At 37.0% G+C, this 144,179-nt stretch overlaps 1 protein-coding gene across 3 annotated transcripts; it reads right to left on the bottom strand.

Annotated features, from left to right (window-relative positions):
* Positions 1-3,508: 3,508 nt before the first annotated feature.
* On the bottom strand, positions 3,509-118,475 carry CUL1 (cullin 1). 3 transcript variants are annotated; one of them, XM_072652419.1, is made up of 22 exons: positions 118,367-118,475; positions 72,579-72,876; positions 59,389-59,563; positions 56,960-57,127; positions 50,004-50,054; positions 49,782-49,872; positions 48,622-48,785; positions 47,104-47,266; positions 30,075-30,205; positions 20,312-20,419; positions 20,129-20,235; positions 17,291-17,339; positions 16,874-17,005; positions 14,358-14,475; positions 13,338-13,414; positions 10,694-10,825; positions 9,667-9,759; positions 7,525-7,572; positions 7,363-7,445; positions 5,694-5,799; positions 4,874-4,987; positions 3,509-4,044 (listed from the first exon to the last, which is right to left on the bottom strand). In XM_072652419.1, the coding sequence occupies exons 2-22, from the start codon at positions 72,716-72,718 to the stop codon at positions 3,964-3,966; spliced, it is 2,331 nt and encodes a 776-aa protein (XP_072508520.1). In that variant the 5' UTR covers positions 72,719-72,876; positions 118,367-118,475; the 3' UTR covers positions 3,509-3,963. The 3 variants fall into 3 exon arrangements, with proteins under 3 accessions (XP_072508520.1, XP_072508518.1, XP_072508519.1); XM_072652417.1 differs by lacking the exon at positions 118,367-118,475 and adding an exon at positions 118,058-118,183; XM_072652418.1 differs by lacking the exon at positions 118,367-118,475 and adding an exon at positions 117,031-117,342.
* Positions 118,476-144,179: the final 25,704 nt, after the last annotated feature.

Below are 144,179 nucleotides of genomic sequence, written 5' to 3' on the forward strand. Positions count from 1 at the left end.
GAAATTGCAGATAATAACACACATCCTGTTGTGACCTACTCCTAAAATTATATATTTACATATAATATGTAATACATAATATAGATGTTCTGCATAGTTCCTTTCAAAGATATTCGATAATGCCTCTACACAAAAGTCAATTTATACAATTCAGACGACTGCAGTAAAAGAATGTGTTGATTTTAGGTTGCCCAGACAGGAATTTTATATGATATTAATCAATCAGCTCAGTTTATAAACAGAAATTTATAAAGCTAAGTTGAAACTACATACTTGGCTATATAAACCAGAAATTGGTTTTAGTGATCAGCATATGTGAAGCCTTCATACAGAGAATTCAAGTAAATGAGAAAAATACCTGGGGATTACTTTAGCTGCTTTTTCAAAAGGAAATGTTATCAGAACATTCATAGACTCAAGGAAGATTTAAAATAGAAGGTAACTTGGGAGTTTATCTAGTCCATCTCCCCCTTCATATAAACAGGCCCATGACCTGGTATAGGACTGGTGCAGTCCATGTATTTAGGAGGCAAAAGCAAGAAAAAAAATCAAATATAGGCAGGCCATTCAATTTTGTGTTTTCCAAGTTAGGCAAATTGGGATCCTCTTTAGTTCTCAGGCAACTTGGTGACATTGTTCCTGTTTCTTTCCCCTCCTGCCCCATCCTCTCTTGCTGCCCTCCAACGTTAGGTAGTGTTAATTTCCAAATTATTTTACCTTTGTAGCTTTTTTAATCCAAGCTTCTTCCTCATAAGCTTATTTTTTCCTTATTAGGGATAGATTCACTCCTTAACAAGGTTTGTGGCAAGCAGGAAGACTCAATAGGCTCATGGGCCGTTTGGGTCGTCACCACCTTTGGATGCTGCTTGAATCCTCCTTTGTTTCCTCCCCACTGAAGAGGGAAAAAATATTTGTTTAGATATCGTACAATAATCTATTAAAATGTAATTGTGATAGTAATGAAATTATTGAGCTCACCTGTCATATTTCTGGTTTCTCAATATCTAGTTCTGAACACTTACTTGGTTTTCTTATTGTGAATATTTGTTTTTATTTACTTAGAATTTGCTTTAAGTAAACATAAAAAGAAAATAGCTAAATTAAGTGAAGTCTTGACATTTCATAAAATAATGTTGAGCAAACTTTTTTTTTTGCTATGCTAAATAACTGTGGTATGCGGTGTCTTCTCCCATCCTCCACCAAATACTGAGCAGTTCAAAACTGCAAATGTACTTTAAGAAACTGAAATGAAAAAGTTACAATTCCCACTAATAGCTAAGTGCCTAAGTTTTCACAGAAATTTACTTGAGGGAATTCATACAATGGTGTTAAGACATCTTAAATAAGGGATGGACAGGAACTCAACAGTGAGAGGAGTACGCATCAAGTGCACCATGAGATCAGGATAGGTTTATGGAGCATGGAACTTTAAATGTAAAAAAGATGCAATCCAACGCATTCTGCTCCTCACTTTGATGGGTCTGGAGCTCTGCTTTGGCAAGTTTGTTCTTTGGCTTTAATAATAAAACCATCTCAACAGATTAGTAAAGTACAGTGGGACTAAAAGGAAACAAATGTAGCTGACAATTAGTGATGAAAAGGGATTCCACAATCTCTTCCAATGGCACTAGGGCTTTAAATCATCCTTCCTGGTGCTGCTTTGGAAGAACTTCGAACAAAATGGCCTCATTGAACACTGACGCATGAAATAGAATTACCAAATGTAATTCTTTAAACACACTTTGGCTCTCTGGGAGCTCTAAATGACTGACTCAGGTGCTGGGTCTCCTTTTTTCAGCTTACCTTTTTTCATCCTTGTGCCCTTAGCAAAAATTTCTAGGGGTAACAGGGTGGTGCTAAGATTAATATTATTATTTAGCTGAAAGAGAAACATTAACATTACTGTTTCTCTTCTCAAGTATGATCCAAGGCTATTCAATGCCATTGCATTAACTTGAAAGACACTGAAAAATACCCATCAGCTGTCGTCATCTCCTGTCTGACAAGGAGGATGAGATAACAGCTCAGGACAGAGGAAGTCTTCCTTCCTCTATAAATTAACCTAATCAACTTCCACTTTCCCATTGCAAAGAAACATACAAAATAGGTGTGTTGTATTTGGATTGTTACTGTTACTTCTAATTTACTCATGTACTTTAGCACACTGCTGATGCCTAAATTAACAAAATCTCTTAGCCATCTGTGGGAATTCACAGTCTGTCAGCAAAATACTTAAATCAGTTATTTTCATATTATTCATAAGGCTCATTAATCTTGTATGATTAAATATTTGAGAAAACATTACCATTTGAAAACCATAAAAGGGCAGTCATCTACATTAAAAAAAAAAAACCACATTCCTTCCTAAAGAGAGAAAAGAGATAAATCTAAGAGAGGTGCTTCTGTACTAAAGACTGAAATAAAATAGTGACGGCAGGAAACTTCTCAAAGTGAGCATGGGGTACTTTTCTCTTCCCTTGTACACTAGCCTTTGAAATGGAACCTTCTTAATTCCTTTCCTTGCACAAAATTCAATGTTATGAAAAGCAAAAAAAAATTTTACATCCAGATCAGTGATCTTACTGGTCCAGTAGAAGAAGAAAATCCCTCTAACAATGCAGAGCCACACTCTTAGGTCAAGGCATTTGCATGTTAGAAAGGCAGCATGTCTTCTGGACTCAGGCCTGCTCCTAAACTAGGGAGCCTACTTATCAAGATTTAGGTTGCATGAAATAAGGTGAGCAGGCTGTTTCCAGGCTCGTGGCAATACTTACTGACTCTCCTCCTTTAAGCCAGAGGTAGCTAAATGCCACCATAAAGATAACTTACACAGCCTTACACTTTACATTACCATTTGATTCAACAGCTTTGTGACAAAGGGTAGGCATCATCTCCTTTTTAACAGATGAAGAAACCAAAGCTCAAAGACAAGAACACAGAAAACTTAGAATTCCACATTCAAAGCTGAGCCTATAGAATAGCAAATGGATTAAAATTCTTCCTCCACCCCTTCTTTAGGCTGCAAAAGGGAAGGATAATGTGAGCAGATTCAGGATGGGAATGGGGAATAGGGGGTGCTAGACGGGAACCAGTCCTTCCTTGGGCATATGCTAGACTCACAATATAGCTAAATCAATACAAATGTAATGAGGACTTGAGAGACATTACTTTGATGTTGGTCAAACTTATTTGGGAACAAATGAAATTTAGTCAGGAGAAACTGATCTCTATACCCATTTATAAAGACAGCATTGGGATTGGATGGGGTAAGGGAGAAAGAATGGAAATATCTTAGAAAGAAACCTTAATAAAGCAACCATTATTGTGGCCTGGATCAAAACATTAAATTTTCAGTCCACAGGATGTAACCTTTTTCAGACAGCAGAAGGGCACTAGAAGGAAAGAGAATAATAAGATTGTTAAATTTTGCATAATCATTATACCTTTTATTTACATATAGAAAGTAGTGAAACTTAAAACAACAAACCAAATGCGACTTGTACAGAAATCTTTTAATTTGTTTTTATTTTCACACATTAAAAAATGAAACACACTATACAAATGGTTGTTCATAGCAGATTACACATGGGTCCATTCAGACTCGATCTCAAAGTGCTGCCAACATTATAAAGGCTGCCTATGAAGACAGCTGTTAATCGTATAGCCAATGTATTGATTTAAATGCAGTAGCATGCAACCCTCAGCATCGAAGGTTTGAATCCTCTCTGTTCTTAAATTAGGTTAGATGGCATTGTTGTCCATATTTACATCCTTGAAATGTATCGATCCTGAGCAGTTCCAATGTAAGTCTGAGCCGCCTAGTGGATGGGGGTCTTGGTCTCAGGTTTGACAAGGGAGGTCCGCATGGCAGCGGCCTGGCTGCAAGGAAGTTCAGTTGTTTCCATTTTTTCCATTATGTGACTATTTGCTGAGTGTCGCACAGTCTGACAACTGCTAAAAAGGTTAAGCCAAGTAACTGTAGGTGTCCTTTTCACCATCAACACGCTCCAAGTATTCTTTCTCAATGAGAATGTCAATGCATTTCTGTATGTTTATTTTTTAATAAGGAAGGAGGGAGAAAAAAATCCATGTATTTATTCAATACCAAAGAATAAAAGCCAAGTATGCTACTGCTGCCAAGAGAACCAAACTCACTATGTTTAAGTTAATTCTGCAGTTCAATTAAGTTTCTAGCTCAATGATCACAGGTTTCAAATCTACTTAGGTCATGGCCTGACTTCATATATTACATGGAGAATACCTTCCCCACATGTGACCCCCTGTTCTTTTCCATTCTCAGCTCTGCCTAAGAGTCTACTCTCTTCTCATCTCTGGGGTTCCTCTCTGTTGCCTTTTCTTCAAACTATTCCTTCACTACCTGATCGAGGGACAGTTCCCTTCTTATGTGGCTGTGAACAACCAGGATTTGAGTCAAAGGAATCTTTTCCCTTCAAGAAGCCAGCTTCTTTTGGGAAAGGTCATTTCTGGGTTTCAAGATCTGAATTGCTATCAAATTACATTCTTGGATATGAGCATGGCTGACCTTAAAGAGAAGGCAAAACTGGCCTTTCACTCAGGTAAGTGACTTATGGCAAATACTATTATGATACCCTCAGAGGGAGATATGGTGGCAAAGGTTCAGAAATAGCTTAATGAAATGAAAAATACAAAGCAACAAGTGGTTCTTTGATGAGAAACTATCCTGATAGTCTTCTCTATTCCTAGAGAAACTAATAACTACTTGGGAATCATTGCCTTTGTTACAGAAGTTTTAGAATTACAATTGTAGTCAACTTTACCTTTTCTCCAACCCATCAATTCTCACCAATTACTTTTACTTTAATGATTAAGTTAAACAACGAAGTTGTTCTACCTTAATTACTGGCACCCGAGGTTTGAATCTTGAGGACAACTGAGTTAATACTTCTCCAAGCAACTGCTGGTGTTTTAGAACCTTTCTCATTTTCATAATCCGCACAATAGCAGCCTAAACAAATAAGTAGGAAAAAAGATATTTATAATACCAGTTAATTTGTTTAAAAGAAAGAAAGAAGCAGCAAAGGCTGGAATATCACCAAAGTTTTACAATAGCTTTCACAATTATCACAGGCACCAATGACCACAGAAGGTATCATGATCTAGCTCTGGAAAATCTATCACAACTCAAGTGAACATTATAATGTAAAAAAAGGCCTTATGTTTCTGATATTTAAATCAATTATTTTTAGTCCACATGATTCAAATATACATCTAATTCAAATAAAAAACCACTTATGATTCTTGGACGCCAATCTCTTTTTAAAAATTGTGATTATATATATATGTATATTGGTTAAAATTGTTCCCAAATAAATAATAATCCTCTTCCCATACTGAAACAGTCACAAGTGAAAGGAAGCACCCAAATACACACACACATATATATATGTATGTATATATATGTTAAAATTGTTTCCAAATAAATAATAATTGTCTTCCCATATTGAAAGTCACAAGTGAAAGGAAGCACCCAAAATAATGAAGAGGATTAAAGTACTGAATGTCTCTGTAAGACTGTGCTTGCTGACATAATGGACACCCTCACAGCAGAAGCACCTCTACTTCAATCTAGTGACGATTCTAACAGCTATCTTAGTATAGAGCGACCCACTTGCAAAGACTCTCATTTAAACGACTACACCATGGTAAGTCACCTGAATCAGTAGCTTCCGGTCTTCCTCTATGTTTTTGTGTGTAGTTTCTTGCTCTTGTTTCTGCTCTGTCTTCATTGGCACATTGATGTTAACCCTTAATTTCTTACTATCAAGAAAATTAAACAGAATGGTATTGGTCTCATTTTAAAATACCAAAACCCCAAATGACAATAGATGATTTTCACTTTGCCATATTTAAGTACAGATGTTCTAGGCTTCCAAGAAGCACTCTGGCAGAAACAGTGACTGGTGGAGGCAGAAGATGGAGAGTTCAAATCACTTTTTGAGTCTCCTATTTTCATTTGTCAATTGGTGATTTTTATAACCTGAGTTTCATTTATATGGATAATCACAGATAGGTGGCTAGCATTCAGCAACCAAATAAAAATGGTGAATTGATTTGAAATGAAGTTAACACAAAGAACAATTCTTGTTAACTTAAAGTGTTATGTAAACCAATCTGAAATATGAGACTATTATTGTAACTGAAGGAAGAACTAACAGAAACAAATCATTAAATGTCATTCTTACATATTCCACATTCTATCAGAATGGTCTGTGTCTCTGGAAAAATTAACTGAGTATTGACTATTAAGCATTATGAGCTAGCTCTAAACTATCCTATCTTCTGGAATAAAATAAGATACTTGGCACTAACTAGTTTCAAAATTTCAGAATAAGCCATCTGTGGGGGCCTCACTTGCCTACTATGTGAACAGCTGACAAAATGCAAATTCAAAAATTATAGAGAAACATAAAATCCTAAAGTTGGAAAGGATTTTTTTTAGGTCATTATTTCAATTCATCTGCTGTAGATATTCCTTGTTATAGGGGTATCAATATATCAATGAGTTATGTGAAAACCATTCAAAAGTATTAAAGAGCACTTTCTCTGCATCAGGTTAGCATAATTTGCTAAATTTTCTATAAATTCACTAGAGGGTATCAACTGGCCTACTTATATACACTCTACATTCTTCACCACATATGCTAGTAATTCTCTTGCTCTTTCTACCCAAGTTTAATATGACACTTCCACGATTTGTCTTTGTTCACCAATTAGCAATTACCAATGAAAAAATGACAGCATCTCAATTTATTTCTTATACCAATCACATGTAAACATAATTGGCATGCTCCTGGGTGGTTTTCATGAAAAGAAGGAATACTAAAAGGACCACGTTTTAGAGTTGAAGAGGTCGTCTCCTATTACAATCGACGAAGGAGAGGCACAGATGTGACTTGCCAAGGTCAGACTGGGTAGCCTAAGATAACATTACATTTGAAGAGCTGATGACAATCTTATCCTAATTCTTTGAACAACCAGAATACTACAATTTACTGAGCTGGGATTACATGTAGGATTTTAAGTTATGTAAGACAAAATAAAAAAGCAAAATTTCCAATATTCCATAATTCCAGAAATAAACATTTCTTTCATCCTCGGGAGGGGGGTAGTGGTGGCAGGGGAAGAGTAGAATTCTCTAAAATATCGCACTTCTAGTCTAGAACAATCATGTCTTGTGGGCATTCTTTTTATAGCAGAAAAATGCCTAAAAATAATTCATAATTTTTAATGACAAGGTTTCAAAGTGTAGATTAGAAACTTTAGAAAAAAACAAGTTACCACTAATCATTCTTTTGTCTACTTATATTAGATTTTCCTTACTTTTTATAACCAAGGAATAATTTTATTAAGGTATCTGGCTTCAATTCCACCTCATCAACATTTGCATTTTCATCTTCCAAAACCTATAAGAAAACAACAATTACTATGCATTTAATAAAACGATTTCCTCTAACAATGTTAAAAAGAAAATTAAGGACATACCAATAACTTTGACTTCAATAAAATCTGTAGAACCTGTGCCAAAATATCCTATGATTACAATGAAAAAAAAGAGTTAATCCAAGTACATTTTTCTTTGAAAGAGCAAAGTGTATGTAAAATATTAATATGTAAAATTTTATTACTACCAGACTACTGCCAGACACCAAAATAATTATAATACAAATATCTAAGAAAAATTTGACACTCTAACCCCAAGATTGGGACACTGAATAATTAGGGCCAGAACCTTACGTGGCTCCATGAAATTTGGTGAAAGTTGTTATTTTTGAAAATTAGCTACAGATAACCTTGGCCACAGCTTTATGAACAAAAGCATTTACTGTCAACATATGGACATCCTACAACTTATATCCAGTGTGGGCAATCATGGTCACTAACCCTTCACCTCCTTCTTATTTAGATGAAAATAAACAGGGGTGAAGATAAAATGCTTTCTGTAGGTGGAAAACCACCTGATTATAACATCTAAAAAGAGGTTTTGGGCACAATGAATACTAACATTCATTTCAGTAGAAAACATAACCTAGTGATTGCGAATACAGCCTACAGAGATCAACAACTTCACATGCCCATATGCTGCAAAATAAACAGCATCTAAGGACTCAGACTTTTAACAGACTAATTCCACTAATACAGATCATTGACTCCTCATGTGATCATGGTGATGAATCTCTCCAAATGGGACGGTCTTCAGAAGTTTCCAAAAGCCAAGGTTAGTAGGACATTCCCTCCACAGATGCAGAATGGTAATCTGTCTTTAACTTACGGTGTTAAGAAATTTGCCAGGAGTACTAAGAAACTGAAAAACTTTCCAATGACAGCTAACATGGGATACCCTCTCTGCTGAAGACCTCACCTTATTACTGACAAATGTGGAGTCGTTCCCTCTCCCTCCTTCCTCGCTGCAGGGGCTTCCCTATGACCTCTATGACCAAACAGCCAGTCTTGTTGGCCAGTTCAGGCTCCTTCTAGCCCTCAGTCTTCCTCTGCCCACCACCCTGTTATCCAGCTGCACCACAGGACTCGCTGGTCCTCATGTATGATACTTCATCTCTTCTCTGTTTCTGTGTTGGCTGGCCCCTGTACCTGCAACCCTTCATTTCCTTCTTCTCTGACTTTCCCTGGTTTCCTTCAAGACTCAGCTTAAATGTCACCTTCTACAAAAGGCCTCCTCAGAGATCACCTCGCAGCTACTCTGTACACAGCTTTTTTCTTTCATTATTTCCATTCTCAATAGTGGGTAAGCTCCTTGGGGGGGAGTGACTGCCTAGTGCCTTAGTGTCACATGGTAAGTGCCTAAAAAATGCTGACTGACCATGTAAGTAATAAAAAGTATTTAAATTATTTAAACACATATACAGCATTAATAAACTAAATGAATTTTACACATGTGAATAATAAAGAAAATTAAAAATGCAGATACATGAAGGGGTAAGAATAATACCTGTTTAGGCTAAGGAAGGGGGGGTTTCTAGTTTAAATGCTCCAAAAAAAATCATTCAGTTCTGGAGGAGAGTAATACTACAAGACTGTGTTTTCTATTTTGGCAAAATTTAAAACAATCTTTTAAAAAAAGAATTTACCCATTTTCCTAAATAGAAAGACAGGTATAAAATAAGGCATAAAGATAGAAAGGAATTTATTAAATAAAAGAAACAAAAAATCAGACACTGTGATTTCGAAAAAGTCTTATGGGAGGGGTGGGAAAGTGAACTTTGCAGGAGCATTAATTAAAACCCAGAAGTTATCGGAGAGAACCATACTCTTTCTATCATCTTATACAATGGCCACCTGCCAGGCTTGATCCCAAGGACAGAAAGCTTTAACCTGCTCTGCTTTTGAGACTTCGGCCGGTTTGTCCTTCCTGTACAGCCTGGTGACCCTCTGGCTCCTGGAGGCCCACTGTATTGGTACTAGGATCCAAAGAGGTTTTATGCTCACTGAAGCTCAGAACTCCCAAAATCAAGTAATCCACTAGCCTTGACTTTCTACAGTAGCAGGGCTTACAGGCATACACTACTACCCCTAACTTTTACCTTTTCCGTATTATCTACAATAAAGAAACCAGTAAAAAGCTTAGAATGGATATGATGTAAAGGTACTGGGAAATGAGGACAATACCATTTTTATTTGAGTGCTGTCTGTTAACTGCTGTACAGTGTAGGCATCTTCTGTGTTGTATTGCAATAGGATTGCCATCTGGAATGTAGATGCCTTGGAGGTATCACCAAAATAACAGAAAAAGAAGAAATTTAAATTCTTGTCAAAAATATAAAATACAAGTTCAAAGATCTAATTGCTGAGTCAGAATTGAAGTTATCCAAATGGTTAGTTTAGGTCAGGAAAATATTTTATAACACAATTGTAAGAACAGAAGTAAACTTATTTAAAAGACAAAGTCAAATGCCATAAAAAACCTCACAATGTAATTTTGGTGACAGATAAGTCTCCTCTACAGACTTTTTAAGGACTAATTATGAATATTATCCTAAACAATCTATTTTCCTAAGAGATGTATATAATACAGACATGCATTTCATGATCACCTTTATTTTTCTACTTGCTTTTTTAAACAAATATCCTTTCTCATTAAGGACTGGAACAATGTAAAATGCTGATATTCTTCAGTCGCCTGTCATACCAAATGCTCATCTTATTCCTTTAAAAATAATCATGTACTCCTATGAAACTTATATTAAAAGTTGTTATAGAAAAGAACCAAAAAAGCAAAGGACTTTCCTTTTACACATTCTCCTATCACTTATAACATGAGAGAAACTATAAGCTGATCTCACACTCAAGAAGAGGAAAGGGAAAAACAAATGATTAATCATGTTATCAGTCCTTGGCTATGATTAGATAGTTACATAAGCATTTGTATTATTGATTATAGAAAAAAAAGACGAGTTCTAAGAAATGGTCATTAGAATCTTTGGCAGTTAGTGGACAGAATGACACTTCTATGTCTTCTTTTGGGAAAAAGCAATGTCCAGCGGTGTGGCATTACCGATGATTTCAGTCCATGCTAAAGAACATAACAGAAGCTATTCCTAAGGGCAGAAACAGCTGATACTCTAATGGCCACATTTACTATTTTTATCTTTAGTCTGAGTTACAAACATTTTTCCCAAGGCACACTGATTGTTACCTGCAAGGTGTATCTGTTTTTGAAACAGTTGGTTACCAATTCCCCTTTAGACAGCTGATACAACCAAGTCAATTTTCTGCCACTATGGCGACTAGCATAAAAAGCTGTAAAACGCTGATAACTGCGTTCCAACTGTAAAAAAGAAAGCAACGTTAAGTATTTGTCATCAGATTTTAGTAAAAGCATTTGTAAATATGGAAACAATAGGAATATGAAGTATAAGCACCTTGGTGATTCGTATGTGGAGGTGGTTTTTTTGGGGGTTCATAAGGCAATCATTTTTAAAATACAAAGCACAGGAAATTAGACAGTAACTTCCTTTTTAAGAAAAAGGGATAAAATTACCATGGTTATGACCAGTAAGGAGAAATCAATTCATTTATTAAGCAGTTCACTTGTTGCTATTATATGTAAGTCACAATATTAGGCATTTAGGGTGATGAGATATGTACATTAATCACAATACAAATAAGACTATACACACAGAGATCTCAACAACAGACTCAGATCTGAGAGCTCAATCTGACCTGCTAGTGATCTAGGAAGGCTTCACAGAAAAGGTGACAAATCATTTGGGCTTTGAAGGATGTGGGAATGATTGAAACAGGCAGAAAAATCATGAGGGATATTGTGAACAAAGACAGAAGGGAAAGTGTAGGATAAAATTAGGGAACACTAAAATCAATCTTGCTAAAACATAAAAGCATAAAGGTAAATTATGGGTGTACTATTCTCGCCCCTGGCCCTATCCATCACATGTGCCTTCACATACAGAGATATTCCCAAGACATAGGTCCGACCAGGTAACCCTCTCCCTTCTTGGTGATTTGACAACATTATTATTCTCCTCTTGGACACTTTCACATTCTGGCCAAACTGCTATCCCAGATGCTCCTTCATACATACACCACTTCCCCTTCTGTCCCCCTGTGCCTTTTGCAGCATCTGGCTGCCTTCCTTCCCGTATTGGTCTCTATTTTTACCTCTGCCACTTAGAAACCCTAGCTCTCCTCTTAGCACTGCACATACACTCCCTCCTATAACCAGTCTTCATCCTCCTACTCATTTGTGCTCTCACCCCTCATATTCCTTTGTATTCAACTCTCTATCTTGTAGATACTATTTATAAATATTTAATTTCTGCCTAATTTGGTAGAAGTAAGTGGTATTTGTCTTTACCACTTAATAAATTCTTGTTGAATGTCTAAGGATGGAACTTGTACTTCTGGACCAAAGACAAAAGTACAGAATAGACTCCTGACCAGGAGAAGAGTTCACTCAACAAAGACTGGGAAGAATCCATTTGTCTTGAATGCCTTTCCCTCCTAGGTGACTAAGCCCTACAAAAGTGCCAACCCAATCCTCAGGGTGCCTTCCTCTCTCTCTCTCAAAGAGCAGGTGGGGTGTCCGCTGGTTATCACTCATGCTGACTACATGACCAAATCACCTCTCCTTGCCATACATTTGACAACATTGTTGTCACTGAAATGTGGGGTTGTTAAGAATATTGTCCAAAAGTAATCTTGTCTAGTGTAGTCATCCTATTCAGCTCTGCAGTCTCAAGCCATAAAGGCAGATCTAATTACAAGATAAATTTACTGAAAAGTTTTTTGAGAAAAGACATCAATGGGTGTTAAATAGGCCAGTGACATGGAAGATGACCTCAGATGTGCCTTCCCATTCAAACATCCTCGTGTACTAAAGGTGGTGAGCTCTGCCTCTCCAGCCAAGCAATGGGAAAGACTCATTTTAATTTCTACTCAGGAAAAATAAACTGGATGAAAAATGTAAGCTAGACAGTCCATCAATATGTTTACTTCTGATAGATAATGAATTGGGTTTAGAACTGACCAGTAGAAAGAGACTGAGCTGGATTATGTCTGTGAGCCTAGACAGTGCTCCCAGTGACATGAAACTGAATATTCCGGTAAAATCCTACCTCTTTAATACCAATTGGTGATCTTATTTGAATGTGAATTATGAACATCAGAATTTTGAAAACTTGTAATTTTAAATTACATTCCTGTAGGTAATAAGAAGGTATTAGTGTGGCAGAAATAAGCAGTTTTCAGAACGCTATTATGTTTGAGAGGTGGCATAAGGGACAAGAGTAACTAGACAAGTTGGTGAGCTAACCATGCAGTGTGAATGATCAACAAAAGGTAAGCAACCTTTCTAATATAAAATTGAAGTATTAAAAGAACATGAGAAAGGCTTTTTAAATCTTTCAGCCCATTTGGGACATGTTCTTTGGAGGATTTCTGTGGAAACACAGATTAGAGATACATAAGAGAAGAAGCAGAAAGCAGTGGGTTGTGATATGCTTCACTTCACTACCCACAATGAAAAATGATAACCAATCTACCAAAGTACTGCCATATAAGAAAGTATCTGCTATGAAGATAATTTGTCAAAGTGATCCCTCCATGCCCAAATACACAAGCTCTACAGTTAAGTATTGCTCCTTCCCTATTAAAAGCCCATGCTATGACTTGGTTACTGAAATATTCATTTTGAAAGGTTTCTGAGATTTGTTTGAGAAGATTCAACATGGTCAACCAGTGGAATATTTTTGGGTATAAGATTTTCAGGTATATATCAATATTTTAAGTTAGTTTTCATTATCTTCAACATCAATCATTACCTCAGAAGGCAGAGCAAATGTACAAGACTGCTGAAAAGGCCATGATCCAGAACTCAGAACCTGAATACTGAAATCCACTAAATAAAAAAGAAAAAAATGAAAAAAAATTAAAAAAAAAATAAAAAAAGCAAAGGTCAAGAAAATACTTCATTGGGTATTAGAAACTATTACTTTATATTTAGATGAACCTTATTCTTTTCCCCAAAGCATAAAAAACACCAAAACACTGCATTTTGGGGCAAAATTAGAAAACTAATATGGTGAAATTCTCACCCTATTTTTTACTTACTTTAAAAAGAAAAGTGGCAGATAAAACCAAAAATCCAACTTTTACTCCAGAGAGGCTTCATTTCCCCTTCCAAACAGCAAAAACTTGAATATTCTTTTCATTTTTAGAACTATTAATGCTGTGTATCTACTATAATAATATGAATTACTCACATCATTATTATTGAGGACATGAATGAGAATCTTAGTTCCAAAGAATGAGAAGGAAAAAAAATCAATCACTTTCCTTGTAACATTCATGATTATGAACGAAGTAACAGTTATTTCATTTTAGTGACAAGTACATCACCTAGTCTGTTTGTTTGTCACTAAAAACAAAAAGCTAACTCTAATTTCTCAGAGGACTGTCCATATAACTAAAAGGATGACAAAAAAGAATGAGTATTGTGTGAGAAGTGGAACACAACTGCCCAAGGCGCCGTAGGTCTATCTGTGCATTATTTATTTAGCTGTCTGACCTCTGACAAGTGACAAGACTTGACTGAATTTCAGTTTTAGTACCAAGGCTGTCAGCTTCCAAGGCTCGGATGGCAGCAAAGTGACCAGCCTTAGACAACTGGGCAGCCATTCTTCTTAAACATCTTTTACTTCAGAAGCTCTTCTACAAAGTTATGTTAGTACTTGAGCTTTACTTTAAATATCCACATTCAATATTTCTATAGTTCTTCCATCAGTCAAAATAAAAAGAGCTGAATTCTCCAAGAGGACAAGGTCTTTAAAAGAAATACTTACAGTCCAGGGGTTCTGAATTCGTGAGGTGCTTTTTGAACTGTTCATTCAAGTCTTTGCTCACACCAATGTCTTGAAACATCCGCTGAAGCTTGGATGTATATTCAAAACCACAAGCTTGCTGAAATACATTGCAAAGCAATTTCAGTATAAAAAGATCAGTTTCCTTAATGCTATAGCAGAAAGTGCATACCGACATTCAACTGCAGGCTGCAGGAAATTACTGTATAAATAAAAATTATATGTAATCTTCAATGAACAACATTCATGAATTGAAAACTTTAAAGAATATAACCACAACAATATATGTGTAACAAAGTGCATTCCGCGTTCCAACTTCAGAAGGCAGGAATGGATCTCTCCCATGCTGAGAGTAAGGCTTTATTCTTCTCCTTACTTTCAGGGTAATACAAAGGGGAAAATCCCCAGCTTCAACAACTTCTTTGGAGACTTAAAGGTAACAAGGGGCAGGGACATTCTATTAGTGTCAACACTTTTGGTGTTAGCCTCTGTCACCCTCACCCATCCCTGCTGTCTTTCCAAGAGTCCCAGAAAACAGAGCATTTACTTCACTTTCCACTGACATCATGTGCAGCTTTCAACCAGCGTTTCTTAACTCTGCTCCAGTGTGGAATGGAACAGACTCTCCATTAATCAATGGCCCCTGAAACAAGGACACAGCCCTTCTGAAGTATTCTAAGGGCTTTTACTGCTAATAATTTGCACGGAAACAGATGAGCACAAAAGGCTACTTCTCTAAGCCTCACGCTTAGCCAACCCTTCTTCTTCATGACCCTATATGGCAATGTCATACATAGATGCTAATGGTGAGTCTTTGGGCAAACAAAAATAAAAAAGATTCATCTGTGTTTCAGAACTATCTCAGGCATTACATTATAAAAGCTGCATTGGTCTTTTGGGGTGAAGAACTGGACAGGGCCTAGGAAGGGAGGGTAGAAAGGAAATAAATCTATGAGATAGGACTTTTAAGATGCTGCCTACTAGACAAGAAAGTAGCAGTGGGGAACACAGCTGAGGGAAAGGAGGAATGGTAATAGGGAATACCCTGCCCTCATCTGTCCTATTCCAAGAAAGAAGATGGGAAGCAACGACAGGACAGAGGATGGTCTGTGTCAGCACTAAGTTTAAAGAGAAAGCAAGACTGGCTGAAAAGCGACTTCACATGAGGGTAAAGGGGTTTTAGGAGAAGAGCATCAGAACATCTGGGGTCACTTGCCTAGTTCATAAATAAAAAATTTCATTAATTCCTATGACAATGGGTCACACCAGGGGACATTTTGTCTTCTATGATGTCAAACGCAAAAGAACAAATTGTTTTGTTCTGGTGAGGCTGGGGGGTGGTAGACATTGCCACATGTGGTAGATACTTCTAAGCACCTTTATTACCCACCATGTAAAGCATTTAATTTTATTTGTCCTTAACCTACCTATCTGATGCTTCAAAATGGCCTATATATAATTCCCTGGGATCTGATTGAAAAATATTAAATGCTCTCCTTCCATCTTTTATGATTTTATTGACTTAGTTGATCTTTACCTTTCTTTTTTATCTACCTACTCTCTGACGATATGAAAATCACTTTGAATTGATCAATTCATTTGCCCTTTTATCTTTCTTAAGGCCTGAGTTCAAATCTGTCCTCAGACACTTCCTAGCTATGTGACCCAGGGAAATGACTTAACCTCTGCTTGCCTCAGTATTATCCTCATCTGTTAAGTGCAGATAATAAGAACATCTACCACTCAGCATTGATGGGGATCAAATGAGATAATTTTTAAAGCACTTAGCACAGTGCTGGCACATAGTAAGCATAATATAAATGTTAACTATCATTATTGTTTTTATTCTAAGTCAATGATTAGAACCATACACAATATGCTAGGTATGGATGAATATCTTAAAATATCTTCATAAAAATATCTAGCATTTTCTGACTACAGTAGTACCTTCTAGATTCTAGATTATCACAAATTTCTAGATTTTTCCTAGCTTGTAATATTGATAAGTGCATAATTTTCTGAGATGAATTAGATTTATTTCTCTAAAATGAATTAGCAAAAGGATTTAAAAAAAATGGATCACAGAACTTATTTAGGGACTACAGCTTTGAGTGGAATGGGAGGTTTTATGAAATGGAGTGAAACAGCACAGACGCAAGTACAGATGTAGGAGAAAGTCCTTAGAAGGACATGGAAAGGGAAGGCGGGCATAAAAAAGAGGAGGACAGAATGTGAAAAGGTGTATTCAGGGAATACTGAGTAGACTGATTTCGTTGTAACAAAACAAGATACCCTTTGGAGCAGCTATTTATAGGAAGGTCTTGAATACCAGTTTAGGGACTGTGGGCTCTACCCTGTAGGCAAATGGGGAACCATAGAAAGTTCTGGGGCAGAGGAGACATGATGACAGTGGCTAGATTGCAGGCATTGACATCTTTAATAAATGTTTCCAAAAAACCCCAAGAAGATGAAATTCAGTACAGAAAATTTAAACTAACCTTCAGTTTAGAGATCATGCTGGCCTCAGCATCGTCGCTTGCACTGTTCTGGTGCACAAGCCTTTTTGCCAACATTTTAGCGTAGAATTTCTGAAATACATCTTTATCCTCAATGTATTTGAAGACAACCATCTATCAAAACAAATATCAGAAGTCATTTAAGATGGATTTCTATATTTGCTGAGCTAAAATCATGATTTATTGCTTTAAGAGTTAAAAGGCAATGTATTTCAATATTGTGAAATGCTTAAAAAAGCAACCCACATAATCTTTGGAAGTATTTTAGAATCAACTTCTCAAACCACACTGAACTGGCTCAGTACTGATTTCATTTTAATTACACTCCCGTAACAAAAAGTATGTGACTAAAGCCAATAATCGAGATTGACCGAGAGTCATCTTTATTAAGCACCTTACCACTTGATTAAGTGTATCTTCTAGCTCTGCTTCTTCTGGGTTCTTGGAGCTGAAAAATATCAAAAAAAGGCATAAAATTTTGGTTGTAATGAAACCACGAATTAAATAGTCTTACAAAATAATCATATAATAAAGCTAAGAAAAAAATAGCAGTTTGGAAAGACTGCAAATTAAACACTTCAGAGTAATAAACCACCAGGAAATTATACTGATCCAAATGACCATTTAAGTAATATGAAAGCAAACCTTTACTTAATAACCAAATGATTTTTTTTCCTTCTAGCTATTTGCGAGTCCTGCTTTAAAGAACATTCTGAAACCACTCAGAAGGCTAGGGTAATAATTTTTAGGCAAGAGATAATGAGAACCTGAAGTAGCATGGTAGCTGTTGGAGAAGATAGAAGGGGTTCAATATGAGAGATATGAAGGTTAAAATGGTAAGAGATGGCAAATGACTGGATATGTGGGGTGATGGAGAATGCAGAGTCAAGGATAATGTCATAGTAACTAACTTAGGTGTCAGAAAGGATGGTGGTACAGTGCCTTTAACAAAATATGAAAATCTAGAAGACGGGAGGCTTTAAGGGGGAAAGACAATTAATTCAGTTGTGTGTGTGATGAGTTTGAGATGTCTCTGGAATACCCAAGTTTGGAATGTCCAATAGGCAATTAATGATGAGGGGCTGGATCTTAGGGGAGAGACTGGGACTCGATATATAGAACCAGAAATTATCTGGATAGAGATGGATAGTTAACCCATGAGAACTAATAAGGTTACCAAGAAAGAGAGCGTGTAGAGGAAGAAGGGAAGGTCTATGACCGAATCTTGGGGAAAAACTCCTATATTTAACAGTTATTGACTGGTATGATGACGAACCTAAAAAGGAGACAGAGAAGGAGCAGTCAAACCAGTAAGAGAAAAATAAAGGGAGAGAGCAATATCAGGGTGGTCAGCAGTATCAAATGCAGCAAAAAGTTCAAGAGGAATGAAGAATTAAAAAAAGATCACCAGATGTGGCGACTCTGGAGAGAATAGCATCAAGTGAGTGATGAGGTCGGAAGCCGGTTGGCAAAGGGTTCAAGATTAAGTACGGAAATAGAGGTGGTAAAAACAGACAGCTTTGTCCAGGAGTTTTGCTGAGAAAAGGAAGTATAGGATAATAGCCTGACAGGGTGAAGGAGGATATTTTGGGTATATATGAAGGCATAAGGGAAGGAACCAGCACATAAGGAAGAGGCTAAAGACTCAAGGGAGGAGACATAGACTGGAGAAGACAGGAGGAGGTGGGATCCAACTCACATGTAGAGGGCTGGGCCTTGGCAAGGAGAAGTGCTTCCATTTATCAGACAAAAGAAAAGGATGTGAAGGGGTTTTGAGATGAAAAGAATGGGAGAAGAGGGAATGGTTGAATGGACTCAATTTTCTCAGAAAGAAGGAAGCAAAGTCCTTAGCTAAGAGAGGAGTAGAATGAGACACTGGAGGTTTATGTAGGGAAGAGAAGTTTTAATAGATTTTGATGGGAGTGAGATTGAGAATCAATTAGGGAGGAATAAAAAGACTGCTTTGTTGCAGAGAATCCAGGCGAGATCATCTAAGACAATAACATAAAAATAAAACTTTAAGATGTGTAACACTGAATTCACAAGGATGTAGTGAGTCTCAAATGAAATAATGTATGTAAAATGCTTCACAGACTTTAATGCTTATGATAATCAACTAAGTATTTATTAAGTACTTAAAATATGTCAAGAATTGTGCCAAGGGCTGGTGATGACAAAAAGGCAAAAAAAGTTCTAGCCCTCAAGTTCACATTCATAGGGAGTAGATAATATGTAAATACATACCTATGTATACATAAGTAACACAGAGTATGTATATGAATATGTAACCTTAGAGAGAAAAGCTGTTAACAGTTGTGTGCGACTGCCTCTGCAGAAAACGGCATATGAAAGAATCCAGTGAGACTAAGAGACACTCAAGGGTAGAGTAAAGTAGGCATGGAGGACAGCATGTACAAATCCAAAGTCTGAATATTGAGAACCGTGTAAAAAGAATAGCCAATGAGCTGGTACAGTTAAATCGTACGGTGCATAAAGGAAATAAAGTATAAGAAGCCTGGGAAAATAGGAATAGGCCAGGTTGTGAGGACTTTTAAATGCCAAATAGAAGGTGTTATATTTGCTCTGAGATGTAATGGGAAACCACTGGAATTTGCAGAATGGGAAAGCGACATGGTCAGATCTGTGCTTTAGGAAAGATGGTGACCACCACGTGGGGGATGTATAGGAGTAGGGAGACTTGAAGCAGGGAGATCAATTAAAAAGCAGAAATAATCCAAACAAGAGATAACTAGAACCTAAACTAGGGTAGGACGGCAGTTTTGCAGGTAGAAAGCGTAGTATGTATGTGAGAGATAATGTTAATGAAAAAATTACAAGAATTGGCAACTGATTGGATATATGGAGTTTAAAAGGACACCTGAGCCCAAGGGATTGGACAACAGTGGGACCCTTGACAGGACAGAAGTGTTGGGATTAAAGCTAAGGAGTCCTATTTTTGACAAGTTCAATGTTAGATGCATCTGGAACATCCAGTTTAGTTTTAAATTTCCAATAGGATGTGGAGACATGGGATTAGACCTCAGGATAACAACTAAAGCTTATGTGACATAAATGCTGATTATTGTACTTCAATTTAGAGAATTTTTATGGGAACAATGGTTATTTTAGACATTCCATGAGTCCTGTTTTTACTTCATAATGACAGCACATGCAAAAATCCAAATATCAAACCAGATTCTTTCTCCACTATTTTAAAAATGTTAAGGCATCTAGTACCTTTTCTTCAACAAGGAATCACAGTATCGGGCCAACAACTCTGGGGATTTACTTGATGACTGAGCCATTTTGGTTACCGCATTGTTGTTTATAAAGCGACCGCAAGCCTGCGAATTACATAAAACACAGGTTAGGAAAATTCAACAATGAAAGACAACATCAGTCATACATCAATACACTTACTTTGTCAAGCGCAGCCACAAAGCCGGCATCGTTGTTGAATGCTGACATGACTAGTGCATTATATTTCTTATGAACATCCAGCACTGTCTGTACATACATTTTGGGGTCCTTAAGGGAGGGAAAAACAAGAGAAGGGAGTTACTGGATAGTGAAGTTGTTCAGTTGTTTTAACATATTAGCCCAAATACATTCATCATTCCATTCAGATTACTTTTTGGAGGACAATTAAGAAGTGAGATCAGAAAATACTTCTAGTTTTTTTCTTTAAGTTAAACACTTAGCATACTCAAGAAGGGTATAAAGGTAATTATCACGTATTAAATGTCATTTTCACCTCGCTTAAAACGCAAAGTCCAATGTTAAGAACAAATACACTGGGTGGTCAAATTTGAAATATGAAGGATCCTATTTAAAAAATTATCCACTGATTATCTCACAGTCTGAATAAGACAAAATATAACGTCATCCCTGAAGGACTCCATTATTCTAGCCGAGGTAAGTGAAATAACCTGAGGGCTAGTGCAGTTCAATGGTAGCAGAAGTAGGAAGGAAAGACTTCCCAAAGGAGCTAAACTTTTAAGAATGAGCAGAACTGGATGGGTTGAAGGAAAAATGGAGTACCTGGTTAGTTAAGGAGCAAGACGTGGGTACAGGAATGAATGCTAGAAAAAGGGATGATTTTGAGAAGTTTTGGGTTGCAAAGTCACGAGGAATAAGGGTGTACTTATTTTAAAAGAAGGGACAGATGACAGAGGGCCTTCAAAGTCAGACTATATGCAGCCACTAAGGGATTCTGAGTAAGAGAGTGACAATATTCCTAATGTACAGATCTGGGCATACTGAGCTGCAGATGCTGATAGGACATCTAAGCAGAAATATTTGGCAGACACTTAAAGATGTAGACCTGGAGGAGAATAAGAGGAGGATGTTCTGAAGAGAGAAAGCTTTTTATTTAGGAATTTTAAAAATAAGCCTAGAATGACATTTTGGCTTAAGATGGTACCACCAGAACAATGACATATTTCAAGGGAAGAACCTGACAAGATCTGGTGTCTAGCTGAATAAACCTGGGAGACAGAAATAAACTTGGAGGTGGTTTGAGGAAAAAAGTAAATTCAGTTTTATAATGTTGAGATTGAGGTGCCAATGAGTTGTCAAATGTGGGAATGTCTAGTATGCAGCTGAAGATACAAGGCAGATAAACAAACAAGACATGAGAAAAAGATTTAGGTGTTAACAGTGTATAAATAAATTGAAACCCTTTTAAACGGATGAATTTCCTATGGGAGAGTATGTTTTGAGAAAAAAGAGAGAGGAAATCTGAACCATGGGGTCGTAAAAGTCATGAAAAAAACCAAAACCAAAACCAAAACCACAAGAGCAATCTGATGGAGGAGGGCCAAAATAGTATATTGTCAGGGCAGTAAAATAAAAAGTAAAATTCAAGGAGGAGTATCAAAAGCAAAAGAAGGGGAGCAGAAATGTCAAGGGAATATGGCAATAAGGAGATAATAGAATGGTGCAGATAAGAATACAAGGGATTAATAAAATACTAAAAGAGCACCCTCTAGTGTAGAATGGATATAAAGGTAATTAAGTTAGTGATCATAATGCTAATTACTCCTAAAAGTAAGGTAAGAAAGTTAACAGGTAGAAAGGGTCTTACCAAGATAGGTAAGACCTACAAATATCTGAAGACAAAGACACTGGAGGTAATGATACATCAGCTGCTTTGGTTTTTGAAACATCTTTTAAGTAACAGAGGATCACTTAAAAGTTCATGGTACACAAACATACTCTACTTTTTCTAATCAGATATTCAACAATAATGTTTTTAAAAACAACTTTCAACAATCAGTCAGACCTATTATGTGCCAGGCACTATGCTAAGCACTGGGGACTACGAAAAAAGAGGCAAAAACCAGATCCTGCCCTCAAGAAGCTCACAATCTAATGGGGGGGGGGGGGCAGGAGGAGATGAAATATAGTGAGAACAAGCAAACATATAATTAATAGAACAGCACTAGAATGGGGTTGGGGAAAGACTTCCTGTAAAAGGTAGGATTTCAGTTACGACTTAAAAGGAAAGCAGTAGATGGAGATAAGACCTTATTCCATACAATTGTACTTTTCTTATATCAAAAAGAAAATTCTAAAACATTTCAAATTTAAAAGATATCAAGACATACCAAATATTTTAAAAATTTCTTTCCATTTCTTAAAACACATAAATCAAATTTAGCATGTAATATAATTTTGAGTAATTCACTTCATAAAAATTTCATTTAGACAATTCCTAGGCATTAGCTAAATCACGTTACAGTCTAATTTCTTTCCCCAGGGAATAGTAATAAATACACACAGACACAGACAGACAGACAGACAGACAAACACACACTCAATGCAATGACATGAACAAAAATAGATTTTGCTACAATCCTGTACACAGAGCCTGCAGCCTGGAATGATGACGTAGTGGGGAACTTGGAAAAGACCAAAGAATTGACCATGGTCTAGAAAGGCCATTAGGGGACCAGCTTTCCATTCAAGGGACACTTATAAGAATGTCATCTGGTAGCTTACCCAAGATGCCAATTTGTTGAGCTAGAGTTTGCTGGGGTAAGTCTGTCACCAGCATTAAAAGAGTATCTACCGTGCAAAAACTAGGAGACATGGCGGAACTTTCAAGTCAGTAAAACAACAACACCACCACCACCACAGATCCTGTCTCTTCGCAGCTGGTATTTCTGAAAGGTTGGGGAAAAGGTAAGAGACAGGACAGGATGTGTAACCGAGCAGATGTACAACTACATCGATGTGCATTTATAAATACGTGTATACAACATGTACATACATATAAATACATACATAAAAATTTATTTTGTAATGCAATTACTTGGAAAAACAGAAGTGAAAACTGCATCCTATTCTTGTTTCATTTAAGTCACTTCTTTTTGCACAGCATACCAGAGTTGGTCTTTAACAGTAACATACATACAACATGTACAAGCACAAATTCCAGAAAAAGAAACAAACACATATACACCCAAACTGGAGCAATATAGTCAGATCAATTTATCTGCAGGCAGATAATCGATTTTATCAGTTACCTGCAACAAATTTTTAATCCTAGTCTGGCTTCCCCCTGTCACCCAGCATGTTTCTGAAGTGCCTCCCTCCAATACCAGTTTGTGTATGCTCAGGGAATAAAATGAATTTTTAACATTAATAGAAGAAAAAATAAATAGGAAGGCACATCTACTGCCCCCAAAATAATATGTATCTAAGTCAACTACAAAAAAATTTTGATTATCTACTATTTGAGTATGAACTAAGCTACTATTTAATTATAGGTTTTTCTTTATGCTATTTTCTGACCTCTTCAGATATAATAAGAGGACCTTATGCAAGGGGGTTAGAAAACTGATCAATGTGATAAAGATAATTTAATTAATTTACTTATTAAGCATGTGTAAAGAACTTTACTATGTGTAAAGAACTGAGGGAACAAAAAACACCTATGACATTGATTTTGTCCTTAAGGAGTTTAAATATACAACCATGTATATGATACAAAAGACAATAAGTATCAGGGAGAGGTCCAAGAAGAGCGATATGAGACATCTGAGTATGGGGAAATAATTTTCAGCTTTTTTTCTTTGAGGGAGAGAGGAAAAGGGTAAGAGAGAGAAACTTCAAAAGGAGGAAGGCTATTCTGGGCACAGGAAAAGTAGGAGCCAAGACAAGGAGATGTGAAACGGCGGGTTAAGAGCATCCACTAGACCAGTATGACTGAAATATAGTAGATTAAAGATAAGGCTCTAAAGATAGATCGGAATCAGATTGCGGAAGACCTTTAATGACAGATTAAGCAGTTTATATTTTACCTTTTGGGCCAATAAGAAGTTATTGAAGATTTCTGAATAGAGGAGTCATGCAATTAAAGTTCTCTATTAGGAAGATTAGATGAATGATCAAAGAAGGGTAGCAGTGGTTGGTGACTCCTTGCTGAGGGGTACTGAGAATGCTATTTTATTGACAGGAAGTTAGAAATAATAAAGTTGGCTATCTGCCTGTAGCATGTATCCATCCAGGTGTGATGGTGAACATCCCTAGACTTGGCACAAACTTTGTAGTCATGACTACTATCCATTTTTGGATATTTATGCAGGCATAAATGATATTTATTCCCCAGAGGGAACCTAGATGGGACTGCTAAGGATTTTGAACTCTTGGGCAATCAACTGAAGACCTCTGGTTCACAGGCTGTATTTTTATTCCTTCTGCTTATCAAAGGCAAAGGCTGCAAAAACAAAAACAAAAAAACACAAAAGAAAGATGTGGGAAATGAATGACCAATTAAGACAGATCTGAGAAAATGGGAAGGAGCATGGTACAATAATCTGTGCTGCCATTCAGAATCAAAGACTCAAAGCTTGGACTCTGGTTTGTTCACTGATCAACTGGCAAAGGTGATTGGAGAGAAATCACTTCAAGTCCCTGGTTCTCGGTTTACACATCTATAAAATGAAGGAATTTTACTAGACGACCTTTAAAGTCCTCTTTATCTATGATCCTATGGATGAATGAAACAATATACTCTGGATTTCTAAATCAAGGATTAAGACATTGGAAGGACAGGCTCCTGACTATGGATAGAATACTTCCAACAAGAGTTGGTAACAAAGTATTTTCCTGGAGTTTTGGAAACCTAATCCAAAAAGTTTTATACTAGAAAGAAAAGGGCAGGGAATAAAACTGTATACTCACTACTTAGACCATCAAAGAGTTTAAGCAAACAAGACCACACGGAGTGGTAATAAAGGAGGAAGAAAAGTAGTTTAGATATCTGCCCAGATTTCTGCCACACAGAAAACTGAATGGAGTCAGTCAATGGACAAAATACAAACAAGGCAAGCCAGAGATTATACCATAGGGAGGCAAATATGAACTAATATATATCACTGTTGCCTAGCTGTATAGAATTCACTTTACAATATCACTTAACTGTCTCTTCTTCACTCACAATTCCCTAGATCTAGCCTGAGTCCTAAATCACCTTGTGTCTAAACCCAATAGCTTCTTAATTGACTGCCCTTGCACCCAGTTTGTCCCTCTCCAATCTACACTACACTGAGACAGTAAAATAAACTTCCTTAAAGCAAAAGTATAACCAGTTCACTTCCCTGCTAAAAAGAAAGGGAAAAAATTTTAGTTGTTTTGTACTGCCTATAGGATAAAAGACAAACTTTTCAGCCAGGAACTTAAAGTCCTTGATAATCTGACTCCAGTCTACCTCTCCTTCCATCTTATTACTATCCTTCACAAACTCTATATTTTAGCCAAACAATACTATTAACTGTTCCTGAACTGAAGTGTTTTACATTCTACCTCTGAGCATTCATTTCCATAGGCCATCCTTCACATCTTTAATGCATTTCTCCCTATCCCTGCCTTTCAGAAACTTTGTATTCCTTTAAGAGTTTGCTTAGGCTCTGGCATATCCAAAAAATCCTCCCTGATTTCCCTCCTCCAGCCATAGGGCTCTGTCCTTCTTCAGTTTTCTATGTAATATACCTTTGTACATTCTGTACCCTTTTTGCCGCTGCTTTTCAGTTGGGTCCAACTCTTTATGACTCTATATGGGATTTTCTTGGCAAAGATACTAGAGTGGTTTTACCATTTCCTTCTCCAACTCATTTTACAGATGAGGAAACTAAGACAAACAGGGTTAAGTGATAATGGGTTCTCCGGATTCCAAGCTGAACTCTGTTCACTGCCCAGCTGAGGTATTCCCTTTTCCTCCCCTGTAAAGTGCACACTCCCTCGGATCTGGGGCTGCTTCATGGTTTTTTCCTCCCATCTCCAAAGTCTTAGCACATTGCTCTTCACATAGTAGGCACATGATAAAGGTCTACTGCATTGAGCTAAATGATGGGCAGCAAAAGTGAAAGACAGGCTGGACTAAGAGTAAGCATCCTAACATTAACCAATAACAAATACACTGATCAACCTTTATTGAACACTTCCTATGGTACAGAATAGACACTGACCACTATGAGAAAAGGTATTAGGTGGGAATACTCATAATATGTTCAGGCAATGAGCTGCTCCCTGGGGGTAGAGGAGGTTTTCTAAAGGGAGTAGTGAGAGATAAAGCTGGAATAATAGGCAGAGGCCAGATTATCATCCAACTAAGAAGCCTGGCCTTTATGGCACAAGGAAGAGAAGGCCATTAAAAGTTTTGAAAAGGGGCCATGACATATGCACAGTGATGAACATGTTGACAATGTGTCTAGAGGAACTAGTGTGCTGGAGATTTTGTGGTAGAGTGGAAGAACACACAATGAATTGGAAACACCATAAGCAGTTGCTGGTAGACAATTCCCACTAGAAATGCCTGCAGGAACAGAAAACACAAGACTACTGCTTTAAGAATGAAGGGTTTTGAAACTATTGGAAACATGAGCTTTCCCAGGGTCACAAAATAAGAAAAAAAAGAGAATTTTGGGAATGTACTTTGAATGAGAAAAATTAGGAAGAAACAGGAGTAGTCAAAGACAAAGAAGGAGGAAAAGCTAGTGCCTTCACATTTAATTTTAGGAGATGCTATTGTTGTGTAACAGAGGCTGCAGAACATAGGGACTGAAAAAAAGGACACTGCCTTTGGTGTTCTAGCAATCATCTAGCAACTACTTTTAAGTTGTTAGTATTAGTTGAAAGATATGGTGTACCGAAGAGATTCCAGGGAGTGAGAGAATGACCAAAGGGGATATGAAGACAGTAACTACTCTCAAATAAACAGCTGATTTGGTGGTGAAAGGAGGGTAGGAAAAGAATAAGAGGGAGGAAGAGGGTCAGATAAGTTCTTGATATTTTGTCTTTGGGATCCCCAGGGTCTAGAACATTTAGAAGGTGCTTATAGTTTTATTTAAGATGCCAGAAAGCAATTAATTTTTCTAAATTAATACTTTTCTTCAATGTCACTTTTTATGCTGCTTTTTAGACAACATATAACTTTAGTTGCTTAATATACAGCATGAAGTAAGTCAGACCTTCTTAACCTACAAAAACAATTTTTCCCTATTCATTACTGTAGAACTTTATAAGCAAAAGTTCATTAAGTATTAGTACCACATCAACAGAAAGTTACCTTTCTCTATATCCTACAGTTTGGATTGCTTGCTAATTCAAATATTATTTCTCCATCATTATTCCAAATCAGTGACATTTCACTGAATGTACAAAAAAATGCCTATTTCCCCTTATCTAAAGTTAATTCACTTTATCATGCATGATAAAATTAATGTCTATTAAAATGTCTATTTTTTGTTGTAATAAAAGGTATGTATGCCAAAAGACTCCGAAATTAAAGTTCATATTTGATGCAATAACCACACAAAAAAAGATCAGAGAAGTATAGAATATCAACAAAGAGAACTAACCTATGGATGAAAATTGCCTAATACTACTGAAATTCTTTTTAAAAGGGAAAGGAAGTGATAAGAAAATCCATTCTTATTAAGAACAGAAGAAAGCCATTCTATTCCAGCAGAAAAAAACCAAACAATAAACAAAATTTTTCAGTAGCATAAATTTTCTTTGCTGTAATAATCAGTCTCAGGAGGTTAATCTAAAAGCAGGGGGGCATACAGCATGGTGGACACAAGACAGGCTTCAGAGTCAGGAAAGCCTGGGTTCAAGTCCTCCTTCCAGACAACAAGTATCTATTTAAGAAGGGCTCCAGGGCAGAAAATTTATTTTTCACTTATCTGCTGATCTCAACTTCACCACTGTCTCCAGAAGCTCATCTTTCTAGATCACCATATCCACTCAGAAACTTACCCCTCCCAGTACCCCTCTCTTGTCCTTCTGACATAGAAGAGATCCTTTCAGTAGGATGCCCAGGGCAGATACCACATCAATTCACACTGGCTGAGGCAATTCATCATTCTCCTGTGCAGGGTGCCCTCTTTCCCTTACATAACTGCTCCCCTTCCTGACCCCACTTCAGCTTGTTTTATGTATTTTCTCCCAGATAGACTGGATCTTTTCTTAAGTATATGACGTATCTAGACAGACATTTCTTATTTAATATTCAAAGGAGGGCAGGGACTACCTTTTGCCTCATTTTGTATCCCGAATGGGCCCAGCACCATAAATAATTAAGTAGGCACTTAAATGTTTACTGACCGACCTCTAAGAAATATTGGAATGGGACTCTGGACAAGCCACAACTTCTCAGGGCCCAGGACACTTCTATAACACTAAGCTGTAGAGCAGCTGTTGATATGCATTGGTAGAGGAAACTGACACATCAGGAATTTCTGAAATCAGTGAAATCACAAGTCCAGAGGTCCCCTAGCCCACATTCAAGATACTGAAACAGAAATAATCCTAACAATATCAATTGGCTTTAGAAAAAAAAAATTAAGCCACAGTTAATTTTTTAAAAAGTTATTCTCTCAGTAAAATTGAAAAGTGAACCTCAATCTTTGTATTTCATTCACTTAAAGCTGGGGTAACTGAATAGGTCACGTATAAAAAGGGTTGTTGAAAGATGTCTTTCAAAATTATAGAATATAAATGTATTTACCACATATGGATAAATGAGAATACTCTCCTTATTTACTTTGCCTTTCTTTCTGAGCCAACAAGAGATATCTTCTAGTAGGTTTCTTTAAAAAGACAATTTTACTTAATAAGCATATTTGTGACAGTTCAAATTTCAGACAAAAAAAGCAAGTTTTAAAGCTCAATGACTACATCAGCCAGGCAACAATATTCAGTATTCACATATACAAAACAGGTGTATAGGTGGATACAAACAAAGAAGAGACTATCATGATACAGTAGAAAAAGGGACGAACTTTTACACAGGCCTCTATCTCCCCTCCAATTCCATAGCTAAAATCCTAGAAAAAGTTACTCTTACTTCTCTTACTAATTATTTCTTAGCCTCCTGCAACCTGTCCTCTAATTTTATCACTCAAGTGAAACTAATCTCCCAAATGATCAATGATATTTTTAACTGCTCTATCTCATGGTTCTTTTTCCATCTTTATAAATCTTGACTTTTCTGTAGGATGTGACACTGATCCTTTCTAAGTTTTCCTGGCATACTCTCTCAGTTCTCTTTCTACATCTTCAAATATGAATGACTAAAGAAATACTACATGTTTCAAGGATGTGCGACAATACAAAGCCTTTTCCTAAGCAAAAAAACACATCAAGATAACCTTATAACACCACCAATTCTTATTTGGTCAAAAGAATGTCATTGTCTCTGAAGAGATCTATTAACTATAGAACAAACAGCCTTATATGACACAACTGTTCCTTACACAATAAATAATCAGATCAAAGTTTTTAAAACCATGGCTAATAAGTGGTTAGCAGCATAATATCAAAAGTTCTTTGGGGTTTTTCTTGTTTCCTGGATGTACATGAATCGTGCTTTCTTCTGGTTTAAACGCTCAAGATGGAAACAGTAAATAAGGACTAAAACTAAAAATCAATAAGTCATACATAAATGCTAATAATAAAAATATTTTACCTGAAACTTGGCAGAAACAGTATAAAAATAATTATTATAAAATTGTAACCAAGGGATTTCTCCTATGAAAAATAAAATTAAATGTAATCCTCAGCAAAGTTCCAGTCAAAATTAACTAATGGAAACTTAAAACGGAAACACATAACACTTAAATTTTACACTGTGTACAATTATATTTTGCCAAATTTTCTCTTACACATTACTTACATTTAAAGCAGCTTCTCCACATTTTTCAATTGCAGCTAGACCCTGATTATGAATATGCGTTTCTAAAAGTTTTTTCAATTCTCCAAGGCCATCCTGAATTCGAGATACAAGATTATACATGCGTCCCAAATCTAGAAGAAAATGAGAATTATTTCTAGACATGTTCAGTAAAATGAAACATTTTTTTCTGTCAGTTCTATACCAAGTTCATTGTACTTACAAGGGAATTCCTTTTTTTGCTGAAACGTAATTTGAATCTTTAAAAGAAGGTTTTATAACAAAAATACTTATTACACTGGCAAACTTATCTTATGTTTTAACTACTGATTTATATAATTCAGCATTTAAGCTATGTTTGACTATCTGTAAAGAAAATATTCTTTAACTTTCCCCATGTATAAGACATCACTGCCCCATTAGCTTCTACCCAAATTCTATACCACTGATCTACTTATGGAAAGTGGGCAGGCCAAAGGCAACAAGAATAATATTTACTGAGAAGGGCCCCCAAAACCTTAAAATTCTCCAAAACTCCTACTATATATACAACTCTGGGACATTTACCTACAGAAAAGATTATTTGTCTTTGTTATTTTACAATAATCATGAAGAATACTAGGCCTTGGGACGTGGGGTACATTCCCTAAGAAAAACTTATTTCTTTATATGTTTGCTAAAAAAGAATATTTTAAAACTATGCTCTTGCACACTCAAAAAATTAAACTAAATGTTCCATAGCTGTGACCAAAATCAGCCCCTAGAGAAGAGCTGAGAAAATACATCTCTTGTTCCTCTCTTTGCAGGTAAAGGACTACAGATACGGACTATTACATAGACATTAAGACTTGAATGATATATTAGGTGCCCTTCTAAAACTGCTTTTTAAAATTCTTTGCCACTTTTTTAAAGGAGAAGGGAAAAATATGCAGTTGTCTCTTGACATTCATGGGGGTTAAGGGTGCACAACCCCTGCAAATGTGAAAAAATTGCATTAACTCTAGGCCCCAAATCAAATAAAAAAAATTCTGATCATATTTATTTAAAACACAACAAAGCAAAACAACACAATGAACTCATGAAAAAGTTGCAGTTTTTATGTGAGAAAGATTAGTATCTCACACACTAAGCAGAGTCTTCACAGCCACTCATTGAGCTGCAGTAATTGCTTCACATAGATCTCCTTCTCCTATGAAAAGCTCAAGATACAATCATCACAGTGGGAGAAAATCCTGACTGAGTCTGGATGGCAGAGAGACAAAGAGGAGGCATTCCCAGAAACCATGTAGCCAGTAGTTTTTTAGTGTGCTGAAACGTTTAACAAAGTTGAACTGTTTATGGTAAATTTATATATGTATGCTTATGGTAGTAAATGATAAAAGATATGTATTATATAGTATTTATGACTTACTAAATATTTTTTATTTTTCTATACACAGGTATATCGGCAATTTGTCACAGTATGCTGCAAATCTCCAAAAATTTCCATTTCATTACCAACGGCCAACCCATGAATAACCAAAACCAAGAATATGAAACCCACAAATGTCACAGAATGTATTAGAAAATAAAGATGATCTGGAAGCAAAATGTATTAACAAAAGCCTAATCACTCATATGTTGGAAACCTACTTTTAAAAAAATGAAAGCATATACAAAATAAAAATATTTGTAACTGCACAAATTCTTCTATGATACTTAAAAATGAGGACTGCTATTTTAGGGGAAGTGAAGTTCTATAATAAATACCTTTGAAAAGAAATAAGTGAAAAAGAGTGCTTCAAGTTCTTATCCATATGATAGTCAATTTCTGAGAAAGCGACATAAATAATACTTCAAAGGGGATTGAAAATTAAAATCAATCACTAACCAGTGGGGCAGAGTCAGGCACCACAAGATGAACACATATACAAAACAATAAGAAAATAATAAAAGCACAACATTATGTAATAAAGATACATTAACTCAAAAGGAAGAAGTCTTTAAGATGAATACTCAGTTATACAGTTGATTACAAACCAATAATCAATAGACAATGGCATGCTTTTCATTAATGGTTCATTTGAAGTAGATCTGCTATATTCCAAATTACTGACTTCCTGTATTTACTTCTCATATCTCTTCTTTATGTCATCACTATCCTTTTTTCATTTTCAACCTCTTCCTCACTTTTACAATAGTTACCTTCCATAACTTCTTCTTCAGACTCAAATAATCTTTAGTTCCAGTCAAGGAATTTGAAATATAACACTGTTAAACCATTAACTGAAAACTTCTGGATTTCTCTGATCTTAGTCCAATGACAAAGCAACACTGAACTGATTTCTTTAATTTTTCCACATCAGTAAGAGCAACAACTTCCTGACTTAATAATGAGGAGGTTCTAGGACCATACATTTGGAGTTGAAAGGGACTCAAGAGGAGATCTTGTCTTGTTCTGTCATGTAATAAAGAAACTAATGCCCAGAGCTGTTAAGTGACTTGAGGTCACAAAGCTAATCAATAGAAGACCTGGGATTTAGAGCTAGGTCCTCCTGTCTCTATGTGTAGCACTTCTTTCATTATATTCTTTTTCCTCCCAATAAAAGGAGTTTGGGATGAACTGTAGAACAAAATTGAGGGAATCAAACCTATTTTTTTAACATTTAGCACAAATATTGTGGGTGTATATAAAAATTTAGTATTTGAAAGGGAAAATGTGGCTAACATAGAACTTTTTTTCACAGAATCCTTATTCACATCATATAAAAACCCCGAAGTTCTGTGTAAGAGTCTTAGAATGATTAAGAATGGTTAACAACATGATTCCCTACTCAACAGTTCTTTTTCTTATTTAAGACAAGCTAGAGAAGACAACTGGTCACAGGAGCCACACTGGTGGTACAGAAGGCAATCCTAACACTGGCATAGTTGTACAAGGAAAGGTGGTAACCCAGGGATGGTTACACTTATGCAGACCGGCAGAAACCTACAAAAGTCAGGTAAGGGGACTGCTCACTGCAGAGAAGCTTATATCCTTTCTCTTTCACTTCCACCATTAAGTTGGTAACCTGAGGCCTTCAATGGCCCATGGCAACATATAATGCTGGGAAAAGGAAGTAGTGTGTACAAATACATAGAAATTGCTGAGGACAGGATATGTATGGCATTTAATGACTAAATCAGTTTGACTGTAAAGTACGTGGTGGGCAACAGTGCAAGGTAAGGTGTAGTAGTAACAGCTTATACTATCAATCTCCTCTCTTTTCCCTCTACCCTAATCCCAGGATGCAATGCATTACCACTTCCATGCATTATTATAATAACCAAGCACATCCTCCTACCTTTGCTCTCATCTCTGTCCCATTTTGCTCCAACAACAATCACATGGATAGGGCACTTTAATGCTTACAGAATGTTTGCCTTCCTCAAGCACAGACAGATTCATGTCATTTCTCTGCTCAACCATCTTTGGGGATTTCCCCTATTCACTGTCCTCTACTCATGCTTTCATTTTATCAGCTATATATGTTTTCTTGTCCTTGTCTTTTTCTCTGGGATGTTCATGTCCCAAATCAAATGTTACCATCTAAAGGAGGACTTTGGTAATAACCTGAGATTTCTCTTAGACCTCACAAAAAATTTGTATTTTGTAAATGTAACTACATATTTAAATTATCTTCATACTACATATTATCACCATCAGCGTGAGCCCCATATCTCCTCACCAGACTATAGGAACCAAGTCTTATCTAAATTCTATCTCTACTGACATCATTCTACATACAGTACGCATGTTAATAGAATATGTTGGGGAACCATTGAAGAGTCCTGAGCAGAAGAGTGATATCATATCTGCGAAAAAGGAAAATTCATGTGACACTATTGTGAAGGGTGAACTGGAAGAGTTGAGGCAACAAATGAAAGTAGTTATGAGGTTTTTACAAGAGCCAAGTGGGTAGAACTTGGATTGGGAGGAGGCAGAAAAGAAAGAAGATACTAGAAGTGAGAAAACAACAGGAATTCAATGAAACACTTATTAAATATCTACTACATGCAAAGTACTAGGGAAACAAAGGCAAAAAGGTTCATGCTGTCATGAAGCATATGTTCCACTTGGGCATGAGAGGGGATGCAACTTGTAGACAGATGAGTAAAATACAAAGTGCAGAACAGAGAAGTCAAAAACAATCAAAGTGTTCCAGAACTATTTGAGGAGGGAGAGAGTACTATCAAATGGAAAGCCGGTGGGGGTGGCAAACAGGAAGGTGCACAAAGTTAGGAAAGAAAGTGGTATAAGACAAGGAATTTGAAATTTAGAAACAGGCAGGAAAGTAGGAGGAGTTTCAGGTTGGCAAAAATGATAAGAAACACAAATGATAATTTTGAGAAACTGCAGGACCATCAGACACATTTTTAATGTACTGTTGCTGAAACTGTAAAATGCTATAATCATTCTGGAAAGCAACTGGGAACTACACCTAAGACATTATACCAAACCCTTTGAACTAGCCACACCACTACTAGATCCCTTCCACAAAGAGATGAAATAAAGAAGAATATGTATAAAATTATTTATAGTAGCTCTTCTAGTTTTAGCAATGCACTGGAAATTAAAGGGAAGTGAACATATAACAATATAGAAATGTAACAAAAAGGAGTTTCAGAGAAACCTGTGAAGACATGTATGAATGGAAACTTGTATATAACCAAAACAACACTGAAAAAAAAACCAACTGACAAATGCTTAAGAACTCTAATTGGTAGTAACCAATGATGAAATATTTTCCACCTCCTGAAAGAGAAGTAATGGACTCAAGGTACAGAATGTGACAAATCTTTGAATATGGTCAATGTAGAAATCTGAAGGCCTGACAGTGCATATTTACTTATAAGGGGGTTTTGTCTTTTCTTCTTTTCAATTGTGAGGTAGAGAAGTGGGAGAAAGAAAAATGCTTGCTTTAAAAAATTTTTTAAAAAGAAAACAGACTATGGCTTGTATGAATGTGCAGAGATAGGAATCATGCAAAATGCAGGGATTAGCTTAGTAGTCTACTTTGGCTGGTATTTACTGTGCTAAAGAGCATGCCACGGCAGGACAGAAAGACAGGTAGGTTGGTTCGGATTGTGAAGTCTCTTAATGTCAAGCTTAAAGAGCATGTATTTTATTCTAGATGCAATAAGGACTCAAAGAAGGTTTTGAGCAGGGAAATGATATGGTAGGACCTGTAATTTATGAAGATAATATTGGCAGTCCTATGGAGGATGAACTAGAGAAGGGTGAGACCCATAGTAGAAATCAATTAGGATCGCAGATTTACAGCTGGAAAGTCTAATCCCTGATTTTACAAATAAGGAGCTGAGATCCAGAAGATTCAGTGACTTGCTCAAAGTCACAACAGGTAATAAGCAGTTGAGTCAGGATTTGAATTCAGATCTCTTAGTTCCAGGGCTTTCCGGAGACATTTGTAATAGTTTAGACAATAGTTATTGAATTAAGCTGATGGCCATGTGAATGGAAAGGAGAAAGATGAGAAGGGATTTGACAGTGCTTAGGAACTGGATAAATATAAGGAGTGAGAAAGAAGGCAGAGTCACAGAAACAGGAATGGTTAGAGGAGGGAGTAAGCTTTGAGGGCAAAGATGAGTTTAGTTTCATATGTGAACTGGAGATTTTGTCAGGATATTTGTCAGGATTTTGTCACATGGGAATATCCACCAAGTAGTTGGAGGTGCAAAACTGGAGTTAAGGCGGGAGATTAGCACTGGTTCCATAGACTTGTAAATTGCTTCTACTCCTGTGAATCCTATAGGAATGGATGAGATAACCACATAGAGAAAGAAGGAAATCCAGAATTCTGCAGAATCTTCACTTAGGACATAAGGAAGTAGATGCTAATTTAGCAAAAAAAAAAGTCCAAGAAGGATAAGCTGAATTCGAGTGAAGGACATGTAGGTGTGGCATAGGGTAATAAAATTATATCCATCAACAAGCAGCTATTAAGTATCTACTAAGTTCCAGGCACTGGGGATGCAAAGACAAAAAAAAAAAAAGAAATAATCCTTGCTTTCATGGAATTTATAGCCTAGGAGATGGGTAGCCTGAATGTACATGTTTGTTCATGTGTGTGTATGTATGTAGAGAATATAGAGAGAACAGAAATAAATAAGTGCCACAGCAGGTGGTTTGGGAAGAAGAGCACCAGCTGTTTTTCCTGTACAAGTTCTGAATAGAAAGATTCTGCGAAGGAGAGAAAGAGACAAGAAGGAAGCACTTGCCAGGCATGGAAAACAGTCAGACTTGGGACAGAGTATCTTGTGTGAAAATGAATAAAATGCTAAGTTTGACTGAAAAATTGAGAGGCAACCTATAATGAGGCTGTAAAGATATGCTGTAGCCAGAATGTGAAGGGTTTTAAAAACCAAAAGAATTTTATATTTTATCTTAAAGAAAACAGGGAGCCATTGTATAGAGTAGAGAAGTGGGGTGGTCATATCTACACTGAAGGAAAACCATTTTTGCAGATGTATGGAAAATAGATGAGAGTGGAATCAAGGGCATAGGTAGAGAGATTAATTAGTCTTAGCAATTACTTAAAAGTTAAAATGACTTTTTTGGAGATGAAGGGAGGATGCCTTCAAGAAATTTCAATCAGGCTACAGCTTATTCCATCAAAAAGAACTATTTTAATCTAATTCTTTCTTGGAAAATCAAGTCAACAAAGTTAGAACTGATCTCATTCTAAAACTTTCATTGGGAAGGAGTGACCCAAATGGTCTATGATGCAGATTGAAATGGGGCAATATACAGTTTTCAAATGTGAAAACTTTACAAAAAGGCTTCTTCCCTCTTCCACTTACATTGTTGCCCTGTAGCACCCCTATAGTTCTGATCTCAGAGTTCAGCTTCTTTTCAAATAAGAGCTGTGTTCACATGGTTGTATCATTAAATATAAGATACCCTTTCAAGCAAGCACTAATCTTAATGAATGAATCTTTTATATAAAGTCATCCCTCTAAAAGGATAGTGTGGTGGTTTAGGCTCATTAAAAGTACTTCTTACTTCCCTGAGGATACAGACAAGTTTTTACATCTATATGAAACTGCTACAAAGGGGAACAAAGTTGGACTAGATGACCCTTAAGATCCACGTTCCAGCTCGAACATTCTACAGTTCTATAAAGGTAAGAATCAAAGGAATTTGTGTTTAAGACACCTTGAAGCAGAAAATTTCATTTCTTTTTCTGCTCTTAACTGGAACAACTATGCTATGTATTTATGAAATATTCTAAAGATTACATGAACTATTCCAGAAGAGGCATTTGAACTGTTTGATGCAGGTATGCAATTTTTCAGTTTCTGTTTTGTACTGGTGATCCCCCCAAAAAATTTTTAAGGGAGTGGGGAGGGAGGCTGGATCACCTCATCTTACCCAGTTTGGAACTGCAGCATCTAGAATTTAAGAACTTACCTTCTTGGACTCTGTAAACAGAATCTGCTTCTGCTAGGTACAGTCTAGTGGTCTGAAGAGTCACACCTTCCAAATGCATAGCTGAGAGAAAGATGTTTTCCTCCTCTCCTCCTACCTAATTATCCTTTAGTTAAAAATCATTTTAACAAAAATCATCTTTAAAGAAAATATAATTCTTAATGTTCCAAATTTAAAGAAAATTTTAAATTAATGAAGTACAACTTGACATATTCTTTAACTATTAGCTAATACTAGTTATTAACACTAGTCTTACTGTCAGGTTTATTTAGGCAGAACAATTATGTTAACTCACTAACGCTCCATTGAATTCAATAGCCTTTCACAAATCTGTTTTCTGTGCTCTAGTATTCAGGAGGATGGGTGATCAAAATCGGTTTTTATTCTCTCTAGCAGGAAAATCTGAACTGCTTTCTTCCAACTAATCAGAGGGAAAATGCTCTCTCACTGTTTTTCTGCCTTGTCACACAAGGGGACAAAGAAGAGAAAAAAAGTCTCACAATCTCCATCAATGTGTGATTCTCTTCTACGCTAGCCAAAACTTCCCTCTTCAATCAACCATTTATACCTTTTTTTTCTTTTGAGGGTTTCGCATGTGAAAACTCTTAGTTTCCCTTTTATATGGCCTTTTGGCAAAAACCTTTTTTATGCCTTTGGAACAAAACAAGATGTATAATCATCTCTTCCCTCATTAACCTTCAAAGACAGAAATATATACAAACTTCTTTCTAGTTACATACTATCTTTACATATATAGCTTATTTGATTTCAGTTCTTAACAATCACTTCTACAAGAATTTGAATTCAAAATTTTCTCCCCATCTCTCCCCACCCCCCACCCCAGGACAGCATGCACTCCATCCAACCCTTCCTCCACCTCCAGTCTGTCCTCCTTTCTATTACCCCCTTTTTTCATCCCCTCTCCCCTCTATTTTCCTGTACGCTAAAAGAGATTTCTATACTCCATTGCCTGTATAGTTTAATTTCCAGTTGCATCCTAAAACATTTTCTAACATTCATTCTTAAAGCTTTGAGTTCCAAATTCTCTCCCTCCCTCCCTCCTTACCCTCATTGAGAAAACAAGCAATTCAATATAGGTCATACATGTGTAACAATGCAAAGCACTTCCATAATAGTTATGTTGTAAAAGACTAATCACATTCCCCTCTGTCCTATCCTGCCCTTCATTTATTCCATTCTCTTCCTTGACCTGTCCTCCCACAATAGTGTTTGCTTCTGATTATCCCTTTCCTCAATTTGCTGTCCCTTCTATTAGCTTCCTTTTCCTATCCCCTTCCCCCTTACCTTCCTGCAGGGTAAAATAGATTTCCATATCTGATTAAGTGTGTTATTCCCTCCTTAAGCTAAATTCCATGAGAGTAAGGTTTAATTATTTCCTTTCAATTCCCCCCTTCCCATTGTAAAAGTTCTTTCTTCCCTCTTTTATGTGAGATGATTTGCTACATTCTACCTCTCCCTTTCTCTTACTCCTAGTACATTCCATTCAACAGTAAATTTTATTTTTTTAGGTATTCTCCCTTCATACTCTGCTCAGCCTGTGCACTCTATGTGTGTGTATATACACATCCACACCCCCATGCACATATACATACCTACACATACATAATATACACATAGATACATACCTATAGACACCTACATATATATTCCTTCTAACTCTAATACTGAAAAAGATCTCATGAGTTACAAATAATATCTTTCCATGTAGGAATATAAACAGTTCAAATTTAATGAGTTCCTTAAGGCTTCTCTTTCCTGTTTACCTTTTCATATTTCTCTTGATTCTTATATTTGAAAGTCAAATTTTCTATTCAGCTCTGGTCTTTTCAACAACAATGCTTGGAAGTTCTCTATTTCATTGAAATTCCCTTTATTCTCCTGAAGTATTATACTTAGTTTTGCTGGGTAGGTGATTCTTGGTTTTAATCCTAGCTCCTTTGACCTCAGGAATATCATATTCTAAGCCCTTCAATCCCTTAGTGTAGAAGTTGCTAAATCCTGTGTTATCCTGATTGTATTTCCACAATACTTGAACTGTTTCTTCTTGGCTGCTTCTAATATTTTCTCTGATCTGGCAACTTTGGAATTTAGCTACAATATTCCTAGGAGCTTTCCTTTTGGGACCTCTTTCAGGAGGTGATTGGTGAATTCTTTCCATTTCTATTTTATCCTCTGGTTCTAGAATATCAGGGTAGTTTTCCTTGATAATTTCTTGGAAGATGATGCCTAGACTCTTTTTATGATCATGGTTTTCAGGTACACCAATAATTTTTAAATTGTCTCTCCTGGATCTATTTTCCAGGTCAGTTGTTTTTCATATGAGATATTTCACACTGTCTTCTATTTTTTCACTGTTTTGGTTTTGTTTTGTAATTTAGCTTCCATTTGCTCCATTCTAATTTTCAAAGAACTATTTTCTTCAGTGAGCTTTGGAACCTCCTTTTCCATTTGGCAAATTCTGCTTTTTAAAGCATTAAAGCATTAAAGAATCTTCTCCTTATTGGCTTTTTGGATCTCTTTTGCCATTTGGATTAGTCTATTTTTAAAGGTGTTTTTTTTTTTTCAGCCTTTTTTTGCGTCTCCTTTAACAAGCTGTTGATTCGCTTTTCATGATTTTCTTGTATCACTCTCATTTCTCTTCCCAATTTTTCTTCCACCTCTGTTACTTGAACTTTGAAGCTTTGGCATTTGTGGGCTGAGAAATCTGGGAACCGCAGTTGTTACCCATGACCCCGTGCTCTGAAGCCTGCTCCAGTCCTATTTGTGCTGCATGGCCACTCTGAGTGAGGTGCGATAGACCTTTTCTGTTGGCCTTCCAGGCTTCTCTAAGGCTAGAAATCTCTTTCACTCTGTCGTTTTGTGGCTTTTGCTGCTCAAGAATTTGTCTAGAGTCATTTTTTACAGATATTTTATGGGCTATGGGGGGAAGAGCTAGAACAGGTTCGTCTTTCTACTCCGCCATGTTGGTTCCACCCCCCCCCCCGACACTATCTTCTTTTAAAAAGAAGTACTTCTTAATAAGCTTAATGTAGAACACTATTTAAATACAAAAACATATTTGTAAAGAACATAAGATTTGTAAAAAGACAATGTGATTATGCTTCAACAAATTAATGATATTCCTTGGAAAGCATGTTTATCAGGTAGGATGTTAATATCATTAACTTTTATAAAGTCACCCATTTTGATTCCATCAAATATATGCTACAGTTTAAGTTCAATTTCAGAAATCAGAAAGGAATCATAGAGTAGGTATTGCTTTACAAACAGCATTGAGATCTTACCCCCACGAAAACATGAGGCTGGCAGGCACAAACATATTTCCCTGTTCCTCATTCTTAGTTTTAGTCCTTTGGAGCTAAACGGAACAAAACTATTTTCTTTTGACAGTCTTTCAAATATATGACAATGAACTGAGAATATTTTCACAGAATCTCTGCTACTATCTTGTTCAAAGCATCAGTGAACTCGAAAGAATCCCCTTTACTACATTTCAGACATATAATCATCCAGTACTTGTTTGAAGACGTCCAGTAAAATAGAACCTAGGAACGGAAGTTTTTAGAAACAGCTTCTTTTACTTCTAGGTAATTTTAATTTTAGAATTTTTTTTCTTATATAAAGCCTAAATTAACTCTATGTGGTCAGGCTAGAGAATTCAGATCACCAGGCTCAGATAAACTACATCCCCTCAAAGATTTTGTTGGGGTGATAATTACTTTTGCATTTGGTGATCCTTAATTTCAATTCTTTGGAGACTGTAACATTCTATCACTTGAAATCATACAACACCACAACTAGAAGAACACCGGTATTAAAAAGGTAAGCCTTTGTTTCATGTATAAGACGAAGGCCATTGAGACTTTTGAAATTCCCCATAGGCGCTCCAGTCCTCCTCCACTTTCTGTTCCAATCTAGGTCACTGTCCACCTGCAGTATCTCTTCAAGTTCACAGACTACAGAATGAATTCTACAGGTTGTTTTTTTCTTGTGTGGATAATTAAACTCTTTTAAGTGACTGTGGATATAGAAGAAGAGCTTATAATATTTCTAGTCTTGATGGAATCAGTGTAATGTCACTCTCAACTAGGAGTATCTCATCACCTCTAAGGAATTTCTCTTCATTTTCAATTGAGCTATATCCCTTCGGTAGCAGTGACACGCATCTTGTGGTGTGTGTACATTATTCTACTTCAAGACTCATTGGGTATTAATGAGAAGGTCATCAAACACATTTATTATAGTTGTTAAATCTTCAAGGAATCTTCTATCACTTTAATATATTTGTGGAAAACTTTATGGTGGCATTTTATCCTACCAAATCAGAAGCATTTTAAATTATTAGTAAGCAACTCTGTGGATACTGTGCATTTTGTGCATCCTTTGAGTTAAGTGGATGATGGTAAAGATGTGGTCTATTGTGGAATACAGCTGATGAAAGCCTGACTAGTTCCCTCTTAATACTCACATCATGGACACTCTTGAAGTATGAGCAGAGTACCCCCATAAACATGTTATACAGATGGAAGATCAGGCATGAATGAGTTGGCTGTGATTAATGACCTTCTGGTCACCTCTTTTGGGTAACAATAAGCTTCAAACTGTTTTCCATACTTTTGTTATATCTTCCCTTCCTTCATTCCTTGAGAAGGATCCTCAGGGGATCATTTGAAATTTGACTCCTCATACCAAGTATCAAACTCTTGAAGCAGGAATCAGATTAGTGAGTTTAGCAAATTAAAACAAATTTAAATGCTTAACAAAATAAATAAAAACACAACAAATTAAGCAACTCTATTGCCTAAATAAATTAACAGCATGTGCGATTGTCTAAGTAAATATGCAGTCAGTCTCTATCTATTTAAGATAAGATCTATATCTGAGTATGACACCAGTGCTATACACCCTCAAAACTGTCACCTCCAAAACAGACTTGCTCTGAGTCACTTCCACATGAGACCCCTGCTGATCCCTCTGGCTGCCAATACCTCATCCCGCATGACATTACCCTGCATTATTTTGTATTTGAATGTGTACACGTGTGTTGTTTAACTCCAAGCGAAGGTATGCTCCTTGAAGACAGACTCTTATCATTTGTCTCTGTAATATCAGTACCTAGCACAGAGCTAGGAATATAACAGATGCTTACTGACTGTCTTTATACTTGATCTAGTCCCAACTGCTTATCTCCTATTTGCAGACACTGATGTCATTTTCATTTTCCCTATAGGCACACCAAGGACAGGGCTATTGTCCTGGGACTAAAAAGATGTTATTCTCAACATCTGTGTAGTTCTTCCCTATCTTTTGATTGTCTACTAATATGCTCCCAGTTTCATATTTAAAGGACTCAGGGCAACAGATTAATTGCATCCATTCTCTCTTCCACATCTTACTTGATGAAGCAAACTGTTCGTAATCTCCTTCCATCCCTGTTCATAAAACTATACAAATGATTGTAAATTCTGAACTGATGATGGTATGGCTACCACCCAACCTGCTTAACAAACAGCTCAAATGTTTGCCCCTAAGGTACTTTTCAGGGTCTTTTGGTCTTCTCATCTCAGCAATGAATTTACATTTGTCAAACCTCTCTATGTGAATAAATTAATGAATAAGCATTTATTAATGTACCACACACTGATAATACAAAGACAAAAATGAAAATGCCTCTGCTCTCAAGAAGTTTAGATTCTACTCAAAGGAGACAACGTGGTATAAACAAATGTATACAAAAGTAGGAATAAAACAAATTCAAGATAGTTTTGGGCAGGAAGATCCTAAAACTTGGTGGATTTGAGAATGCTTCATGAAAATGGTATCATTTAAACTGGATTCTGAAGGGACTTAGGGATTCTAAGACACAAAAAGAAAAGAGCACATTCTAGGTATGGAGGCTAGCATGAGCAAAGACATGGAATGAAAATGGGAGAGAGACTGTAGCATGTGAATAACAGCAAGAAAGTCAGTTTGTTTGGATCAGAGTAATGTATAATAGGGCTGGAGATGTAGCTTGTGAAGAGCTAACTGGAGGCATATGTACTTGATCTGAGAGGCAATAGAGCCACTTGAGTTTAGGGATGAGACTGACAGTCAAAAACATCTTTGTGCAATATCAACTTGGCATCTGGGTGGAGGAGGGATAAGAGGGGAGAGAGACCAATTAGCAAACTATTGCAACATCCCAGACAAGAGGTTAGGAGGGGGGACAGTTCTGTCAAATGGAGCAATGCAGATGAATATGAGAGGAATTATAGAAGTAGAATCAAAAAATCATAGCAAGTGACTGGATATGTGTGGTGAGGGAATCAGAAGTTAAAGATTGCTCTGAAGTTGTGATAGCGATACCATTGACAGAAACAGGGAAATTCAGAAGAAGGCAGGTTTGATGGGAAAAAGAATGAATTTGAGATCTTTTTCAGACAATTTTAGTTTGGGACACTAAAGAAATGTCCAGTTTGCAATGTTCAGTAATAACAGCTAACATTAATACAGTGATTTAAGATTAACAAAAGAGTACTACAAATATTATTTTATCTGACACTCAATACAACTTTGTGAAAAAAAGTGGTAAATCATTATCTCCTTTTTGGTGCTGAAGAATCTTTAAATGAGGGAAAGTAAGTGGTTTGCCCAGGGTCAAACAACTACGTAAATGGCTGAAGCAGGATTTAGAGTCAGCTTTTCCTGACTGTTAAGTTCAGTGCTCTATTTACAATGTCACACTGTTTAGGCTAGGGATGAGCGACTAGCTCAAAAGAGAGAAAAAAAGCTGCATATTTTAGATCTAAATGTCATTGCCACAGAGGCGATGATTGAAACTGTGGGCCCTAAAAGCGTAAAGAGGAAAAAAAGAGAAAATGGCTCAGGACAAAGCCAAAGGGAATAAACAGGAAGGAGGTACAACGTGGATGATGAACAATCGAAAGAGAATTGAGAAGGAGCAGCCAGACAAGTAGCAGAACCAAGCAAAGAGTGTCACAAGATAAGAGAGTAAAACATATCCAGGTAGAAAGGGTGGGTAACCATGTCAAATGCTAGAGAGGACAAGATGGATAAGGACTATGAAAAGGAATCAGATTTGGCAATTAAGAGATGTACAGAAGGTTGTTCCATTTTATGGATGAGGTCAGAAGCCAAGTCAAGGGTTTGTAAAATAAGTGGGAGAAAAATAAATGCAGGAAAAAGAGATCAATTTTTCTAAAAATCTGGGTTTGAAAAGGAGAAAAGAAGTTGATAGCTTGAGGGGATAGCAAGGTCAAGCAAACAAAACCTTGGAAAAGCAGCAGGGCATGAGTAGGTATATGAGGAGAAATTAGAGAGACAATAAGGAAATCTGCCAAAGGAAACAAAAGAAGATGGGTCAGGCGTAGAAGTGGAGGGATAGGCCTTAGCAAGACAGGTTGTCTCTTTGTCAAGAGACTAGAGTGAAGGTAAAGAGAATGGGGAATGAGGTCAAATTTTGAAATGTATGTTAAAGAAGTATATGTCTTCTATTTTCTCAGTAAAGAATGAATTGAAGTTGTCTGCTCAGAAAGTAGGGAAGAGAAGAGTATGTGTGGAAAGTTTTAAAGAAGACATTTGGAATAGCCATTGTGGTAGGTACCACGAGAAGGTACATTAGTTATCTTTTAAGAGTTAAGGAAGAAGGGAGATTGGGCTTGGCAGAGTATTGTCAGAAAGAGGTTGGGTGTACAGCAGGCCCACTGAGGGGAGATGCAACAGGATCTGGTCCTGGAAGGGAAGGGCCTGGTGTCTCAAGCACAGGTGCTGGTCTAATGGGAGCTTTCCAGGAAGTGATGGCTTTAATCTATTCTGAATCCAGCACTGACAGGTGCAAGCAGAAGCCCTGATACAGTGAGATGCAAGTGAGGAAGAATGGGTCTCGGCAGCTCTGCTGCTCAGTTGAGCCTTGCAATGAAGGTCGATAGGAGACTGTTATAATCACAGGGTCAGTGTTCTTTACCTAACTGCCTTTTCCCACTGATAACAACTAATATAAATAGGTCAGTTTTGGAAATATTTTCAATACATGGCATATTTATTTTATTTTTATCCTTTCCTCTAACTTCGTATAAAGTAGAATGAGCAACTATACTTGCGAGTTAGGAAGACCTTTCAGTTTCACCTCAGATAACTTGGGTGAACCTGATTCAAGTGACAACCTTTCTGGGCCTCAGTTTCCTGAACTACAAAATGAAGACGTTGAAGTTGTTAGACTTCTAAGGGCCCTTCCAAATCTAAATTAAAGATTATAGGATCCTAAATGGGTAATCTGAGTACATAGATCACCCACTCAGGACTGATTTCCACATAAGTAAACAATAGTTCCTTTCTATTAAAATACAATCAGTCACAAGGTAGACAGGGGAGCGGAGAGGCACAGGGGTGTTATTCAGTATTTATGATGTCCTGCACCTTCCAAGAAAATAATCATGATATTTAGGAATCAAGCTTCTGTATAGTCAAAATGTCTTTGGCAGCTTGCATTTCTTACTCAAAACCATAGCTTCCAACATATTTTTCTTCACTTAGTCCCACTTTTGCATTCAGGTATCACCAAGTATTAAAGTATAAGACAATTTAGAGTCTTATAACATTCTTTGAATTTGTCTATCTCTGTTTTCTGCAACAGAATAATATTTTCAACCAAATGACTTACAAACTGTAACATGAGATGACCAGGAGTCTGATTGAATGATGTTTCTTATTTCCACTGGATGTACAATAAAATCAACTCTGCTAAACTTGCTTCTAAAGAGCACCTGTAAGCCATCCTTCTGCTCAGTTGCAAATCCTTTCTGTCTTCTGGTTTTGTTCATATCAGCAGTGTGAAGAGTGATACAACGTAGTATAATCCATTTGCTGATCACTGACAAAGGTCTTATATTCAGGGTACAAACAACTAAATTTTTCCACTGTTTCATTTTTTTGTAAGATGTAACATAATTCTCAATGTATTCTGTAGCCAGCCCACTGTAGTTAAGCCCAAAGGTTAGAAAAGAGGTGTATGGTGGGCACGAAGGGGCTGCAACACATTATAAACAAGGAATTAAGAAGGAAAAGTCAAGTAAGGGATGTCATTAAAGAAATGTATAAATGAAGCAGAAAATGACTGGTTATGAGTTGGAAGTGAGAAATAAATGATGATCTGCATATATATATGTTCCATTGGCATTCCTTATGGTGTCGAAGTCTCCAGAATACTGGGTGGAGCACCTGGGCAAACTTATGGGAGTATATGAACAAGAGCCACAGAGGATGGGAAGGCAAGGATGGCCTAAGATCGATATTATTGGAGGGAATAATGAGATAATAGATGAATGCCATTAAATAATTACTTTTCCAGTCAGTTTTGGCAATCTTAAAATTGTGGATCTTCCTACACCTCCACTACCCCACTTCCCCTCCATGAAATTGTCTTAAGTTTTAACACAGCTCTTGACATTGTGTCCCAAAATTAATTATAATTCTGAAATATTCAATATAATTATATAATCAGCAATCACAATTTATATCTATAAATTCATCTTAGCAGCTCACCTTCATTTTTGTCAGCATCTAATAAATTCTGAAATTCTGTGTGGAAAATCTCCAAGTGTTTTTCAATGAGCACTTGCTCACATTTCCGTGCTAACTCATCCTGTGTGCTCTCATGAAGGTAAACCTGAACTCGCCGCTGTTCCTCGAGTAGACGAGCCTCTGCCTAGGAAATAATTAAATTGTATTTCTTTTTAGATTCATGGTGTCTGAGTTGAAGGATCTTCACAGGTCCTCTAATTCCATCCCCTACCTGAATATGAGCCTTTCTGTGAAGATCCTCAGTGACAGGGGAGTCTTGACTTTCGGAGGCACTTCTGCTGAGAAACTTGCCCTTATTTGCCCTTATTTACAATCCAAAGCTGCCTCTCTTTTACTCCTGTCCACTGTTCCTAGTTTCTGTCTTGTGGTGCCAAAACAGACAAGCCTGAACTTTAACATCACAGCCCTTCAAATACTTACGAGTCAGCTTTCATTCACCAACAAGTTCTCAATGTATTCTTAGGTACCACTGAAAAGCACCACAGAATTCTAATCCAAGAAACCGAGGCTCAGACAGGTTAAGTGATGTGCTCAAGGTCATAAAGGCAGTAAGGAAAAAGAGCAGTATGATTTCAACCCAGGACTTCTGACATCAGAGGCCAGAGATTTCTCTCCTATGGTCTGTGATCTCTAGTTTTTAATGAATATATAAACTTTAGTGAATAAATCTCAGAAACTGAATTCACGTATTATGGTACTTTATAAAAACACCTACAAAGACAAAGAAGTTCCAAGAAGCCTAAGAATGAAGAGAATAAAACAGCACTGGGATTAAATGGCCACTACTGAACCATCCCCTTCCCCACAGTTGTTTCCTATTCAAATTCCTTTTTAAAACAACTTCATTATTGTAGTACTTTGGTGGATCTAAGATTTCACCAGTGTGGATATTACCTTTATTAAAGCAGCTTAAAACCCTTGTTTGGTTTCTCATCCTGTTTCTTATCCAATTTTCCAATAAGACCCCCATAGAAGAGTTCAACATGTCTTTCTTTCGTTCTGCTATCTTAAAAGGGTCACCAATCTACTACTCAAGCTTGCCATCTTTTTGTCTCTCATTGTTTTTTCCCCTCTCTGATTAGCACATTATGTATGCCCTTTATACCATCTACCATACGGTTGATAATAACATTACCATTATTATTAATTTCACAACAAAACAGATTCTGTCAGAAGGCATATCATATAATTGATACTTAGTTACTAAACACAAGATGTCATCCCATGACATGACCATCAGGGGATGTTACACTAAGAATGCAGTTTTTTCATTATTTATAAATTTACTACATGTACTATATAGTTTTTATTTAAAGAGAATGGTGCTCACCAATAAAAGCTTGGGTATAAAAGTTGCCTTATAAAAAGGAAATTAAAGACTCTTAGAACCTTTAATAAAAGTCTGTTTATTTAAATTTAAAGTCTGTTCCATAACCACTGATTTTGATCAAACTTAATTTGTTTATACTTTGAACTTACCTTTTTCATATACTCTGTAACAGGATTCTGCTGCAAAAATTCAGTGCTCTCTCTGGTATAAAACCTCTCTGTGTCAGCCAAGAATTGTGATTCAAAGGATTCTTTATATACTGTAAGTGTGGGTCCTTTGGCAAATGCATCATCTTCATTAAGCCCAAGTTCCACTAAAAGCAAATAAACACTTTATTTAAAATCAATCTTTGGTTTCCTATTTCATAGAACACATCAATCTTGGGAGTCAAAAGTAAAAAGATGCAATCAAACTATCACAGATGAAATTCAAAAGCATAAAACCAGTTCATTCTGATGCACAGCTGAGAAGTCCACTACTCATCAAAGTTTGTCTCTTAAATTTTTTATAAGATCACAAATCAACACAACATTCCAATATAAAAAGACAAAAAGGAATATATGAAATTGTGAACTTTTTTATACATGATGTCATATGATTTGTTTTATATTATTTATATATTATACAACACATATCATATAATATATAAACATGTTATATTTACATACTTTATATATTTAAATATATTACACATAAAATATATGTTTATATATGATTTGCTAAGGTTTATTTCAGTGATTGCTCTATTTCCTAATATATCAATGGCTAGTAGGTTTTCAAATCATCATAGAAGTTAAGTTTGTAAAAGACTTGCACACTTCCAACATTTTTGTGGCTTTTCATTTTTAACAACATGATAGATAATATAAACAAGCAAGGAAATCCAGGACGCTCTCAGATTTTGATAAGTGTTTCTTTATCTTAATTGTTCAAAGATAATTAGAATTTTGGTTACTTCACAGTCTTACTAATGAAGATCTATTCTGTCATTATTAGCCTCAAACAAAATTAAAATTTTAATGATACCAAGATACATTTAAATAGCTAAATTCAAGGAAACGTTCATTAAGCACCTACTATGCTTATAGCATTACGCTGGCAAAAATAGCATGCTTCCACACAAGTAAACATAATTGGAATTTTTAAGCTGTTTATGCATACAATATGTTTAGATTCACATAAATATAAGCAACAAAACTCAATGATCACTTAAAATAATACATAAGTGTTACAGCAGTGCCCAGAGTTTTCATTTTGGCTAGGAATATCTAAGTACTTCTTAGATAAATTGAAAGTAAACTATGTTTACCATATGACTGTACAACTCCACTAATCAGTCTTGTATTGATGGTTTCACCATTTCTTTCCTTTTCTATCAGTTTCAGAACAGCATTTGTTACCTTTAAGAAAGGATATAAGATCATTTAGTATATATAATAAGTAATTCCCCAAACAATGAAAGTACAAAATAGGTCAGAAAAGAACTCACATAGTTGTAGTAACTTTTAAGGAATACAGCAAAATTGGTTACCTGTTTGTTTAATGGCCTGAACAGACAATCCCTCCAAGTCACCAATGCAAGCTAGGATTACAAAGAGGAGAGAGACAGAGAGAGAGAAGAAAATGCATTGAGTTACGTTTTCCTAACAGTGAATTCCACTGATAATTGCGATAAATAACAGCCTGAATTCCAAACTACTCAGTTAGCTGGCAACATTTCTATAGTAATTTGGAAAGTAAAGAACTATTGCTGAGATTAATTATTAATAATTTGGGGAACAACTGTTTGAAAATGATTTTCAAACTGACTATCAACTTCAAAAGACAAATCAACTTGCAGAAAATTACACTGTAAAATTTTATTACTTAAGAAAAATATAAAAATGCTTTTGACTGTTAAGGGAAAGGCATTCAAACGAAATATAAATGTGTCCCAATAAGTTTCTGACAAACAAAATTTAAATTTATCCTTACTGAGATGTCTCCCCAATAAAAATTTTTATACACACATATACTTTTTTTTTTAACATCTATCAGTACATGTTACAGAAATTATCAAGTGTTATCACAAAACAGTTCAAAATTGCAGGGATATGGGTTTTAAAAATAGAAGTTCAGACTAATAATAATTCTTATTCTGATTCTGACAGGAAAATAATCCCAAGATTATCTGGATTAGACTGTTTACACTGGGTTTCTACTATGATTAAAGCAATTTAATAGTAGTAAAATACTTCAACTACAGTTTCTTAATGACAAAAACTATATTCATCTTAGAAAACCAACTCATTACTAATTACTTGCTACTTACGTTAAAAAGCTTAGGCACCCTGAATTGCCTGTCATAAAGCTCTTCTAGTCTTGAAATTCAATGTAAAGGAGGTAGATGCTTTTTTTCAATGCCCAGGTAGAATCGTCATTATCCTTGCCTCATTCAACTGGGGCACAGATAAACACAGAATTCTACACACTCTTGATGAAGTCAGAACCTGTTTTCAGCCTAACAAAGTACTGACTAGAAATTATTTGTTCACCTTATGCTGTTTCTGATTAACTGATTATAGTCCAGAACTAATGAAGCCAAGGTTGTTAAATTTTGCTCCAGTAAATCATCCATCCTATCATCACAGTGCATAAGCAGCTAAGCATACTCAGTGGGGAAAATCCACTGTTTAATTAAACAAGGGTACTTGAGAAATCAAAGTCTTTATCAGTTTAAAATATAAGGCATTAAGCAAAAAGCATTAGCCTATGAGAGATGTATAGAAAATATTAACAGGAAGGAAAATCTTCCTAGAAAAACAAAAAGGGCTTTCTAATTTCCTGTGAATTTCTTTTTATAGCACTAGATTAATAGCTACAAATAGCACCAAGATTTGTATATTCTTTTGATAGCAATGAGGACCAGAACTACAACTTCACTGTTGTAGGAACTCCAAGATAAGAGATTTCTTTTTTCTCTGCAAACTGTTTTAGGAAATTGCCAAGAGCACTGAGGGATTGAATAACTTGCCTAAGTAATGAAGTCAGTGAGCGTCCTTCAGGACTTAAAACCTAGATTTTTCTGGCTTCAAGGACAGATTTCTACCCACACTGCCTCTATATTATTTGGAAGTATCATGCTAAAAAAACCCAAAACATCAAAATAAAACAAAACCATAACTCCAAGATACAATAATTTCCATTTTAAGGGCATTACATGGTGTATTTTAAACCATATTTAAACTCAGTCCTGTCCACAAAGTTTCTTTATGAAGAATTTTTGCTTTGTTTCCACTAAATCTTGTCTCCACACCTCACACCCCTGTCCCTAATCTGCCACACATATAAACACAAACTAAACAAAACCCAACATTTTTTATGTGGGCAGAGAAGGGGGCAAAAGGTGATATTGTTAATAACACTTTGAGGTACTTCCAGAAGGAGCTCCACAGGAATTCAACGATGGCAAATCTGCCATTCACTACAACTAAGGCTCTGGGCTCCCCTTTGTTAATCTGTGTTTGGAATTTAATAAGCTTTTGTAAAGAAAAGATTTAGCAATGCAAATAGATCTAGGATATAAAACTTCAAACAAATATGCAATTCGAACCTGAACTTAGTGCTCAGGTCAGTAGTTTTTGTGAGCACCGAAGCACTTTGCTTAAACATCTTATTTGATACCTTTCATCATTTGCCTGAGTTTAGAATGGCATTTAGAACAACAACAAACAAGGTTCCGTAATGTCTACTTTGACTGGATAACAGACCTGACACAAAGACCTTCAGACCTACTACTCGATATTCTGGCAGTTTATGAAGTGTTACTTCATAAAAAAGTAATTCACTTTCTGAGTTTAAGATAATTAGAAAAATTAAGAGAATGATATCCCAAATATTATCCAAGCCATGTTTTAAGGGGAAATGTAAAGATTATTCATATTTAAAAACTATCAAAATTCCAAAATTTTTTCAAGCATTTTAATTCAAAAGAAATTAGCTCTATCAGGAAAGGCAGATTGTCTTAGGTATCTAAAGAAGTAAAGTAGGACAGATCATTTCTGAGTATTAATCAGGTCTATCACTTGTATCATAATGTTGTATCAAACACTGTATAATAAAAATTTCTCCAGGTTCTAAAACTTAAAGAAAATCAAGTTTATTCCTTCTCAGAAAGCATAAATATTAAGAGTTTAATAATGAACTATGAATTGTCTGATATTAAACAAATGATGAAAGAGTTTTTAAAAATGACATGTTTGTTCTGTGTATATGGGTGGTTTTACTGGTGTGGGGAATTCTCTGGTAACTCCTTGCATCCAAACTAATCCAAAGCTCATTACTGACTTACTGTCTTAGAAAGTAGCCTCGAATACTGAGTGGTGGAATGACTTGTCAGTGATTACACAGAGAACATGTGTTTGAGACAGAAGAATTCAAGATACTCCTTACACTAAGGCTTGCCCTTTACCACCCATTGCCAAACTGCTCACCTACAGCTCAGACCAAGTGTGTGACAAGGTTGAAAGCAAGTAAACTGAGCATAAAACATACTGATATCACACCATTTTTATAGGATTTCTGAAGATGAGTTTCATTTCTCTAAAAGAGAGATCAATATTTATAGAGAAGGTACTACTTCAGTTGTTTTTAGTGGCATTGAGAAACAACACAGAATTGTTTCAAATATACTACTGATAGAGCATTACCTGCTAGTGCCAAATGAGCCAGTACACCTTAAAAATACTTTTCAGCACTTCAAAAGTGGGTTAAAAATCACAAGTATCAACTATTTTACTTCTGAGTAGGTACTGCAGTCCACAAATTTGTTCAATTTAGCATATCTATACATCTAGTAACTCCCAATGCACAAGAAGTTCACTTGGAAAGTGCTATTTATGAGAGAAAAAAACCAAAAACAACTACTCTGGCTCATGCTCTGAGGTATTCCATAGGACAGGCTGATAACACTTCATTTAACATCTAGCCCGTGTAGGAAGTTCAAGCCCTTTGAAGGCAGTCAAGGCAGAGCTCGAATTGAAAAAGGAAGTAATATGCTAGGGACTGATGGGCTTCTGGCAGAAGAGAGACTAAGAAGTTGTCTTTACCTTAAACAGGCCTGCATCTATCTTCTAACAAGGATGGAGGCAGGATGGGAAGGAATTCTTAGTTTTAAAAAGTTCATGTGTCATTAGGAGAGGATTAATTTTATTAGTTTTACTCTGAATGAGCTTTTTTGGAAAGAAAAGAGCAAGAATGCCAAGAGTACAAGTGCAAGTTTGTGCTTCCAGAGGACACAGTGGGGGAAACTCCTCTGTATCTTCGACTGGAACATCCTGACAGGGAGTGGAAACAAGGACACAAAGAAGTTTAGAAGTACTGATATCTCCTACCTTCAACTGAAAAATTATTAATGGGACACAGCCTTTTAAAATCTGATGTGCTAAGAGGCTGGCTGACTCCAATAGTGCTTTGGAACTCTTTTCAGCAAGGCTACCACCCTTAGCGAACTGCAACGTCTTTACTTGTAGTGTAGAAATCAGAGGTCCTAGGATCGTTTGCTTGGTGACAACAGGAGGATATTTCGAATTTCTTGAACCCAAAATGATAATGAGTAGTATGAACTCTCTACAGAAATAAATCATGTGCTCTATTTTAATGAGCAGTGCAAAAATCATGCAGAATGCCATTCAGAGTTCCAAATAGAATAAATTTATGTCTGTCTAAACATTAACTGCACATTAAATACTTTGCTAAAAATACAGTACTTGATGGGATCAAAACTGTGGTGAATGTTAAATACTAAAGGGGAAAAAGAAGTTCCATCTCATTGGAGAAAGTCATAGCTTTATTGCTGCTTTGCACAATTGTTCTCTTTGTATAATTCATTCCCCATAGCTATCATTATTACTTACTATTACTGTCTGCTCTGTTTCAACACTTAGTTTCAGTTGATGAAATACACACCCTGGCACTTACAACAAAAGGTGCTATGTTTCTTTAAGTGCACAATAGTTTTCCACTCCTTCAGGCTGAAAATGAGCCTTTCTGGTCTGCAGATTAGTAGCTTCATCATTGGAGAAAAAAGAAAATAAATAACTGGCAGCACAAAAGAAAGGGGAGGACAATATAACTTAGTTATTTTTTTAGGTGAGAGAAAAACACCTTGGGGAAAAAGAACCCGACCATCTAATTGAAGAGTCCACAAAAAAATTATACACCTTGAAACTTAACTGTTCAAATCAAACATACTAAAGACGCTTGACCAGTACCTAAACTAACAAGCTCTGGGGGTGAAAGAAATAATCTCAGAGGAAAGCTTGAAAGTGATGCAGAACCACAAGACACACAATGATCACAATCAAGGAACACAACACCAAAAGACCTCAGAATTCAGATGAATGCAATGATTACTATTCATTCCAGAGGACTAATGATCAAATGGGCTTTGCCCCATATTTACAGGTAGTAAGTTCCAAGAATGTATGAAATTCTGCCTACACTGTCACTAATGGCAGACTTTCTGGTGCCTAAATATTTTCCTTTGTTATGAAGAAACACTGCAGGAAGGAAGGGAGGCTACTGAAATGGAAGTGATACAAAACAATTGCAACAAAAAGCACCAAGTAAAAAGAAAAGGTTCAAGCCTTTAAATGAGAAAGCACTCGTATCTTACAACATTTGGGGACATAGTGATAGACCACTATGTAAGACCTACAAAAAAAAGTGCCTGTGGTACCCGCAACCCGAAGTTTATCAATCAAGGTAGGGATTGAATTATTTAGCTTTTTCGTTTCTGATTGGTTCATGATTTCATTAGTAGAGGCAGCAACTAAGGTAAGTTGATGTTTGTGCCCTGATAGGTTATGTGACTTGCCAGGGAGTATCCGGTGGTCGGCAAAGCTCAGAGGCTGGACATGGACCTTAGGTCTTCCTGGATGAGGTCAGTTGTCTTTTCAATAAATTCTGTGTGCTACCTTTCCTCACGTTCCATTATCTAATCAAACACCTCAATGTGACTATTCTCTAGTAGTATGGTATCTGGTACACATCTGATCATGGGGATAGAGAAAGTAAAAATGGCAGCAGACCAGTGGGAACATATTTGTGCTGATATTTTAATAAAAATGCCACACTTCTCTCAAAAGGTTGTGTCTATACACTAACTCATATGTATGTACAAACATTTATGTCTACATACACATAGATAGTTGTTTTTTGGTAACAAATCTTTTTCAAAGGGAAAAAAGGAAACAGCAAGCATAAATGAGTCCCTTATATCACTTTCTCTTCCTTACCCGAGGCTCTACTAAATTCTAACATTTTCATCCCTTCTACCCCTAAGAGGTTTGGGGTGGGATCAAATAGGTACCATATCAAATTCAAAGACTGTCAGCATAACCCTCTGCAAAAACCTACAGTACTTTATTAAGGCTATGTAATACATATACGTGTGTTTGTCCTTTGTTGCCAAAGAAGACCATGCCATCAGAGAAATGATAACATGACTTTTTTTTTTTTTGAGTGAGAGACAGCTGTGCAGGTCACCAGCCTCACTTCTCCTCCAGAGCCATCTGAATCCAGTGACCAGATATTCATCAGGATGACTGGATATGACCCAGGATGAGGCAAATTGGGGTTAAGTGACTTGCCCAAGGTCACACACCTAGTGAGTGTCAAGTGTCTGAGGTGAGATTTGAACTCAGGTCCTCCTGATTCCTGCATTGGTGCTCTATCCACTGTGCCCCCTCGCTGCCCCATGTAATCGGTATAAATATTAGATTAATTATTATAATTCTCAAAACATTTTTGTTTTGTAGAGAGAGGATATCTCCTTTGAGGTCAAGAATTAGTTAAAATATGTGTTTGAACATAATTTGATGAAATCAGATTAGCATCATTACTGTTACAGCTTCATTACACAGAGATGGTTATTATAATCATATATGTTTAAAAGAGATTTGCTCTATAGCTGCTGATTCATCATGAACCCAAGATGTACTGTTTGTTTTTCTTAGTGCCCCTCCTTAATTGCTCTAGGAAAAGCTTTCTTAACTAAACTGCTGTATCAGCAGTGATTTAACCATTCAATGTTCCCATTTTTGAATCTATTTGTAAAGAAATCCACATAATAAGCTGAAAATTTCATTGGCTATTTCTTGGTGTTTCATAGGGCAAAAGGGCAACAAGGTTCTGACACTACAAAAGATGATGAATACTTGGAGATTAGAAAGAAAAATTTTATAAGACAAATAATTAAAAAGAACAAGTAGAAAGTAAATGTAGCAGTTCTTCAATCAAGTCTTAACATTGCAACTACTTACCCTAACCTTCTGTAATTCAATAAAGCACTTAAGCGGTATTTAATGATGGAATTTAAAACAGGTAATAACTGATCAAATGATTTAAGATAATATAATAACATCTACATTTAGATCATCTTACAAACAGATGAAATAATTTCAAGAAAATAATACACATTTTAAGGTGAATTTTCTAAATCCTTACTGAATAGATTTCATATATTCCTTTTCGTCCTTCATCACACTCACGGCGAACCCAATGTCGATTGAGGTAGGCACAAATCCCATTCAGCACTTTGCTTGAAAATCGATAATCTTCCCATTGCTGAGTGTAGAATTTCAGTACACTCTCATCCATCAAATCTTCTCCATCCTAAAACAAGTAAGTTCACTAAAACTTTAAGACCACTCAATTTTAATGTCAATACATTAAAAAATAAGATTTAAAACAAATGTAGTTCATAAAAATTTACCAATGTTCATGCATACTCCTAACAATGACATAAAAGGATATAATACATATCGGTAGGCTACAGAAAAAAGATGCTAAAAAATATTCTAAGAGTAAAATCTGAACGGTCTATCTATGTATGTAATGCACATAAAAATACACACATTAGCAACTAAGGTAAATTCTGATGTTCCAAGGAAGGAGAAGTTATTTCTTTAGATTCAGAGCAAAGCATGCCCCCAAAATACTCATTTTCAAGTTACAGAATTCTGATATTCTTCAATCCACCATGGCACCAACATTATTTTTCAAATAAATATATAATATGCAGAAGAGAACATGTGAATAAAAAACCTGTGACACGTTATAACTTGTCTCCTAGGAGCAGAATTTGAAAATTGTTCAAAATTATTTCTTTTAAAGAGAAAAATATTTTTATTTCTTAAAATACTTCAAAAGATGTTATTTCATTGGAGGAGGTATTTTTCCACTTAACACATATCAAAATATTTTCATGCCTTAAAGTAGGTCTTTTCATGAGTTTCACGTACCACAAAATTTTAACACCTGAAGACTAATCTTGCAGTAATAAACCTCTTAATTATTTTTATTACAGATAAAAATGGATTTTAACTTTTAGTTACGATTAATTTTTTTCATTACCAATGACTTTTACCTAGTAAACGAAATAAAACACTTATTTTTCCAACTCATCCCAACTAGGCAACTTTGGGTAAGTCATGTAAGCGTATCTTTGAATCCATTTCATATCTAGCAATTCAGAGGGTTGGGCTAGATAATCTCTAGTGTCCCTTCCAGCTTCAAAGTTCTATGAAAGTAAGATAATGAGAATACTCCTTTGTAAGTCCCTTGAAAATCTTTAACTAATATATTAAGTTACCTGTACAAAAGGACTAAATATAAACAAATGTAAAGGGAGATATAAAAATCACATATTATAAAGAACAAAATTTAACTTCATTGTTACTAAAGAATAGCTAGAATTCTTTTATATACTACAAATGTCTTGTCCTTTGCCTATATGCACTAAGTAAAATGACAGGATTCATTTTGTCAAGATTGACATTTTTTCTAATTGCTTTCAAAAAGATATTAATAACATACTATGTGGGGAATAAGTAAAACAATATTAAATTACAACAAATTGTGGGTAAGCAAATCTTTTTTTTTTTTTAGAAACAAGTTAATGTTTCTAATGTGCAAAGGTATTTAAGAAAAAAAAAACAATCTGGAGCATGCTGAAATTTTTATACAGGTCTGTGTAGTTCAAAGTATGAATATATACACAGAAAAATTTCTGCAAAATTTCCCAGGGTAGAGAGTATAGATGTCTTCACTCACTCTATGTAACATGTGTAGCACCAGCTGAAGGCCCCACTTGCCCATCCATGTGGCTGGAAGTAAGGCACCACACTGCCTTTGCTACAGAGATGAAGACTGAGGAAGAAAAAGGCAGAAGATGAAGGGGAAAAAACTTAAATCACTACCCAGGCGAGAGGAGTATGGCAGGACAAACCATACTCAAAAGAAACAGGTATTCACAAAGAAACCCACTCTGGTTAAGGAAGTAATTCTATAGCTCCTGAGTACCACAGCAAAATTATTTTTGAGAAAGTCATTTCTGTAAATTTCTCAAACAAGCTACCTCTTAACAGTTTAAATATATTGTTGTTAGAAAATAACCCTTAAAATAAACTAGATTCCTTTATGCTATAAAATAGGAAAATGGCTATGATCTACTAAGAAAATTAGTTTAAGGGGAAGTAAATTAAAAGCTGGGTTATAGAATCAAGAGACCTTAGATGTCATCTTGCCCAACCTCAACCTCTTGGATCCATTTGACAAATCCCTTACACAATGTGCAACAAATGGTCATTCAGCCTCTGTTAAAAAGGATCTAATCATATAATTTTATGGTGCATCAGGGGTTAAAAAAACAACAACCAGAAAAGTTGTTTATGGAAAATATTTCATTTCTACCATGGGCAAAAGAATGAACAATTTCAACATTTCCTATATATATATATATATACGACACATATATTTTTAAAATAGTACTGAATGACACTGGAAGACTTTAACACTTAGGTATTACTCCATATTTTATGTCTACTGCAATTTCCATCTTTTAAATGCTTAATTCTCATGTAAAAGAATCTTACCTTAAGAAGGTTTGTCAAATAATTCTTGAGAAATTCTTTCAGTCGTTTGTATAATTCCAAACCAACAAACTGAGCTCCTCCAGGTGTTTGACCTTTCTTAGATTTAGAAGGAGGCACTCCAGCTCCTCGAGCTTGGTTGGACTGATGTACGCTAGTACAGTAGTTATAAACATGACTATAAAAGGTTAAGGAACTTAGAAATATTCCAAATACTAGACACAGTCAAAATTAAATCATTTCTAATTTTAGCTTTACTTTAAAAGCTCTATTGGAAAATAAAAATTTTAAAAACAAAACAAATCAAAGAACCATCTTGAAATTTTCTTTCCAATGGAATGAAGAATAGTTTACAAAAAGGCTAACAAAAGATTGTATTAAAATACCTAACTATGAAATACATACCCAAGTCCCACATCACCCAGGCTTCCAGGAAGCAGTAGGTTCTCATTCTGGTTCTCTTGGCCACTCAGGGTGAGTCTTACCTAAATGCCGAAAAATTAAAGACCAAGCATACCTATCTGAGGCTTTTAGCTGAAGACAGAATTATAAGGATGCAGCATCAGAGCTTGGTACATTGCAATTCAGACCAATTAAATAAGGTTTCATAGTGACCTGCGCCTCAGTGGTTAATAGAAAGCAAGCAAACAGAGTGAAGGTCAACCTCAGAACAAGTCTACTCTTGTACTGTAGATTCCAGTCTAGTACTTTAAACCTAAGCTTGAAGGTCAGTACAGTATTTTCAGCTTACCAGATAGAAAAATTATAAGAAAGTAAAATCAATCTATTTCAATACATCTTTTAATTCTAATTTCTCTCTCAGATTGCTTTTAGTGCTAAGATTTTGGTTTAACTCTTACTACAGTAGCTTTTTCTGGACTGTTCCCTTGTTCTTAAGTGTTTTAGGATTGCTTTTTAAGTTTTGCATGATCAAAACTGTAATGGCTTATTAGATTTTCTTAGTGCTGAAATTTTAGAATACACACTAGGTCTCTGTTTGGCCCACTGTGACGTTCTAGTATATCAAAACTTAAGTTTTAAGATCCTATTGTTTGAGAAGATTCTGGGAAGATGGCGGAGTAGGTCAGAAAATTCCAAGCTCTCAAGATTTCTCTCACATACAAGACAAAATAGTGCCTGCCAGAGAACTTAGAGCAGTAAAAATAAACAAAAGTTGGGGAAGAACAGTGGTTCTCTTGGGACAACCAAGAGAATACCTAAAAAAAAATCCTAGCACCGAGGCTTGGTTCCTGTAAAGCAGTGACCCCTGGGGCTTGCTGGGTTGGAAGGTAGTCTTAGAACCCAGACTCAGCTGTGCCCTGGGCAAGAAGGAACCAGCCTGGTAAATGCAGAAGCAGTGGAGTGAGATGATGCTGGCTGTGGGCACTTACAGGAGGCTGGAAGTCTTGGTTTTGGCACCATCCCCCAAAACCCAGGACCAGAGGTGATTACAAAAAATAAGCTGCTACAAATTTTTAAAAAAATAAGCAAAAGAGAAAGAATCCAATCTTAGGAAGTTACTATGGGAATAGAAAAGATTGGGGTTTGTCTTCAGAGGAGGATAATGAAAGGAAATAAATCTTGCCTACCCCAAAGAGTTATTTATGGTCAAATGATCATCTGCCCAAAAAAGAATTCTTAGAAGAACTTTTAAAAGACTAAAAATCAAACGAGAGATTGAGGTGAAAAAAAAAAAAAAGAACAATCCAAGAAAAAAAGATTATGAAAAAAGAGTCAACCAATTAGAAAAGGAGATTCAGAATCTTAAGAAAACAGCTCCTTGAAAATCAGAATTGGGCAAGGGGAAGCCAACAAAGTTATAAGAGACCAAAATATAATAAAATAAAATATAAAGAATGAAAAAAATAGAAGAGAACATGAAATATCTCATAAGAAAGACAATTGATCAGGAGGACAGATAAAAAAATAAAGATAACCAGGCAACCTGAAAGTTATTACCCCCTCCCCTAAAAACCTTGATACAATAAAACAAGTAGTAATTAGAGAAAACTGTCCTGAAGAGTTAGAACAAGAAGGCAAAGCAGAAATTGAAAAAAAAATCCACTGATCACCACCTGAAAGAGATCTTATGAGGAAAACCTACAGGAATGTTACAGTCAAATTCTGAAACCCCCAGCTCAAGGAGAAAACATTAGGAGTAAACAGAAAAAACACAATTTAAATACGGTGAAGTCACAATTGGAATCACACAAGACTGAGCAGTTCTGACATTACAAGACTGCAGGTCCTGGAACACTACATATCAAAGAGCAAAAGAACTGGGCTTCTGGCTGAAAATACCGTAACCAGCAACAATTCTCAATGAAAAGATCTAATGAATTTCCAGACTTTCATGTTTTTGTTTTTTAAAAAACAAAAACAAAAACCTGAACTTAACAGAAGATCTGACATATAAGGTCCAAGGGAAATTATAAGGTACTATCAAAGACTAACTATAAAGGGCTCAATAAGAATAGACTGGTTTTGTTTTTGAGGAAATGTAAAATATATGTCTGAGACTGTCATTAGTAATTGGGTAGTTCAAAAGAAAGACTGCGGTAGAAGTCCTAAGTATGATAGGATTCGAAAAAGTAAAACCATTTAGGAAAAAGCAAAAAGGGTAATTATCTTATACAAATGAGGCATGAGAGGACGAACTAACAGAATTAAATGGGGGAGGAGGGCTGGTAGTTCTTGAACCCTACTTTCATCAGGAATGGGTTCAAAAAGGAATGATACATATACTTGTAGAAAGGTACATAAGTCTTCTAAATTCAGAAAGAAATAAAAGACTTAAGGGGATGGGGAAGAATTTTTAGAGGCAAAGATGAAGGAATAGGATAAGGGGGGTATAGAAAGATGTTTAGATTAACAGGAATAAGATTAAGATAAGAGGGACTCTTGGGGGACTGGGTAGGTTACGTAACAGAAGGGCAGGGTAGCAGGCAGGAGGGATAGGAAATAAAAGATACCCACAAATATAAAATAAAGGTCAGGACCAGAATTTTATTAGGGGAAAAAAATCAGGGGTAGTAATTATGACCTCAGACAAAGCTAAAATAGATTTAATCAAAAGAGAAAAACAGAAACTACACTTTATGTCAACCATATTAATCAGTACTGTTTTGGACTATTTAAAATAAATAGATAGTATAGGGTTGGCATATTGCTATAGAGTAGGAAATGGTAAGCTGACAGAATTATTAAAGAAAGACTTGGACTTAGGAAGGAAGAGGTAATCCACTCTCAGAGAAACAGGACAATTAAGTACAGTAAGGTCTTACATGGATGCATATGAATGTATATGTCTATATATGAGTATGATTATAGATGCCTTTAGTATATGTACATATATATCTGCACTTAACTGCAGCCTTCTTAGGGAGAAGGCAAGGGAGGAAGGGAGGGAAAAAAAGAATAAAGTAAAAAGTGTACAGCAAAGAACAAAAGAAAATTTAACAAGGGAGCAAAGACAGACAGCTCTGAACACAATGTGTAGTATTTATTATACAAGCTTTCTTAAAATGGAAATTTACTGTATATTTTGAATCCTCTTATACATTCTGCTGTGCACACAGCAATGCTTTTTAAAAAATATTGTATTTAAGTTTTAATATTTAACTTTATAGTATGATTATATATTTAAGTTTAAAATAAAAAATATTTTGGAAAAAATAAATAAAATCCTATTGTTTGACTCTTTTCATTTCTAGAATCCTAAGATTAACTTTGTGAGATGGCACCGATTAAGAGAATGAAGACTGGCAAGTAAGCCAGTGTGGCTGGATTTTAAAGGGCATGGAAAGAGGTTAAGTGTAAGAAGATGGAAAGGTTGATCAACAGTGTCAAAGGCTGCAGAGGGAAAAGAGATGAGCATTAAGAAAAATCCATTAGATCTGGCAATTAACAAACAGTACAGATACAAGGAACTTTAGGGATCATAGAGGCCAATATCCTCATTTTACTGAAGAAGAAACCAAGGCTCAGAGAGATTTTATGACTTGACTAGGGTCACACAGCTGGTCAGTGTCCAAGACAGGTCTTCCTGACTCCAAATCCAACACTCAGTCCACGAAAACAAGGTAAGGAAAAAGCAGGTTGCCACATACTGTACAGAAGTGGCATAAAAGGTTTCACCTTTTTGGCCAAGAAAAACAAGGTGTAAAAGAGTATTGCAGTAGTAGCCCAGGGAATGTTCACCATAGTATTTTCTGGTTTATAAAGCACTTTAACACGATCTCTTTGTTCCTTACAACAGCCCTGGGAAGATGGATGTATAAATATTTTTATTCCCATTTTACTAAACTATTAAGTGGAAGAAGCGAAATTTGAACTCAAGCCTTGAGATTCTAAATACAGAGCTCTTTCCATCAGTTTCTCCCTTTAATTGCTCCCACAAAATCTTTTATGTGTAGACACCCTGGCTCTTTTTGTTTATATATGTGGGTTTTGTTTTTTTTTAAACAATTAGTGCAAATGAAAAGCCATTGGGTCACTTTGTCAATCCAGTTCTAAAGTTACCCCATGAATAGCAGTGCCAGGCTATTATGGTTAAGAAGCTGGGGGGACAGGGGGAGATATTTTTTGCTTTCCATTTTGTATGACCAGAAAGTATATGGGATTGATAATGTGGCAAGGGCAGCAAATAGCTAACAGCCAATTATGCCAAGTTGTCATGCCAAGAAAACTAGAGGAAGACCCTCACCACACTGGACAGATCTGTGGAGAACTTGTGGACAGCAAATAGCTAACAGCCAATTATGCCAAGTTGTCATGCCAAGAAAACTAGAGGAAGACCCTCACCACACTGGACAGATCTGTGGAGAACTTGTGGAAAGGACACAGCCAGCTACAGAGGCATGGATGGGTTCTGCCCTATATTGCTGAAGGAAATATCCACATTGTTAAGATCTCAGTCTTTCAAATACTGATGGGGAGAGGGGCTGACAAATGGAATGGGCATTCATTAATACACATAAATGTATATTAAAGCAACGAAGTATACAAAAGTATACAAAATCCCCTGATCTAAATACGTTTCTCTTTTCAGTGCATGTGTCCACAAAACATTTTAAAAAATCCCAAACCTATACTATGAGTCACATGACCAACGAGACAGAGGACTAGACAATTTTCTAAGTTTCATTACTTTTTGTACCACTCCAAAATAAGAATTACAATCATGAAGTAAAGCAATTATAGTTGACTTTATGATATAAAACATTAAGCACTCTAAAGGGATAACAATCCAAAGAACTAACAGCAGGGAAGGTTAATCCCTGATACATTCATTCACTCAGGAACCTCCTACTTCCCCGTACAAACCCTCAGACTCTTGGCTAGGTGGCATCAGCTTGTACCCTGCAATTCTACCAGCAAATACTTTTGTGTTGCTATAGTTCCCAAATGATGCCCACCCCACTCTCTACAGAATCAAGAGAAATAAGCACCCTTAAACTTGTTTCTGTTCTCAGTACATATATCACCCATAAAATATATTTTAAAAAAACTGAGTCTCATTACTTTTCACACCACTCTCAAGTAAGAATTATTAGTTCAGGTAGAAAATGAAGGAAATGCAGGTACTGCACCAGGGTGCCAGCATTTGTGTGGACTTAAGGAAGAGAAACGGCACCAGCTGAAGACAATTTTGTCCCCAAAGAATTCACTTGGACCTGAGATCATGAGGTCAGTAGAAAGTGAACTGCCCAATAAAGGGGGAGGCCAAAATGGTTCGGGGGAGGTCTAGGCTTGGGGAAATAACCATCAAAAGACGAATCAGAAAGGGACCAACAAAAACATAAGGGGAAAATGAGATTATCAAAGATCTCAGGAAGAAAAAAAATTCAATAAAAAATTTTGGTAACAAACAGATAAACCCATCAATAGGTAAGATATTAAAAATCTGACCTCCAGATCATCGTGGACATGAAACATCACTGTACAAATATTGCAAGAAAAAGGAAAACGAATCAGTACTTGAGGAGGCAGAGGACCCTTTAGATTTCCAAGAATGGAACCAAAACAGGATACAGCTGAATATAAGAAACAAGTAAGAATTATGATAACAGAATTTATGGCCAACATAGCAGAAATCAAACAAACAATGTACAAACAAAAAAAATCCCAAAAAACATTATGCCCCTGTGGCAAACCTCACCAAAGAAACAAGAAAACTACTAATGGGGAATACAAACTGACAGAAGGAAAGGACAATATGGAGGAAATGAAACAAAAAAAAAGTTAAAAGAAAACAGAATTTCTATACAAAGGATAGTATATTGATTTTGAGGACACAATGCAAAGAAAAAATTCAAGGTTCTTTGACTTTCCAGAAGACCATGAGTCAAAAAACCTGAATATCACAATGCAAGAAACAGCACAACAAAATTGCCAAGAACTTCTGAACAGAGATAACAAAGCATTGATTGAAAAAATCTAGATCATTTTCAGTGAAGAAAAAAATAACAAGCTGAAAACTCCAAGACACATGGGAGTTAAATTTAATAATTCCAATGACAACAAATTCTGAAAGTACACAGAAAAAAGACTTTTAAGGCTATAAAAAATTAAGGAAAGGAAAGAATAATAAAAAGACACTATTCTGCACCCACAAGAAACTACATTATGGAACCAGAAAAGCAGATGAGTATAAGATATAGCCCAATATGATAAAACGCTGAAAATCTATGCCTTATCAATGAGGAAAAAAGTCCAATAAAAGAGTGTCATTTGGAGCTTTTCACGCCCCTCCCCCAAAGACCTGGATCTAAGCTGATTATTTGCTTTGTGAATACCCCATACAACTGAAATACAAGAAAGGTAAACACAGATGACATTAAAGGCACAAGAATTTAAATAAATTAAATGGAGAGAGAAAAACTGGTTAAAAAAAACCCAAAGAGAAAGACAGCTATGGATCTGAAAAACAGTAGAAGCAAAATTACAACACAAGGAGCATTAAGAGATATCTTTCTCAAAGTGCACAAGGAGACAAGAGAAAAAGTGTGCCTTAAACAGAAGAACTGATGGTGGAGGAATAGACCTGAAACACCACAGATTAATTAAAGCTCACAACACTTGAGCCTTCAAGTGATTCAATACAGAGTATATGTGTGTGTTCGTCCTTCATTGCCGAGGAAGACCATGCCATCAGAGAAATGACATGACTTATACTTGATGTTGTTTTGAGTGAGGGAGAGCTGTGCAGGTCACCAGCCTCACTTCTCCTCCACAGCCATCTGAATCCGGTGATGACTGGAGATGACCAAGGATGAGGCAACTGGGGTTAAGTGACTTGCCCAAGTTACACAGCTAGTGAGTGTCAACTGTCTGAGGTGAGATTTGAACTCAGGTCCTCCTGACTCCTGTACTTGTGCTCTATCCACTGCACCACCTAGCTGGCATTTGGCTAAAGATTATAAAGCTGAAATACAGAAGAAGGCCAAATTAAAGACCAGAATCTGAAAGGTAATGGAGCCATTGGATTAGGAGAGTGACATGATCAGAGTGATACCTGATGTCTATCAAATGAGACCTTAATAGGAAACCTATTAAGAGCAATAAACTAAGCTATCAGTAATAATGGCCTAAACTACAGTGGTACCAATGAGAAGGGAGAAAAGAGGACAAAGACACTGTAGAAAGAGAAGCAATGTGACCGGACTGAATTACAGTGATTTTGGTCAAGACAAAAGATATTTTAACTATAATGCTGATGCCTTCTGTGCACTTACATATGTACAAAAACTATGCATATCAACAGTAAAAAGGGGGCAAGAGATACTTATTTGTCCTTCCCTCTACCTCTAAGGTTAAGAAAACAAGAGAAGTCTTTCATCCCTACTATGAGTAATAGAACCATCCAAAAAAAAAGAAAATTCACTGGAAGCAAAGGGACCATGACAGACATACTTAGGTAGGAAAGGGCCCACAATATTAGACTATGGTAGTAGAAATAACAGACTTTACAGTCAGGACTTGTAATGACACCCCTAAGATACTACCACACTTGCAGCCATTTTTCTTAGACTAAATACTCATGGTCAAACCTTTGATATTCTTTCTGTACTTCTCAATTTTGTAAACCTCTTTGAGTTAGACTATAAGCCTTAGTTTCTGTCTTTAGATCTTTTTTGTCCTCTTATTTCTACTACACTATAAAATCTGTTATTTCTACTGCCATAGTCTAATATTGTGGGCCCTTTCCTACCTAAATATGTCTCTCAGAGTAAGAGGGTGCATAAAAGGGGAGCAGGGAGGAATAAAACAGGGGAATGTGTGGTTCACTCAAATCAAGTCAATGGTAAACAATGAAAAAAAAATAACTTCTAGTCTCCCAGGAAGAAGGCCTAGTGGACAATGGTAGGACTGAAAAAAGAGTAAAGAAAGGAGGAAAACTTAATGCACTAAAGAAGGCTTCCAAAGAGGGAAGGTTATAGTCTATAACTGGGTGTAATTTGCAGAGATTTGATGCCTTAGAGTAAATACTACCTCTGAGAGTGGTGTGCCTCCATGGAAAACCTCAGATGGGGAATCTAAACTCCTAGGGTCAAATGACCACCATGACAATGGAACACTTAGACCCAAAGAGAATGTATGGCCAATGGGGGAAAAAGATCATGGAGAAGAGAGGGGAAAGTAACAAATTACACAGGAAAATTCCTATGAAGGGGCAACACTTAATTCTTCTTATATCATGCAGGAATTTCAAAAAATAAATCACAACAGAAATGGAAGCACAACATCTACAAGGTAGTAAAACAGAAAGTATTCAGAAGATGGAACTCAAAACATGTACTGTTGGAACTTTTAATTTCATGGGGATGCAAAGACTAAATAAGAATCATCAATAAAAAGTCTAGAAAAGATAGAACAGGAAGAGAAAAAAAGGGGTAGAAAATTAAAGAAATAGATAACTAGATTAAAGGCAGAGAAACAAGTGAGTAAGTTCAGCAAAACTCCAAAACTAAAAAAAGGAATGAAGGAGGGGTTTGAATGTGAGAGGAAGAGAGCTCTAAAAAAGGATTGCCCTAAGGTAAAATAACTAATACAAAACAAAACAAAACAAAACAAAAAAACCAAAATAAAGTACTGTTTCTACAGAGGAAGAGAGAGGGAAAACATAATTTGGAGGAAAAAAACCCTACTTTTAGAGGCATGCAGAGGAAAACAAAAATTAATTCTCAAAACTTTATAGAGATGAATAAATTAAACAATAAAACAAAAGGTAAGGGTGGATAAGAAAACAATCCCCACAATCTGCTGCTTACAAAAAATATACCTGAAAAACAAAGAGATAAACAGCATTCAAGTATAAAAATGAAGGGATCAAAATTTGTTATGCATCAGCTGAATCCAAAAAAATAGGCCCTAACTGCACATTCATTCATAACATAAAAGAGACAAACAAGGAAACTACATTAAGCTAAAAGGACCAATGGACAACAAAACAGTACCAATATTAAACTCATAAGCTCCAAATGCTTTATCATCTAAATTCATATGAGAAAAATTAACTGAATTATCTGTAACAACAGAAGATTCTGATGTCCCTCTCTTAGTTTTGGACAAATGTAATGAAAACAAAAACAAAAGGCAAAATACAGAATTGCACAAATTTTCTGGAGAAGCTACTTCTAAATGATTTATAGTGCCTTCTAAATGAGATGGCTAAAGATGGTATTTCTCAAGGATGGTTTCAGAAAAACTTGGGAAGACTTCTAGGAACTGATGCAAAGTGAAGTGTGGAGAACCAGGAGAAAGTATGTAGTAATAGCAATACCGTAACTGAAAAATTTAGCTATTCTGATTAATACAATCGTTCAAAACAGTTCTGAAAGGCTCATAATGAAATATGTTCTATCTCCAGAAAAGAGAATGGATTATTTCAGTCTTGAAATACAATTTTTTCACTTCTTCTTTTTTTGGCAACATGTAAATGTTTTGCATGATTTCACAGGCATAACTGATATACTGCTTGTCTTCTCAATGGGTAGGGGAAGGGCTGAAGGGGAGGGAGAGAATTTGGAATTAAAAAAATAAAAATGCTAAAAATAAACAAAAAGGAATATAATTCTTGGCAACAAATGGATATTTTACAAAAACTGGCTATGTATTAGGGTACAGAAATATTGCAAAAAATATAAAAATACTAAACACATCTTTTATGGACTATAGCAGTAGTCTTTTTATCACTTTCTTTTTACCTCTTATGAGAGGTGAAGACCTCTTCTAGCCAAAAGAATTTTGTCACAGAGGTAGCGTATGCTGTTTTTAGGTGTGTGGTATGCTGATTTTAGCATCTTTCTTAAAAGAGGAAACTATCAAATTCAGATAAGTAAATTTAATGCAGTGAATTCAGTTCACTCAATCTTAAATCATGTATTACATTCAAGACACTGAAAACAATTATTGTGTTTCCCGTCAGCATAAAGATAAGTGACAATCAGGAATAAAAAAGCACTTTGTGAGGTTACATATCCATGCAAGATGTTACATTAAAAGAACCAATGTTAAGATCAAGAATTTGCGTAACACCAGTGGTTTTTTTTAAATACAGTGAGATTAATCAAAGATATATGGATTCAGTTAAACAGTCCAAAGACTCACTAATATGTTGAAAAGGTAGAGATTTGGTTGGTTCAGATGTTATTAATGGTGAAAATAATGGTAAAGAATTAAAGATTCATTCTGAAGGAAAGTGTGAACATTAGGAAAGTTTGAAAGCAAATGGCATTTTAAATAAAGGCAGATGTCTTATTCAATTTACATTATTCTGATAACCCAAAGCAAGCTGAACAAAATTATGTTTTAGAGGAAAGCAAAACAGATGATAAAACAGTGTTTCCAACAAAATATAGTTAACAAAATGAAACTGAAAATAACTATTCCTGAGTCATAACCTCAAAAGCACGTGTCAAAAATCATGGGAAGATGTTTTTTTCCCTCTGACATCAATAGTACTGTTTATAAAGAAGTCATTTCATGGCATCTGTTGATAAGGCCATTTATTTACTACATAAAAGTTTCTGAAATATCTGAAGGCTTTGTACAATGTAAAAGGGGCTAAAAAAACTGGCTGCTTTATGATCTAGCTCAAATGTTTCTTAAGCAATAATTTTTTTAAACCAAAAATATGGTTTTGGTAACACATAAAACGATTTGTGGCAGTTGCCAAAACTGAAATACAACCTCAGAGCAAATGAAGATATTATCATCAATATATTTAAAATACCTTAATTTAGGCTCTGAAGGCAATTTCAAAAGGGTTATTCCAAAAATATTTTGAGTGATTATAGTCTTATTGGGCTAAATCTGTTAAGACTCCCCAGGTGAATGGTAAAGCAGAAAGACTCCCACAGAGTAAAACTCCCACATCAAGAGAACTGAGTTCTTAATCTTGGCATTACCATTAACTAGCTGAGATTTCTGGAAGTTTCAGTTAACTACCCAAGTGTCCTCCTTTGTAAAAACAATCTCTAAAATCCCTTATATCTGAAAATATTCACTTAAGATATATTCATTCTAGGTTACATTTTTGAAAAGTGTCAATACATTATAATCACAATTCCATAATGAATAATAAGCACTTTCATTATGTATTTTCATTATATTGCCTAGAAGTCTTCCGATCTTCCTTCCTATCAACATGTTGTATAACTTAGCCAGAAAAATCCTTACTTAGGAGGAGAAAGACAAGTTAATACTGTTATCAATCCAACTTAAGAACTGATCACTATGTATGATAAAGTCCCATCATAAAAGTTCACTACTTTCTCAACAGTGGCATGAAGAATGATTAGAATTAAAGGACCAATCTAATGGCAATATACTCTAGATTCTAGTTTTTTTATACAGAGCACTTAGGAGGCATTTCATGTATCAACATGAAAACAACCACAGTCATCTATATTCTTCACATGCTATGCCAGAGAATCCCAGTCTTTTAGGTAATACATTATCCTATCATCTTTTAAAAAAAAATCTCTTCTCTGACAAGTGCTGGGTTGCACACTTATGGATCGAGACAAGAGTTCAAACCTGTGATAAAAAGAGCTCCTAGGAGGCAATTTCTTCTACCAATATAAGTCAGCATCTTCTTTGCAACAGCTTTAGAGAGTTACTACAAAACCAAGAAGTGAAGTGATCTGAACAGGGTCACATATATATCAAAGATGAAACTTGAACTAAGATCTCAAGTCAGCTCTCTAACCACTAAACCATGTAATTTCTCACATGTATAAATGTGTTTGTGTATGTATGTGTATGAGCACAGGCATACAAGAAATGTGAATTAGTTAAACTAATTTTTTCAAAGTCAGAGATAAATAGATATCTACATATATTACAAAAGCAGTGTGGGCAATTATTCATCTATGCACACAGTAAATTTTAAGTTTAGCAGAACTCCACTATCCTCACTCAACTTCAGATGAAACCTCTTATAAAGCAATAGTAGTTCACATATAAAGAAAGTTGTTAACTTATCTCATTTTCAACTTTTTACAAATTCAATGGGGATTCTTGGTGTATGGCATCTTAAAAGACACTCAAATAATTTTTTGGTAATTAAAACATATTTAAATACTTAAAATACCCTAAGAATATAAATGCCTTAAGAGTTTAAGATCTCTTCACACACCTTTGTATCTTCCATGGTATCTACATCACACAATGCTTTTCATACAGTAGTCAAAATGTAGAGTGGCAAAAATCTGCTAAGCTGCACATTAAAAAATACCTATAACCCAAATTTTACTCATGATATAATATTAAGACATTTCATTCTTCATTTTGAGGTAGACTTCTTGCAAATTAAAAAAGGTTAATTTATCTTAAAAGGTTAAACAAAATGAATACTGAGCACTATTAACGTATAAGATAAAGAATGGAGACAGTTAACATAATTTGTAGACGTTCCTGATTCTCTCAGGAGTTAGTGGCACTCTGCCACTACCTCCTTTTCAACAGCATGATATCCTGTACTTGCTTATGAACTTTATCCCCCAACCGAATGTAAGCTTCTTGAGGGAAGAGGCTATCTCACCTCTATATATGTGTGAATGTGTGTGCATCTAGTGCAGTGCTTACACAGAGTAAAAGCAATTAAAAAATAATTGTTCAAAATTCTCTAATAACACAAAAAATGCTGGGTGATCAATTTAAACTCAAGTTTTAAGATATTAGGATACGTGTAGAGTTCCATATATCTGGACTTTGCCATACTTTGTCTGGTATAAACCTGTTGGATTCCAGCTCTGAGATCATCCCAAATCTGGTCGAGACCAATCTGCTTTAGTCCATGTGGATTCTGACTCCTATTGGATGACATTTTGTGTGTAGTAAGGGTTTCCAGTAAGCAATGTTTTATCTGAGATCTAGCTAATCCTCCATCAGATGAACATATGCAGTATCATTCCAAATTCAGTAACAGCAGCTCAAAAGCGTTGTTCTTTATGTGCGTGGAATAAGATTGTCTTCCAAGAAAACCTGAAGGGAAAAAAAAAGATGTAATTAAAATCCAGCATAGAGTCTACCATCAAACATTTAAAAGAGGAAAAAACAAGTTAGGGATTGATACATAACGTTAAAAATGTTAAGTTTTATAGAGCAGTACCTACCAATGTTCACTAATGTTAATATTTATGTGTGTATATATCTATCTGTGCACATATATGTATACAATTCTATTATGATCCATATATGTCCACTTGAAGACAAGTGCTTCAAAACTATAACTAGCAGTTTTTGCACTTTGAGGTAAATCAAATCAAGTATACCTTTGCTGCCATCAAAACCCAAATGTCTTCCAGCACTTTTTAATGATTCATCATCTTGCATATTCTCCTTTCACAAGGCAGAGGTAAATATGCTTTTCTGTTACTAAGTCTTCATTTATTGATGTTTCAATTGATTGTCAAGGACATGAATGATTTTCTACATTGTGGCAGCACTACTCTTCTTGAATGGGACAGATAGCCTACATTTTATGTGGCTTATACTGTCACAGTACACACATATATTACAATAGCACAAAGTACTATTAACCTAAAAAACAAAAGTCAATCTAAAGTAAAATTGAAAAGGAAAACATTTTGAATATATTCCTCCTAAAAGAACCTTCAATCATTAATAGAAAATTTCAATTTACATTTATTTCTCAATATATATAATTTCCTAATGAAATGAAGTCACTGCCCTAAGTATTCAGAGTTGGGATCTTAGAGATTATCTATAACTACTAAAATTCTAGGACTTAGAAAAAAAAAAAGCTAGGATTTAATCATATAAGCTGAGTATCCTCAAAACATGGTTCACTGTCCATGAGTTCTCCCCAAGTGGTACATGTAAAGATACCAGGTCAGAGGATTTAGCACTGGAAAAAACACTGATTTCCCAATCCAATCTGCAAACTAGAAGAGCTCCACTTGAATTCTAAAACTGAGATCAGTGACTTGACTAATTTCACACAAGCAGTAAATGGCAGATAATGGCTTTTATCCTGGATCCTCTGAATTCACATCACATGTTTCTTCTGTTATACCGTTGGGCAATAAAATTCTGTGTAAGTTTTAAGAGTTCTACGGATATCACATTGAATATGTGTAATACACAGAAATAAAATGAAGTACATAGCCATATATGTCACAGAAATATAATGGCATTTATTAAGAGGGGAAAAAAAGAGTCCACCAGAGCACTAAGGTTGCAGGTTATTGAAGAGGTCTTTTATGAAGCAGTGGTCCATGAAATACCTATGTAGTTAGGAATAGTACTGGAATCTATATTTCTCAAATTGTATTGGGCTTTGTGGCTGAAACATTTATATAATAAATTAAAATTCAATATCATTTAAAAATACACTATGCTTTTATATGAAAAGACCTAAGATGACATGATCTGAACTGGGAAAGCTTTGGAGATGATTAAATTTAACCCAAACCTAAACAATTTCCATTTACAAAATTCTTGCCAAGTAATGATTTAGATTCTACTTGGACTCCAGTGAAAGAAAACACATAATTTCCCAAGGAAGTTCATTTCTCTTCTAGAAAGCTCAAATTGTTATAAACATTTTCCATTTAGCACTACTTTGCTGTGGAAAAACTAAGGGGATTGGAGGATCTGAATCTGAACCTCAGGCTCTGCTACCTGTGTGACTTTGGACAGATCATTTATTTAAGCTTTGTAGTGTACACATTTGTAAAAAGAGTATGAGCCTAGATGACCTCCATGGTCCCTTCCAGTTCTAGATATATGATCTCAAGATCAAGCCACCCTTTGTAAAATTGTTTTGGAACTTGTATCTTTTGGTTCTGCTCTCTAAGATGAAGCAGAAAATGTAATCCTTCTTACACATGAGATCTGTTTTTAAGAGTCTGAAAAACCTATCTTTTCCCTCAAAGTCTTCTCCTCACTGCTTAAAGGTTCTGATTATCTGTATCTGTTTTACTGTACTGAATCACATTCTAAGGGTTAATGTATTCCTGCAGTATGAATAGTGGAAAGAACTGGAATCAGAGAACCTGATTCCAAGAGATGAACTCTGAGTTCTGGCACTGACTGGGTGAACCTGGGCAGGCACTTCACTTCTGGGACTATTTTCCCATATGTAACATAAGGATATTCACCTAGAAGGCACGATCTGGTTTTTTCCAGCTCTACATTTATGATCCTAGTACCCGTCCAACAAGAGAATCTCCTAACCCTCAATTTCCTTAGTTGTAAAATGATCAGAATGGATTACATGACACCTAAAGGCCCTTTTAGCTCTAAATCTTAAAATCTTGTGCTTTTTAAATGTCTATCATCACCAGTACTTACAACCACCTTGTTCCACTTATGCTCCTAGCTCACAGGTATATTCACAGCTCAATTCCAGCTCAGGGAATCTTTTAGAGTTCATACTCAGGACAACCTTTCTTCTTCTGTCATTCAACACTCAAGAAAAGTTAACTACTTCTCCTCTACACTACATTATATTTGTAAGTCATCAAACAACTAAAAAGCATTTCTGGATCATAGAAGGGCAAAATCAGATATTTGTAAAAATAAAACATTTATAAAATTATACAAATTTACAAATATTAGTGTCAACCTCATAAGCACCTGAAAATGTTCACAAATTCCTTTTAGAACTTTTATAGAAGTCTATTTCCTCATTCTCCAATAATTAAAACCTCTTTCCCCTTGAACACTGTAATTCAAGATCAAATACCCACCTTCTTACTGAACTATCTTGCTCTATCTTGTCCTTTATACAATACTATTTCCTTATATTTTCATTTTAAAAATATAATATTTTCAGCGGTTTCATGAAGAGCTGAAAATACTTTTTGGTAGGTTAGCCTAGGAATCTCATCACCGTTTTTAACACAGTTGCTATGTGAAAACATATCTAATTTCGCTGGCTTATTAAATATTTGGAACACAAACTAAGGACTTCCTGTACTATGACTGTAAACATTCAGCCAGCAAGTTTGCAAATCAGAAACACCAATTTTTAAAAGACCTAGAAGAGAACTTTGGAGATTAAGGAAATGGAAATCAGAAGAATACAAATCCTTAAAGCTGCAGGTTAGAGTAGAAGTAATTTATTGGATATAAACTAGTTAATGACAGAACTAGGTCTAAAATTATTTCTCCTAAATCTTAGAACAGATGTATCCTCCACCATGCAATTCTAATTTGACTTAAATTTTTAAAAATTTCCATCATCCAATACTGCTAATCAAAAGTGAAATAGTCAAAAGGCAGGTAACCAAGAGAAACAGATTAACTGAAATGCCTAGATAATCCAACATTTTAATCATGGGCACTGAATAGTAAATACTAAGAAATGACAGTCAATATCACTTGATATTCTAATCTTTTGGATTTTAAGGATGAATTTTTCTTTTTACACTTCCCATAGACTTGGAGGAATGTTGCAAACAATAGGAATGTAAAAAGTGAAGGAAAATATATTGTTTCTTGTATTTCTAATGGGAACATTTATAATGAAACATACTGCAAGCATAAAGTAAAAAACTGTCATCATGGACTTTAACTTACTTAAGGCAACTAATGCTTCTTACCATTAACTGAAGTATCAACCTCACAGACTGTTCTTGGAACTGCAATAATTAAATTACATTTTGGTAAAGAAGGAATACCTGATATTCAAATAGTCTAGAAAGTCTAGAAAGCACTTTGCATACAAGATCTCATTTCATCCTAATAAGCCTGCAGGGGAAGTTTTACAAGTACCTTCATTTTAAAGATAAGAAAATTCTGGCATACAACTGACCAGGCTGTCAAAGAAAATGTGATCATTATTTCCTCCCAAATTTTCTATCATCTCCAAGTCATCAAAATATTTTTCCTAATTATGTATAATAATTAAGATGTGTAATATTATATTATAATAAAATATTTATAATAGATTATAATATGAAATAAAATATAATGTATAATAATTTGTACAATTATAATAATTTTTCTAATTATGTATAATAATTAAGATCAAAGTAACATTTCACTTTGCTATTCTGAAAGAGCATGGTTAGTAAGACAAGTTAAAAAAAAAAAATAAGAATCTCTATTTTTAATCAAATGGCCCTTCCAGGAAAGTTCCTCAGAACTGAAGCCCTTCAGCATGACTCCATTTTGATTATGTATCAGTTTCATGAGTTATTTTCTATCTGGTTAGGACACAAGATACTACCAGCATAGTAGTCCCTTCTGGTTTTCCACTATGATCTCATACTGCAATTATAAACATTTCTTTTAACCATCATATATTCTTAAATTACTGTATCACATTGTACTACGTGCTACTACAGGTTAATTGGTTAAGTATTAGCTGAGTAAGGGTAGGATTTGGCTAAAGAGTGTGTGTGTGTGTGTGTGTGTGTGTGTGTGTGTGTGTGTGTGTGTGTGTCTAAAGAGTGTGTGTGTGTGTGTGTGTGTGTCTCCTTCATTGCCAAAGACCACCATGCCATCAGAGAAATGATGACATGACTTGCACTTGACTTTGTTTTGAGTGAGGGAGACCTGTGCAGGTCACCAGCCTCACTTCTCCTCCACAGCCACCTGAATTCAATCACCACATATTCATCAGAATGACTGGAGATTACCCAGGATGAAGCAATTGGGCTTAAGTGACTTGCCCAAGGTTACACAGATAGTGAGTGTCAACTGTCTGAGGTGAGATTTGAACTCAGGTCCTCGACTCCTGTACTCGTGCTCTATTCACTGCACCACCTAGCTGGCATTTGGCTAAAGGTTATAAAGCTGAAATACAGAAGAAGGCCAAATTAAAGACCAGAATCTGAAAGGTAACACAGCCATTGGATTAGGAGAGTGACATGATCAGAGTGATACCTGATGTCTATTAAATGAGACCTTAATAGGAAACCTATTAAGAGCAATAAACTAAGCTATCAATAATAATGGCCTAAACTACAGTGGTACCAATGAGAAGGGAGAAAAGAGGACAAAGACACTGTAGAAAGAGCAGCATTGTGACCGGACTGAATCACAGTGATTTTGGTCAAGACAAAAGATATTTTAACTATAATGCTGATGCCTTCTGTGCACTTACATATGTACAAAAACTATGCATATCAACAGTAAAAAGGGGGCAAGAGATACTTATTTGTCCTTCCCTCTACCTCTAAGGTTAAGAAAACAAGAGAAGTCTTTTATCCCTACTATGAGTAATAGAACCATCCAAAAAAAGAAAAGAAAAGAAAATTCACTGGAAGCAAAGGGACCATGACAGACATACTTAGGTAGGAAAGGGCCCACAATATTAGACTATGGTAGTAGAAATAACAGATTTTATAGTATAGTAGAAATAAGAGAACAAAAAAAAGAGATCTTGAGACAGGAACTAAGGCTTATACTCTAACTCAAAGAGGTTTACAAAACTGAGAAGTGCAGAAAGAATATCAAAGGTTTGACCACGAATATTTAGTCTAAGAAAAATGGCTGCAAGTGTGGTAGTATCTTAGGAGTGTTATTCCAAGTCCTGACTGCCATGTGACTTGAGGCTAGTCACTACACTCTGTAAGCCATGATCTTCCACAGCTCTAACTTATTTGATTCTATAACTGTTTCCTATGAAACTGTAATTACTTCACGTAAAAATTTCATTTTCACTCGTTACATATTCTTTGTGTACTGATAACATAAGTTTGTCACTAACTGGCTTTGCAAAAGCACAGTAAGTCAAATGTTACCAGGGACAGTTAGTTTCCTAGGAACACTCTAGACAATGTGTTTGGGGTTATACATTGGAACAACAATGTTACAGCAGAGTTTTGCAACATCATGGTACAGCTTAGTTATATTGCATTAATTAACAAGGCTACTATCATAAAACAACTTGGTGAACTCCAGGCAGTAGTTATACACATGGGTATCTAAGGTTTTTTTTTAATCTCAGAATTATTTTCTCTATTTTAGTGCTTCTATGTCATGAATACACTGCATTATTAAGATTTACAATTTCACCTGAGCAAAAGTTTTTCTCTTTCCAATTCAAAAGTCATTTTATACCATTTTTCATGAGATGAAACAAATGAATTCATGTGTTGCTTTAATGAAAACATACTCTGTCTATTAAGCCTAAATAATTAGTTTTAGAGCTATGAGAATCTTTCAATAGGGAAAGAAGTCACATTAATGTGTTTGTGTGTGTGTATTTATTTTTACTGGGGACCTACTAGGTGCCATACTGAGGTGCAAATGCCTGTAACTCAGTCCCTGTCCTAAATGAGTGAAAAGACCTATAACCATGAAGAAAAGAGTTTTAAAACTTCTATAACAATAGAAAGCTTGGGAACTTGTCCAGTTTAATTTATGCAGGGATTATATCAGGTTATAAATAACCATAATCTTCATTTTGTTAGTGAAATTCTCTTTGTTCAAGTATTTAATAAATATTTATAAAAATGTCATAAAACATGATATTTAATTATTAGTAACTTAAAAATGCATTAAGACTTTTGAGGCAACTTGTACATTTGTAACTAGAATTTTTTTTTGTTTTTTTCTTAATAGGAAGAATACCGAGAGCTATCAGAAGACTACATAAAATTTTGTGATAAAAAATGCCCAATTTATGTACCTGTGAAACACATTAGCAATGGTGGCAGTAGCAAAATCTACCTTCTCCATTGTCTTTCCCAAATACTAAGTTTTTTTTCTCCTTGTCTAAATATACTTAAATGTTCTTTTTTTAATCTGGGCCTATGATTTCATTGGTGTAAGAAGCTACCAGTGAAGAAACTTACTCTATTAGGGAAGATTAGCCACTGCTGCTAGAGTTTTGCTCTCCTCTATGAATTTAAAATATTGCACTGTAATGTTAACTTCTCACCTACTACTACTCAGACTACTACTGTCTAAACTTGAAGATCCTTAAATGGCACCTTAAATATTCTTAACTAGCTCTATGGTTAAGTGACGGTTGCTGCTAATTTATGATTTAGTCTTTCCCTAATGGTTGTGATATGTACAAGCTTTTAGTGTGATAGGTTTATATAGAATGAATCTAGAACCTACCTCAAATAGGGAAGCACTGTGGGAGTACAGCTCTCTAACCCACATAACTACGAATAGGAACCAAGCATAGACCTGTATGTGTTTGTAGGTCTAACTTTTGGTCAAAGCTCCCTTAATAATTTTCTGTGGTGTTTATCAAACCACTTCTGTGAACCTCAGTTCCTCATCTTCAACAAAACTCCTTTTTTAGGGCTTTAGGATTTGTGAAATATTTTGCTCACAAGAACAGTACTGAGGCAGTACAAAGATTATTCTCATTTAGCAAAGGGGAACATAAGACTTGGAGACATTAAATGATTTATTCACTGAAATCTAGTGTATCAAGATGGAGGCCAAAATTTAAATCCACATCTTCTACCTTCCCAACTTACTGCCTTTAAATGAGAGGGGGTCAGATAAAATCATCTCTGAAGTCTTCCAACTCTAATATTCTATGATGATGATGTATATTGTTTTGTGGTAACTAGAAAAAAAATGATTCTTGCAACTATGTGGTTGTTTTATTATGACCACTTTACCATAAAAATCACATGTACGATTTCAGTCTTTTTACTTTTTAAAAAGGAGCTGTCTCTCTAAATTTCCTGTAGTTCTACTTACTTATAGGAAATAAAATATTGCTGTATGAACCAGTTGTCACCCGACAGTGAGATCATCAATCTATCAAAACATTAAAGGATGATTTATAAGAAGGTCCATCTCACTTGTTAATTAAAGAATGTAGGTATTCATTACATTATCTAAAATATGAGCACATCTACTTATGTATTTGACAAGGTCCCTGGGACATAGTAGATATAAATGCATAAAACACTGGCCTCAGACTCTTTTCATAGCTCCACCTCTAACTTTAAAGCTTTGCAAGGGTCAATCAATATAATTTATCCCCTTAGGTAAACTTCCTCAACTATTTTAGAGAAATATGAAGAAAAAAATCATTTTCCAAACACCACCCCTCTGAGACAGAGACAGAGACACACAGAGGCATATACAGAGAGAAAGAGAGTTCAACACTCATCATCAAAACTATTCAGTACTGGTTAAAAATATAAAAAGGTATCTCAATAGAATAGATTAGATAAGGAAAAATCAGAAATAAATGAACTCAACCCAATTGTTTCACAAACTTCAAAATATAAATACTGAGGAAAGAACTTGTTATTTGGAAAAGAAAAAAAAGCCATACTAAAATCTACTCAGGCATACTCATCAACTGGGGAATGGCTGAACAAATTAATTAGTACATGAATATAAAGAAATGTTATTATGTCTGAAGAAATGATCAAATAGATGGTTCTAGGGAATCCTGGGTATGAAGTGATGCCAAGTAGAGTGAGCAAAATCAGAACAATTTTTACAAGGACAGATACTATAAAGAAAAATAAATGACTTAAAAACTCTGACCAGTACAACAACCAGCCCTGTCTCAAAAACCTCTGCTGGTTATCTCTAATTTATTTTATAAATATCTTATTTGCATGTTATCTCCCCCACTAGATCATGAGATCCTTTTGAGAGCAGAGGACTATCTTTTGCAGTGCCTGGTATATAGTACGCATTTAATAAATCCTTGTTGATTTGACCTGACCACCTATGATAAAGCATGTTATCTATCTTGTAACTAGTAATAGACGATTAAATGCACAAGGATACACATTTTTCCACAATGCCATTGGATGGATTAGTTTTGCTTGACTACAGGCTACAAACCTTCCCTCTTCTTTTTAGAGTGGTGTGTGTGTGTGCGTGCGAGAGAGAGAGAGAGACAGAGAGACAGAGAGACAGAGAGAGAGAGACAGACAGACAGACAGACAGACAAATACTTGGAAGTTTAGCAATAGCATATAAAAAGAGAGGACCAAGGAAACTTTTTAAAATGTACAAAAGAAAATAGAAAGTAGGTCAGAAGAAAACAGAAAAGCACAGCTTTGAATGTATGTGCAGCATGTATGTGTGTGTATATATATATTACGCACATGTCTATGTATATATGTACATATATATCTCAAACACATCTGAAATTAAGTATAAGACAAGTAATCAAAGGACATATACAGGTCTCACAAGAGGTGCAAACTACTTACAATCATGTGATTAAAATGCTTCAAATTACTAATAAAATGAGAAATGTTAAAACAAACAACCATCCCATTTCACTCCCTCCCCCCCGCCCCAAGACTCTGAGGCTTCATTTCATACCCAAATTGAAAAAGACGGAAATAATCAGTATTGGAGGAGTTGTGGAATGATGGGCACACATGAACTACTGGTACACCACCTCTCACCATGGGGAAAGCAATTCAAAATTATGTGAATAAAGTGATAAAAATGCTCATACTCTGACCCAGAGACTCCAATGCTAAACATATATGCCAAGGAGTCAAGGACTTGTCTCCCTGCAAAGACTCATATATGAAAAATATTTATAGCAGCAATTTTTGTAGTAGCAAAAAACTGGAAACAAAGTAGATCCCCACTGACTGGAGAATGGCTAATAAATAAGTTGTAGTATATAACTATAATGGTATATTACTGTGTTGTAAGAAATGGTAACTGACTAAACTATGATTCCAGCAAACTGATGAAAGCAACCCATCTCCCAACAGAGAGGTGATAGACTAAATATGAAAATGAAAAATGATACTCATCCGCAGACAAAACCAATGTATGTTTTGGCTGACTAAGCATATTTGTTAAATGCGTTTTTTTCTTTTAATGGAAAAAAAGAAAATAAATATTCACTAAATGAATAACAAAAATTTTTAAAATGAATAGAGAAATATGTGAAGACATCAACTGATGCAAATTAAGGTAAGCATATAGTCTCTGTCCTTGTAAAAATTGTTCTGATTTTGTTCATTCCACTTGGCATCATTTCATACCCAGGATTCCCTAGAACCATCTATTCGATCATTTCTTCAGACATAATAACAAATGATGAAAGCCCCTTTCATTTCTGCTTCTTTGCCAATACAAAAACAGATGCTTTACATCCCTCATGCCTCCCCAACAAAGAACTTGTTTTTACTTCATAATCATTCCCAGTTAAGCAAAAAAAAAAAAAAAAAAGAAAGAAAGAAAGAAAAAAAAGAAAGAAAAAAGAAGACATCTACTCAATCTGGCAGCATAGACAAAATTTCCATATTCAAGTCCTTCACCTTTCCAACTAAAGGAGGCCTGCAATTTTTTTTCTACCTCCTAAGTAAATATAGTCATTTGCACAGTTCAGTTTTGTGCCCTCTCAAATTCAGATGAGTCAATGCAACTTGTGGAGTATTTAGCATGCACAACAGTTTGCTTTCAAGTATACAAATAGTTAAATCTGCTTCTTCTCCGATATTTTCTCACTGGTGGCTGATTTTGTTTTGCTCCTGAGTTTCTTCATTTTGGTTTTTTTTATTTGATGTTGTAATTTTGGTAGCCTTATGAGTTTCCTAAAAGCAGTTCTTAAAATGTGCGATTGAATTAAAAAATTATTTTATCCAGTAATACTAGCAACTTTTAATAGCAATGAGCAAACTGACCATAACATTATCAATGACTGTGATGCATAAATGTAACACTAAGGTTTACCAAGTACAACACCTCTGTAAAGAAGTTAAGAAAGCACAATTATCCTCATTTTACCCATCAGAAATCTGAGACCAAAGGGGTCTGACAAAGATCGTAAGACTATTAGCTGCTCACTACCTTTGCGACTTTGAACAAGTCACTAGCTCTTTCTCGGGCCTCGATGGCAAGCAACATCCTTTCCAGTCAACTCTTGAGCAATGAAGCTTTTAAGACATAGGTCCAATTCTTGATTCCATCAGAGGCAATACAGTTACCCCTCACACTGGTCACATGACTGTCTGCCTTTTTATTAAAATCATGCATCTCTCTGATAATCTCTTTTATGCCTCTTCTCCTGTATTCTCCCCTTCAGTGGCAATAATATGGAGCCTAAAATGTCTACCACGGTTTATTTCTCTGTGGGTGATATGCCACTTTAATTCTTCAGACAATATGGTATTCAATGACTTGCAGTCACACAGCATCACTGGAAGAACAGTTAAATTAAAAATATGGGTCTTTATTTCAGGCAAAAGGTTGGGAGTCTTTAAAAGCACTAAATTTTGCTAAAAAAGTCCAGCCTATTCTTCTCTTCCTATTCAGCTCTGCATCCAGTTCACCATCCATAACCCTTGTTTGTCCAAGAGATATTTACTAATGGACTAGCCCTATGGCTATTGACATAACAGCATATCATAGTTTGGACAATAAATACACTTCATCTTTTTCCTGTATGAATAATTAGCCTTAGTTTTTTAAATCACAGATCTCACTAAGGAAGCTTCAGTGTTCAAGGTCAATGTCATGGGCAAACAAGCGCATTTGGAGAATCTTACTACAAGATTCCCTCTTCAATTTAGAGACTGTTCAGGACATCCTCCAAAAGAATGCCCACAAATCTGGTATCTGCTTGTTTTATGCCTTCTTTATCAGACTTATCATACTTAAGACAGTCATTTGCAAAAGCCTGCCCTCTGTCAATGATACCCTTGGAAGAGGTATGAGATTATTCTCATAAAGGTCTTTTAGTAATGGAAAAGTAGGTATATGGGTTAGTATACGGGAAAATATGGCTATTTTCAATAGCCTGGAGAGGAGAGTTAGAGAGCTACATAATAATATCTATGATTTTTTCAAAGAATTTAGTATCAATCAGTTTATTCACAAAACTTTAGATCTCTTTTAATGTCCTCAAAATTGTCATTTCCAGCATGGACCTCTTCTGATTTTAGTCTGTTTTCTTATATGTCATTTCTCCTTCATTACATCATATATGAAGGGAAGGAGTCCAAATTTGATTGATTCTATTGTCACCTATTATATAGCTCTATGAACATAGAAGGATTATCATGCTTCTACCACTCTTGAAAACATGTAAGATGACACTGATGATGATCTGCCACCTGGTGGAATTTGAAAATATTACAATAATATTACAGTAATCCCTGCCAACAGATGCCAAAATTCATTTTTCAACTAAAAATCCAAGTTCACTACCCTATATACCATGTGTAGAATAATTTCAACCTCAACTATGCCATTCCTTAAGCTATTTCTTTCCTGAATTCTTGTAACTGGGTTATATATACCATTTTATTTTATTTTTTTTTGGCTCATCAAACATGATTTTACCAGTTCAAAAAAACCAAAATGCCCAAGAATGTCCTAGTCAAAATCCATAGCCTCAAAGCACCATCCCACCCCGATAACTAACTAAATAAAATCCTGCAAGCTAGAAAGAGCAAAACTATAGCGACAACAGTGAATTATGTCCTACTTAGGAAAGGAAACTAGGCGGCATGGCGGAGAGCGCGAGGCCTGGAGTCAGAAAGTCTTGAGTTAAAATATAGCTTCAGACACTTACTAGTGTGACCCTTGGTAAGTCACTGAAGTTTGTCTCAGCTTTCTCATCTGTAAAATGAGATGGAGAAGGAAATGGCAAAACACTCCAGTATTTTTGCCAAGAAAACCTCAAATAGGTTCACAAAGAGTCAGACAGGGCTGAAATGAGATAGAAATAATATAAAGGAAAGGAAAATCTTGAAATATGATATTAAGAAAGCAAAATACAAAGGCTAACACCAAAAATAACTTACCCTGATATAATCACTCCTACAGGGGGAAAATCAATCTAACAGAATGTAGGATTTTCAAACATTCCTAATGAAAAGAGAGCTGCACAGAATTTTTGAAACTTAACCACAGGAAGAGAAATCTAGAAAGATAATTCACATGATCAATTAGGAGGTAGTAAAAAACGGGCAAGTGTTTATATTCTAATAAGAGAAGAGATAAGTGTCCTTTCAAAATTCTACTACTTTCACCCGTCTAAAAGGGAATTAAAAAAAAACAACAAATTCAAGGCCTGGGGGTGTTTTTGTTCTAAGAGAGTAAAGGGCAGTGAAAAGTAATACACTACGAAAAAAGGAGAGGAATTCAGTATGTCTCATAATTGGGGTAAGTTGAGGGGCGAAAATGTACATTTTCTGATAAGGTGAATGTGTGACTTTTTTCTTACTATACTTAGGGATTACAAGGGAAGCCTTTTTTTGGCACAGAGAAATAGGAAAGAGTGGGTCTTTCTGGCTCTAAGACCCACTTGCCATGCTATCCTGTCTCTTTGGAATGACAGTGATACAAAAAACAAAAACAAACAAAAAACCCATCAATGATTTTAATATATATAGAAGAAAAGGAAGTTCAGATGGAGATGTAGATTAAATTCAACCCTGCTCTCTCCCCTCCAAATCCACTTAAGTTATATGAAGTGGAGATTCGATTTTATACATGGTTCTCTTTCTCATCTTTGCATATGGAAATGTTTTTCAAGTTCATAACAAACAGGAAAATTTTAAAAATGCTATAAAGCTATTGGTAACATCACTAAATACTACAAATTTACATATGTAAATTTACCTTACAATGAACACCAAGGCCAGATTTATGTTATAAGATAACATATAATTTTTAAAAGGTCACATAAAGGATAGTCATAATAATCTGATTATATAATAATACATGGTACCTTTGAGTTAGATAGAATATTAAAAACTTTTAAGGTACACTTTGTGAAAAAGGTCTTCCCTTCCTTGGAAGTTATTACACATAAATACTTCACTGCATATACTGTGTGTACTTCATTGCATATAACCAAGCAATTTCTTGTGTAATTCAACTTTGAAGGATGAGCAAATCTCCTGTTTTCCTTCCTATCTATAAAGAAATATTTATTAAAAGTGTTTAAATTTCACAAGCACCTCACTTTTAAAAGAGACGATCTGATTTAAAGAGTAAACCTTGACAACAAACCTTATCATTCCTAAAATTCCCAGTAGAGAATGTGGATATTTTACCAGTCTACTGCATAATTTGGAAAGAAACTACATGGCATGGATACTACATGCTGTTTGAAGATTTACCCAAAGTTTTAAAACAGGTACTTGATCTAATCTTGCAAAATAAATTTTGATCAAGGATCATATAGTCATAGATTTAGAGCTGGAAAGGACATTAGAAATCCTTTAATAAAAAGGTGATTAGGTGACAATATCACACAAATAGTTAAAAACAGAGCTGAGCATTCAAGGTCTTTTTTTTACTGCAGATCCTACTGCTTTTCCACTATACTATGCTGTTAGTAATTAGGACTATCAACTATTTCAAGTCATGACTTGTACTTGATTTTGTTTTGAGTGAGGGAGGGCTGTGTAAGGTCACCAGCCTCACTTCTCCTCAGAACCATATGAATCCAGTGACCTGATGCTTATCAGGATAACTGGAGATGATCCAGGATGCACTGGGAGACCTTGTCCCTTTTAGGCCAAGGTCTATTCAGGTACTTACTTAGGGTGAGGTAATGCCCATTCATTGAATAGGCCTGTTTAAGAAGGGGATGGCCCCTTTAATGAGGTAAAGAAAAATAAAGACATCAAAGGACCAAAGAGCCTTACTTTCTAAGCTACAGTAAGATGTGTCACTTAGACAAAGATTCACAGAATCCCAGTATTGGAAAGGAACTTGGAGGAGATCACCTAGTTCAACCAATTCACAAACAGTACTCCTTTGCCAATATGCTCAGAATTTGGCCATCTGGTCTTTGTTGAGCACAGCCTTGACTGTGATTTCAACATCTGCTTTGGAAAATAGGCAAAAGACTTAATACTTGATAAGTGCTACACATTTTGACCTACAGTTCTGTTCATCCAAGATCAGAATATCTATCAAGTGAATTTGAGAGGAAATAAAAACTTCATAACAGATAAAACTAATTTTAGAAAAAAATGCTTTGCGTGTGTTCTACTAGGTACTGGAAGAAATACAAAATGTAGAAGCCACATGCTACAATTAACAAAATTGAGAGGAGAGGATGCAAATGTCAAGTCAATCGAATGTTTTGTGTATGTGTGTATATGTAAGTACTCAATGAGTAATTCTTACCTTTTGTTACACTTACAAGCACTTCCACTGACCTTTAGATACAAAGGTATCATAACCAATCCTGTTGTCCAAAGGGATAACAAGAATATTACAAAACAGCATATAATGAAAGAAAATCATTTTATTTTAGAGGCATTTGGGTATTTACACTTAATTAAACTAGGGCACCTGATATTCTGGGAATTTATAATGTTTCCTCCTCAGCGAAATAATACCATGAAGGTCTAATTTTTTTTGTCTATGCCAAAGTGTAGTGCATTAACTCTTAAGAATGATGCAGTAGTTTGGTCAACAGCAAATAGAGGATATCTTTCTATTTTTAGTAATTCACACATTCCTTTAGAAAGTTAAGTGCTTTGCAAAAGGACTTCCTTCTAGGTTAGAATAAATCAAGGCACTGAGTCATGACTAAAAGTTACTCTGAAATCTAACGTGAAAGGAACTTGCATACCAAACATGTTATTCCATTAGTAAATTTATTCCAATGATGCTGTCTGAAAACCTTTTCATACTACTACTTTGGGATCTCTAGATCTGTGACATACTCTTGAGTAGTCCTCCACAGTGACAAATTTTTGCCCTTTTTGAGTTGTTTTCTGAAGTTGGCCAGAAGTTAACTGGGGCCTAATCTCCTGGACCAGGTAAGGCATGTCATTTTAGTAAAAAAAAAAGTGTGATGATTTTCTTATAGAGATCAAAAACTGTCTGACCTTCTATTAAGATCCAGCAAAGGACAGGGTAAGAAACAATCATCTAGCCTAATCTTGTCAATTTTACAGATGAGCAAATTGAGGCCCACAGAATAATTTGTTAAAAATAACTGGCAGCAGCAGAGCTGGGATTACAACCCATCCCCATTGATTCTGAACTTAAAAGTGTTCTTTTCACTGTATCAACTTTGTCTTCCAGTTTCAAAAAAGTCATTAAAAAAGTTTTGAGCATGAAAGCATCAGTCAAATAATTATTGTAGCCAGTGTGGGTATGATGAAAGGCAACTCTCATAAAGTCTGATGTGTATTTTAAAATGAGTTTTTTAAAAATCATATGAACCACAGTACTTGGTTAAATAGAATAAAAAATTAGAAAACAAGATTTGCCACTAAGTAAGAATCATCTCTAGTTGATAGATCATCTTATACTCTGTCAGCCATGTACCTGATACATGACCCTATAGTTACACAGATAAATATAACCAGACCTTTAGCTTCTTTATGGTTAAGAACCTTGGTCTTCTCCTTTTTTTGCCTCACCACAATACCTAATGCAGTTCTCTGTATAAATCATATTAAGCCAGCCTAACTTCTAAATACGTTGTAATTGTAATGTCCTATCAATATTTCATTCAATAAAATTCCTTCATGAAAAAAGGTATAAATTCGAAACTATGCCCAAAAGGCTGTAAAACTGTGCATAAATATCCTTTGATCCAGTAATGCCACTAAGTCTATATCCCAAAGAGATCATAAAAAAGGGAAAAGAACCCACACGTACTAAAATAGAGGTTTTTTTGTGTGTGGTGGAACTGGAAATTGAGAGGATGCCAATCAAGTGGGGAATGGCTGAACACGTTATGGCATATGAATGTAATGGAGTACTAATGTGCTATAAGAAATGATGAGCAGGTGGATTTCAGAAAAAACTGACAAGACTTAGATGAGCTGACGCTGAGTGAAATGAGCAGAATCAGGAGGACACTACACAGCAACAGCCACAGTGTGCTATCAACTACAACATACTCAGCTATTCTCAGCAATACAATGGTGCAAGACAAGCCCAAAAGACTCATGATGAAAAATGCTATCCACATCCACAGAAAGAACTATGGAGTCTGAATGCAGATCAAAACACACTATTTTTACTTTTATCCCTTTCCCATGGTTTCCCCCTTTTGCTCCAATTCTTCTTTCACAACATGACTAATGTGGGAATATGATTAATATGACTGTGTACATGTATAACCTTTACCAGATTGCTTGATGTCTTAGGGGAGGGTTGATGGAAGATGGGAGAAAAATTTCAAACTCAAAATCTTTTAAAAGTGACTGCTAAAAACTCTCTTTACATGTAAATAAACAAAATACTGTAAGTGGGAGGGAAAAAAGAATTTGAAGAAAAAGAAAAATGAAAAAAGGTATGATGTAGTTAAAGGAAATTAATTTTTTTTCAAGAATTTTACAATACCTTCTGTATGTATGTTATAAAACCAGGGTTGGAAATCATGTACATACCAAAGACCTGTATATATGACACATAAACATATTTAGAAAAGATCCCAGATATCCTAATTGAAAATATTTTTTCCCAATAAATTTTCATGAAGTAACACTGTGTCACTTTAGAATCTACTGTTTAAACTTTAAAACAATGTAGGAGAAAAAAATAAAATGAAAAAGACTAGGGCATAACACAGAGAAGATATGCCCCATCTTATGAAAACCCAATACATTAAAAACTGATGATACTACAAATCAAATAACAAACTATCTCTATATTGGGTGGTCATATTTTTTATTCTATTATAAAAGGCCATTTACAATCTATTCTCATTCTAGCTTACCAATGACAAACAAATATTAGGGGGCAATGTTCCGTTAATTATTCCTTTAATGGCAGGTGTCTTTTTTCCATTTGCCAGTGTAACTCCTGGTGAAAGCCTGTGCCTTTGTTCTTTTCCTGTCTCCCCAATCCCCAAATAGGAGTAGGTGAGTTTCCAAAACATGAAGTCACTTGATTTAAACAGCATCATCTCCCGTCTCCATTCTCCCTGTATTGGTTGAACAACTCTCCCATACAATAGCTTACATTCCAACTGCCTTCTGGACTATTTATTTGGTATCATGTTGTGAACTAATGCATTCAAGAGAGTTCCTCAAAAGCATATAAAATAAAACTTTTTAAATCAAAAACATAATCTCTAGATCAGGGGTTCTTAAAATATTTTTGTGCCAGAGATCCATTTGTCAATCTGGTGAAGCTTATAGAACTCTTCTAAGGATATTTTAAATGCACAAATAAAATAAATCAGATTACAAAGTATACATACCAATTATATAGAAACGATTATTTAAGAAAAAAAAAACCCTAAGTTCACAAAAACCAGGTTAAGAACCTATGTTCCACATTTCTTTTAGCTGGTGAGAAAAGCAGCATGGGGTAGTAGCTAGAATTGGCCTGGGAAGAGGTACAAGTTTAATGAGGCCTTCGTCATAGGAACCAGTCTGGATGAAGGACAAACCACTTAATCTCTCAGTGCCTCAAGCAACTCTATAAATTGTAGATTTGTCAGTGATAAGTTTCTACAACAGGAGTTCTTCTGTACCAAGGAAATTACAGGTTGAGATAAAAAGAAAATTCAACAAGATACACTTATAACATGAAGTAAAAATATCAAAGCAAAATCTGGAAATTTTTAAGTCTAGCATCTACTTTGCCTAGAACACGTGAAAAAACCCCCAGTAAATTCTCTACATTTAAAAAGCAAACTTCAACTTTGAGTCTGAATACCTACATGTCAACTTCAAAAACAAGAATGAAGTAAAAATATGTACTAGGTGGCCACGGGTGTGAAAATATCACATGCCAGTTTTTCAAGGTACTGATGGATTTTACTAATTTTTCCTTCCTCTTTTTCTCAAAACAGAGAAGCAAACAAAAACCCCCCAAAACGAACTCTGTTACAAAGGATGGCTCTCTGAGAGGAGAGCAGCAGGACATAAGAGAACATTTAGTGAAGCAAAGGGTATCAATAAAATTTCTTAAAAAACAATCTACACTAATAAAAGTAGCAAGGTACCTTGATTAAAACACACACACACACACACACACACACACACACACACACACACACAGTCTCTCTCTCTCCATCCAAGAAAAAATTTCAATATGATCCATCAATTTGAGAAATTCTTTGAACTCTAATGATTTTATACAAATTATTCTTTTGAATTATACACACACACGCACACACATTACATTTTGAGGAAATTACCATTGAATTAAATGTTGGAATGACATTCTAACTCTAATAAGGTTGGGAATTAGATTAACGTAAATAACTGCATGGAGTCTGTTCCAGCCACAGTCTAAGGGCAACTTATCTAAGTATTTACAGTCCCCCAGGTTGGTGTCTCGGTAATAAATTCTTTGGTCATGGCAAACTACTAAAGGAAGAAAAAAATTTTCAATCACTTTCAGTCTTGCATAGTAATAGAGCCTTATCAAATGCCTAAATAACACAATATCAGAAGAAATTCATCAGAAAACAGTAAGTGGCCCCTAAAAAAAACAATGACCCAGATGTTCTCCTTAGAGAAGCAAACAAAGAAGTTGCCGGAGTTAGATTCATTCTGCACCAAAACAAACAAGAAATATTTATAGAAAAGAACAATGCTTTTAATTTTTGCATCCCCAGTACTTGATCATTTCACCTTAGAATGTTCACAAGTTTCGAAGTCAATGTCTACTCTACTGCAAAGGATGAAAAGACAGAGAAATTTTATAAATGATTTGACAGTATCTTTCAAGTTAAGTCAACACTCAACTTCCAAGATAAAGGTGAGCATAAAAGAGAACTGTGAAAAGTATGCTGTATATTTGTTATAAGGATTTTCTCCCTCACTGGGGGGCAGTATGGAAGAGAAAAAAAGCCTATTAATTGAAAGAAAGAAAAAAAGAGGGGAGAGTAAGAATGTGAACTTATAATGAATATTTTCTTCTCAACAAAGCTGGAAGGCACTGGATATGATGAGCACCGAACATCATCACAAAAAACGAAGTTGGTTAAGTCAGAATTAGTCCTCTGTTACAACAGACCAGCTACTAGTTAAACGAAAGGTCAAAAATCAAAAGACAAAGATAAAAGAATCTATCAAGACAAGCAAACAATTTACATAGTTTAAATCTGACCTATTCAAATGAGCTGTCAGTGACCAAAAAAAAAAAACAGGGAAGGGAAAAAGATACTGATCTAGGATCATCATTCCCAGTACATGCTTCACTGATTTAAAATAGTTATTACAATAATGAGGCCAAGTGTCCAGAAAGTACCTTAGCCCAAAACACTGGCCAAGTACGGAGCTAGTGCAGTCAAAGTCAACAAAGGGTTAAGATACAAACCCATATATAAAAACATTAAAAAGGAACATGGAAGATAAACAGAATCAAGAGAAGCAGTATGATGTGGGAGACAGAGCCTTGGACTTGGAAGTTAGGAAAACCTTTGTTCAAATCTTTCTTCAGATATTACCTGTGAAATGCATGGCAATTAGCTTAACCTCTTTAGATCTGGGTTTCCTCAAGTGTAAAGTGAGAAGGGTATATATAATTAATGACTCTGAAAGTCCTTTGCATGTATGAGCCTATGATCTCAAAAAATAGAAGAAATCTCTGGAAACAAGTCTACATAATGCTTTGCTTCAGAACCAAGGGAGCCAACAACATCCTAAGAGCATTCAGTAATGACACTGGCACACAGGTAACAAATTACAGCAAACTGGAACAAATCTGTCAACACTGCTGTACTTATTTTTGACATCATTAACATAGGGTCTACTACATCTGAACCCTAACACTTCACTCTGAATAGGCTATAAAAAAACCAAAAAAACTGAAGAGATCCTCCCATTGAACTGACCTCCCTGGACTTACTGATCCCTGGGTTGGGGAGGCATGTACCTGCATGTGTGTTAAAGTAAGCCAAGCTTTCCCACTGCCACCTAGCAAATTCTTCTTCTATCACTATTATTCAGCAAACTTTCCTTCTTTGGATACAGTCTATCAAAATGTATCACCAGATCCAGATCCTCCTTATTTACCAATCCACCGGGCATTCTTTCTCCTTTCTCAAGGAGTTCAGTGCCTGCTTTAAGGTCTCTTCTCTTCACTTGCCCTCATGTTAAGAGATTTCAATGAAGTTCACACTCCCCCAAATACTGTAACTTCCCAGTTCCTCAATTCACTCATTTCCTGAGACACATTTCAATCTCAGCTACACACAAATGTTTATAACCTTGGACTTACCATCACAAAAGTGTTCCAATATCAGTTTTAACAACTCCAAGTTTTTAAAAATTCAATCATTACCTTTTATAGTTCCACTTCTCTCTATTCCTTACTCCTAAATCTACTCTTCATTGTGACTAAGACCTTCAATTATTCCATCTCTCAGTACATTCACAGGCCATCGCCCTTGTTCTGCCTACAATCTCCAGCATTCCCAATCCCAATCCCTCAGTGAACTAGTGTAGAACTCTATCTTCTACCCTCTAATTTCTTACTTTCTTTCTTGTTCTATGACCATTCATATCTTCCCAATTCTCAACTACGCTGATAAAAGCTGGGGAAGTAATGCAACAGTACTAAATGAGTCCACTGAAAATTTATCTAATCTCCACTGGGTCCTTAGAACCAAGGCAGTCCTACTCCTCCCTAATTGATTCTCTATCCACTGACCACAGCTATTCCAAACTTCTTTCCAGCCTTCCTTTGCCCTCATCTGCTCCACTAAAGACCCTGTATAATAATAAGGAAAAAAAAAATCAAGGTCACTAACTACAAGCTCCCTCTTCTCCCCTTCTCATCTCACATCTTTTTTGTTTCTTCTTTTTTTTATTTTTTTTATTTCACTTTTAACATTCATTTTCACAGAATTTTTGGGCTCCAAATTTTCTCCCCCCTTGTCCCTCCCCGCCCCAAAACACCGAGCATTCTAATTGCCCCCATCTCCACTCTGCTCTCTTCTCCATCATTCCTCTCTGCCTTTGTCTCCATCCTCTCCTCTGTCCTGTTGGGCCAAATAACTTTCTATACCCCTTTACCTGTATTTCTTATTTCCTAGCGGCAATAACAGTACTTGACAGTTATTCCTAAAACTTTGAGTTGCAACTTCTTTTCCTCCCTCCCTCCCCTCCCCCTCCCTTTGGAAGGCAAGCAATTCAATATAGGCCAAATCTGTGTAGTTTTGCAAATGACTTCCATAATAGTCGTGTTATATAAGACTAACTATATTTCCCTCCATCCTATCCTGCTTCCAATTACTTCTATTCTCTCTTTTGATCCTGTCCCTCCCTGTGAGTGTCAACCTCAAATTGTACCCTCCTCCCCATGCCCTCCCTTCCATCGTCCCCCCCACCCTGTTTATCCCCTTGTCCCCCACCTTCCTGTATTGTAAGATAGGTTTTCATACCAAAATGAGTGTGCATTTTATTCCTTCCTTTAGTGGAATGTGATGAGAGTAAGCTTCATGTTTTTCTCTCACCTCCCCTCTTTTTCCCCAAACTAAAAAAAAAATCTTTTGCTTGCCTCTTTTATGAGAGATAATTTGCCCCATTCCATTTCTCCCTTTCTCCTCCCATATATTTCTCTCTCACTGCTTGATTTCATTTTTTTTTTAAAGATATGATCCCATCCTATTCAATTCACTCTGCGCACTCTGTCTCTTTGAGTGTGTGCGTGTGCATGTGTGTGTGTGTATTCCCACCCAGTACCCAGATACTGAATAGTTTCAAGAGTTACTAATATTGTCTTTCCATGTAGGGATGTAAACAGTTCAACTTTTATAAGTCCCTTATGACTTCTCTTTGCTGTTTACCTTTCCATGCTTCTCTTCATTCTTGTGTTTGAAAGTCAAATTTTCTTTTCAGCTCTGGTCTTTTCATCAAGAATGCTTGAAAGTCCTCTATTTCATTGAAAGACCAATTTTTCCCCTGAAGTATTATACTCAGTTTTGCTGGGTAGGTGATTCTTGGTTTTAGTCCTAATTCCTTTGACTTCTGGAATATCCTATTCCATGCCCTTCGATCCCTTAATGTAGAAGCTGCTAGATCTTGTGTTATCCTGATTGTATTTCCACAGTACTTGAATTGTTTCTTTCTAGCTGCTTGCAATATTTTCTCCTTGACCTGGGAATTCTGGAATTTGGCCACAATATTCCTAGGAGTTTCTCTTTTTGGATCTCTTTCAGGTGGTGATCGGTGGATTCTTTCAATATTTATTTTGCCTTCTGGTTCTAGAGTATCAGGGCAGTTTTCCTTGATAATTTCATGAAAGATGATGTCTAGGCTCTTTTTTTGATCATGGCTTTCAGGTAGTCCCATAATTTTTAAATTGTCTCTCCTGGATCTATTTTCCAGGTCAGTTGTTTTTCCAATGAGATATTTCACATTATCTTCCATTTTTTCATTCTTTTGGTTTTGTTTTGTGATTTCTTGGTTTCTCATAAAGTCATTAGCCTCCATCTGTTCCATTCTAATTTTGAAAGAACTATTTTCTTCAGTGAGTTTTTGACCCTCCTTTTCCATTTGGCAAATTCTGCTTTTGAAAGCATTCTTCTCCTCCTTGGCTTCTTGAACCTCCTTTGCCAATTGAGTTAGCCTATTTTTCAAGGTGTTATTTTCTTCCACATTTTTTTGGGTCTCCTTTAGCAGGGTGCTGATTTGTTGTTCATACTTTGCTTGCAAGTCTTTTATTACTCTTCCCAGTTTTTCCTCCACCTCTCTATCATGATTTTGAAAATTGTTTGGTCTCCTTAAGACCTTTTCCCAGAACTGATCCCATTGAGTGGGCTGGGATGTAGAAGCACTGACTTCCGTGTCTTCCCCTGATGGTGAGCACCGCTCGTCCTCATCAGAAGGGAGGGGAGGAGAAACCTGCTCACCAAGAAAGTAACCCTCAATAAATAGTCTTGGTTTTTTTCCCTTTTCTGGGCATTTTCCCAGCCAGTGACTTGAGCTCTGAATATTCTCCTCACACCCACCTCGCCTCCGGATCCTCCCAGCCCACTCTTGGGGTCTGAGAATCAAATGCTGCTTCCCAGCCTCAGTGCTTTGGGCGGGGCCAGGGCTGCTATTCAGTGTGAGATTAAGTTCAGGTGCTCAGGTGGGGGCAGGGCCGCCTCACGGGCTCAGTTCCCTCAGGGGACAATGGATCTGGGCTCCTGCCTGCTTGGGGAGCCCCGTTCTGCTCCCGCCTCTGCTGTTGCCTTCCGAGGGGGCCTGAGTATGGGGGCACCCCACTCCCCTCTCGACCCACCAAAGAGACCTTCTCACCGACCCCCATCACCTGTGGGTGGAGGGACCCGCGCAGCCACTGGAGATCCCGTCCCTGAAGTCCACTCGGATCTGTTCCTCTCATTGCCTGGGTGGTGCAGGGCTAGGCTGGGCTCCGCGTCCACAGCGCGACGGACCTTTTGCAAGAGGTTTGCAGGTCCCTTTGGAACAGAAATCTTATCCGCTCCATTATTATGTGGCTTCTCCTGCTCCCGAATTTATTGGTGGCTCTTTACTATGGATATTTCATGGGCTGTGGGTTCGGAGCTAGGGTATTTGTGTGTTTCTACTCCGCCATCTTGGCTCTGCCCCCCCCCTCACATCTTCTTGATATCAGTCCTATGGCCATCTTTACTCCAATCTCTGATAAAAAAGGTAAAGTAACCCTTCTTGCCAAGTCCTCTCATGTCTTCTCCAACAGATTGCTGTTACCATCATACACCACCCCATTTCAGTCCACCTCTCACTATCTATTAGATTCTTCGCTGCTACCCATAAATATTCCCAATTCTCTCTTCTGAAACAAACAACAATAACAAAAAATTTCACTTAATCTTACCACCTACTATTATTGCAAAGCTTCAAACTTATCTTGTCCACTTCAAGTAGATACTTTGGAAGAAAAAAACAAAAACCACCTATACCTGGTGCCTCTACTTCCCTCACTCTAAAACCCTGTACAATCAAACTTGCTGGTCAGCAAACTGAAATTATTTTCTTCAAAATCACCAAAGATGACATAATTATCAAATTTAATGGCCTCTACTCAATCCCTCATCCTTTGCAATCTTACCAGAGCATTTAAAACTGTCAATTTACCTTCTTTTCCTGAATATTCTTTCTTCTCTGGGTTTTGAATGCTACTCTCTCATTTGCTTTCCATCTAATTGTTCCTTACTCTGAAACCTTGGGATCTTCATTCACTTAACACATTGCCTTGAATATAGTAAGATTTATTAACTGCTTGTTGATTAAGGGGCATTTAAAAAGACAGTTACTGGCCCAGACATTAAGTAAATACTATAGGTACTGAAAGCTTTAATGGTAGAAATTACTTTTTGAATCTAAGGTTAGGGATGATTAAGTGAGAGGCTCACAAAATAATATAGTCAGTTTTGATTATATAAAACTTAACAGACTTTGCACAAACAAATCTAATGTAGTAAAATTTAGAAGAGAAATAGTTTTGGGGGGAAAAAATCTTTAAAGTAAATTTCTTTGTATCACAAAGTATCACTTCTAAGCTACATAAGAAATTGATTTAAATTCATAAGACTAAGAATTATTATCCAGTAGATAAAGTGGTTATAAACAGGCAGTTTTCAAATGAATAAATTCAAGCTATCAGTAACTACATGAAGAAAATGCTCATACTAAAGAAACTTTGAAGCTCACCTCATACCTATCACATAGAAGAAAACAGCAAATTTTGGAGAGCCTACAGGAAAACAGGCACACTATTGATGGACCTAAAAATTCTGAAAAGCAATTTGGAACTATACCCCAAAAGTTACTAAAATGTGCAATACCCCTTGACCCAGTTATGCCACTACTAGGTATACATCCCAAGGATCCATATGAGCAAAATATTTATAGCATATCTTAGCATGGTAGCGAGAAAACAAAAAACCCAACCTGGAAACTAAAAGAATATTCTCCTCTAGGGAAACAGCTAAATAAATCATATGAATGTAATGAGTATCACTGTGCCACAAGAAATGATGGCAATGGGCAAGTTTAAAGGAAACTGGGAAGACCTTCGTGAATTGTGGCAGAGTGAAATGAAAAGAACTAGGACAATTTACAGAATGATAATGACATTATATAAAAACAACTTTCTCAAAAACTTTAGACTCTAATCATACAATGATAAATCCATGATTCCAAAAGAATGAAGATCAAATAAATACACCACCACAAGACAGAGGTGATGAACTTGAAGTGAAGAAAGAGAACCATTTGTGGACTTGGCCAATGAGAGAATTTGTTTTGTTGGTCTATATGCAGACTTCTTCCCTCCCTGAATAGGGAAAAAGAGTAGATAGTGAGAAGATAAATAAAAATCAAAAAGGAAAAAAAGGGATATTTATGCTATTTTATGCTACATTTACGTCAGTATAATTTGTTTTTGCATAGGGATGTTAACCTGAAAACCTCAGTTACTCAATCACAATGCCAAAGAACTGGAAATAAAAAGGATGCTCATTGGTTGGGGAATGTCTAAATAAATTTTTGGTACATGTAATGGAATATTACACAATAATAACACATAATAACTACAGCAGTGAAAATGGAAGGAACTACACATCAAAAGTGAATGTAAAAAAATGATAAAGAACAAGCAGGACCTGAATAAGCGATATGGGAGGACATCACCCAACCCATCCCTCTATGGAGGAGAGATTTCCACAAGTGTTACACAGTGCACTTTTTCAGACTTCTCCCATATATAAATCAGTCCTGCTGATTTTTTCATCCTCTTTAAAAAAACAAAACAAAACAAAACCTCTTTCTTTTATGTAATGGTAATGGTTCTCTGGAAAGGAGGATGGTGATGGTAGTGATAAGGGGAATAACTATAATGATGTATAACGGTGTGACCTTGGGCAAGTCACTTAACCCTGTTTGCCTCAGTTCTTCATCTGTAAGATGAGCTGGAGAAAGAAATGGCAAACCACTTCACTATCGTGGACAGAAAAATTCCAAATGGGGTCACAAAGTGTTGAACATGACTGAACAACAACCACCACAAAATAACGATGTAACAAAAGACATCAATAAAAATTTATTTAAAAATAAAAAAAACAACCAACAGAATGAAATGGAGTTTCAAGGTCTCATACAGAATCCTGACTTTGTATCCTGCTGTGTGTGGAAATGTTCTTTTAAAAGTTCAGAATATTTTTTCCCCAAGATAGTAATAAATACAACTCATAATTCTACCAAAAATAAAAGTGAAGCTCACTGGTCAACAGTTTGTAGAGTACATTCAACTGCCTCTTTGAAAATGAGGACAGTTTACCTTTCTCTCTTGATTTTTATCCAAAGGATCTTTGTTTCCATCATGTGATTTTACTGAATTTACTCACTTAAGTATGTCTTCTTTAAAGTGCAATGCTCCCAGACTTTTACCCTAATCTATTTATTTTGAAAAAGACCTTCTCTTTCAAAATCACGTTCCAAATTCAAGGCTCTACTTACCAAGATTCAGAGACACACACTTACTTGTCTTGTTGCATTAAGACTTCTCATTTGACTTACTTGTTAGCCATCCTTTGGGCATCTGAATATAGACAGCTAAGACCAGGGGTTTTATGACTGGATCATTTATTGAATTTTGTCCATAAATTTCTAAGTCTATCTTAATTACTATGCTTGTACTACGGCTCCTCTAGGGCTTTCTAATATGGTGAATAACACGCAGTTTTCTAACCCCTTCCTTTTCAGTTAAAGCTCTTTTGAATAGATCTGCAAGACTAAGAAAACTTAATACCACCTACTCTTCTTAGGTTCACCGCACCCCTAGATAAGAGCCTACTAAGAGTACAAGTAACTAGCATTTATAAAGCAGTTTCAAGTTTGCAAAAGCTTTGTACATGTCATCCTATTTGGTCCTCACAACAATCTAGTAACTTAAGTGTTATTATTTTCCCCATTTCACAGGCAATTCAACAGAGAATGAGAGGCTATGTGTCTTATGCAAGGTCACAAAGTTAGTAAATGTCTGTGGCACATCTGAACTCACATCTTTCCAAATCTAAGTCTAATACTTTTACCAACTGTATAATCTAGACAGCTGTCTTGTTACTCCTAGGGTTTAAACACTGGTCCAGAAATCCACGATCCATTTTCAAAGTGTAACTTCTCAATCAGCTGTTCCCATTATTCAAACAAGATACTTTGACAACTGCAACTATAGAAATAACTATTTAATGACCCTGATTTTGAAAAGTCAATGAAAAATAAAGTGGTATGCTTACCAAAGATCTCTGTCACTGTCATGGAGGGTATTCCTGTATAAGATCCAAATGCAACAGGATTTCCTATAGATGGTAAGGTCTTCCAGATGTTCTTGTTAATATTCATAAATAATCAGGAGACTTAGCCTAACAACCAAATTAGCCTGCCAATCCATTGAGGTACTAAATCACTGTGTAAATCTGGGACAATAGAACAGGCAAACAATAAATTAGACTCAGATCTGCATTGATGAAAAGAATATCTACATGATGAAATCACAAATCCTCTCAGGTATTAAGATATTTTTAAAAGACAAAAATTTCTATTTTTTTTGTTAAAAACTGTCAGGACAGGTAAAGTCCTGTTAAAAATTCTAACAAATTTCTAACCCGTTTTGTTATATTTGAAATTTTTTCTAAACACACTAAGAAATGCCTTTCTATGATGTCTAGTAACCAAATAGATAATCCATCACTTTTGGCTGAAACAGAAAATGAAAACAAGAATGGTAGGAGGAAGAGGGTGACTAACAATGGAGGACTAGGCATTTATTACAACTTTACTACCTCTCAAAAAATTCCAAAATAGGAATGATGCACAAGAGATAAAGCAATTTCATTTGCCTCCATAGTCTAGGACAGAAATGCCAAACTTGCAGCTCATAAGTGCAGGGATCCATTTCTATTTCAGTTGAATACCACTAGTCTAGAACACTAAGAACTCTAATGAGGTCATAATTCAATGAACTTGCTGCAAAGGCAGCTATTACACAACTTCTAAAGCACTTAAATCAGGATCCCCTCCCCAACAATCCTGGGGTCATGGTCTTGCAACAGGGTTCAAGTTTAAACTCTCCTCCTAATCTCCTAAAAATCAAAAAAGTTGGGACCAGCAGCATGGCAGCGATGAAATGTCAACCCAGAGACCCTGTGGGACAGAGACTAAGGTCAGTGAAATGTTAATTGTCAACTATGGAAGGTTAAAATGGCTTTGAGGTACAGCTTTGGGGGAAACAACTACCAAAGGGAAAGAGTCAGAAAGCAAGCAAAAGAGGAATAAGGAAAAAAAGACTGAAATTACCAAAGTGAGTTAAGGAACTTCACCGTAAGCAGATAAATGAAGAGGCAAGATATTAGTAGCAGAAGGGGAAATGTTCTCCACATCAGCTAAAAGGTTGAAGACATCTGTGAATAAATATTCTAAGACTAAAGAAAATGAATCCACACCTAATGAGGCAGAGGATCCTGTGGATTCCTGAGAACACAGAACCACAGCAAAAAGTTATGGATAGGTTTCAAATAGAATTAAGAAATCATGAAATTAAGGAAGCAAAAGACATGGCCTACGCAGCACAATAACTGCAGGAAAAAAAAGTTGATTCCATGGTGGCAAGTTTTACAAAAGAAACCAAAAAGAATAACCATGTAACAAGGAAAATAATGCACATATGGGGGCTAAATTGGAAGAAGAGAAGTAAAAAGCAATAAATATTAAAAGAAAATATAATCTCTACATATAAGTAAAATATTACCCTCAAAGCAGGATTCATAGCAATAATGTAAGGATTATAGGTTTCCCAGAAGACCACGACAAGTGAAAGAGCCTGAGTACCACAATGCAAGAAATAAACTTCCCAGAACTTCTAGACACTAAAACCAAAGTGTCACTCAGAAGAATCTGTTGGTCCAGGGGGAAAAAAATAAACCTTGTAGTACAAACTCCAAAACACATAGTATTAAATTTAACAATTCCAGTGACAAAAATTATTCAAGTACCCAGGAGAAAGATCTTCACATATAATGGAAGGGAAATTCAACTAAGAGAGGGCTATTCACTACCCACTATGTGTTCTGAAGACCAAAGGAGCTCAAGATGCAACCGAAAGGGATATATGCTCTATAAACTTGGGCATAATCATTAATGAAAAAAGACAGACACTTAATAATAGATCTTTGAAATGTTCCTAGAAAGAAAACCAGGCCTGAACAAATTATTTGTTTTTCAAACATCCCAAACAATAGAAATATAAAAAAGTAGACAAAAACAGCAAGCAAGGACAACAACAAAAACGCCTTTAAGAAGTTTCTTTCTGTAGGTACACACGTGGACAAGGGCGAAAAGAAAGAGCAAAAAGATGTCGGAGAAAAAGTCCGGAACATAATGGGCTAAATCTCAGAACACTCTACCTATAGGTGAATCAATATTCTCGTGGGCTTAAATTAAGAAAAAGAAGGTACGCAAACGGGGAGAAAACAGGAAAGAAGGGAATGTGATGTATTCTAAACAAACCAAAGGATAAAAATTAAGATAATTCCTGTAGTCTCTAAGAAAAAATAAAGCCTACAAGGTAATAGGTGATGAGGCAAAGGGAGGTACTGAAACAAGGGAAAAGGATGAAATCCTGTTTCAGTGGTGGGAAGGAGTACCAAGGATGAAAGTTACAGAGGGTGAAGAGAGAAAAGGAACAGAAAATGAAGTTAAAAACAAAATATATTGAAGTGGAGAAGAGGAAGGATCTTATGGGGAAAAAAAGAGAAGAATTAAATGATTAGATAAAAGAAAAATACTAAGTTAAGCAAAACTCCAAAACAAGGGAATGGGGTTACTAAAGAGGGGGTGGAATGGGACAGACACAGGGGTAGAGAAACAGTCCTGAGAAGGAGGTGAAAAGATTCAGTGGGAATAGGGCTGCCTTAGAATTAAAAAAAGGCAATGAGGTGGTACAGTCGACAGTCAGGAAGATCCAAGTTCAAATTTGGCTCAAGACACATGCTACACACCAGCTGGATGACTCTGGGCAAGTCACTTAATTTGTCTCAGTTCTTCATTTTTGTAAAATGAGGGTACACTGGAAAAGGAAATGACAAACCACTCACGTATTTTTACTAAGAAAATCACAGACAAAAAATGGGGTCATGTAGAAGTAGACACGACAACAAGAAGATAAAATAACTTAAGAGCCTGAGTATTACAGAGGAAAAGAAATTCCATTCTGGAAAAAAATAATAAGAGACAAATGGAGGAAATATGAATGAATTAAACAATCCAATAAAATGAAAAAGAGTGATAAGTTGGCAAGAAAACAAAACTTCAATCTGTTGCTTACAAGAACCACAACTTAAAAAAACAATAAAAATGAGAGGCTGGAAGAAAATTTTTGCAGGAGAATAAAAAAAAAAAAGTAAGATTTGCATTCATACCATCAGAAAAGGTACATAACAAAAACAAAAAAAAATGACAGCATAAAAAGGGGTAAGCAAGGAAACTATTATGATGAAAGGAATTATAGACAACAAATCAATATCAATAGTAAACTAATATGCTCCGAAAGTCCAAACATCTAAATTCATAAAGGAAAAATTAAATGAGTTAAAAGAAATAGTAAATAGATTTAACAGTAAAGGAGATTTCAATATGCTTTTCTCAGTTTTGGACAGGTGCAAGAGGAAGATAAAAGATGAAATACAGATTTGAACAAACTGCTGGAGAACCTAGAGCTAAAACACTTATAGTGTCTTTGAAACAGGACTGTGTATTTTCAAACATCAGAAGTAACTTTTGCAAAAAACTGATCATGCATTAGGGCATACTGATCTTATAAATAAATGTAAAGAAGCAGAAATAATAAACACATCAATTATAGATCATAACACAATAAAAACAGTAATCAGTTCAGTGAGCACAAACAAAAGACTTAAATGGAAGACACAACAAGGAATTCATAAATGAGTGGTCAGAGAACAAATCATATAAATAATTAATAACTATGGAAAAGAAAATAATGATAAAAGAAGTGTACCAAAATTTCTGGGATGCAGCTAAAGCACTCAGTTCCCTTAGGAGGGAAAAATTCATATTCCTACAAACATACACTAACAAAAGAGAAAAGAGGATTAATGAACTGAACATGCATTTAAAAAATCAGAAAGCCAACAAATAAATCTAAAGTAAGCTCAAGAAATGACATTAAAAACTGGAAGAGAAATAGATAAACTGGGAACCAAAAAATCCTATAGAAATGAATAAAATGAGAAACTGAATTCTCTGAAAAGACTGATAAGCCTTTAGGCAATTTAAGGTAAAAAATCAAACTAGCAAACAAGATGAAATCACAACAAAACCAAATGAAGTAAAAAGCATTATCAGATCCTCAATGTATAATTATAACGTAACAAAACAGAGAACACAAAATAGAGGGAGAAATGGTTTCAAATATATAAATACCCAAACAGAAAAACTATTGGAAATCTTAAATAACCCAATTTCAATAAAGGAAACAGAAATAGCTATAAAGGAACTACCAAAGCAAAAAAATTCCCAGTCCTTATGGATTCACAGAAGAATTAAAATACTCCATTAGAATCCTAATCCTTGACCTATGGAAAGATAAAGCACACATAAAAGCCCTACAAAAAAATATCATTAACAATTTAAAATTTTAAAATAAGCTCTTCAGGCTATAGCAATTCATAGCAAAAATCATTCATCATGACCAAGATGAATTGATACCAGATGAAAACAAGACAATCACTTCTATTAAAAACAGATATATGCACAACTACATGATCATCTCAATGGATGTGAGGGGAAAGCTTTCAACAAAGTATGCCAAAACTCTTCAAAGTACAGACAAAGTGGAATCTTTTTGAAAAAATATCATAAAAAAACTATCTAAAATCAAGAGCAAGCATCATCTGCAATAGTGATAGACACACTAGAACCTCTCCCAATACATACAGTAGTAAAGCAAGGATATCCAATTTCCCCACTATTGTCTGATATAGTTTTGGAAATGCACTAAATAGCATTAAAAAATTTAAAGCATAATGGTAAGTAAAAAGTTCAAATAAAATCATCTGTACTTTTTATATGATAGTATACTGGGAAGATTCTAGGTAATCAGTGAAAAACACTAATTGATACAATTGCTTTAATAAAGTTGAAAGCTACAAAATAAATCCTCAAAAATCAGCATTATTTGTTATATGATAATAACCCTGAAGAAATAATAAAGAAAAATCTTATTCTAAATAACTTTAAAATGAATAAAGTATCTGGGAATCGATCTGCCAAAACATACAAAAGATTTGTATAGGTTCAATTACAATGTGTTTCTTAAAAAACATAAAGAGCTTTACATAGCTGGAAGAATATTCAGTGCTCATGGCTAGGCTGTGCCAATTTAATAAAAATATGACAATACTACAAAAGTTAATTTACACTTTGAATGTTATGTCAATCAAATTATTGAACGGATAATTTACAGAACTTGATGAAGTAATTAAAATTCATTTTGGAAAAAGATCTAGAAGATCAAGGGAAATGATGAAAATAGGTAGAGATGAAGAGGAAATAACACAGAACTCAAACTATATAACAAAGCGGCAATCGTCAAAATGATCTGATACTGATTAGGAGAGGTAGATCAGTGGAAAAGACAGAAGAGAATAAGCAACGATGAAATCCAATAACCCAGAATTCAATGAAACAGAAAATTTCATAAAAATTTCTGGGAAAAGCTGGAAAGCAGTCTGGCAGAAATTAAGTGACCAACGATAAAGAGAAGTGTCAATCTCAGAAAGAAAGTGAGGCGACTAAACTCTACATAAGGAACTTTGCAGACCACAGGTTAACATTATCTGCTTTACTGTATTTTCATTTATTATTAAATATTTCCCAATTTATGCTGTATTTCATAATGTTATAAACATATCTGATGTGAATATTAAAGATCATAACAAAAAAAAATTGGAAGAGAAACATCATCTCTCACAGCTATGAGTAGAGGTATTATTAACCAAAAGAAAAAAAAGCAGTTACAGAGAATAAAATCTGTAACTGATTTACATGAGACTGAAAAGTTTCTTTTTACATAGAAACATTAATGCACCTTAAGGCTGAGAAAGGAAGTAGCCGAATGGGGGAAAAAATCTTTATATCAAATTTCTTGGATGAGGGTTTGGTGTCTAATATATAAACTCCCCAGACTATTCTGTCACCTCCCACCTATTTGCTGCCAAGGCTGATCCATTTCATCTTCACAAAATCTCTCAAATATACTAACTTCTCTCCTCTGACACTGCCACTACTCTGGTGTGGGTCCCCATTTCCCCACATTTGGATTTTTACAGTCAGCCTACCACGTTTCTCCTCACTCAATCCTCAATTCAGTCTACAAAAAACTTTTCCTAAATTGCAGGTCCAACCATGTCATTTCCCTACTCATTGAACTCCAATGGATTCAACTCCAGGATCAAATACAAAATCTGCTCTGTTTAAAGCCTTCATAATTGAGCCCTTCCTCTTCCCACCCTTACCTTTCTTGTCTTCTCATACCTTATATCTCATCCCCTCCCATATCCCAAGACGTCGTTGATCTCCTCACCACTCCTGAACACTCAATCTCTCTGCTCTGAGCATTTTCACAGGCTATCTTCGTGTCTGGAATCAGCTCTTTCCTCACTTCCACTTCCTGGCTTCCTTGGTCTAAATCACACATTCTACATGAAGTCTCTGCGACCCCTCTTGATTTCTCCCCTCCACTGATTATCTTCTATACATAGCTTATTTGTACGTGGTTCTTTGCTCATTGTCTTCCCAATCAGATTGCAGGCTTTCTGAGGGCAGGGACTCCTTTGCCTTTCTCTGTACCCCCAGTGCTTAGCACAGTGCCTGGCACATACCAGGGTACTTAATAAATGTTTACTGACTGCCCACTACAGCAGAAGTAACTTGAGAGAACCATTTAAAATATGCAGAAAGATAATGGAACATTAATTACATCAATATCTAGCTGATAGACGTAGTAAAAAACTAACTGTCCAATTAAAGGCAACAAAAAGAATTGAAAGAAATCTGGAAAATAAAGTTATGTCAGAAACTCTGGATTTTCTTAGTCTGCAATTGAAAACAAAAGTAAAAAAAGGTTTGAACAATATAAAGAATCAAAGAGGCAGGGAAAAAAAATTCAATATCCATAAATATTTTTCACACAAAGACTTGAGAAGTAAAGAAATAAGAAAAAAAAAAGAATCTCCAAAGGAAAATATGAAAAATATATGCTCTGTATAGTTACAAGAAGTCCAATACAATTAAAACAGAAGCCAAATCAAAGTGGAAAGTTTGTGCAGTATTAATATGAAAAACTAAACTAATGTCAAGGAGGTGGCAAACTCTAACTTCTCTGCAAAACTGGAAAGCAGTGTGACAGATAAAATAATTATATTATTGGATAACACACTTGGCAGTGGCACTAGCAAACGACTTTATGACCTTCCTCTCAGACAAGTCTGACTTCACCCTTTCTGAAGAGAAGGCATCATAGATCTACTCTAAAAAGATGAAAAATACTAACAAACCTTCCAATTACGTGTTCCTGTACCTTATACAAAACATTTTATATTAATAACAACAATACATAGGTATCAAATAAAACAGTATATTGGCCAAAGAACGAAAAATCCCAGGAGTATAAAGAGCAACTTATTATCAATTTGGTGATTATCATACAAGCTGCCAAAAAGCACTCTAATATTTATACTGCCTTTGTTGATTATTACAAAACCTTTTGTTCAGTTATGAACTTATGGCTTCCTTCTGTCCAGCAAATATACAAAACAGACTCAAGGATAGTGAGAATACTGCAGGGTTTACTGCCCTCATGGACAAACTGTTCTTTATTTAAAACATGCAGTCAACACAAGAGGGTAAAAAATTAACTGGCATTATAATCAATTATGGTTCTGCCTAGATCCAGTATCATCTCTCCTAAGTAACTAAATATGGTTTCTTGATTATGGGAGGTGAATAAAAACATGTCACTACTTATTATTGGAAGTCATCAAGTTAGATCAAAAGGCTTAGTAGCTCCTTCAACTCATGGAATCTTCTGCAATGACAGAAAAAGATCATTTGAACGGACTAAGTTTAAGATATTCAACATACGCTAAGAAAAAACTGAGGTTACACACTTTAAGCTTGAAACTGGAGCCAATGGATGATGGTGATACCTAAAAATGCCTTTTCTCCTCCAGCAGATCCTTCAAGATAAGGATTCTCTAGACACAGTCAGACACAGACTAGCACTAAGAAATCAAAGCTGATGCAATTATCGGTCTTACTGTCCATTTTTAGAAACTATCTTATAAAAAATTATGAAATATGGGGGCTATCACCCTAATAAAGATTTCCACATCAAAAATGAGGGAAGAAGATTCCTAGGCATTGTTAAAGTATCTGAAAACAGGTCAAAATACCAAGCAAATAAAAAACAAAACCAAAAAAACAAACCCAGAAATAGTTTTGGAACAGATATCAATAGTCAACCATGATTGATAAGTACTAGACTGATACACCACTATTAGACTTGTTGAATGTAGCCAAAAGTGGTTTTTCATCAAGATGGAATCTATGAAATAGCTTAAGACCCAAGAGTGGAATCAAAAGTGCCTCCATGGATGACATCTCCATTAACTCAACCAAAAATATGACGGCAAAGACACAAATGGCTGAACCCTAAGGACTTAACTGTGGAAATTGAGGGTTTTACAATAGCAAATCAGGTCCAGGTCACCAGAAATTATAGAAGTATCACCTTTAAGGAGCCTGAATTTTAGGGACTGATGCAGATTTGCATTGTAGTTCTGCCTGCTATTAATTCCATGGAAAAAGATTCCCCTTCCAGGATAAGGTCATCTATTTCTCATCACCACGATGCTAACCTCAAATACCCCCTCTCTCAGCCTCCTTTCCCCTCCAATACTTCTCCCAAAGGCAGGAAGGCCTAAAGGCCCTCTGGTGTCTCCTGTCACTCCAACCCCACCCCCATGTCTTTTGTATGTGGTTTTATAATCAATCATTCAACATTTATTAAGTGGCTACTACTGCTGGGCAGTGTTCATCCCTGGGAATACAAAAAGAAGCCATTAGTAGGTGATTAAATAAATGTTTATTGTACTGATTTGAAATGAATTAAGCAAGTTAACGTAGAAAATGTGCCACATATCAATGAAGACAATAAAAATTTAGTACCCACCAAATCCCTAGTAAAACAGCACCAAAAAACACACGAGAAATTTATTATCCTTTATGGACAGAAGACTATAAATACAGACTTCTAAATACTCTGAAAAACAGCAAACTGTATCATCACCTGATCATTACCACAGACTGAACTGTTAGCCACAATTACCTGGACAAACAAAAATATTTTAATCCTAATTTCCAAGTTACGGTACTAAAAGATTTTGAAATATTTAGCAGAGATCAAAATCATGTAGGAATAAGATGAGGCTCATGCCATCTATGATGTTTACTAATGAAGTTGTAAGAAGGATGCTTTCAAGTGAAGCTACATGATAAATTTACACGCTAATATTTTTATTCAATACTCAAATACAAAGTGCAGTTAATTTTATCTACCTGTGCAACAGATTATAGAACATTAGATATCAAAGAATAGCAGCAGGATAGCAACTTAATTTTATTCCTGTCCCCTGGGGGAAAAAAATTAAACAAAATGACAATGTTGTAGTGGACAAAAAGCTAGAGGTACCTCAGTATCAGGAAAATCTAGATTTCAATTCAACCTGTGACACATACATATGGCTGCATGACCCTATTTTCTCCCTCTCTATAGCCAAGGCAATTCTCTAAGACTTACATAAGGTGCGGGTCAAGCACCAATTTGTACTGATAGAAATTTTCTCACCAAGAATTAACCAATGAAGAAATATGTACTGTCCAAAAACATTATTACTGATAATAGACCCTGTCTGGGTTCAATAATTTTTAAAAAGATTTTTAGACAAATACTAAAACTTAAATACGTAAGAAAAGAAAAAGAAACACTATAAACTTAAATATAAAATAAGAAAAGAAAAAAGTGTGTCATGTGCATAGAATATAGGAGAGGATTCAGAATATATAGCAATAGCTTATCACTTCAAGGGAGCCTATACTGTACCTTATGTTGAAAGCTGTCCATCTTTTCTTTGCTTCTTTGTAGGTTTTCCTTTGCTCTCTGCTGTACACTTTTTACTTTGTTCTTCCCCCTCCCCACCACCCCAGGGCTACAACTAAGCATGGATATATTTATATATAGGTATTGATACATACATACACGTATACATATATACACACATACATACATATATAAACATACTTTCCCTAAGAGATTCTACTCCTAATCTTTGTTTTTGCATCTTTTTTTCCTGTCTCTAACTCTTCTACTTTACTTCAATAATTCTTAAAATCTCAATTTAATAAGACACATAACCCCAAGAATCACAACTATCAAATCACAAAGAATGAAAAGTTTTCACAACACCCAAGAAAGTGAAAAGCCAGGAGGAAGCAAAGCAAAACAAAACGCACTTCATTCCTATCATCCCGCCTCCTTTTATAGAAGTTGTTCTGAAGATGCTTTCATTGAGTCCAGAGAAAATGATTTGATATCCTTAGACTCTTTCTCAGTGAATTACCTTATCCTAGCTGCTCCCAGTTTAGACATGAGAATGACCAACTATTCTTTCTCAAGAAATGAAGGACTTCTAAGCGTTCCCATCTATCTGGCACATCATCTCTCAATTACTGGCCAGAGACTTTCTGGATTTTTCTTAACCCACAGTATGTATTTCCTAAGTATTTTCATTCAATTATAAAAAGCAGTCATTTTATACATTTGCACAGTTGTTCACAGAATACTAACGTAAAACAATAGCAGAAAAATGACTTTCCTCTAGCCCATTTCTATCTGAAACCTACTGAGAAAGAGAAGTAAAAAAAAAAAAAAGATGAGAATGTCAATAATGTAGAAAAATTCCATTCAACAACTCTGAACCTTGATTTTTTGCAAACCCCTGTGCTGGGGATATCTCAAGAAAAAAAGGCCTTAGAAAAGTAATGTGCTCAAGAACTTTGCATTCTGTGGGGTTACAATATGTAAGTCTACGAAAGTAGTCCAAAGCAATTTCAGGAGTACTAACAATTTGAAGAATCCAGAAAAGCTTTATATTAGAGAGGGTACCTGAGCTTTGTACTTTAGTGAGCTACAAGTTCTACAAGGTAGATATACAAATATTCAAGAATCAGGTTAAATTTCTACCGAAGTAGAACTCTGTCCCCACTGAAATCTTAATTTGGGAAAAATCATTGAACTTAATGATTGAAAATAAGTGAATAAATCATATTAAAGTGTCACCAGATGCCACGAGAACACACTCAAGGTAACAATGCGTTCCAAATCACAGAAAACGCAAAAGTGTAGGGGTGCTGATTCACCCCAGAAGGAAGGCAAATTTTCCTATCAGATCTGCATAGGTTGAATAACTACCTTATGGTAATAACAGTGGAGGGGGGAAATTCCATCCCTTACTCTGACATCAAGGCTTAAGACTCTTGCTTTGGTGGTGGTGGTGGTGGTGGTGGTGGTGGGGTGTCGCATGTTATTTTTCCCCATTTCAGATGACTAGGGCTCAGAGGTTAAATAACTGACCCAAAGTCACAATGTCAGAGCTGAGATACAAACCTAGGTCTTCTGTGATGCCAAGTTCTGTGTTCCTCTCATTACACTCTTCTAGCTCCCTAGACCTCTGCCAGGGTCCATAAGCTATAGCATAAATACCAACAATGCCACAAGCTATAGCATAAATACCAACAATGCCACCAGAACTGCAGAATCTATTGCTCTTCTACTTCAGCCTGAATGTGTTCCTTCATTTGAGTGAATGGGAGGGAGGGAGAAAGGTGGAGAAGAATGAATGTCATCATCTTTGGTGGTCAATCACATTTATAAATGTTTACAAATTATTAGCTACTGCACTGCTGACAATGTACTGATCTCTACATGTAAAGTCCTGCCACAGGTAATCAAATGACCCCTTATCTCTTTGCCTTAACTCAGAGTACCCCTTTACTTCCTTCTTCTATTGTTCTTGTTTTCTAAGGAGTGTGCTTGTTGTACTGCTTCAATATAACAACTCCCCAAAAAAGTCATTATAATGACTTCTTTTACAAACATATTTTAATGAGTAAGATTCTCTCAAAATTTGCCCTTCATAATTAGTCTTTTTAAATGTATTTGAAGATAAAACATTCAGTATGCCACTGCTGAAGGCACTAACAATATTAAATCCAATAATAACAGGGGACATGTACTGAGCACTTTAAGACTTGCAAAGTGCTATCTATTTCATTTGCTACAGCTGGCTTTTATGCATGCCTAGCTCACCTGGAAATATGTCTGTGTATAGCTATTATATAAATGCACGCAATTATATTTACAAATCACTAACATTGAATATGAAAAACAAACTTTTTCAAATGAAAGCTTTTCTCCAAATTATTTGCATGTTAAAATTTTATTTATCAATTTTTAATGGGTTACTATCTTTAGTGAAGTGCCAAATCTATTTTTTTAATTAAAGGCACTTAAAGTTAACTGAGAAATAAATTATAATCAAATGTTTTTCTGGTTTTAATAATAGTAATAAAGATATCTAGCATTTTATATATTTTGTCAAGCACATTACAAATTCACTTCATTTGATTCTCACAACAACCACAGGAGATAGGTGCTATTATCCCCATTTTACAGTAGAGGAAACTGGGGCAAACAGATTGTCAGTGAGTGTTCAAATTTGAACGCAGGGGTTTCACACTCTACACTCCATCCACTGCTCCACTTAGCTCCTCCTTACAAATGTGAAAATACCTTAGGACTTTCTGCTGATCACCATGCATAAGACTTTAAAGACTACCAGACTCAGAAAGCTCAAAAGATATGAAACCTATGGAAGGCAAAAATACCAAAGAATGAAGATCTGGTCAACAATTTTTGCTCCTCAGTGGCTCTGAGTTTAAAGAGTGACACTGGCATCCAACAGCTACCAGATTTGAATAATCTTACGAGATTTCACTCCAAATCTATCACTCTTCTAATTTAATTCTGCTGAGTACCACCACCTTTCCAGTCACCAACATACATAACTAATCATCCTCACTGACCCCTCAAATCCAATCAGTAGCAAATATTAATTTTTCTGCCTCTATACAATGTCCTCCCTATCACTGGCACAGCCATTACCCCTAGAGTTCAGGCATTCCTCATCTCTCTTCTTGCCAACTGAAATAACCTCCTAATTGATCTCACTGCATTCAACCTCCCCCGGCTCTAATCCATTTGCCAAACCTTATAATATTCTCCAAGTCCCACCATGTTATTCCTTTGCTCAAGAACCTAAATTGGCTCCCTCGTCTCATGGATAAAATACAAATTTCTCTTCCCTGGCTATTAAAATCCTTCACAATCTACTTCCAGTTTACTTTTCCATGCTTACTGACTGCACTCTGTAATGCAGCCAAATAGATTGCCTGCTGTCCCCTCAACTCAACACTGCATCCTGTCTCACTGACTTCAAAACGTTCCACTCCATGCAGAGAATGCTTTCCCTTCTCCATCATCACCTGAAATTTCCTAGCTTCCTTTAACACTCAGCTGTAGTTCTACTTTACAGCAAGCCTATCCTGATTCCTGACCAGATTTTCAAGCATCCCCTGAAATTGCTTTCTACTTGGTAGATATTATGCATTTACTTTTCTGTGTACATACTGTTTTCCTTGGCTCCCCAAAATAGACTATAAACTCCTCAAGGTCAGGAGCTGCTTCAGTTTTTGTCTTTGTATCCCCAATGCCTAGCATAGCGGCTGGCACTTGATAAATGTTTGCTGAATGAATAACAAGTATAAGCACTATGGCTAATATGGCAATACCACGGCATAACATATTTTGTCTGACTGGGTACACCATTAACTAGATTTCTATCTCAATACATATTCATTCATTCAGCAAACATTTATTGAGGATATTGCCTACCATTCTCAAAGCACTAACAGAGAGACAAAGCTAAATACTGTTACTGCAAGGAGAGAACAAACACACATCTGAATGAAAGTGCATTAATATTAAGTACAAGATCAGATGAGAAAGATATCACTAAGAAAATTCCCTTCTGATGGAGATGAAGCAACTTGTAACCTAGAATAAGTAATGTCTTCCAAATAAAATGTAACACAATGTTCTAACTGGTTTTCCATCCTTCCAAAACTTCAATATCAACAACAATTAGAAAAACAATCTTATTTCTTAATTTCATGGGCAAGACTCAGATTTTAATGTTTTTTCTACCCTGGAAGGAGCCTCATGTGATAGTGGAGAGGTGACCCTGGTGCCAGGGAGACCTGGGTTCAAGTGTCACCTCTGACACATACTGGCTATATGAACCTAGGTTAAGGTCATTTAAAACCTCTTTGTGCCCCCAAGGCAACTTTCTAAGACTACAATTTGCAGAGCAGGTGCCCGCTGGTATTGGCAGCATTATCCTTACTCAAAGAAATCAGAGGTTCAGTTTCTATCTTTTATCCTTCTACTACTAACCAACCAATCTCTGTAACACAAATAACACAATGGAATTTTTGTCTCTGGTTCTTAGTTGTCTCGTCTGTAAAATGGGGGAGTAGGTCAGAGGGGAGAATTCAAAGATCTCTAACACCTATTCCAAAACTTGATCTTACGAACAACAACAGGAGTAAGTGGCCCTAAGAAACAAAATTTGTAAACTGGAGAAAATTCTTGCTCACATAGATCTTAAAGATGATAAAGCCAATCCTGAAAAACAACGTTCAATTTGGGATAATGCTACTGGACATTTTTTTTTTAAAGCTAACTTCCCATACTTAGCAACATTATATTCCACTAACTTAAGAAGCTCTATTGAACACTCCTTAAAAAGGGCATATTCAAATTGAAGCAAGAGTGCCAGTACCTCTACATTTTAAATTCAATCCATTTTTACTCAAAAATTAATGCAATAAATGAAAAATTTTAAAACCAGACTTAAAAAATTTAACTTAAACCAGCTGAAGAGAATGAAGAGAAGTCTCGTCAGCACTTTTAGGATGAGGTTTCTGGGACAAAACTGTACAGTGTGCTTCAGTGTGTAAGCATCACAACATTAATTTTAAGGTATGTAAAATTTGTAGCATTTCAGAAAGTCAGGTAAGGATGACTGCAATCTGACCCCTCAAATTTCCTATTTCTATATCATTATCTTCAAAGGACCTCTTGCCTGCAATAAGCAACCTATTCTAAGAGGTTTTTAGAAATCACACTTATTATGAATGAAATGGAAAAAAATTTGTGAAAATCATCAATAAAAATGAAATTTTTGCTTCCTAAGGTATGAAAAGCATGATTGCATCGACTCCGTATGAAAACTTTACTCTTTTAATCCCACCACCTCCAAAGCAATTAAACATTCCATTAAATTAGAACTAAGAATCATCTTCAGAATTTACTATAACACAAGCAGGAGGAAAAGGCACACAAGTTCATTCAAATATATGCACACACGTGTTTGCATGTATACCATATGTATGTGTGCATATATGCACACACATCTATATTATATACGTACACAAACGCACATGTATGTGTATATATGTACATAAACAAATTATTCCATTTTATATAAAATCTTATTCTCTATAAAAATAAAATCTTATGCTAATAGGCTACTTACATAAATTTTACTACAAATTACAAATAGGGTGTCAGTCTTGGTGGTGCAGTTTTAGGCACTAAGACTTCTATGTACTATGACAATATTAGATATAAAATAATAGAAAACCTTAATGCAGTACTAGAATATACCTTAAACTGCACTAAGACTTTTGGGAAAGCCTTTCTGTTATACATAACATATCAGAAACATAACAAGCAGCTTTAAAATATCCTGTATAAAACAGAAGCTTAATCACGCATTTCAATAGTTTAAAAGGCACTAAAACTTTGGGAATCCCCCGCAGGTGCACACCCCTACACCTACAGTCGGTTTTCGTAGCCTTCCCAAGCTTCTGGAAGCGCCCCTCCAGGCCAGGCCCGGGAGAGAGGGCTCGGGAAGCCGGGCTTTGGGCTCGGCACCTGACCCGCCTAACTCCCCGCGGCTCCTCTAACTGCGGCCAGCCGCCCTCCTCCCCCGCCCCCCCGGACCCCCGCAGGGCTCCCAGGCCCCGCTGAACCCCCTGAGGGGTCACTCGCTACCTTCCGCGTGGCCGGAGGCGCCCCGAGCAGGTCACCCGTCCAAGGTCCCCAGGGTCCGGTGGGGGCGCCCACCAGCCCAGCTCGAGCAGGGCCCCGCTGCCTCAGTGTCCCCGGAGGGAAGGGGGCACGCCGTTCCCTCTGCCCTCTGCCCAGGGACGGGCGGGGGCGCGGAGAGGAGCCGGAAGGGACGATTACCGTCCGATGATACTCAACTCCGGGGAATCGCGGCTAGGAAAAGGCCGGCCGACGGCGGGCAGGCGGCGGAGAGGACCCGAGGACCCCCGCGAACGGGACGGGACGCGACGCGATCAGGAACCGGAAAACGAGGGCGGTCTTCCTGCCCCCCCTCCGCCTCCTCCGCCTCGCCGTCGTCGGCCCCGCGCCCTCACACGCTAAGGCAGCTCGGGGAGAAGGACGAGGCAGCGGAGCCCCGGCTGGGGAGAGCGCCGTCCCCGGAAGGAGGGAGGGGGGAGAAGGGGATCCCCCCCGAAGGCCAAGCACCGGGCGCCCAGTCTGGCCCTGCCCTGCCCTTGCGGCGAGCCGAAGCCGAAGGGCAGCGAGCGCACGGCGTGTCCGGGCAGGGAGGCGGCGGCGGCCACAACAACGAGAACGCCGCTGCAGCCGCCTCGGGGAGAAGGGCCTTTACCCAGTGCGTAGTTAGCGGCCTCGAACGTAGCAAGGACCGGGGCCTGGGCCGCAGAGGCCCCCCGGGGTGACTCAGTACCTGCACTCCCGCCCCACCACCGCCTTTCTTCCCTTTCCCTCCTCCGCCTCCCCTCCCCCTGCAACACGCACCTACACGAGGCCCCGGCCCGGGCCGGCGCCTCTCGCTTCCGCACACCCCTCCCCCAGCACCCAGCCCGAGAGCCGGGCCCAAGGCTGGCCCAGGGCCCCGGCGGCTCCTGGCCCGGCCCGGCCCCGCCGGGTGCCGTCTCGGTCGCGGTCACCGTCACTGCGACACCGCGGCTCCGGCCCGGGCCTGCTCCGCTCCCCCGGCTCCAGCCTCCTCCAAGCGGCCGAGACTCACCAGCATCTTCCTCCCGGGCCGAGGAGGCTCTGCCGGCGTCGCCACCTGCCCCACAGGGTCTCTAGCGCGGTTCAGTCCCCGTCCCGCCAAGGTCTGGTCGCGTCCCACACTCCCAGGGGCCGCCCGGACTGGAGCTGCGTGCGACAGACACCCGCTCCCTCCTCCTCCCCCTCCCCCCCGGCCGCCGGTCCCGCCCACCCTCCTCCTCCTGCCGCCGCCGCCGCCGCCGCCGCCGCCGCGCACCCTCCGCCCGCCCTCTCCGCGCTCTCTCCGGGCCTGGCCGGCCGGCTCGCTGTGCCCATCACATACCCGGCAGAGGGGGGCAATCGCCGCAGACGCCATCGCCGGGGTCCAGGCCCTAGAGGCACCCCGGACGCTGCCTCCACGCTGTCCTCTTGTTCCTGGAGCCCTCGGATCGGAGGTCACCCTCCAGCTTCCCGGGGACTGAAACCGACTTACCCCGTAAAATAAGCTACGCCCCTCCCAGTCCAAGCCTTCAGCTCCCTCTTCGCGGTGCTGCCCCTAAAAAGAGCCGCGTTCCCACGATCCCTCCCCCACATAACGAGAGCCAACCTGCGGGGCCTCCAGCTGCGGCGCGCCGGCGGCAGCCGCAGCCCCAGCAGCGGCGGGGCGCATCCGTCCAGGACCCGGAGAGTCCTCCCCCGCCCCATCCTGCCCTCCTCCTGGGAGGCTCCCTCGGGACCCGGCGCTCCTGAAGCGCCTGCGGGGCGCAGCGCAGAAGCCGGCGTGGGGGCATCTCCAATGGAGCCCGCCCTCGGGGGGCTGTCTGCGCGCTGTCTCCCTCAGCCGGACTAGGAGCGCCCCGAGGGCAAGCACTGGTTTTTGCTTCTCTTTGAATCTCCCTGGCCTGGCGCCTAATAAATGCTTGTTGACTTAAAGAAGCCACATGCTTTCACCTATTGAGAACGGACGGGGGCGGGGGGGGGGGGAGCCGCTGGAGAACAAAAGCTGCTGTTGTCTGGGGTTCCCGAGGCCGCGCGCGCTTGGGCTCCCGGGGGGCGCTGGGTTCAAGTCCTGCCTAGCCACAGTCTAACTGTGTGATTCCGGGAAAGTCCCGTCTTCTCGCGGCGCCCCGGGCAGGTGCTGAGGGAATCTGCTCCGCAGGAGTTTCCAATCTCAGAGATTCGAGGGAGACTGCCAGTAAAAACAAACCAACCAGCCTAGTTCACCTTTCCATAGAGTATCAGGAATCTTAAAAACATCTTGCAATCGTCCTCGTTAAAACCCAAACCTCAGAAGTTACAGTTGGCTACATTTCAAACTTCTGCTCCAACCGAACCTCTTAGATTTGGGACAAAGCTTTGTTTTTGCTGTGGAAAGAGCGGGCACTGAAGACGGAGGGCAGGGTCCTTCCACGCACCAGGCTGTTTCTTCTGTACCACGAGGGGCTGCGGGAGGCTTCCGGAGGCCCCTTCCCACCTAGACTGAGAATCTTAAATGCTGTTTGATCTCCGTGAATGCCAGTTTAAATCACACTTTCACAAGAGCACCCCACATTCTCGTTGCAGAATGGGAACGGATAAGAAATAGCACTGAAAAGGGGGGTGATTTGGGATCTGACCGTTAGACCTAGAAAGTCACCTATTTCAATCTCTGTCACCTTTACCAATAAGGAAACAGGCCCATAGAGGAGTGGTGATTGTCCTAGGCACCCTGGGATGGCTAGGGGCAGAGACAGGATTCAAGCCCCCAAATAAACCGGGATCTTTCCATTCAGCTGCATCCCCTATTTCTAGTTACTGATTTGCCCCTGCTGTATCACCCCAAGAGTATAACCCAGGTGGAGAAGCAAAGAAAAACATTGCCCTGTTTCCTCCTTCCTTCACTGCTGGTGCCTTTTCCCTCTGAGGTTACCTTCCATCAACTCTGAAGATGTTTTGTACACACCTAATTATGACTTGTCTTTACCACTGGGATGTGAGCACCTTGAGGGCAGGGGCTGATGGGTTGTTTTGGATTTTTTTTGTTTTTTGCCTTTGTATCCCCAGTGCTTAACCCAATGCCTGGCATAGAATGACTTTGTAATAAATGCTGACAAATGCCATTAAAGGAAGGATTTTGGGGACTCGGGATTACGAGGAGTCATCAATGCAATTTCAGCCAAAAGCCTGAAGGATCCTGTTTAGAAGCAAACTAGGGCTGACTTTCTGGCCACAGGGAAGAGTGCCACCTACTGAAACAGACAATCCTGCCACACTAGTACTTCCCAGAGAAGGTGCTACTTCAGGGAGTTCCTTCTGCTCCAGAAACACTGGGTCAGTCACTTAGTTTCCAGTACTAAAATGGGATCCATCTGACACATAAAATCAAGGAATTTCAGAGCTGTTTAAGGGATCAGTATAATCATCTAGCCTAACCTCCACCAGTCTTTGAAAAATTAGATTTATGACTAGTAAAGGATATGGACATATACAATATATACCATTATATGGTTGGTTGGTTGTTGTCCTTTGTCTTTGAAGAGGACCAAAATAACATCACCATTGTAAAGTGAAATTTCACTGTGTCTGATTGTGGCTGACCAGACCAATATGAGCTCGGAATGCTCTACTACAGGTTGGGCACAGATAGTCTGTATGAATATTTGGGGTGGATATCCCAAATTTGCACATCCTGCGTTTACTTTGTGCTGTCTCAAATCTGCTTTGCTCAAAGAGCACAGCACCTTTGCTTACGTGGGCACACCATGCTGAGTGGTCCTGTGCCAGTGTCTCCCATGTTGCACAGTCAAATCCAAAGTTCTTGAGAGAGGCCTTCAGAGTGTCTTTGTATCGTTTCTTCTGGCCACCATGTGATCACCTGCCCCATGCAAGTTCTCCATAAAACAGTCTTTTTGGCAAGCGTTCATTTGCCATTGGAACAACATGGCCAGCCCATCAGAGTTGTGCTCTCTGAAGCATAGTTTGAATACTTGGCAGTTCAGCTCCAGCAAGGACTTCAGTGTCTGGTACCTTATCATGCCAGGTGATCCTCAGAATCTTCCTAAGACAGTTCAAACGGAAGTGATTCAGTTTCCTGGTGTGGCACTGGTAGATTGTCCATGTTTCACAAGCATATAACAATGAGGTCAGCACAACGGCTCTGTAGACCTTCACTTTGGTAGTCAGTCTAATACCTCTTCTCTCCCAAACCTTTCTTTGGAGCCTCCCATACACTGAGCTAGCTCTGGCAATGCGTACATCAACCTCATTGTCAATGTGTACATCCCTGGAAAGTATACCACCAAGGTAAGTCAACTTATCCACAGCATTCAAAACTTCTCCATTTGTTGTAACCGATGGTTTCACATATGGATGGTGTGGTGGTGGTGGTTGATGGAGCACCTGTGTTTCCTTGGTGTTAATTATTAGGCCAAAATTAGCACAGGCAGCAGAGAATCAAACCATACTTTGTTGCATCTCAGCTTCAGAGGCTGCACTGAGTGCACAATCATCTGCAAACAGAAAATCATGCACCAACACTCCCTCCACTTTGGTCTTGGCTTGTAGCCTTTTGAAATTGAAGAACTTACCATCAGTATGGTAGTTGACCTTGATGCCATGTTGATCCTCACTGAAAGAATTTGTCAACATGGCTGAAAACATCATGCCAAAAAACATGGGAGCGAGCACACAGACCTGTTTCACACCATTGGTGACTGGGAAGGCACAAGGGTTTTGTCCATTTTCCAGAACCCGGGCAAACATGCCATCATTACATTGACATACAGTATTGATGAACTTCTCTGGGCAACCAAATTTTGACATAATTTTCCATAAGTCCTCACAACTAACAGTGTCAAAGGCCTCAGTTAGATCCACAAACACTGTGCACAGACCTCTGTTCTGCTCCTGGAATTTCTCCTGGAGTTGTTGGGCAGCAAACACCATATCAACTGTTCCTTGGCCCTTTCTGAAGCTACACTGGCTCTCAGGTATATGCCCATCTTCCAGGTGAAGGATCAGCCTATTAAGGAAGACTCTAAAATTTTGCCATCAATGACTAAGAGAGAGATCCCTCTGTGATTGTTGCAAGACAATCTATTCCCTTTACCCTTATAGAAATGGACAATGGAGGCATCCTTGAACTCCTGGGGGATAACCTCCTCTTGCCATATAACTTGGAAAATTTCAGTCAGCTTTTGTATGAGCAATGGTCCCCCTACCTTTTAAATCTCAGCTGGAATAGAATCAGCACCAGGTGCTTTGCCACATGAAAAGAGCCTAATGGCCCTCAAAACTCTTCTTCAGTTGGAAGTTCAGCTAAGGAGGAATTGACTTTAACCTGAAGTAAACGGTCAATGGCCTTTATATACATTTATATACAATAAGGATAAAATCCCTCAGTTTAGGCTCCTCACATATGAATGAGGAGCTTTTAGTCTCAATTTTATTTTGCTTTATTTGTATTTCTAAATAAGTAAATAAAATAGCTTTCATTTTGTATAATGACTTTTTGCAAAGGGTATGTGATACTTTTAGAAAAGGGTACTGTTTCACTGTGGCTAAATTTCCTTTTTCTCCACTATTTTCTAACTGCCTCACCTAATTGAGCCCTCCCCATAAAAGAACATGCACTATCCCATTCTCCTTCCTTCACTGGTCATGGTCCCCTCTTCTTCCAGTTCACTGAAAGAATATGAATGGTAGACCTGGACTTTACTCTCCAAGATCATTTGAAATTCACATCATCTTGTGATGTGCCACCCTCTCCATATCTTCAACATCTTTAGCTTCCAGGACCCAGTTTCTCCTTTCATCAACCAGTCTTAAAGCTTGGCTCTGCTACTTTCTATTTGACCTTATGCAAACCACAACCTTTCTGGGCCCATTCATTTGTGAAATGAAGGGGGTGGATTCTGTGACGAAAGTGTCTTCCAGCTTGCAACTATTCTATACGCAGTCATTCTATTCCCTTCTCATCCTACACTAATTCACTCTCCACTGGAGCAATTAAAATTTTCTCTTCACTCCTTCCAAAGCATTCCCTTTACCCACCCTTTCAGGTGAGAGCCTCCCCTTTTACTCCAAAGAAAAAAATAAAGGCAAATCACTAAGATCTCTCCTTTTACTCATCTCACACCATTCAGATAGCTTCAGTTTTTTCCTCTTTTCACCTTTGTCATGAACAGAAATCCCTTTACATTAATCCTTGATCTCATTCTTCCCTGTCTTCTCCAGAATATCACCCTTACCATCATATCCCTAACGCCTTATCTTCAGTTTCTCCCCATGGACTAGCTCCTTTCCTGCTATGTACAAACATGCCTATGTGTTCTCCATCTTTAAAAAATTTTCCCATGATATCCTGTAGTTTTATATCTCTTCTCCTTTTAATGGTTGAATTTAAGAAAACTATCTACACAGAAATTTTCACTTGCTCTCCTCCACTCTCTTCTAACCATCTGTAATCTGGATTTTGACCTCATTCAATTTAAATTATTCTCTCCAAAGTCATCAGTGAAGTCTTCGTTGCCATATATCCATCTCACTTATATCTTGTCCTCTTATCTCTTTTCACCCAGACAACTCCCTAGTTCAGATCACTGCCACCACCACATCTCACATGCGCTATTTCAATAGCCTTCGTAGTCTGCTTGAATTCTCTCCCCCTCTGTTCCATCCTCCACCCAGCTGCCAAAAGGATTTTCTATTTTGATGTCTGATCATGTTACTCCCTTACTCAGCAGCTCGAATAGGGAACAATAGGCCTTCAAGATCAAATATAAAGTCCTAAGTTTGGCCATTAAAGCTCTTCATAGCTTGGCCCCTTCCAGCCTTTCCAGTCTATTTACACTTACTTCATCACTCCAAAAGGCTATGAGTTAACTACAAGGGGCATACTCACTGTTTCTTGAACTCAACATGTGTCTTCCATTTCTGTGCCTTTATAGTTTGTCTCCCATGCCTAGAATGTTTTCCTTCTTATCTCTGCCTCTCTGCTCTTTCCTTTCCTGTAAGATTCAGCTCAAATCCCTCATTCAACAGGAAGCCTTTTTCAGTCTCACTATCCACTCACTCCCAACCCCAGTGCTCTCTCTTCTTAGATGACGTGCCATCTCTACAAATGTGTATGTGCCTAGTTGGTTATGTTGTCTCCATCACTGGAACATGAGCTCCCTTTAAGGCAGAGATTGTTTTACCCTTTCTTTGTATCTCTAGCCTAGCATATAATAAGCAGAGTAAAGAGCCTAATAAATGCTTGTTGACTGACAGCTCTAAACCTGTGTTCATACATAGCTAACTTTCTCCCCTCTTCTTACTCTCTTCTGATATCACATTCTTTATCTGGGGATAATCTGTGATCATTCAAAGTACTAGTTAATTTCTGCACACAACTTCTCCCCTAAAAAATCCAGCCTATCCACATCCTCCTATTCAGTTCTCAGCTCATTGTTCTTCTACAGTGCCTGTCCAGAGTAAAGGTAAAGATGGAGTAACCCAGTGGAATGCCGATAGAGCTCTATGCCAGTAGGTTCAATACTCATTCTTCCTTTATTTTTTCCTGTTTATATTAAGCCAATCTCTTTTAAATAATCATGAATTTCATTGAGATGATAAATTTCATTGGGAAGATCCTATAGGAATTCTGAAGCTAGATTCAATCAGCATATCATCATCTACAGATTGTAACATCTGGAGGCCTCCCTCTGTAGCAGGGTCTGATAGATGCAAGCTAGATCTATTTAAATAGATAAGATTAGATTATAATTTTGTCTAATGACTTTTTGCAAAGGGGACTTTGTGGTACTTTTGGGAAAAAGTACTGTTTCATAGTGGCTAAATTTCCCTTTTTAATCATTACCATTTTCTAACCAACTCATCTTAACTGAACCCTCTCTCCATATAAGAGTATGCCCTTCCTTTTTCCCCTCCCTTCACCATTCCTGGCATTTTCTACTTCTACTTCATTGGAAGAAGAGGAATAGTGGGGGGGGGGGGGGTGTCTGTGTGTAATAAGGCCCATAACTTGTTATTTTTTAATATTCTGATAACTACATTTCAATATAATTAGCTTCCTTTGTAATCATATATATATGTATATATATATTTATGTAGGTATGTATGTACACATTTAAAAAGATCATCTTAAGAAGGAGTCTATAGGCTTTCAACAGACTACCAAAGAGATCCATGACACAAAAAAGGGTTAAGAACAACTGATCTGTAAGTAATCCTTCTACCTTTTGAGTTCAGTGAAAGTCTTCCTCCATAACAGAGGTAAGCACGTTTTGCAGTGGGATGGCTCTGTTTTGTGCACTACTTGACTTGATATTAATAAAGAATTACTGAACAAAGTTAACTCTGCAATTTTAGCAATCAAGGAATACTGTATGGGAGAAGCCTTTTTTCTACTTGAATAAAATGTTTTTTGTAATCAGCAAACCATAAAAGACTACAGAATCTTGCATTTAAAGCCAGTTCCCTTCTCATATTTTCATCAAGAATATTCTCAAAGTGTTTATTGATTATTCACATAAAAATGTGTTGACAAAATAGGCATATTGCCCAGTAATTACTGATATCCTCTCAAGTATTATTCATTTGTAATTTTTCCAATATTATCTTCCCTTCTTCCATATAACTCCATAGATCTCTCAGTTCTTTCAAAATTGCGGAGCCTTACAGCATCTGCCTCTTCGATATCCACTTGGTTTGGTCCAACCATTTTCAGTTTCATTGATTATCATGCCAATTACTTCAGCAGACTCATTGTTCTTCTCTCTGTTATTTTCTGAAGTATACTCATAGACTTAGAGCTGAAAGGAGCCATAAAGGCCAGCTGGTCTATCCTTATTTTGCAGATGAGCCCACTGAGGCCCAAGGAGGTGAGGTGATTTGCCAATACTTTTCAGTAACATTTTGTAATTGACTTCATATTCTAAACCTCTCATCTTCTTTCTCTCAGCCTATCACAAAGTTCATTGACTTTCATGGTTACAACTATTTTCTCTATGTATATGACTTTAAAATGTCTTTCTTTAGGTCTCACCATGCTCATGAATCTAAGTCTGTCATTTCGAATTGCCTGTCATTCATTTCTTTTTTCTTCTTTTCTTCTGGCCTTAACAAACACCAAACAAAATGAGCATTTCCGTATAAATAATAGAACAAAGAGGACTTTTGATAAAACTGCAAATCTCTATTATGTGCAGCTTGCTTTAAAAAAAATACAATAAATTCAACATACAGCTTTCAAGGTGCTGTACATGTACATACCCTGCTGTACAACCATTTCTGGTATCCTAACATTGCCCTGAATGCTATATTAAAAATAAATAAGCATCTCCTGATAAAGACTATTCCTCTCTCTTCCTTACCACATTTTATGCTATTGGTCCCCAGAGCTCTGTCATTTCCCCCCCCTCATAACTTAATGTCTCTCACATCAGTCTTTTTCCATTTATTATATTGGGAAATACCTTAATCTGGACTCTTATCTGGACTCTGTAGACTACCTTTTCCACCATGCTCCAGTAGTCTTCTCACCTTAAAATCTCTCTTCCCAGCGGCGTTTTCACTCTAAAAGATCATTTCACTCCTCAGGCCCCTTCTCTGATTGATCAGTTCCTCTTAGAAGCTCTATTTTAAGGAAAAGGCTCAGACTAGCTAACTTCACTCTTTCATTTCTATCTAGACTCTGCTTTTGACTCTCTGAACTTTTTTCTCCTCCATGACTCAGAAACCTTTTCAGCCTAGAAGATCACTCCACCCCTTTGGCTCCTTCCTTCGATTGATCTGGAACCTCCATTTTAAAGAAAATGTCCAGGCCAGCTAGGTTCACTCCATTACTCTCTGGACTTCTGCCTCCCTTCCCCCTCTACAAGCTACCTTTTTAGATTTCCCCCTAACCCCACTTTTTAGATTTTTTATGTATTGTCTTCCCACGTTAGAATGTAAGTTCCCTGATGGCAGGGATTATTTTTTCCTTTATTTTTATACGTATTCCCAGTGCTTCAATTAGTTTCTGGCACATAATAAGTGCTTAATAAATATACTGTGCCTTGATTTATTGATTGGGTCTCAGCTTCTACATTATAATAATAACTCATTTATAATTTAAAGGTTGAAAAGCTCTTTCCTTAGAATAATCCTGTGAGGTAGATAGTTTATATATTATTATCTTTATAGATAAAGAAAGGTTGGAGGGCTTATTCACAGTTACATAGCTAGTTCGTGGGACAGGATTATGCCAAAGGAAGTTAGGAGAACTCCACTCCCCTAATTTGCAGTGGACTCCCAGGGCATATGAAGAAGAGTGCTGCTTCCACAGAAAAGGGACCACATTAAATAGAGAGATGGAGAGAGTGACCCAGAGGTATTAGGAGGCTAGATGTCATGGAAGCAGAGTTCCATGTGGCTGTGGAGAGAGACCAGCCAAGAAGGCTACTGCATCCCCATATCCTCTAGAGAAAAGCAACCAGGCAGGGATGCCGATAGGACAGAGAATGATGAAACAAAGGAGAATGCAAAGTGTGAAATAAATGACAGTTTACAGAGCAATATAGTCATGTCAATGTTATTTGGGAATATCTAAGACTGCCATCAGATGACCTCTGAGCAGTAAAATATTTGTAAGTAACAGGGTTGGATTAAATGGTTGCCACAGTTCCTTTCTGCTCTAAGTCCTGTGATGACTTCCATCACCATACTACAGGTTTTTATCACTTTTTACCTAGGCTACTACATTAGTTTCCTGATTTCCCTACTTTTAGGTGGTCAACCTGTTCTCAAGTGAATCTTTCTAAAATGCCCTTTTCATCATATCACTCCCATGGACACGAACCTTCAAGGGATTCTGGTTCTCTGAGAATGAAATCCAAACTTTATAACCTAAAACTGTTGGATATAGTGTAAAGAGTATTGGATTTGAAGCCAGAAGACCTGGGTTCAAAACTTGTCATTGACCTTCTGGCTATCTGTGTTCACAAAGGGAGAGGGGTGGGAATTGTTAGCTTCTCAGTGTCTCAAATTCCTCACCTGTAAAATGGGCATGATAATGGTTGCATTTGCTTCCTCATAAGGTTGTAAAGTGGAAAACATTTTGAAAAGATTTGTGCTGTAATATAAACATGAGCTATTACTACAATAACCTGATATTCAAGGCCCTCTACAATAGGGTCCAACCTTCCTTACTAAATTTATCTTACTCTACATTTTTAATCAATCAACAAACATTTGTTAAGCACCTTCTGTTTTGGTTTGGGTTGCTGGGAACCCCAAAATGCAAGGACATGGGGGGTCCACCTAGAAAGAATTTGACTACTCAAACTTTCTTTCAGTCAGTGTATCTAGGTTTATTTGTGATGCCAATAGAAGCAGGTAGTCTAAGTGAATCTGAGCTATTGTAACACCAATAGGAGCAGGCAAAATTCTTAGGACATCTTCCACCTCCCTGATGTCATGGTCTTCTTCAAGAGCAAAGAATAAACAGCAAGACGGTGTAGTAGAGTGGAAAAGACTGGAGACAGGGAGACAAAATAGTGATGGGGTGATGGGTCCTAGACCCCTAAAAGGAAAAGACCATGTCTTTGAAAGCAATCCCCTCCTTGAATATTCCCATACATTTTAGTAGCCCAGATCACTGATGCCTCTGCCCAAGGCATCTGGTCTACTCCAGCCCACCTAGATCACTCAATGAGTTTACTTGATATTCCTTTCACTTTTGCTGTTGGCCCACCCCAGACTACTTGCAAATGCCTACCACCCCATAATCCCATCCACATTTTATCACTGACCTTTTTGTATATAAACATCAATCTCATCCTCATCAAACTGCAGATACATTAGGAATCTAGCCCACTCTTATTGGCATTATAATAAACCTTGCTACTTTGAGAGAAGGCTTGAATGCTTGAATTTTTCCTAGGCAGACTTGCCCTGTACCCTGACATTTTGGAGTTCTAGTAATCCCAAACTGTATCAATAGGAAGGTATTATAATAATCTAGGCAAGAGATGAGGAGGGCATGAAATAGGGTGGTAGCTATGTAAATCAAAAGAAAAGGGCATATATAAGAAATGACAAAATTTGGCAACTAATTGGATATGTGGGGTGAATCAGAGTGAAGTCAAGGATGGTGCTGAGGTGTCCAACCTTGGTGGTTGGAAGGATGATGGCTCCCCTGATTGTAATAGGAAAGAAGAATGTTTTTCCTTGGGCAAGGTAGGGTGATGGTGAAGATATCAAGTTTTGTCATAGAAATGCTGAGCTTGAATTTAAAAAGTCCAGAGGACATTTGGTGATGTGAGACTGCAACTCAGAAGAGAGATTAAAACTGAATATAAAAATTTGGAAGTTATCTACATAGAGATGATCATTCAACCATAGAGTATGATGCTGTCACTAAGAGAGGAAGTATAGAGAAAAGAAAGCAAGGCCTGTGTGTGACATGTATGATCTAGCAAAGGAGACTGAGAAAGGTGCAGGTAAAATGTGTAGTAGGAGAGATCAGTGTCACAAAAACCCAGAAAGAAGAGGGTATCTAAGTGGAGAGGGTGACCAACTATGGCCAATGCTTTTGTTTTTGATTAGTCTTTCAGTTGTCTGACTCTCCTGTCTGGGGTTTTCTTGGAAAAGATACTAGAATGGTTTTCTACTCCAGCTCATTTTATAGATTGTGAAACTGAGGCAAACAGGGTTAAATGATTTGCCCAAGGTCACATAGCTAGTTTCTGAGGTCAGATGAGTCTTCCTCACTCAAAGCTTGGGGCTCTGTTTACTGCTCAATCTAGCTGCCCCCTTGGCAAATGCTATAGAGACAAATAAGGATGAGGATAGAGAAGAAGCCATTACATCTAGCAATTAAATGATAATGGCTGACTTTGGAGAGAACAGTTTCAACTGAATGCTGATATTGGGAGTCAAATAGCAGAGGAATTAGAGGAGAGTATGAGGAGATAGAGGGGAGACACCTCATACTGAGGGTTTTTCAGGGGTTTGGTTGAGAAAGAAAGAAAGATATAGGATGATAGCTAGCAGTAATCTACAGAGGGCTTTTTAAAACCTGGGGATACTTGAATATGTAAGGGAAAGATGGAAGATTAGAGAGAAGGATTTGATAGTGGGATCAGTCTCCCATAAAAGACCAGAGGGGATGGAATTAAGGGTACATATAGAGGGGTTTACCTTGATGAGATTAGAGCCAATTCATCATCAGACACAGAAATAAAGGCAGAAATAATAGGTGATGATAACACAGGGTTATAGATGAGGAAGAGGGGAGAAGAGAGAGTTTACATCAAATGACTTCTATTTTCTCTGTAGAGTATAGACAAGATCTTCAACTGAGAGAGTGGGTGGAAGGGTTATTGTGGGAGGCTGAGTTCAGAAGAAAAGGGTTGGAATAGCTACTGTGCTGAACAGGATAGAAAATCAATTAGAGAGTTGTAAAAGAATTGCCTTATTGCCTCTCCATTGAGATGAGACAAACTACATTTTGGTAGACTGAGTCAGTGCCCTTGAGTGACTTTCTCTGGCTTTGCTCAGTAGCACCGGAGTAGTGATGGAGGAGGACGGTGGAAGTAATACGTGTTGGAGCTTGGCCAGCCCTGAGCAGCAATAGGTCTAGGAAGTAAGGGATCTGAAGGCAGAGGGTAGTAAAAAGTTGAATTGATTCACTAAATGATAGATTAAGAAGATTAAGAAAGACAATGTAGCCAGAGAACAAGCAATGTACTGAAGGGCAGAGGTATTGGAGGTTTGGGAGGAGTAGGGAATAGGGAGTAGGTTTGGGAGGAATGGAGAATATGGAATGAGAAGAAATCTTTGTTAGATAAAGGGAGTTCAGAGGTCTTGATCAAAGAAGCAGAACAGGTATGGGTAATCACATGACCAAAGGTATGTGTGTAGCTGAAGGGGAGTGGACATGGAAATTAAGTAGATTGAGGAATTATGAATTGTGCTCCATCCAGGATAGTCTATGGGTCATTCTTTTCTACAAATTTTTCTAATTCATACCTTTGCTTTGTCTACACCAAGGACAAAAAGTTTGTTCAACTGAATCAAATTCCCCTTCTATGAAATGCATTTCCTCCTTATCTCCTCAACCTGTCCATTTCCTTGAAAACTCAGTTGAAGGGATTATCCAGTTGGAAGTCAGAAGATGAGGGGCGGTGAGGCAGCTATTTGTTAATCTAAAAGGAATGGTGGAGACATGTGCTGAGACAGAAAACTTCCCAAATTTTTTGGAGCCTGATGATTACCACACGTTTTTGATGATTTCAGTGAGCACAAATGATACCAGTGGAAAGTATCTAGAAAGCCCTACTATTAATTATGATGTCAAGGCCCCAAACTAAAGACTTTAAGAACATAGTGGGTGTTTTTTTTTTAAATTACTGCTGCCCAGTGAGGTAAGTACACTGGTACAATCAGTTCTGCTCCAACAAATACAAATTTGTTCCTATGGAATTGATGTGTTAGGGAATATTTTGAGCATAATCAGATTTTTGAGTTTGCTTCTGCCCATCTATCTCTCCTGCAAGAAACGTCATAAAACAGTATCACTTCACCATAACTTACAAGTCAAAACCTAGGCCCACTTCCACAGGCAAACATCAGATTTTAGTCAAGGCAAAGTGCCATATTTACTGTATATCTTCTGGTGCTGTAGGAACTATGATTGGAGAAGGGTTATTTATCACTACCTCCACTCCTACCCACTTCCAACCTGGCCTCTGGCTGGGACTTAAGGGCCTGGCCAACTTGCTCATGCAGCCCAGGGTCCAGGTTAAGCAGAAGCACAGAGCCTCTGACGGGCGATCACTATTTATTGTAATGGTTATGTATTACCTAACCACTTAACATATGTAAAACTGTGCTGCTGTCTATTTTTATTAGGTTCTTTCTTCTTCCACTGATGAAGTTTCTGACCACTGTGCCCCAGCTCCACTTTCCCCAAAAGCTCTGTCTTTTTTGTTTCTGATTTCATGTAATGTATGGTTTTGGGAGAATGACTATGTCAGGTTATAGTATAACTGACTGAACAGTTAGGTAAAGAACCAGACACATACATCTTTCCCTTCAAAATCCTCTCCTCTTCTAAATTCCCTTATTATTGAAGGTACCACCATCCTCCCAGTCATCCAGGCTGTTGTTTGTTACCTTATGGTTCATCTTTAACTCTTCACTCTCTCTCATCTCACCCTGCCCCCTTTTTTTACAATCTTTCAACAAGTCCTGTGGATTCTACCATCACAAGATCTCTTGAGTATGTCCCCTTTTCTCTCTGACATAGCTACCACCCTAGTTCAGACCCTTATTACCTCATTCCTGGACTATTGCAATAGCCTGCTGCTTGATCTTCCTGCCTTAAGTCTTTCTGCCTTCCAATCCATCCTTCACTCAGCTGCCAAAGTGATTTTCCCAAGAGCAGGTCTGACTCTATCATCCTCCTACTCAATAAACTTCAGTGGCTCCCCATTACCTACAAAATCAAATATAAAATCTTCTCTTTGGTCTTTAAAGCCCTTCATAACCTGAACATTTTTTACCTTTCTAGTTTTCTTATACTTCACTCCATGACTGAGTCCTACTGTTTTCCTTGCTGTTTCTTGAGCATGAGACCCCACACTGTGTGCATTTTAATATAGACTTTCTAGGTGATGGATTTTATTGCTGGACCCTTTCTTGAATTTTCTCACGTGTGAATTACTAGACATCACTGCTGCTTATCTTCCCAACATTCTAGCTATATGGCTACCTGTCATCCATTTTCTTCTTCACTTTTATTTTGCATTTTAAAGAAAAAAACAGAGAAGCTGGGTTCAAGTACTTCCTTGGACCTTTAATATTTCTGTGAATTTGTACAAGTTTTGGGATTCAGTTTTCTCATCTATAAAATGAGGGAACTGCAGTAGATGGCCTCAGAGATCCCTCTTAGCAGTTTGTCTATAATATTATGATCTTCTTATCCCTTTTGATTAGATCCGCAAGTCCACAAGCAAATATATTCTTACCAGTCCTTGTTAGGAATACATTATTCCTGGCTAATTTCTTCTCCTTCCTATATTTTAAGCCACAGTGTCTAACCCTAAATCCTCTCCTCATACACTATTTTCCTAATCAGATATTCACTAAAATCAACAATAAGGTATTCACTAAAATCAACTACATGCCAGGCATTGTGCTAAGCCTTAAGGATACAAAAAAATGCTAAAAACAGTTCCTGCTCTCAAGAAGCTCACATCCTAATGGAGACAACATGAAAATAAACCACTTATAAAACATATACAGAATAAATTGGAGATTTATAAATGAAACCAGTAGTTTGTTCTTTGAAGTCAAAATTCCCACAGAATTCTAGCACACTCACAACCCTACCAAAAATTAAAATAATTACTGATCAACAAAGAAAGAAAAGGAGTGAGTGGTTGTGTCCTAAGAACTAAAATCGTTTCCCCTTCTGACTAGAAATCAAGCATTGCTTCATGCTTTGTTTGAAATGGCAGGTTTGTGAGTACTAACTACTTTTTAATCTATTTAGAATGATATCATTGCTCCTTTTGCTCCCTCAGATGTCAAATTAACAAGGTTTTAATGAATACACATATTATTATTTTCATTTTTCAGTGGAAAATGAAATATAAAGAGATTAAGAGACTTGCCAAGGTGCAAAGTAAATGATGACCAGGGTGGAAATATTGCACTGTCTGCCCCCAACATACAGCCTTTGAACTTGCACCATCAGTTCACTCTGCCCCAAATGTGTTCTCTTCCCTTTCCCCACAGCTAGAGTCTCCCATGTCACAGCTTTGAAAGCTGTCTAAAACTAAACAAAGTAAAACAAAACAAAGCTTGGAATTTTTAAATAATTTCTGGACTCATAGTGGAAGAAGAAAAAAAGTTTTAAGGAACTGATTCCAAGACAGATTCCAGGCAAGGCTTGTCTCCGTATTGCGGTTGGCCCCAAAATTTGTTTTGCGTTTTGCCTTGAGTTTTTGTTTCAACCTCTTTTACTTATACTGCCTGAAATTCAACCAAATGGAAATTAATTTGTGCTAAAAAGCAATCCTCTTTTAAAAATACAAATCCTTCCAACTGGGATATAGGACAATCAGGCATTCACATATTAATGTTACTATCCAATGGGACTTCTTTCCTTCTAATACCTTGTTGAAATCCATGCCATTTCAAGAACAGATAACTTGATTGGGAGTGAGGTAGGAAATTTTGTAAGAGGGAGCTCTTTCAGGGATAGGTCAGAGTTGGGTGGGTTGCTGCAATGTGAGTCTGAGAAAAACATAACTTGTCCCTTTTGTGTCTGAGTAGAAGAATAATAAGAAGCAGGATTGGGTAAAGCAAAGAATATCGAAGGAGTGAAAAGATGTCAAGGATTAACTTTGTCAATTTCTTAATTTTGTCTAAGGCCAGCCAACCAATATTGTGACTAGAAAAAAAGAATAAATCCCTATTTCTTCTATTTTTAATTCCAGCCTTATATTGTCTTTTGCTTCTAGAATACAGAATAGAACCTGTTAGTAATAGTAATATAATTTAGTGACATTATGGCCTTATATATAGGCTTTATAATCAAATCATTCATAATTCCTAAGGAGAAATGCATGCCAATTACCAAATAACTGAGACAACAAGAGCTGAAGCACAAATTCATATGTGGATCAAAGTATGATTAGACTATAGAACCTATCCTTCCTCTTAATCACTGAATACTTTTTTTTTCTGAGAAAATCCTACCCTATTTCCCTCCTCTTTTCTCAGTCCCCAAATGGAGTTTAAGTTATGTGGTTACTATTTTTCATGCATTCATTTGCTTTGTAATATCTTTAAACTATGTCTTGGGTTGTTCCAGGTTTTTATTGGCAAAAATTTGGGTGTACATTTCAGTCATGAGTGATGAAGTGAGTCTTCCAGGTCATATTAAAGTTGTGCCAATAAAAACTTTGTAATTCATCACCACATATTTTGCTCAGATAATCACTTTTTCAGAACCATGATATTTAAAGAATGTGAATAATGACTTTAAAATATTTCCATTCATACATTTGGAATTTCTTGACCTATAAACTGAATTATTATCATACCTACTTGCTCAGTTTAGGCACAGAAGAACAAATACTGACTCAGTCATAGTTCTTTGGTAAACACTGAGCAATTAACCATGGTCTGACACTACTATTTCAAGATTTATCCTCACTAATTTTTCCCAAGAGATGTTAGGTACAAAACATATTATTTTGTTACTCTCTGATGTCTTTACCATGTGACATTCAGTATTATAGCTCTTTGCGTTTTGTATTTTATCCCTCTCCTAAAGTATAAGCTTTTTGAAGGCAGGAATTTTGTCTTATCTAAACTTTATAGCTTCTCCAGGTCTACTGTATTGTTCTCTACAAAAGAGTCATTTAATAAATATTCTATTATGATGTACATAATTCTTCTCCCTCTCTCTTTCCCTCTCTCTCTCTTTCTCTCTCTCTCTCTTTCTCTCTCATCCTTCCTCCCCTCTTTTTAGGGATTGGAAAATGAAAGTCTAGGTAAGTTGTTCACTGATTCTTCTACAGGTAAGGTGAAGCCAAGGACGGAAGATTATGAAACCAGAATGCTAATTTCCATGTTGATGGCGTTTCTGAAAATTTGGTCTGAATATTAAATTACTTCTGTTTCTTTTCATTTAACAAGCTTGTTGATATCTGTCTACACAAGCCTTCAGAACAGATGCTGCTGTTCTGCTAACCAAAACAACTAGTCCAGGGGGAAGTACTGAAAGGGCCTGTGATTTCATTGTTGTGATGTCATTCAGTAGTAGTTGTGATACCCCTCAATGTTGGGTAGATACACCTAGAAAGTTGGTGTAGTCCCAACACTCACCACCTTGCAGCTAACCTGGTTATGAGTCTTAATGAATTTACCTAGGCTAGTGCTCAAAAAACATCCAACAGCCTGTACTTGAAGTCTTTCCAGCTTGGCAGGGCTTTCTGTGACTTGTGGTTCACTGGCATAACCTTTTGGAACCTAGGGTCATGTCCACACCACAATGGGGTCTCAGAGTAGGCCTTTTATGAAGGCAGAAATAATATGGAGACAGAAAAATAAAAGATCTTTTCCTCTATAAATTTGTGGAGAAATGAAAGAAGAAGAGGAAAGGAAGGATACACAAAGTGAGGTCATGGTAATAAATGTGTTTGTGTGCCAAGCTAGCATTCAAAGCTCCTTCAAGATAAGCAGCTCATTTAGCTTTTCCTATTCCTCTTTCTATAACCTTTCCTGACTCGTGACCCTCCTGCCCATCCATATCCCCCCTCCCCATCTTCCCCCTTCCACTCTATTCCTTCTTTCCAGAAAACTAACTCTAACTTTTGGCCAAAGAGCTAGAATCAAACAGTATTGAATGCTAACCACTGGTCTCCAGAAGGAAGGCATATGATGGAGAGAGTAGGCTCTCAAAGTGATAACACTCATGGGACTTGTCTCCCACACAGATACACGTACCCTAACCCCCCAACAATCCTTCATTCCAGTCATTCCTCCCTATATTAGAGCTCTCCTTGCCTTATGAGGCAGGAGTCGGCCCTTTAGGATACTTATAATATAAATGAACTACTATTCAAAGCAACCGCATAGGTTTCATTAAGAAAATTCTGCTGTCACCACCCCTCAGATCCCATCATGCCTGAGGCAGGTACCCCTTGAAGCCAGGCCTATATGCTGGAGGACAGTGATCAGTGTGGTGTAGAAGAGCCCTAGCCTACCCCCCTTGACATCTGGGGCAGGACAGAGTGAGTTATGCAGGATGAACAGAGTATAATAATATAGAGTACTCAGAGGCTTGCAAAGTATTTTACAAATATTATCTCCTTTTGTCCTCACAACAACCCTGTGAGGTATGTGCTATTATTATCCCCATTTTAAAGATGAGGAAAATGAGGCAAACAGAGACTTGCCCAGGGTCATGTCACTAGTGAGTGTCTGTGGCTGGATTTGAAATCAGGTTTTCCTGACTCCAGTGTTCTATCTACATTGATACCCAGCAGCCTTTATAAATTTGTTGTTGTTCAGTAGTTTTTCAATTGTCTCTTACTCTTCCTGACTCCATTTGGGGTTTTCTTGGCAAAGACACTGTAGTGATTTGCCATTTCCTTGTCCAGCTCATTTTACAGATGAGGAAACTGAGGCAAACAGGATTTAAATGACTTGCCCAGGATCACACAGCTAATCAGTGTCTGAGGCTAGAAGGAAGATGTCTTACCAATTCCAAGTCCAGTGTACCTCCTTGCTGTACGTATGTGTACATATATATACTTACATATATTACATATACACACATACAAATACAGATGAAGAGGGACTGTGATTCCACTGGGATTGGGAACTCCCTTTCCTAGTGCAGGTCTTCAACTTGTTTGTATCTTATAAAGTTGGGGTAGTTAGGTGGTGCAGTGGTTAGAGCCCCAGTGCAGGAGTCAGGAGCACCTGAGTTCAAATCTCACCTCAGACACTTGGCACTCACTAGCTGTGTGACCTTGGGCAAGTTACTTCACCCCAATTGCCTCATCCTGGGTCGTCTCCAGTCATCCTGATGAACATCTGGTCACTGGATTCAGATGGCTCTGGAGGAGAAGAGAGGCTGGTGACCTGCATAGCCCTCCCTCACTCAAAACAAAATCAAGTGCAAATCATATCATTATTTCTCTGATGGCATGGTCCTCTTTGGCAACGAAGGATGAACACACACACAGTCTTATAAAGTTACCCCTGGAACAATGAGATCTTGTGACTTGCTCAAAGTCACATGCACAGTATATATGAGTATATATGAGTATTATATTCTGGTCTTCCTGACTTGGACGCAGACTTTCTATCTGCTACACTGCATACTGTTTCTACTACATGTGGATCATTGATAAGTAAGTCTATACATAGTGGAGGTACATCCTCAAATACTTTTCACTGACAGTATATATGACCAAAAACGTTTAGAAACAAGTGCCCTACATAATAAGGAAAAAAGAAGATCCCAGTAATTCTAAACTAGGAACTACTACTTAACTAGTATAGAAAGATGTGTTCTCTGGCTCTACCAAATGGATCAGAAATGGAATAGAACTGAATTTTGAGCATGGATCCTTGATACTGCCTCTGTAGAGTGAAACGAGCAGGCACAATAGAGGAAAAGGTCTAGACATTAAAATAAATAAAATGATTTTACCCCATCGTTTACAGTTCTTCTATTGATGTGTAAAACACAGGAAGGTAGTTTTTATGGCAGTTAACTAAAATGTGTTTCTTGAGTAAGCTCTCCAGAAGCTACTTACTGACTGACCTCCTTTCCCCCTCAGCTGAATATGCTGTACTAAACTGACACATGGGACTCAAGGGGGTGGCAATGACTTCTTTTAGGGTCTATCCCCACCAGTACGGAAAGGGAAAAAGACCACTTTATCACCTCTTCTGCTGCCCTGGTTGGAGTTTCAGATGCCCAGCCAAAAGGGGAGAAAGGGAAGCATGTGAGGGGGAGAGAGAAGGGGTATACTCAGGAGGAGGCCAATCTCAAGCAAAACTGGATAATAAATTTGAGCAAGGTGGTAAGGAGTGGGAAAGAGTAATCTTTTCTCTTTTCCTGGTTGCCTAGGGGACCACAGCTAACAAAAAGTTGTCAACTGAATATCAGAAAAGTTTCACATGCAGATAAGCCTATAAAAATCATTATGCATAGCATGAATAGTTTATGTGGTATTTCCAGCAGTCAAAAATGTAATAATCCTTTGGATATTTTAATGCTTCAAGTATCTGTGACATTTCAGGATTTATCATCCTTTCCTGATACAGGGTGCCACATCTCTATGCTTTCTTTTGTACAGCAGTTCTTAGTATAGGCCAGGCCCTCCCCACTCCCTACTTCCCTTGACCCTTTCAGAAGGTTTACAAAATTAAAACTGTTTTCATAAAAATATTGGTATTTTAATTTCTAATATGAAAAATATCAACATATCTATAACTCATACAAAAAAAAAACACCTGAGGGAAGCTCCTCAATAATTTTCAGGGGTATAAAGGGGTCCTGAGACCAAAACATTTAAGAACTACTTTCTTAAAAGAAGATGTAAGTGGTCACCATGTGTTGCTGTCCTGAGAGAATTCATTACCTAGTGGCTAAGCCCCTACTTATGAAACTCAGTCAGATTAATCTCCAGATAGCCCAGCTTAATACTTTCAGAAATGCGATAAACTTTCCTTCCATCTCCATCTGTTGAAGTTTTTCTTTTTCTTCAAGGCCCAGCTCCAATAACATTTCCTCCATGAACCTTTCCCTGCTCCTCTATAGGTGTAGAAATCTTCTAGGCCCACAGTTGAAAACAATTTCTTCCACCTTAGGTTTCTTGTAGTATGGTAAAGGAGTCAGAGGGTCTCTGCTGGAGTGTCCTCAGGTGGAGATGCTGGGAAGCTTGCTTCTGGGAGAGTCTTGATAATGTGTTAATGGAAGTGCCTTGAAGAAACCTTGTGCAGACGTTGTGTAATTGGTTACAGCTGTGTGATCATGTGATGGATGGGAAGCCTTGGCTATGTTGTCAGAACTAAGGCGGAGGGAGGGCCTTCAAAAAGACCTAACTCAGACTTTACCTAGACTCTTTGACTGTCTTCTAGTAATTTAAATCCTTCACTTATTGCATGTGATTAAAAAAAGTGGTAAACACTATAAGATTGGCAAACATGACAGAACAAGAAAATGATAAATGCTGGAGAGGATGTGGGAGAGTTGGAACACTAATTAATTCATTGTTGGTGGAGCTGCGAGCGCTACCAACCATTCTGGAGAGCAATTTGGAACTATACCCAAAGGGCTACAAAAATGTGCATACCCTTTGACCCAGCAATATCGCTACTAGGACTATATCCCCAAGAGATCATAAAAATGGGAAAGGGTCCCACATGTACAAAAATATTTATAGCAGCACTCTATGTAGTTGCCAAAAACTGGAAGTCAAGGGGATGTCCATCAATTGGGGAATGGCTGAATAAATTATGGTATATGAATGTAATGGAGTACTATTGTGCCATAAGAAATGATGAACAAGAAGACTTCAGAGAGGCCTGGAAGGACTTATATGACCTGATGCTGAGTGAAAGGAGCAGAACCAGGAGAACTTTGTGCACAGCAACGACCACAGTGTGTGAGAGTTTTTTCTGGTAGACTTGGAATTTTGTAATAACGCAAAAACTTCTTATAAAAAAAAAAAATCCCAAAGGTGGTTCTCAAGGCAAAATGCCTTCCACACTCAGAGAAAGAAATATGGAAGTCACTCACAAAATGTAGCAGATCATGTTTATGTATGTGTATGTGTTTGTGTATCATGTTCTGATTTGTTATACGATTTCTTTCATTTATTTTAGTCTGACTACATAGCATGACTATAGTGAAAATATACTCAATAAGAAAGTATATGTAGAATCTATACAGAATTGTATGCAGTCGTGGGGAGGGAGGGGGGTATTGGGGGTAGGTGAGGGGGGGATAAAAATCTCAATTGTATGGCAGTGATTGTTAAACATTAAAAAATAATAAAAAAAAAAAGTGGTAAACAGGAGAGATGTTGGGGCCTTCTCCCTTCTGAGGCCACAGACCCTGTGAAATGGACCTCAGCCTTTGGTCTCTGAGGTTTTTTTTCCTTGCTAGATGAAGAGATTGAATCTCTCTAATCCTGAAAGATCAGGAGGCCTACCTGCAGCCCAAGTTGTACAACTATCTCAGCATGCCTCAAGGACTAATGAGTGATCCTGAGTAACCTTTGGGATCCACCTCAGGGAAACCTGAGATAAAGATCTATTAGACAGTCATGCCACATGTGGCAGTGAACTTGGTGTGACCAAAGCAATGTGGATACTGAGCTAAAAGTGAGATCAAAGTGGAGGAGGAGACAGTATATGCTCAAGGTACTGGGGAAAATGTTTGTACTTTATTCTTGCTACAACTTTGAAGTAAATATACTTTTGCAAAAACAATTTGATGTTAAGTGGTTAAATGGAACTGGGGTTCTACTTCCTGGTACCCAACACCAGTGGGGAGGGGAAGGAAATATAGTCAGTGGGGGCTCAAGCTGATGATTGTAGACAAGAAACTTCCCCCAAGGAATTCTCCCCTGACAACTCTTAGGGGAAGATACAGCCAGGCTGGCTCTGGGATAGTGAGCCCAGATCACACTCTTACAGTATTTTACCTGGCTTTCTTTTACCTCTACCATGTTTTAGCTTGTATACTGTGGAGTAAACAGAGTGATCCTCTGACTAGAGCACCCTTCATGGATTGTTGACTCTATTACCTTGGATGAACATTTTTAACTTTGGAGATAACCTTGTGAGTCTAAGAGTTTGGGAGCTCCTGTGTCCTCACAGAACAAGACACTCTTGTGTCCAGTCAGTGCTGGCTGTATTTTGGAAGAAGCCTCTGATAACCAATCCAGAGCTTCCTGGAGAAGATGAACATTGACTGGATGAGTCCAACTCCTGGCCTTACTTGTCAGAAGACATAAATCTTAAGGAATCTGTGTGTGTATATAGAGATCTGTGAAGGGATCTCCACAGTGCAGAGTCAAGGTGAAGGTGATGCAGATTCCTTTGCCAAGAGCTTAAACATTTTTGAAGTGATTATATCATATATTTGTAAGATATATGTGCTTACTGTAAATTCTAATAAAAAAATAATCCTTCAGTAATGAGTTATCTTGAGGAAGTTGCCCCTCCCCTGTCTCTAATAAAAAAACACAGTAAAAAAAAGCCTCAAACTACTTGGTTTTATTATACTAGTACAAGGGCTAATTACTCAGAGAAGAATTATAGTACTGTACTGTACTACTGCTGTTGCCGGACATGATAGCTTTTTTTGGGGGGGAGGGGTGCTTTTAAAACCAGTATCCAAATAACTATCCATAACATAGATATGAGGAGGGAGGTAGAGGGACAGCAGAAGGGAAGGGAGATGAAAAGGAAATAAGTGTTTACATAGCAGCTTCTAAGCACTTTATAAATGTTATCCCATTCGATCTTCATAACAACTCTCCCAGGTAGGTGCTATTGTCATCCCTATCTTACAACTGAGGAAATGACAGGTATCTCTTCTACATCTGGACTTTCCCTATCATAATTTCAATATACTGTTGGTCGGCATCATAAATAGGAATTTTGAGGGAGTTTTGTGGAAGCCACAGATGACAGGCAAAGGTCAACAGATAACACAGAACCTATGACCAAATACTTAAATCAAATTTTACAATAAAGTACAGCAAATGCCCTATAAAAGGAAAGAAAAAATTCAGACTTCTTCTCTAGTGCAAAGGGAGGGGCAAAACCTTTTACACAGATTTTCCAGATTGCAAGGGGCATTGCACCCCTAACCTGGATGGGATAACTGTAAAGTAGACAGAAGTTAAGTGACTTGTCCAGGGTCACACATTTCTTATGTTTCTGAAGCTAGATTTTAATTCAGCTCTTCTGAGTCCCCATCCAATGGTCTTGCACCCCCTCTAGGTAGCAGCATCATTAACATTATTAAACATTATGAAATACGAAGAGGAATAATATGAAATAAGACTGGAAAGGTAACTGGGATTCAGATTACAGATGGCTTTAAATGCTGGGTTGGGGGGGGGTATTACTTTATCCTAGAGATTATAGAGAGCCTCTGAAGACTTGAGAAGGGAATCATTGTGGTGAGATCTCTATTTTATTTCAATTTGGCAACTGTGTGAAGGACATACTGGGGAGGGAAATGACTAGATACAGGAAAGACCAATTAGGTTGTTGTAACAATCCAGGAAAGAGGTGATGAATGCTGAACTAGGTTGAAGATTGCATCAGTGAAGGGAAGGGGGTAAATGTGGGAGATGCTAAGGAGATAAGACTAATAAAATGGGGTAAATGAGACAATATCAGGGGAAGGTCTGGAAAAAAGAAAACTCAAGGACACTGCCAATGTAGTAAACCTGAGTAACTGGAAGGGTGGTGATGCTCTCCAGGGAAAAATGAACCTTTAGAGGAGCGATGACTTCAAAAGGGAATACAAGTGTGCCTTCAGACATAAAATCATAAATCTAGAAACAGATAGAACTTCAGAAATAATCTAATTAAATCCTTTCATTGTACAAATGAGGAAAATGAGAGATTAAGTAATTTGCCCAGTGTCATACAGGTAGTCACTGGCAGAGTCGGAGTTTGGGATGGCTGCTGGATGTCCATGTCATGTTCACTGGGCAGCTGATAATGTGGGATTGTGGTTCAAGAGAGAGAGATTAGATTGAAATATATAGATGGGGGATTAATCTGCAGAGAGATGACAACTGAATCCATAGGAAGAGATGGGAGGAGAGAAGAAGAGGAAGGGAGAACCACAGGGAATGCCTTTTACACATTGACTGGAGAAGGATGTCTAGCAGAAAAGATTGAGGAAAAAAGGTCATACAGATAGGGGTGCAATTAAGAGAAAACAGCGCTATAGATGACATTGACTAAGCACTTTCTACGTGCAACAGGCTGGGCAGATAGAAAGATAAATGAGACTGTCTTTACCTTTAAGGAACTTATAAGTCCAGATATCAAAGTTCATCTGCTTTACTCATAAGAAAATCTCTCACAACCTTAGTCATAGCCTATTTATACTTATTTACACACAGTTCTATCAATCTTAATTTTCTGGTTTCCAAGGCCTAAGCAGATTTGAAGCAATAAATTTAAACGAGGATGACAGTAGGGAGAAGTGACAGTTAACAGCTATAAAGAGATTTAAAACAAAAACAACAAAAAAATTCTATGTATAGCAGAAAAGAATTTGACTCAAAAAGTGCCATAGTGCCACAGCTATCTAGTACATATCCAAACTACCTTTACCTTTGTGGACGTTATTGTTTTATAATACACTGATTAGCTGCCTTCATATTGACATTTGGTCATTTTACAGTTGTGTCCTACCCTTTGTGACCCCATTTGGAGTTTTATTGGCAAAGATATTGGAGTGGTTTGCCATTTCCTTCTCCAGCTTATAAATGAGGAAACTGAGACAAAGTTAAGTGGCTTGCCTGGAGTTACACAGCTAGTAAACGTGTGAGGCTTGATTTGAGCTCAGGAACTCAGGAACTCAGGAAACTGACTTCAGGCCTAGCATTCTATCCACT

Source organism: Notamacropus eugenii, chromosome 3 (genome assembly GCF_028372415.1).
Source record: "Notamacropus eugenii isolate mMacEug1 chromosome 3, mMacEug1.pri_v2, whole genome shotgun sequence".
Lineage (NCBI taxonomy): Eukaryota > Metazoa > Chordata > Mammalia > Diprotodontia > Macropodidae > Notamacropus > Notamacropus eugenii.

Coding starts and splice junctions, on each gene's coding strand:
- CUL1 (XM_072652419.1), bottom strand. CDS start 72,718: ATGTCATCCAATAGGAGTCAGAATCCACATGGACTAAAGCAGATTGGT. Junction 14,476..16,873: donor GCATGATCTCTAAACTGAAG/GTTAGTTTAAAT, acceptor AATGTATTTCAG/CAAGCTTGTGGTTTTGAATA. Junction 4,988..5,693: donor ACCGGAAGCTACTGATTCAG/GTGACTTACCAT, acceptor TTATTTGTTTAG/GCTGCTATTGTGCGGATTAT.